The sequence below is a fragment of the Anopheles marshallii genome, chromosome 3, assembly GCF_943734725.1.
Source record: "Anopheles marshallii chromosome 3, idAnoMarsDA_429_01, whole genome shotgun sequence".
In the NCBI taxonomy this organism is placed as follows: domain Eukaryota; kingdom Metazoa; phylum Arthropoda; class Insecta; order Diptera; family Culicidae; genus Anopheles; species Anopheles marshallii.
Genome location: NC_071327.1, coordinates 34,343,468 through 34,487,646, shown reverse-complemented (window position 1 = coordinate 34,487,646; position 144,179 = coordinate 34,343,468). Strand labels below are relative to the sequence as shown.

Sequence of the window (144,179 nt, the reverse complement as noted above, 5' to 3'; positions counted from 1 at the left end):
TTTTCCAAATGTTCTTTGGTCGTGTACCGTTCGTGTGCAGTGCTTAGGGAAAATGATATCTTGTTACTTGAGAGGTGAGAAAGAAAGAGCAATGGTTGTGCAGGACTGGAGGAAGTATTTAGTGGCAGCTGTGAGGAAATTTGTTGGTTCATTTGCGCAGCATAAAACGTCATCGCTAGTGAATGTGTCCGTATGTACGGGTGTTGTCTGTGTTCCAGTTGAGCAGTGGTAGTAGGGTGGTTGATGTGCCGTTCCGACTCTGACAGAAGGCATCCTGGTGTTAGCTTGTTCTCGGAGCGTGTCCCACTGGGAGGAGAAGCAATGAAGAGTAATTATGTATGCATATGAGCCAAATTTGGCGAGGTTCGCAAATGAAGCCATTTAATATTCAAAATGTTCACGGACGGAGAAATAGTGCACGTCGTGCCTCAGCCGTGCGTCTTCGTCGTCGACGACGGGGACAATAAAGCGATGCAGAGGAAGTGTGAGAATTTCCTTGATGTATGTGATGATTTCGGTTTCGAGAAGAGAAATGAAACTTCGTTTACTGTGCTGAACACCCCGCCACAAGGGAAGAAGTGTTCCTTATTATAGCTTGATTTTAAATTGAAAGGATAAACATTCTCAGTTCGTGGAGGGAGTGGCTCTGTCGTTATGCTGTTCTTATGAGTGTGTAGTCAAATAATTAATCCCGCTCATTACGGTGGGAATTGTACGACATTATTTAAGTGTTTGGTTTGAGGCAGGTGAAAGACAAATTTTAAACATGCTGCTGTTTTTCCGTGGAATATCACTTATTTGTACTCATATTGACAACGTCATAATACACATTCTGATACATTTCTTGTTTCAAATTTCATGTTTTTTCGGAGTTGACATATTGTTATTTTTAAATGGAAACGGAAGATGCGGCCTACTCCCAATATTGCTTTAAAGAGTGATAATTGTTTTCTAAGAAACTCTGGAAACCCCCATTTAGATATTAAAAATATGCAAAGTTTATTCTTTGGGATATACTTCGCTAGTCGCAGGTATATTGTTTTATAATTTTTATGGAATATTCCCGAGATATTCCTGAGCTTCAATAAAAAAGCCTTATGTCGATCGTGTCTGTTTGTTGGGTATCGTTGACTTGATTTACTCATAAGCAGATAATCAGTGCAAACAGATATTAACAATAAATCAATTTATACTGTACTCGATTCATCAGACTCCAATTCTCGTCCACACATTCTTTAATCGATACAATCTTTCGTTTACAATCACTGCTCCTCATTTTACATATTCGCACCGAAACGTGGAATCTTGTGTGTGGTTTCACTGTTCGTCGAATTGGTGGACCAACGACTTGAAGCATAAATTTAACATAATTTGAATAATTTACTTCCAACGCCTTCTAACGCCAAACCAAACCCTTTACGGTAGCATTCGCAAGCAACTCCCGCCCCTGGTTGGGGCACACAGACTCAACACAGAAGCCTTGCCGTATAGTCAGATTGCTTCGACGAATCGATTAACAACGTATCACATTCCAATCGAGAATCGAATGCTGGAAGGCGAGATGCAATACACGGTCCGGAGTAGCAAACAGCATCTTTATACGGCGCCAAACACAAGCTTGCATACATCCCACTGCTTTGCACTTACTTGTTAGGTTAGGAATTTTTATATTTCATATAAATGTTGTGTTAATAATAATGAAACATAACGTCATAAAGACACTCGTGTGCGGCGGCTGGTCGTAGAATTTGTGGCGCTATCGAATTGAGTCACCAGTTGCAACTGAAATACATGTTACGGTGTTGTTTTTTCATTCGCTTTGGAAATATGCACACCGTGGAGCGCTTGTTTTCGGACCAGAAGATGATCGAAATGGAAACGGGGAATGCATGTCGATCGGAACAGATGATCCGCACAAAACCATGCTCAACACAGCAAGAGACGAATATCATCGTGTGCATTGTTTTTCAATATTCTCCCTTTTGGTGTTTTTTGTGTTCCGTACGATTCGGGATAGTTTATAGCGCTCGGCACGAAGCGACTAATCGCCGGTGCGCTTCGATACAAGATCCCGCTGCGCCAGTCATCCGTGCATGTGCATGGATGTATGTATGCACGTCAAATTTTGGTACATTCATGCAGTTTCGCCTTCTGTCTTGCGTTACGTGACCTTGCTGCTAACCAAAACTATTCGAAATCATCTTTTACAATCTTTGGACAATCGTGGGAGGCCTCGGGGATTTTTAAAGTTATTGAATTTCCTTTGAGTTTCTTTATTTGTTAATCCTTTGAGTTTCATTATTTGTCTTCAAAATGAAACCTCCATTAGATTGAAATTACCCAAAAAATCTCGGCAACTGTCTGTGAACTCCAATTCAATGGCGGTACCCTAAAAGACACAGAAGATGGCAGCATTATCGTAACTTTTGTCCAAACTGAAGTTCGGGTTTCGGCGGAAACGACTGCACGCACGTGTGTGCATATGGAGTTTGCGTTCAAACCCTCCCCTCCCCTTCCTTCCCAACTACCCCCGCTGGAATGGTGACGTTCGAATGACATACAACAATGCATCCGGACCGGGCATGAATTGCACCCGATGGCCACCACCGCCAACGTGCACAATACGGTGCAACGATTGCACGCCGACATGCAAATGCATGCGTGTGCTTTATGCAAGTTTGACCCATGGACGCGAAGTTTTGCCTGGAGCAAAAGGAAATCATCCAACGGCTCCCAACTGCACGTCCACCACGCTGTGTCATGATGGGCGCCGCGCAAACAATGCAACGAAATTTATGGCCGCCCAAAAATAAATCTTTTCGGCTGGAAAGCGCGAGGTTCAACTGCGCGAAAATGCAACATCGAAGCATCAGGAAATTACCATTTCCAGGAGGCCCCAACATCAGCGTACCGCTGATGAAGACGAGAATTTAATTTACCCAATCACAAGTTATTGTAATTTTAATGCAAGTGATTCCCGCGCGTACATAAACGGGGCGTGCTTTTTCGGGGTGCCGTGGTTTTTCTCCGGGAAACCCTTTTTTGCATAATGAGAGGAGAAAAGGGGAAGGAGGAGGAGGATGAGGTGGGGTTGGTGGTGGAGTGATGTGAACTTATTGTTTGCCACGAGGGATGTTTGTGATGAGGCACATTAAATGTCCTTTTTCGAAAATAGCAAAGCCGTTCCCTATCTGAATAGGTACTCCGTGTCGATGGTCCGTGTGTGAGTCGCATGTGAGTATGGTTGCGTTTTGCAAACTTTGCAACTCCCCGGTTCACCTTCCCATTTCGTGTTTCAACCTCTCATCAAACTGTGAGCGAATTGAAACATCATGTCATTATTGGGATGTAAAATGGTGACCAATTTTGGAAGGGCATGAGTACGTCACCACTGCAAGTCGGCGGCACATACGTTGCCTGCAGTCAGGCTTTGGGTAGGTCTCACCGTGCGCGTGCGACATACAACACACATAAACCGCGTTCGCAATTCGCCGGCGCCAAACCATTACGCCCGAGGAAGGAACGGTATTTATACGGTAGCTGGCGAGAATTGTGCAAGGCAACCGGAAGGGTAGTAGGGTTCCCGGTGGATTGTTGTGCAAGTGGCCTAAAATAATAAGGGATGATTATGTTGATTACTATTGTATGTAAAACCATTGGTTCCAATATGTGTACATATGTGTAGCGGATTGTGGACACATCGGTGTCGATAGGAACGATGTGAGCTATGCAGCGAGCTCAGTCGCGTTGTCCGGCACAAGATTGATGTCACGTAACGGGAACGACACCCCGTATTTGTGGTGCATGTAAACGTATGCTTGCACACCACTTGTCCGCAATTAGTTTTATGGGTTCCCTTCCGTACCACTGCACAGTGAGCTACAGAAGTGTTGTGGAAATATGTTTAAATTCCCCACCTAAATTGATAAATTTAATGGAAAATATTTCAATATTGGTAATTTCAATAAGGAACACAAAGGTTTGTTTTGAAATCCGGGAATTATGTCTTTTTTATATTATTTTTTTGCATCGCGATAAAAATTGCAATGCACTGTACACACGTTTGATAGTGATACGGCTTCGGCGGTGTGGCTTTGCTGGCCATGGTGCAAGAGCACCAATAAACTTTTAATAACAATAATAAGGCACGCAAATCGGACGAGTTCAACGATCACTCTCACTTGATGATCGTCAGAACGTCGCCATTATCGTTACTCTTTGATCATTGCATATCACCAAGAGTCAGAGAGAGGAACACATGCCTCGAGGGGAAGATGTACCGTGTGGTAATACGATCGACACCCAGTAGGGCTCATGATCCCGTTAAAATAACACACAAAAAGAAAGGGCATAATAATCTCCCAAAGTTGTTACGGCTAGTAAAAGTAAATGAAGCGAAAAATTTGGTACTGGCTAACATTACACATCCGTAAGGGGGATGATCGTGTACTAATATCAAACATACAGCAACAAGAGAATACATTTCGACGATAGTGTGTGTTTGTGTATGTGTATTATTTCCGAAAGGATACGGAACGACTGCGTGAAAAGGATAATGCTTAACGGGGTGGGAAGTATTTGCAACCGGCGTTACCTGCGGCGAATGCAAATGCCTATTTATTTGGACTGCAGTTCGCTGAACGCGATACTGTACGCGATGCACTTGGATACATTGTGGCTGTGTGGTTTTCGTGTTGTATATATTTAATAACGTATACACATAAATGCTCTCACATACATAGCCACATTTACGTACACCGAGACCTGGAGAGGTGAATATGTAAATGAGCGGGATATTCAATTATTGGATTTCTATGTAAATATTTCAATTTGGAATAATTATTATATGCAAATTAGGTAGAGGACATGCTGCTGTTCCTACGCGTATGTATGCTCTGGTGAATTCAACATGCCCTTACCACCCTGTCGCCTCCTTTCATCAAATAGACCAGCCCCCGTGACCGATAGCCCCGGCCACCATGGAAAGGATTGCGAATAAACAGTGTACTAATTCACCACCACAAGATCTTTTTTTTCTTGCAATTTCCGATTTAGTCCAGAAGTCCCTACTGGGAAAGGGGCCTTAAAATTACCCTGAATGAAAAAAAGAATAACAGACAGGTGACATATGGCCCGAGCTGATCATTAGTGGTTGCGGGTGTAATCGCGATATCAAAATTGCATTACACCTACATAGTCACCGTTCGGTCGTTTCCCATAACCGTGTGCATCGCACCACTTGTGCGCTGAAGTTTAAACAGGACACACAACAGGTCTGCGTTAAGGGAGCGAGGGAAAATAGTGTCAGGTGAATTCTAAATTTGATGAGCCACAACAATAACATGCAAATCAAATTATCGACCGCAATCAACTGCGCGCTGTAACAGCTAGCAATAAACCTCGTTTATCTGGCGCTATTGCTGACGCGCCCGACCTCCACCTGCAAATGTATGTCCCTTGTATGTGATGGGTCGATGAGATGCATGTTAGGCGATTTGATCATTTTTATTACCTTCTCGCTTCACCAATTGGTGGAACACTCGAGTTAGGTTAGCTGGAATTGTAGTGCAGGAAATATGAAAGTTACTCCCTTTAACATTGACAGAAATCCCTATCCAAGTACGAGACCTGAATGTGGGACAGTTTCACAACAAGAAGAAGAACGGGAAGAAGTAAGGAGTTGTTGGAAATGGTATACATGGTGTTTGAAGTTCGTCTTTTTATTGCTCACGGTCTATATTTAGATTAGACTTCTTAAAATTGACTCTCAAGGCTCCCAGCTTTATGTCCACACAGTCGACAAATCAACCATAGCAAGGTACTGGTTTTTAATGACACTACACGGAACCGTATGGCTTGCGGACCAAAAAATCAAATCATCCCATACAGACGGATATCCCACGCCCCGACAACAGTACCGAGGAGGATTCGGTTTCGGTTTCGGGGATTGCTATGAAAATTAACAGTCGTGACTAATCATCGACGCATTTTTATTGGCGTTGTGGTGTGCCATTGACGAGGGCGGATGTGTGGTGGGTAATGCCGGTCGCACATTTAGCGGTACTGTGTGGCCCATTGGCTCCCCGGGTTTTGGTAGGACGGTGTATGAACTTCAATATGTTGCTGGGATTGTTACTGGGACTGCTCCCGTACATTTACACCACACCCCCTCCCCTCCCCCCACGATTCCTTTTACCCTCGTGCTCTACGTTCCCCTTTCTTTGGTAGGGAAATTACGCGACGGTGTGTCTGTGTGTATGTACAACCAAAACCATCAATGCTCGGAAACTCATGAATAACCATGATTCATCCAAATGGGCACCCGAAAGCTCGTACCAAGTCGGAATACTAATTCCATCCGTTGAAGGTAACGCAAGTAACGCTTCACGATCCTGATTTTGGCCGCGCCGCGGTAAGGTCCTAACGTGGCGCACCACCATCTCCTTAACCTCCACTGAAAAAATCAGTTCCACTACATACTCCCCGATAGCTGGTTGATTCGAGAACATGGTTGTGGAAGAGCCTGTAAAAAACTGTAGGATAAGTGCCATTAAAATTAAAATGCCACATTAAAATAGTGCTAGAGAATATATTTATATATCAGAATATATTTTATATATCAGTAGTAGATGAAAACACTGAGCTCTAGTACCAAATGCATGTCTTCGAATAACAGCAAATTTTCCAACCGGATGCACTGGACAAAACCGGTACACCAATTATTTCATCAATTGGTGTGTTAAATCGGGTGAACGTGTTTGTAAATAAATCGATCCTTTACTTCAGCAGAGTACATCGCAACGTCCAGTACCTCCAGTGCCGGTGAGTTCGTCCATAGGCATGTGAGCCCCATTAAATTTGGGCGGTCATGTGTGTGTTTTCACAATAGACAACATTAGCTTGACTTGTGCTCCGACCGTGGACAGTTGCCCAAAACTCGGATGTAACGTGTCTGAAAGTTACCAGGGTTTGACTTCTCACATCACCTGAAATGGGGACCAGGTACCTGTGTCAAAACACCATCTAAGGACCAAATGTCACAAATCGAAGGGCAGAAGAACCCGATACCGTCCACCCCGCATCTAACCTGTCGGTGAATTCTCGTTTAGACGAGCGTGTACGAGGTGCGCATCGCCGCCGTACCTAAAAGGGCAACGGTTTTCTAGGCTTTATTTCTCAAATCATTTGAATTTCAAATACCAAATTGTAAAATGCCTTCACAGAGTGTGCAGTGCGTGATTTAAGCGAAAGGGAATTGCGAAGCGGGATGAGTGGAGGTTGGAACTCCTCCACATCGCTTCGGAGAGATAGAGAAATCCCGAGATGAGCCAGCAACAAATGGAAATAAACGTATAGGAAGAAAACAACGGGAGAGAGAGAAAAAACACTCTTTTTATTGCCAATATGTGACATGCATAAGTAAGTGCACTTTTTCGCCGGCTTAAAAGTGGCTACATTTTCATTACGCTTTAGTAAAACGGCGCGCCTGACCGTTTTCGGTGGCTGTTGGTGAAGGCGCACTGTGGTGTTTGATGTCTATGTGTGTGTGTGTGTGTCTCGAGGGGGTGATTTTTACGTATGTTTGATGTGCTGAAGTGGTTGAACTGCTTTGTGCTGGGCATCTATTTGTACTGTTCGAATTTTCAATTTACCAGAAAGAAAATAGGACATTATACGCGTATGGGTAAATTTGATGCGTTGATTGAAACTGCGGTTTGATGATTGCTTTCCTAGTTCGATGTTTTGTTTTGTAAGGAGATATTGTGTAGTCTCCAAGCGTGTACATTTTTCTTGAGAGCACGTCATCACTTTAGAAATTTAATTGACAAAAGAGGCCAACGGGGCAACGGCGAGAAAAATGGACTTGAATACAATGAGAGATCATTTCCGTTGCCCGGGTTATCGGGTCATAAAATAATCAGCCAACGCGTTAACATGTGAGCGACAAGATGTAAAGATGTGCGTACACAGAAAGGTTTTAATTTCACTTGACAAAAAAATGAGGAAAGAAACTGTAATAACACTTGTCGTTCAGCTGTTGTTGGCCGAAACATTTTACGATGTTGATTTACGAGCTCTCCAGCAGCACGACGAGTGCCAGGTCGTACGGAAGCCAATGTTACAGATATCTAAAATCCGAAGCCGACAACAAAATGCTACTAGTTATACTTAAGCTTATGAATGAGTTTCCAGCGTTAACCGTTTTCTTTCTCACTTACACCCACCAACGCTTACCAACGATTGAAGTGGCGCGGACCCATAAACGGAACCCGGCTTCCCTATGGTGTGGGCGGACATTAAATGTTGTCGTTGGTTTATTTTAGCTTGCCCCGGGTTTTGGTTCGTATTTTCCAAACTCTCCATTCCGTACGTCCACCCCATTACCGGGACCGGATTCGGTGGAATCTGGTACACTCTTATCCGAGCATGAAGTGTTTGTGGTGTTTTATGGGTTCTTTGTTTTATTTTTCGGTATGCAGCCGATTTGTTTGCGGCGCGCAAGATGTCAATGGGGAATTTTTTCGGGACGCTTTCTTTGTTTTATTTTCGCTTCATTTCAATTGTGGTTCCACTGCTTTTTTTTTTGGTATTTCCGAAACGATAGGGGTAAGTTTGAGTGTAATCCTACCCCTTCGAAACCTGCCCTCGGCTTCTCCTCGCCACGGTGATCATGATGATGAGTGGTATCGATTTAAGTATTCTGTCAACGTTCGCCACTGTTTACGCGTCGCGTCGCGACCATATCATTGGACGGTGATCTTTATGCTCCCGTCCAGGTTTTTCAGTGCTTTCTCTCCGTTATTTGGCATTTACCTACTTGTTGTGGTGCGATTGATCAGATCGTTAAACTACAGCCACGTCATTCGTCGATCGCGGTACAGCTGACTATGGTTTGGATGTGGTCTGCCCAAGTGCTGTGGGGTTGATCTATTCAAATTCTTGTTACTATCCAGTTCCATCGAATGAATAGTAGAAGTTTTATCTTGGAATGGAGCGAGAATTTCAATTAGCCTTATGTCTATTCTACATATCTGAAGCGAGGAGAATATAGTGCGTGTGGAATGTTGTTTTCCGGATATCATTTGTCTTCAAAATCATTCATATTGAGTTTTTAAAGCAATCTTCCAAAAACAATCCCGTTTAAGACAAAATTTCTTTGACTGCTAGGACTTGGAGCATGCCTCAGTAAAAATTTATGCCTTCATAAAACTATTCTCGATAGCAACCAATTATCCATGGGTGATAATATTCTATCCTTGTCATTAAATTAAATCTTGCATAACAAATTCCTTCGGGTACAATTCGGGCTTTCGGTTCTGCATACCGGGTAGAGATCCACTTCTAATGAAACAATCAACTAATTTCACATTCATTAGCTTGCCTTTCAACACCGCAAGAGCAAGCAACTATTGCTGCTTCGGCTTTTCCATCGTCATCCTTTCAGTGTCGATGCCAACCTGCCGCTTCCTTCGGTCAGGAATATGTATTTAGCATAACTTTCTCCTTCGTTCCATTCATACCCGCTAACCCCTGGTGGTAGGAACGACCGATCCGTGGCAAGGGATGCTTTTCCCACAATCGTTTCTTAATCTTGCTACTGTGTTGTGAGCTCCCACACCAGAGCGCAAAATCCGAGTGACGCAGCCACCCTCATTGCCGAAATCATCTGGTAAACGTAAAGTTTATCGTAATAGGAAATATATTCAATTACAAATTGAAGCTAATTTCATTTAGCCATTTCAAAGGACCACGCACACACCCCTTCTTTTGGTTTACCATCTCCTCTAGTGCACAAACACACACACGCATTTGAAGCGAATAGAATAATTTGGTTTGCCACAGAATTTGGTTTGACGAAAATTTGGTTCCCGGTGTTGTTGTGTGGTCCATTTGTTCGGGTCGGCTCCGTAATCGGATCGGAAATTTAAAACCTTATCCAAATTTGGGTACCTCGTTGTGCACGGTTGTGCGGCGCTTGTGTGTATTCACCCTGCTGTGGAAGGAAAATTAACATCCAGTGTCGACAACACACAGTGTACCGCACTATTGCGGGTGTCGTTTGCGATAAAATTCAAATCGAGTGGTGGAAATATTTGCCTTTCCACCCTTTATTGGACGTCAGGTTCCGTAACTCCTGTTCAACACAATGCTTTTGTGGTTTTTTATATCGTAGTGTGTATGTGTGTGTGTGAAAGTCCAAAGGTAAGCTCAGTGTTTGCCGTGAGGGAGGAGTAGTTATTTACCAAACTGGACCTAACGGACCAATGTGTCGGATTGCATTCCATTCCCTTTTTAGAAATGACCGTAAACAATTTTATCACTTTATTCGATAAGAATGGGTGAGAAAGTATACAGAAAAGAGGATTTTATTTCGTTTTGGGCATTGGATGATCCTATGACTGATCAGCGAACTGAAATATCTCCCACTGCAACAATATCCTGAACGTTAAATGCATACATTGGTACCATATTTTTCAATATCTTAACGCTAGTGATGGTTTATCGCGACTTCGCTCTAAATATGATTTTAAAGACTGATTCGTTTGATTTCCCTTACATCGATTACTAACCTTCTGGAGACGTCAATTTTTGTCTACGAAAGTGTTGTGTCTTGTTAAGGATCTGTTGAAGGTATCTTTACCAATGGATTTTGGAAGCTATAGGATTAATAATGAAGAGTGAAATGATAATTGATAGTGAAATGATGTTGATAGTACGGCTTAGAGCCGTTATAATGATAACAAATAAATAAATAAATAATGATTAGATATACGGCACAGTGTACGGTAGACACAATGTTCTGCTTCTGTGTCCATGTCACAAGAGCTTTTCCGGTTACAGTTCCTCAGTGTTTAGAAATCCAAAGTCGTCTAATTGTCCGAATGATATCTAAGATGTTCATGTTAACATTGGCTGTTACAAGGCCTTATTAGTCGATTTGACCTTAACTGTCTGGAGAGCTCAGTTATGGAACGAAAACCACTACCTCTATGTCCATGTGAAAATTCAATGTAAAGCAACCAATTGTAGTACCACCGAAACAAAGTACCATTTTTCATGGTACATTAAACGTGTTGAGTTGCTGGTTCGAATAAGTATGAACCAGCAGCTAATGAACGATTACACCATAAGGACGTTCGTTAAGCAGCAATTGTATACGATTTCCGGCATAACCAAGAAATTACGCACATTATTATAAGCCAGGGAATAATTTTCACCCGCACCGCACAGGTCCGTGAGCGGTAGTCGAACGGTGTCGGCTTTTCCGAATCGAACTAATTTAATACTTCGACGCGCTAATACGCCCTGAAAGGAAATCTCGACACAACGCAACAACGGGTTGGTGTCGCATATCAATTAAGAAATCTCCACCGAATGCCTGACGCCATTCTTTTCTTCGGGTTAATAAAACTGAACAGCCAGTGGATCGGTGCTGTACGTCGAAATAAACTGGTGTACTTTATTGGTCCGCTGTTATCGCGACATTTTTACCCCGGTAACTAGTTGGGCTTGTTGCTTCGCGATACCAGCGACAAGGTTAGCTCATGAATATGGATATGCAGCAGCTGCCAGCGCCGGTGGTCAATCGAACAAAGTAAAAGATTTCCCCAGAGGTGCGTAAAACATTGGTAGTTTTTGATTAATAAATATTGTTTGCAATAATTAATTAACCTGACAGTAACCGTGGTTCATTGAGCTCTCTGATGCATATTTAATTGTTTTATTGTAATGAAACGACAAAAAATCCAAACGTCAAAACTCCCCTGTTAATGTTTATTTTCTACGTTATGGATCATATCCGGTGGTAGTGTGTGGTGTGATGATTAAAATTAGCGCAACTTTTTAGTTGCAAAAGGTCGCGGCAACTTTCACTGTGTGTATCCACCCCATAATCATCATCATTATTATCATCGTGATCGTCACCGTGATTATTCGCTTAAATCGAATCACCCTGTTCCGCAACAACATGGAACTGTGTTATGGGGCCCAGGAAAAGACACATTCAGTTTTAGGTTTTGAATGCAGTGCATTGTAAAATAAAAAAAAAATGCGAACACACACGATTAAATGGTGACCATTTTAATTGCTATGCAAAAAGGAAATCTACATTAAATTATGGTTGTTCCCTTCTGAAAAGCAAAACAGAACACTAGACAGGTAAAGGTGAGTAATAGCTGGCGGAAAGTATTGCTGTGACTTCTTTGCTTTGTTGTTGTTGTTGCTTCCCTCCAGCATATTGCGTGCGCAGAAAAAAAGCGTCGTGAAAGTGAGTGGAACCGCTTCGTAAGCCATCAGTCACCCGGTACTACATCCACTGTCGGGTCGGATGCTCAAAAGAATGGGGAACGAATTTAATCATTCTTTTTGCGCCGGCTAAGTTAAACGTTTGTTTACCCCTGCCTATCCCGAAGACGTCCGTCATAATGCAGATCGTAATGGAGAAGTAACCCCTTTTTTATTGTAATGCTCTCTGGCTCTGCTTCCTAGCCCGTGCCCGTAAGGGGCACCCTTTAGAATCATCATTGTGCGTATCTCACACCTCTCGTTCCGTTCGGTGACTTTTACTTTTACGTCCCTAAACGCACCGGTTACGGGACGTAGTAGTTGATGGAGACCGGCATGCTCCTGGCAGGCGATGCAGGGGGCAAGAACGGAACCCATTCCTGAAGCAAATAAAAAAAAACAGCAAGTTATAATTTTTTTTTGCATACACATCATTATACACATTTGCTGGTTGCGCAGCTCACCCAAAGGGCTCACACCAACCTACCTCGGTGTCTTTCGCATCTCATCTAGTACCATGTTGATCATTAATTTTGTGTCTGTGCGAACGATGAAAGCAATGCTAGAGAGGTAAGGGGAGAAATTGGCAGAGAAAGAGGTAATTATAACCAATTAAACTCTTGTTTGCAATTTTGTGTATCAATGTAGGTAGAAAAAAGTTCATACGAGAGGTCACAACACACAACAGTTAAATAATAGTTTAAGCTGAATGAGCTTTAAGGTGTTGCCAGTTTGCAACCTTTTGCGGTTTTTCCAACGAGAATCTGTGCTTGGAGCTGTAGCTGTTTACAGTTGTTATGATTTGTTGTCTTATGAATCTCAAAGGCGAGAAAGCGTTGAAAATTATGCGCTGAATGTCCTTAAAATGAACTCAAATGTTACAAACAAAATACAAAACTTGACGACTTGTGACGTATTGATGTTTGTTTGCGAAGTCGCTACAACTCGTCGTTACATGAATACAATTAAATACACCCATATCTTGTTGTTTACAACAATGAACGCATTTGTTTCCCTCCTTTTTGCGAGCTGCCTTATGCTCAATGTTGTCGGAGACTTCCGTTGTTTTTTTTTTGTTCGAATTATTGTGTTGGGTATTCTCGAGTACTTTTACTTCCACTGCTGTCGCTTCTGGCGACGTTATGTTGGAAGCGCACACGTCCAGAAGACCAAAAGTCATCTTCCTCGTGAAGGGGTTATCACATTTTGAGGATTTTCTATTCCCTGCAGAGTTCGTTCACTAATGAGTTAAAAAAAGGGAATTCCGTCCTTCACAAAAGAAAACATTCCAGCATTGCTACATTGTTGTACGGAACGGCATCTTCCTCGCGCCAATAATCGGGCAGTAATTAATTTTATGTCTTGCCCTGCGTGTAACGTCAAACAGTGACAAGTGCAATGCGCCCAATGTGACAATTATATTACAGTTAATTGACAAACCCCCGGGAGGAGAAGAAATTGGAGCAATGGCAACATGGTTGTACAATAAAATGTATTGTGGAAAATGTTGGTACCAATTTTCAAATGTTTTAGCGCGAGCACCTTTCAAGCAAGATTTTATGCTTAATGAGTGTATGAGTCGGTACATATTACGGTCACACAGACAGTTGGCACCCTTGTAGCAGGGCACGTTGTCACCATGGCGGGTGACGTGATGGATGAGGTAGCAGTTAAATGGGAAATATGGAATGTGCCATAACTACAACAAAAAGAAACGGAACAGAAGGAAAACATTTCCCTCCAGCAGCCGGGCGCCACGCACCATCGGGGAAACGGCAACATAATGAGGATAATGATAATGAGTCGCGCGTAACCACCGCCACACAGTGGATATATGCTCTCTCGCGCAAAAAATACACTACAAGCTGCCTGTGAGGTGAAGCATTACACCAACCCCGCGTGGCACCGCAGGAATGCATAACGTGCAGCGTCAAGCCTTCAAAGGTGTTGCAAGCTTATGATACATTGTAATGGGGCCCTTTTTTGCCTTCTTAACAGTTTTTTTATGTTGTTGTGCTGTTTGTAACGTACATTTCTTGTCGATTTGCCGGCGGCTAAATGAAACATAATTCTAGTGAAAGCACCTCACACATGTATGAAGCCACAGACACACACTCCTCTAGAGCTCGAATAGTCGCCGCCGAGTTTGATTGCTTTGCGCAATTAACTGCAAAGTAAACAATTTTTCTTCCGTTTTACCTGTTCCCCACGTGCCCTTTCTGTCACCCGTATCGTTGATAAATGGTTCAATAATTAATTTTTATTTAAATACAACCAGCCACCCTGCGCTTCTCGCTGCCCCATTTTGTCAGCTCATAATCGGCTGACATCGGTGTAAGGCAATTGAGACTATGATTAATGAGGAAGGTGATGGCTTGGTATAAAGATGCTGCTTTGTATGCGTGCGATAAAGGGAGGTTTGCCCTGTTTTTTTCTCTGGCTTTTCTCGTTCAATCGATCAAAAATTACTTCCGGAAGTCGCGGAAAGTGAGGCAGGAAGGAACTGCAACTCATTCCCCTTCCATGGTAGCCAGTTTTGACAGTTCATTACCCAGCGAAGGAGCGAAGATGGCGGGTGCCGGAGTTTGCTTCTTGATTGCCACCCCTCGGAAGCTTTTGTTGTATTCTCGCACGGGGAAAATCTTAGCCCAGAGCCCGTACTTGAGTTTTCTCCCGGTGGATGCCTCGGTGGTGGTACGGCGATAATTAACTCAAAGCCCGAATAGTAGTACTGTTCTGTCCAGCGCTCGTTTGCAATATACAGCCATAAGGGGTGGTGATTGGTGTTAGTGCTTGGTAATTATAATATGCTGCAATAAAATAACCCCGTTCCAGGCGCACAAACACTACAAGCTTTGTGTTCCACTGTTGGTAGTTGTGCACATACAGCCTAAAGAAACAATGCCTCTGACGGCGTGTGCGCAAGATAGAGCTGTTGATTGAAGTGATATAACTAGCAAACCATCATCTCCGACCAGACTCTCGACTATGTTGGGTGGATAGTGTTGAGGAGTAGCTTCAACCGGTGGCGGTATGTTTTTTCGCCCACCGAAGGGAAACACTCTGCCGGGCGTGAGTGGGAAGCGGGAAATTCGCTCTCCGCCTTTTAAACCCCGATCTAATGAGCCTCCGTCGGCCGTCTACGGCGGGTTCGGATCAGCTTATTAAGATTCATTAGCACTCGGTAAACAGCTCGGTTCGGTGGGAGAGTGATGGAGTGGATGGGCGAATGAAACAACATGCCCCGCTGGGTGGGAAGAAACTGTCGCGTTGCCTGATGTGATGTTTATTTTGTTGTTGTTATTGTTGTTGTTCAGGCTTCCTTCGAACTTATGCATTCTAGTCAATGCAAATCAATGCAACGGATAAAAATATTGATTAGCAAACTCCACCGAACAATGTATACACGTTAATAGCCATTCTGTTTCGGTGACCATGAGAGGAGAGAGATAATAGTAATTATTGAAACTGAGCTACACTTTCTATACGCCGCAAAATGTTGGTTAATTATAGGCAGGGTTGTTAAAACTGAAGTGCCAAGAACTAATCCACGTCTCATACCAAGTCGTTTTCAAATCAGTTTTAATTACTATAGCTTCTTGCTACAAACCTTACGGTATTATATTAAAACCTACTCGCTGACCTCGTCTGCCGGGGGACTCCTTTCGAATGCTGTATATGAGCTGGTAAATCTTTTATTGGACACGCGGTTGTCTTTTCGTTTTCGCTCACAAAATTATTTACAGTAATACACGCCTGAGTTTATAATAATAACACGTAAAACCAACATCTCTTATGGCCGGAATTATGGTCCGATCTGATGCAGACCGTGTAATTTAAATTTACTGCCGTGCAGAGTTCAAGTTATTGTGCTCCGTAAATAATCCATGACCCAATCTAATGCTTTACATCAGTGCCGGGTGACGTCTTGTATAGGTGTTAAAATATTTAACGTGTCAATACACGTCATAATACCTTACCCAACGGCCGTAATCAACGCTGCCAAATGCAGGCATCCCATTTGATGCGGGAATCTATTTTCTGCCACCACACCCGCACTCGAAACACGCGTTGCGCGCGATGGTAATGGAGCCAGGTCATGAGGAATCCATTTAGTGTCACCGTTAAATGTTGACGAGGATGAGATTACCGGTGAGCGAGGGAGAGGTGTGTGCGAAAATGGTAGTCCAACCCAGTTTGGTCCCGTGCACCCCGAAGGCTAAAGAGCAAAACCATTTAACATCAATCCCTTACTGCAGAAGGCAGAGGGGGAGCATGTTAACGCGAAAAGGCGTTTGATGGGCGTGATGTGGCACCGATGTGATAGCCACGATTTATGTTATCGCTCATTCGGACAGCATAACCACATCACATCACCCGGGCACTGCGTAGCTCTTTAGATTGCTGTGAGGATTCGAAACGAACGACTGGGATGTAAAATGTACAATCGTCATAAGGGGGAATGGAGTTTTGTGAGCACCGGACTAAGGCACGAGGAGTAGAGACAGTGTGATAAAATGTCGTTTTGCAAGTGTACCATTCGTCCAATGGTTGCCCACCGAAATGAGAGCATCCTTCGAACACGAGACGTTGGAAGCTATTAAGATGATGCTTTCCTTTTCACTGCGTTGCGATACTGCGTTGAAACAATAAAAGATTTATATGACTTCATTGAGGTTCTCGGGCAACCATAAACAAAAAACTCTGTGAAATAGAATCACAAAAAAACACCAACACATCACCAGTAAGATCATCAAACGCTGCCGAAAAGCGGTCATCGGCAATAATGCTTGCATGCTGCCAAATCTACCAAATAGGCATATGGGAGAGTGATTTTGACGGCTTTTTGTCGTTGGGTATGTTTTATGTTTTTTTGTTTTATTTTCATTTTTCTCTCCTTAAAAGATCCTTCCTCCAGTAGCTGAGGGAATTATCGATGGTGGCAGCATCGGTGGAAAACCTGTTTTGTTGATATAGTCCCATTCCTCTCGTTTTGTGTTCCTTTCGCTTTTTTGTGGTGTGTTCGCGCACAAAACGAAGGCCGTTTGAGATGATTCTTTGCCTCCGCACGTCCACACGGCGGCAAATCCAATCTTTGCTAGACAGAAACCAGGGAAGCAAGGCTGGCAGGGGGGAATGTCATAAATTGTGGAAAAGATCGCGAGTTGCTAGAAATTCGCTCCCGCCTGTCGCTACTACGGACTCTGTTTACGGTGGAGTCCCTCTCTCGGCAAGGAGGGAAGATTTGGGTCGTTGGCACGAGGTGCTCTATCACACTGATGAGAAAAAGTTTATTGAATTGTGTGATATATTGAGCGGCCACCATGCACCGCGCCCTTTTGTTTGCTTCCATCGTTTTAAGATCGTTTCACTTTAATGTGGCTGCCACAGTAGTTTTGACCCCATCGTCGATAGATCCAGAACGGTTCGGTGGCGTCTTCCCTGCGTACGGTTGCTGCCATTCATCACCGAGGATTCTGAGCGAACGGTGCCGGGGCACAAGGCAAGGTTTCGATTGTTTTGTGCGTGCGGACGTGCGCACGTGCTCCACGTGTATGTAGCCCGCATTCCCCATTCCGCTCCACTATCCCTGAAGACTAGTGCGGTGGGTACTACAGCTACGTGGCGCGCCCCTGAGGTGTGGGGACAGATAGACAGATGGTAGCTCCAGCTACACCACAGGCAACCCACGTGCCTCCCGGGTTCGGAAATCTTTCGGGAACAAATGTTCTGGCTAGCGGGACATAAACGCTTGGATTAAAATATTAAAACGGCTCAAGTGGGCTTTGCCATCTATCTTGTTTAAGGTTCGCACTACACTTCTGTTCCTCGGTCCTTGGGAGGAATGGGGTTGCCTATTGGGCTCCTGTATTTTTGGTTTGCAGTTATGTTAGCAGTCAGTTTGTCTTGTCAGTTGATAACTGATGGCCAAGTGCTAGAATTCGATGCGGTTAATTGGGGGCGAAAGCATATTGATTTGATTTATTTGATGTTATTTGTTCCTTGTTTCGTAGCTTTATCCATATACGATGTAAACTGTAGTGTTATATTCAATGAATCTTTTTGGAAGAGTCATTCAGATGAAAATTGAGTACTCGAAAATATTCATGAATATCTGAAGATCTTTCTTCAAAGAATTTTTAGGACTCACCAATCTTTAGAGTTCAATGAATGATTGGAGATTTATGAATCTTTTGAGGTCTATAAATCTTTTGAAATTCATGATATTGCCTTATCGCATGATCATCGGAGTTCCAGGAATCTTTGGTGATCCAGTTATGAATCGTAATAACAAAGATTCAAAATCATTCTGTGGTTTAAACCTTTTTTGAAACTCATAAAATTATGATACAAAACTCCATTGGTACGCTGTTGGAACACGCTTATACGCTAGTTTAAATTCCTAATTGAGTCTTCGTCTGTAAGTATAATCTCCGTTCCAGCAAATGTTTACTACCCTACCGAAGAGCCAGATATTACCCAACAGCTGCTAAACTACCCTGTCTTAGTAAGAATAGCCTACCTTTAGCCTCGTTGACAAACAACGTGTATGTGAACTATGGCAGGTTGTTTTTTATTCCTTCCTTGGTGAACCAAACACACTCAGGAAAGAACCAATATGGCCCAACAGTGACCCCGAGTGTCAAGACAACCGGCACTGGTTACCCCTGTCAAACAATAACAGCAGTAGCGAACGGGGAGCTTACCCGGGAGCGAGTAATAAACACACGTTTTAGGTGAATATTGAAGGCTTTTTTGTGTGCATCCCTTCCAACTGCTTGAAGGATTCTCGCCTGTGTATAGCGTCTTGCAATGGAGTGGAACATGTTTTTTGTTCGTTTTGTTTGTTTGGTTCTTTTTATGATTCATCTGCCTTGTCTAGGGAAGGATCTCGCTGTTAAGCTATGCTTTATGCAATCCTCCCGCGAGACATCGATCTCTGGTGGTGCTTTTGGTTTGTTCATGAGAAAAAAACGTGCAAATGATATACATTATGAGCGAAGCATATATATCTACAATAAAAAGGCATAAATCAATCCTCCTTGTTGCGCGCAGCCTTATGCTCGGAGGTTCATAGCGAAAGCGAGGTGTTTGGGTGTTAGAATCTTTTACCCTAAGAACATTTCTCACACGCTTCCAAACACTGGTGGACTGATTTTTCTGAGGTGGAGAACCATCAGCAGAGAGGTGGCCCCCGGAGAAACATGGTTGGGGATTTCGTGCAAATTCTGACGAGAGCTGTGAGTGTGTCTGCGTGTGCAACTCTCTTGTGCGCAGACATTCTTTTTTCCGTTCTTCGGTTCTTTTGAATCTCGCATGGAGCTTGCAAAAATGAAGATCCTTCAAATGGGATACACACGCGAAAAAAAAGGAACACCCAACCACAGCACTACCACCGTGGGTTTGGGCAGTAGTGATGGCTACTATTCGTGCCTTCCTGCGGACCAGAACCCAGGCTAGACCAGAACGGTGGTGTGCTGCCTGCAGCACCGTCTGGAGTTGGCATTTTCGCTACTGTGGCACGTGTGTGTTAGGTGGTACATGTGTTAAAATATATTGCAAAACGAACGAGAACGGCAGCTACGGTTATGGCGAAACGGGATTCTTTCTTGTGGACGAGCGGGAGTAGTAGCGTTCACACATGCAACAGTATAAATTATCTCATAATTTTCCAACGAACACATCCTTCGCCACCACAAGCGTCTCCTTGTTCAAAAGAGCGGGCGGACTAGTCTTCTCAAGAACGCAAAGTAACGAGCAGAAGGAAAGGAAGTTTGAAGATTCACTAGAGAATAGTCTGTGATCTGTGTGCTGGAACCATTGAGCATCAGAGCACAAGGCAGCAGTGTGGCTCTGCTGGTTCGTGCATATTTTCGGTTGTGGTTCGTTCACTTTCATTTCAAAGTCCGTGCTGTGGCCACAGGTTGCGCACTGGAGGGGCATAATGTATGAGCATGGTAGCTATGTATTATATTGTTGTTTTCTTATTTTGTTAATTTTAAAACATAAAAGCAGTTGGTTTAGCAGGTGGTTGAGACCCCATTACATCGCTTGAGTACTATAAATTGCAGAGTGTGATAGTTAACCTAAAATGTTATAATGGATTTAGATTTAGTTCCGTTCTAAAAAGTCACAAAGAAGGCTCTGTGAATTGGGTGCCACCAACGTTTTCTCCCGTTGCGAGTTGGCTATTACACGCTCTTATCGAACGGTGCCATACACGACATATCGGATGTCTTCAATACTCCCCCGGGATGAAGCGAAACGATTCCCTGGCAACAGCGCAAATGCCGTCGTTGTCTGTCCATCCTGCGAAGCTTGTTTCGATTTCCAGCTTCATCTTCGCCTTGTCGTCCTGGCATGGCGAAATAGCCCCCAACCCGCAACCCGCACGGGTTGTGCCGTCCATCGAGCTGTCGCGCATTCCCTCTATTAAGACCGACCGGCTGTTCATCATCGATTTTGACAATCATTATTTGTTTTCGTCTCTCGCGTTTCCTTCTCTCCCATCCCTCTTTCATGGTGGTAACTGTGGTGGCGACGAGTTACCCTGCGAGATGGTAGCATAAATTGGCCGCCTCGATACATGGCTGTGGGAGCGTGCGAAGCAGAAGATGGGCGTACGGTTTCGAGCTGTCTTTTCTTGTGAATCGTTCAACGGGGCATCGGAACAAGAAGCTCGTGGGTATTGGAAGTACTGCGCTGAGCGAGATGGGTTAGACCATTTTTCGGAGGGCGAAACGTTGTGAAATCTAGCACTGAAGAAACGCCGTAGTGTATCACCGTGTGTGTGAGCGTGTGTGGTTGAGTACAGAAGAGGGTGTAGAACACATTCGCGAACATATCGTGCCGCGGTATGCTTTCTTCGCCGGGGGGAAGCTGGGAAACAGTGGGCCAGAAGTGGGAAAAGCTTAACAAATATTATTTTTATGATAATGAAACATTTGTCATAAATATGTTTCGCCTCACTGTAAACAGGCCCCGGTGGTTGATAAAGGGTGCCCCCAAGAAGCGTCCTCTCCTGTACGGTGGTTAGAAGATCAGCACAATAGTGGCAAGAGCACCGTTTCATCTTGCGATGCCGAGGGAAAATGGACGGACGCTTTGTTACATGTGACGGCTATTGCCGGGAGAAGAAAAGATATGTTGCTTTGTCTTGGGTTCCTCCCCCGAATGCGCCTACCCATCAACACGGCTTCGTCCAACGAACAGAACACACGCTTCGTACGCAACGCGTATCAATGCACGTTGTGCTTCTTCAATTTTCCTTTGTTGATAAAGATGTGCGTCCGTGTATGGGCCGCTCTGCACGAGATTGTTCAGATTGAAGCTCAAGAAGTTCCAGCGCGCCCAGAACGGCTAGGCTTCTTCAGTTTATGACAGCGGAACTCGATGGGAAATTCGCTCACTCGCACCTCGTATGTATCGCGTTTTGAATGTGACGCGCGTTAAGCTCCACAAGGATGGTGGAGGCGTACGACGGAAATGACAGCCTATGGATCATTTGTCGGAATTAAGGCTTTCCTTCACTGTTATGGAAGTTTTCTTTTCGCTTAGCAATTTGTCAGTGGTTTGATATAAAATGGGATAGAAAAGTCTTGCTGGCTTGCCATTAGGTTGTCGTAGAAGGTGAGCAATGTTGAGACCTGCTTTTCTTCCACTAAAACATCTCAGTTTGTCGAATCTCTGCTGTTTAGGGTGAAATGAAAAATGGTAATGATAAATTTGTTAGCTTTCTAGTTTATTTGTTGCCCTGTGCCTGATGCCTGAGCAACTGTAAGTGTACATTATCTAGGATGAAAGCGTTCATCGTTCACTCATGTCTAATAATTCCTGAATGATATCAGTTGGTGTTTATGAATAGTTTAAGAAATAAAAGCAACGCTTTGTTCTCTTTGTCTCGTTTTGCCAGACAGACTGTGCAAAGTTTATTAAAACATATAAATTTATTCAACTGTGAGGTGGTTTGTTTGCTCTTTCACTGGTTCCCTTATCTGTCGCTCATACGGCTTATTTCTGCTTCATGACGCTAATGTCATTGTGCCTGCGGCTCTTCGTGGTACAGTGCAAGGGCAGGGAACACCGGGAACACAGCAATCGACAGCAAACCTTTTCAAACAGCAATTGTCAAAATCAATATTTAATCAAACGTTGAACGACGCGTTGCTGCCGTGTCCTCCTTTTTTCTCTCTCTGCCCCATCACCACTTATACACATTCTTCTTCGAACACCTCGTTCCAACCCCATCGTGGTTGACAGATATTTACGTGTGTACACAAATCTACGTCAGAATTGTGATATTTTTATTGCGATCCCTACTCTCTACCTCTTTCATGCCATCTCTTCTTCAGTCCCGCGGCATGTCCTGGCGATCCTTTGTGTTCCCGGGTCATGCATCCCTCGGTACTTTAGTGGGTCTCGTTTTTTTTCGAGTGGGTGCACGCACGAAATCAGTTGGACCCCGGAATCGGGTGGCGGGAACTGCGTGGATGAAGTTCTCTCAAGTGATTTTATTTAGTTTACGCTTCCCAAACGCGTTTGTCGCGTATGAATGAATCGTTTGCAGCAGGGGTAAAAGCATCGTTTAGCGATGGTGAAAACGGAAGGAAGCGAATGGCATGTGGCAGCAACATTGAGCAGTGAGCAGCCAAAATAAACAATAATATTTACTCAGCATTAATCTTTTTTCGCGCGCGTATTTCCACTGTCGGAGTTTCTTTTGCTGGCTGTGCGTATAGTAATGGTGGGGTAGACCCAACCGGATATTCCTCTTGTTCAGGTTTTGATTGGCTGTATTGATGCCTGATTGTTCAGCCTTTTATGTTCGCCGTAGTTCATCCATTGCTCAATTAGCTCACTTCACGCTGGTAGTGGAATTGTTTCAGTTGCATTATCTGCTATCTTTGTTCAAACAATTTAGTAATAAGGTTTTCTATTTCTTCTACTTACAGGTAAGACTGTTATGCCTGCGGTGAATTAAGAGCAAAAGCAGTTTACAACGCTATTACAGCAATAATGGAGTAAGAAACATATGTGATGATATTTTTTTCCATAAATATATATTGCTTTAACATTATCCTTTCAAATAATACTGAACTTTTCAAAACGTTGTAAGTTAGTGCACTATTGAGTAAAGGACACCAGATAGAAAAGAACACATAAAAGACGTCCCTATTGTTACAACTAGGTGAGCTTTCAGTTGTATAAACTTCTTTTTATCTGCTCTTCTCTCTACACGTAATAAGATTATCCCAAATAATCCAAACACCTACGGAAAACGGTGTTCTCCAGCACTCACATCTTCGAGGCAGCCAGGATCGAAGGATCTCCCTCGTGTGGGTGAACTATTGCTTTTTATCATCCGCTACTTACCGCACCGGTGGCAGGTTTGTTAAACTCGAGTCCGTTCGCCTGGATGGACTTGTCCGTAGGAAAATATCCTTGTTAGGTGTGTGTGTGTGCCATTCTCGCGTCATGTTTTGCCATGTGCCATTCCCCACCGCCACTACCTTGTTTTTGGCCACCATTCGACACTCTGGGGACTCCTTTTCACTTACTTTTACGATATGCGTTACGGGTGGTTTGCTTGTTTTAGCAGCCGCCAAACCATTTTTGCCGTCTCCCCCACAACCCTCTTTTTTTCTCCCCTCAATTTGCCATCGTTTTTACTGATGCTCTTTTCCTTGAGCATCGTTAGGGAAACGATTGTTGTGTTGGTGTTGGTTTGCAGCACAGGACGAAGATGGTGCCACATCCTCTCAAGGGCGACCCGTGGCATCCCCTGACAGGGATGATGAGCATACATACAAAATGTATGCGCAGCACTTCATATCATTCCCCTTATATCCCTTTTTTTTTTGCTTCTCTTATTCGTCAATTCGCTGTCGGTTTACTCTTGTTTCCTCTTCCTGCGACTAACGCACTCTGGGGCCGGCAGAGCACACCAAAGAATTAGGTGAACGGAAAAAGGGGCAGCTGAGGGCAATACCAGCGGTGATGGATAAAACAACAACTAGCAAGACGTCGGCTGCGATGATGATGATGATGAGGCCAATCAAGTCAAACAAAAAATTTAGCCACCCTCCTACCTAGACTAGGATACATCGAAGGGCAAAAGGACGCTGGTGCAGATCGACACGGTTTTGTGGATCTGTCTGGTACCGCACGGTACACTAGTAACTCCTTGGGTGTTCGGTTGCACTTCAGCAAGCTTCAAACAACCCCTGCTCTAGGGCACGACGCGGGAACACAAACCATGAAACCATCTCAACACCCGGCCAAACCGACCCTATACCGGACCGATGTCCTGAGACATGCTGATGATTCCGGCGACTGACAGGGGTTTGGTAACTGACGTGGCGAGAAAACCGAACTTGGAGAGTTAACGGGCAGAGGGAAAACATTCTGGTCGCCATTTTCCGAATGCTTCTTGATATGCGATGTAAGGCGAACACATGCGCTTACTCCCTGCTGTTGATGATGGGTTTTTGTTGTTGTTGTTGCTGTGGTATGTGGGAGTGTGTATTATTCGATGCTGTCTACACTCTTGTCTTTAACCCCCGCCGACGATAATGCAGACCGAGGATGGTGTGGCAAAGGTGACGGATGTCGAAGCATCGAATACTGCTGACCGTGGCAGGAAGGAAATGCTTCTTACAAGTGCTTTCCACTAGTACGCTCCGAGGCTGCCCAGGATACGTTCAATTTTCCGACGGTTTGAGGGAGCAAGGACTGGTATGTCATCTTATGACAAGCATCGTCCCTGTTACACGTTTGATGAATAATGTTATGCCCGTGTCTGGTAGGAAGTAAGCAGGCAGTTACGGGAGGCCGAACCTTCCCTGGTAACAAGGGATACAAAGAAGCCAAAACCTAGTCGAGAACAATACTTTTCAAAGTGGAGGTGCATTTTGCGGGTGTCATTGCATATGAAAATGAGTTTACATTTTTGTCTGCACATAGTGATAAAGCTGTTGGAGAGATGGAAAAACTTGCCAGCAAGAAAAACGAAGCACATTAATGTAATACAAAAAAATGTAGTGTAGAAATAGTACTCATGTTTTGTATCATTTTGTGCTACGGGGTTTTATTTTTAAATCACAATTTACATAACAAACATTTGCACCCGCTCAGACCTTCGACCAAAACCTGCGGCACCACAGTTTATGATGGTCCCAACAGAATTGCACTTTTCCAAAGCCAATGCAAACAGCACGGTGCAGCTAATTTGCATTTGTTTCTCGGCCACTCTCGGGAAAGATACAGGTGACACGGTACATATAGCTGACAGTGTCCTATTCTTCGTGCGAGACAATTAATAGCATGTCATAAATCTTGAAAAAAGTCATCAAATGCAAGTGCTACGAGGGTTTTTCCCTGCACTGGTTTGGGTTCTTGCTTCTGTGCCTTGGTTTAAGTTTGATTTGGAATATCAATAGTAACTCTCATGCCATGTAACTATGTCCTGTAAAAATCGGGGGGTTATATACGCAGAAGCACAAATGTTGGGAATTAGGACTACTACCAAGAAACAATATACACATACGCATAATTAAGAAAAAACTATTAGGAATTATATTTTTTGACGTTTCTTTAGGCCTTTTTCCGCATCCCCCCTATTATCGACAGATGGTCTGTCGAGAACACTCGAAAAAAAATCTATATTTTTCAGTAGGCTCACCGATTACAGATTAGCTCAATAAATTTGGCAATCTGGTAATTTCAGCATTGGTCTGCCTTTTTGAATGAAAATGAATTTGCTCTTAGGACGACATTAAATTTAATGTTCTTCTTGGTCTTTTAATTTCAAATTTTCGCCAATATTGGTTGCATTAAATCAATCCTTTCCACTCTTTGTCCATTAATAAGTGATGATATTGCGATCATTGGCTGTATTTTAGAGTCCATCGTTCTGGATTTATTTACCACCATTATGGATCGCTTTTTCTTGCTATATTGAAATGAATGCATCTGCATTGGCGTGGGAGCCAACGTCTCGCACATTTAAATCGTAAAACAAATCATTCGGCGAGCGAAATAAAGCAATCTCAATAAGTTGCACCGTTGCATGCGACTTGAGCCGCGCGCAGCATGTGCCGGCGAAACGAGACGACGACGCACACCCGGTGGTTGTGCAGGCGGGCGGTCGTTCTGTTGCATTCGGATCCTAAAATCTTTCTCTCCACCCTCTGTACGCAACGCTCATGTTGTGGAGAATGTAAAAAATAAACGGTAGGATAACAAGGATAAAGTGAATAAACGCACACTAACAACAGGAAACAGAAGCGGAAAAAATAGCAAAATTTAAAAACAAAACGCATTCCTTTCCAAAATGGCCACCGAGGGGTGGCGTTGCACATTCGGAGTCGCATTGTCGAAAGGCCCCCCCGCAAAGGGGTACACGACATGTGCGCGCGCGTGTGTGAAGCATGTGCACTGCGCCAACGGTTCTCCCCATGCCCTGGTAGTGCGTTTTTGTTCGTTTCCTTTTTTCTGTTTGTTGTGTTTTGTTTAACCATCTCCCTTTTTCTACCGATCATTTACACTTTGTTTCATATCCCGCCTGGATGGGATAATTAGTGCCAATGGTAGACAATAAAGCATTTTTCTCCTCTACTGAGCGTTGAAGATGCACACTGTGAGCGCCTTCGTTGGGCCGCGTGTTCGCAGCCTCGCACTGCCCGCGGCCAACATTCGCCAATTTAGTTTTTCGATTTTTTTTATGTGTATTCCTCTTGCGTTTCCTGGAGGACATGCCATTTGCTGCACTACTGCAGGACGGCGGCGTGTATGATTGAGGGTGGGTGATTTAGCCTAAAACTTGTATATGTAGTGAACGGACTTTGGTTCCCGCGTTCTGGCTAGAATTCGTCTTCGTTTCGCTCGCACGTTCTTCGGGCGGTAGGTAAAGATTTATTAACTTGGTTGGATCGTATAAATATTCGTACTACATTCACCATGCAGACAAACACACGTCAAGAAAACTCTGTTCCACTAATATTTATGGAACTCTAGAACCTGTCATGTCGAGTACGGTTTGTGCACATATCGCAATCGATCCACAACCACACCAAGGGGGATGAGCGAATGCATAGATACACACAGACGGGGGCCGATAGACCGGTTCACAAATTCCTCATGCGTGTTATCCTATAGTCTCGCTAATGAAGAGTGGAACATATTTGCAGGGATTGTACACACATTCCTTTTGATCCAAGAATAGTCGCGTCTCCTCGCCGTGTCCTCTGCTTTTTGCAACCGACGACAACCGTGTCGACAACCGTCGAAAGCACCGCGCGCGGCAGAAGACGCGAGTCGTCTGCTCCAGAACGCACGGCCTGCGTGCCAAGCAGCACAATAAGCCCCTAATGGAATAATAACTTCATGAAGTGTCTCAACGAGCGCGCGCGAGCGCGCCTCTGCTTGGTGTCCCTCTAGCGAGGTGGCAACCGGGGTGTATGCAAATTGCGACTGCATCCTCGCCATTATTGCAGCTGTTTCAGATTTGACACCGACGTTCACTGCTGACGGTCCTTCGTGTCATTCCGTCCGTTCGTCGCCGTTTTTCCCGCCGCTTACATACCATGCGCTGGATTCAATTTCAACATCACCAGGCGGAAGAAAAGCCCCCAAGTGTTGACACATTGCGCACGGTTTGTGGTGGCACGCGAATCGACCACCGGACCACTGTCTTCGTCTCCGCGCCGGTACGCCGACCGCGGTGGTTCACCCAAAAGCCGCGCGCTCAGAATCGAGGACATAGACCGGCTGTGAACACTCGCACTGCTCTCCTATATCTCATTCGTTCCGTTTCGACTCCCGGTCCTCCTCGGGTCCCGATGTGGTAGATTGCGTGAAGTGACCGGCACGGCACGAATTCTATGTCAACACGTACGACATAATAGTACGACCATGCGGCCGACTCCCTCCGATTGGCGGCTCCCGGAGAATCGTCCTCCGCTTCGTCCACTTCGTCCAATGGTGGCTGTACCTACTTCCCACGCACAAAACAGTTCAGACAAACTACTATATCCTCCACCTCCACCCTCGGTTCAATTCGGTGTGTGGCGGTACCAAACCCTACCGTGTCACTGTTTCGGTTGATGATCTAGGATAGGAAAGTATGTTTACGATGCCCAAAGTTGTCATCTCGAACCAATGCAGGCCCCGAGCGTCCCGGATGAATGGGGCTGGCGTGAATGCGAAAGTGCTGTCTGTCCACCAAACATTGCCGGGGAGTCGCAAATCGTTTACCGGGGATATGGCGTGCCAGTACAGTGAGTGAAGTACCGAAACCATGGTGAAGTACAGTTAATTTAGTATGTGCGCACGGTACTGCTACTTTTCACAAGTATGGCATCCGCCGACCATGCCGGAATATTAACGAGACATACCGCGATTGGGCGGCTCCGGCAGGTTCCGAATGGGTGTAACCTGTGTTCGTTTCTTTGGAGAAAGTGGGACCCTGTCGGTGAGCTGTGAGTGGCAGGCGCATAGATTGGTTTACCGTGAGCAAAGTGAGTATTCGGACAGATCATTGACTTGCTGTAAGATATAATTGACGTCCGGTGGTTATGTATTTTTTCTTCTAAACACTGAAAGACCTCATCTTTGGTTTGACATTTTGTTATCTCGTGAGCCTGTGAAGGTAATTTTTCTGAATTAGATATGTGGGATCAACCGTAACACATCACCTGGAGATTCCTGTAAGTCATATTACTGATGAACTTTAGCTTCTTAAATCTCTCGATCTCTCTTCTAGAACTAGACTGTGGTGAGATTTTCCAGGTGATATCTCGCATATAACGACTTACTAGACTAACAATGTTTGGTCAATAGTCACTGGTCTTATATAAAATGAAGGGTAGTTGAGCACTTGGCGTTCAAGCATGCGGAGTAACTAACCCTGAGTAAGTTGAATACCCTAGTCATAACTAAATAAAAAAAAACACGTGTAACTCTCAAGAAAATGTACATTATGAAATTTGGTTGTATTTGGTTGTACGCTTTGTCTCATATCAACATCCAACATTTCAATAAATCCACGATTGGAATTGGGTGTTTTATATCCTTTTCCATAGAAAACATTTCAGGTCTGCATTTATCTTTTATTTACCTTTCTGCGTATCCTGCCAAACTGTTTCCGCAGTTGTTCTTGGACGTCGCCAGACAGTCTACCTGAACCTGGTGGACTATTCAGAGTCCAGGGCCACAAACGCTGACAACTCCTTAGACGAGGCAATGATATCAAAGGAAAAGCACTGCGAGAGGGGCTGAAAAATAAAATCCAATAAAAATTAGCATAATTTTTTTCCAAATCCTTTTGTGTTTGCCAGACGATAAAGCGGTAGGAGCAAATAATGCCCACGCCGTATGCATACCTTTTTCGGCTGGAGCGTTGGAGGAAGGAAGAAATAAAAAATTGATCCTATCGCCTCCGTTTTACCTCTCGAACGGTTTTTCATTCCTTCGGTGCTTTATGGGAGACTATCGGGCTCTCGTAAGCATAAAATTCCTGCCTTAAACACACCATTCCCGCGTATAGGTGCATCCTTCGTATCGTACCGAAAGCATAAACTCCCAAACCTTTTCTCCGAAGCACCTAACCTCCGGCGGTTCCCCGGCGGTTGGGTTCATTTAATTGTGGAGATTTCCAGTGGCAAGTATGATTTATGATAACCCCTGACGGATGGATGGATGCCACAGTGGCTTCGGTTCGGTTGGCGTTTGCCTCTACCTGTGTGCACGGAGTCGTCCAGGGGCTGCAGTTCGTTTTTACCGTCTCGAGACACACCTTCTTTTCGCACCTTCTTCTCCGGCTGTGGATGTCGCTGCCGACCGTCTGGGGCGGGTGTTTTCGATGTGGCTTTTGATTGCTATATGTCACCCCGTTTCTAGCGCTGGCAAGATGGCTGCAAGAGCGTTCGCGGGTTGTTGAGAGAACCATGAAATAGGGAAGTATGGAAGAAATCGTACCTTCACTTACTGGTGCAGTGCAGCGACAACTGGTAGCGGACTTGGTAGACCCTGGTGGTGAGAAGATGACATCGTAGCATAAATCGCCCCGTAGCTAACGATAGATGCATGTGTGTATGTGTTTGTATGTGTGAAGTCAACTTACAGCAAGATGTGTACGTGTGTGTTGTCGACTTTCTGGAATGGTGCAAGGAGATGGGAAATAAAGCGAAAGATAAAAAATGTACTAACACCCTTTGCTGGTCGGGTGACGTTGTTCCAGGTGGAGATTTATTATATGGTGCTTTAAATTGTGCGATACACATAATTTTCCTGCTGGCTCTACTACCCAGCACGTTATCCTCTGCCTTTCGTTAGCGTTCACGTTGTTTTCTTGTGCGATTTTTTGTTGTTGCGCTATTCACCATTATGTTGTTTCGCGTGCTCAGCATCCTCACCCATTGCCATAGACAATTGTTCCATGAGAGTGTTGTACTAGATAGCTGCAACACGCTATTTTTTTCCCAACTGCTTCGTGATATTCAGCATCTCTATGAGGATTATCCCCACGTTTGGGGAAAATGTTCATTACCTTATTGGTAAGGTAGCATGCACGGTTGGTATTGGACGTATCTTAAAAATTGTGCCATGTTGGAGTTGGAACATCTGATAGTGATTTTGAGACTTCTTTCACACCCGGCGTGGTCGAAGACAAAACTGTCAAAGCTTGGACTGCGGTAACGTATTTATGGTTTTAGCACAACCACACTGTTTGCGTGTTGTGCTATCTTTTTTTGCGGGAAATGATATAAGGTGCTTTACCCCTTAGTCTGAAACGCTGTGTTTTAGCCGCTTCGGCTGCATCTTAAACGGGTCCGGGATTTGCTTGATGTTATTCATCGTTTTCCGAGGAGAGTTTTTTTTCTCGTGTGTGTAATATTCTCCCATCCAAACCCGCTGCACTCGAAGGTGTGGGTTTCGACATGGACGAAGCATTGGATGCTCTCAATAGCACTTGCGAAGGCAAAAGAATCCTGCACATGTATCTAACGAACGAGTATGTACCGGTAAAGAAAAATGCGCGAAACGTACATGCAGCATTTTTCTCGGTCGTTTCTGTGTTTGCAAGTTTTTCCTTTTTTATTTTTGCTCCACAGTAGCCAAGCAGCTTTAGATCTGTCGGGCCTCACATACACGTGTGCGGTACTGGATATGTGGAAAGGCTTTTTTTCCTGCTGTATTCACTTCGTTACCAACGTTCGTTGTCTTTTTGCTTCGTTCCAAACAAAACCGAAAAACTGAGCATACCACGTAACATAAAGCAGCTACATCAGCATCGACACAAGAACGATCAGCCGAATCATCGTCATCATCATCCGTGAACAGGCAGGATGGTTATGTTTTGTTGCACTACATGATTATCTCATACCTTTAGGGATTCTGCAGAAATGGTTAAAGGTGAAGGATTATGGGAACCGAACCCCACCCGGATGGTTCTAAAAACGGGGCAATGTTCAACGCTGTATCAACACAGTTCTTGCACATCGTCCGCCGCAACAACCGGACCGACAGAAGCGAACACAGCCATATGTAAATTAGCATTATTATTTCTGACTTCGGTTGCTCCGACATCAATTTATATTGTTATGTTTTTACTATCGTGTGATCTTCATCGAGCCATTTGTACATGTTGTATACGTCTCAGGAAGCACTACCTTTATTTGGCCTTAAATAGATGTTCTTGGGAGAATTGTGAAGACCCATTTTAATTTAACGATTCAAATGTAGTTGGTTTTTTGTGCTGATATCTTCATCTTTCGGTGATAAACCGTCCCGGGGAGATGAAGTTAACAAAACGCTGAATCGTATTTCTCTTGGGTCGTTACATGTTTCATGCAATTCGTCTCAATTTGTGCAAATTTGTGTGACGTTGTAAAACTGACAACGGTGCATTGTCTGCAATACATAAATAAATATTGATGACCACGTTGTATGACAAGCGTTCGTTAGGTGTCTCGTTGTGCGCTTGCAGACACAGGCATAGCTTTCTATGGATGGAAAGAGTTTGAATTTTTAATGCTTGGAAATTGCTGAGAGGTGTTGCGTTTACCAGCATTAAACAAAGTGTTTAGCAAAACTCTTCAAATTTAATAGTATTGCTGAAGAAAAATGTCTAATTTTTTGGACTAATTTTGTGTTCCAGAATGTCCTGAAATCGCAATTATCAAATTGTGTGACGAACTAATATTGATCATCTAACTACTCATTGGATGTGAAATTATTTGTGCAACAGGAAATTAGGTGTAAAAAAGCTCCTCCAGTTCCAGTTCCAACTCCTGCTTTGGAGTCTCGCTCGTTGTTGACATATCCGCTTAGTAACATTGAAATTTGTTCGTCCATTTCCACATCACCTACCGGACCGCGCGATGCGGTATTATCCGGCGCGAGCTAGTATATCCTGTGTGTATTATTAATGAGTCCTCAATCGAAGCTATTATCACGTCCATCGGATTTACCCGTGCGGTCATTGGATCCGTCCCGAGCGCCCATGTTCCAGATATTGAACCCTGTGCATCCCGGCTAGACCAACCCTTCGCACAGTGGAGAACATGGCAAGTGTTTGATCAGCGAAACGGCGAGACGATGGGTCCTGAAACGCTTTTCCGCCTAGCAATGTCGCTAAACGTTAAAACCTTTTGTGCAGATACCTTTTTTCACCTCGTCCTCGTCGACCGGATGAAGTTCGCCACATTTTCAGGTGGACATTTCTTCATTTCGTCGCTACGACATGAAAGGCCGGTCACGATGTGTTGTGACACAACACGGTTTGGTATCGTTTGGTGGGTAGAGAAAGTAAATTTTACCATCCCATGCTTCGTCTGTCTGGTTATCCGTCCGGAACGGTGTGACGTTGGGTACCGACTGTCGAGTGTGTGTCATAACTAATAAATAAATCATTGCACATGCACCAGAATGACACCCCTTTCATTGCCGCTGTGCAGAAGGTTAACCCGGTCACGAGCAGGCTAGTCGTTGAAGAAAATGCAACAATACCACCCACTGGCGTCGAAGCGTATCATAAATGCTGCACGGGTGTTTTGAGGCCGGGAAAGCATACGTTCTGCAATGGCACCCATTTGACCAGCAGAGTCAGTCAACGGTCTCCTGGATGGGTATGTGTATCCATTAGATCATGTGTCATCGGTTGTTCTACCTTTCTGACCACCTAGCACGACCGTGTCAGTGTCGACAGTCGACCGTCAACATTGCTTTGAGGCCGATGAAAGTATTGTCCATTCGAGCGGTTCTACCGAAAAGGGTAATGCCAGCGGAAGGTGACATTGGGCAGGAAGATGTATTATTGTCCAATGCTAACACTTTCAGCTCGGAGTTCCCGGGGTCTTTCCCCGGGTGTGTAAAGCTCAACTCATATAATAATCATAATAAACAAGATATGCAAACAATTACTGTGTTCGTTGCACAAAGGGACATGTTCTCCCTTGTTGTACGATGGACGGCAATGAAAAGGTGTCTGTTTGGAGTGATCAACTATTTAGGGCTCCCACTCCACATCGTAAATCGGTTCCCGACCGAAGGGTCATGCACGTGTTTCATTTGTCTACCCACATTGGGAAGCGATAAAATGTTTGTTTTCGGCTTTAGAACTCTTCATCGATGGAGAGTTATAGCGTTGGAGAAATTGTTCCAGAATGGGATTGGTACTTGGGATTGAGTGTGGGATATGATGATTTGTATTGAGTTTCATTTTGATTGCCGCTATAATGTCTCGATTATACTGTCACGAATTCAAACAGTTCATAGTGATGTGATTTTTGTTATTAAAAATTGTTTTCTCAAAGCTTTACCCAACTGGGTCTGCAGACACATTAGCAAGACCACCCCGAGATCAGCATCTTTTTTCATGGTACCGAACTGCAAGAGCCTGCGGCAAATGTTGGAAGATAATTGTTTTCCGTCGGCCATGTAAGCACCAGAACCACTCACAGAACCACTTCGCTGTGTTGCTCTGTCTGTTTCTCTTATTTCGATTTCCGTCGATTCGTTACGCCCGGTAATGATTCCATAAGGTTCCCATTTTGCCCGTTGTTCCGCCGGTGCAAAATACCGATGGAATCATTTCTGTCCCTGTTACCCACCGACATTGCCAACTGCTTCCACCAGTGCGTCTACACCTTTGTACAAACGACTCATCGTCGCTGGTTTCGGCCATGTTTTCCCCACCAAATACCGCTTTTTTCTCATCATCATTTTGACCTTTTCCCTGTGCCCGCGGATAGCACATTTGTTTGTGCGAGAAAAATGCGCGTCTGCATGGGGGGAACCGTTCTCATTAAAGGATAGTCGTTTGTAGCTGCTGACGAAAAAGAATACAATTTGTACCGTTGGGAAGCTTATTTGATTGCAACTTATATTCAGTTCTTTACAATATACGAGTGAAATCATTATTAGTAGCGCTATTGGTTACCGCCTGTCGTCTTTTTGGTTTATAAAGAAGTAATTATAAATCAATCGTTATTCTTGGTAATATTCTAACATTCAAGCATAGTGCACAGCCACAAAGGGAGAATAAAACCCTCACACCGTCAACCGCTTGTGCTGATTACATGTATGCAATATTAATAATTATTATTACGATGGAATTATTCCGCACCATTATTTTGCCATCAGGTCGCTCGGTGGCCGTGGCACTTGCAGACGGCTGGACGAAAGAATCATGATCGTCAATGGTGTCGATTTCGATTGTATTTTTACTCCCACTTTTCGATTTTTCCACTGTTCCTGCCAACATTCCGCAGTGATGTTTTGATGTTTCGATCTCGAAATGAAAAGACACACACAGAGAAACAGAAGAGCGAAGGTCATTCATATCATAAATGAACATTATGATCTTGGAGCTCTTGGACGACGGTGGTGAATCATAATCGACAAGGGCACCCACCTAGCGTTACCTCACCTTTCGCGGGCTACAGCCAAACTGAGGTTGTAGTGTCTTCAGCTTGTGCAGTGTCTTGATAAAGGAAATAAAGCAAGCAAAACAAAACCAAAACCTGGGTTACAGCTATCGCCGATTTCATTCCCTCACCGTGTTCGCATTGGAATTAGGCTCATGATGATGATTGTCATTTCCAGTTCCCAGCCATCACCCCAGCCCGCAGAAGATCGTTTTCGCGCACAGTCCCACCCGAGCAATTGCATCGATTATGCATTTACAAAAATTGCACAAAATTACAAATGATGCGGAAGATGGATCCGCGAGAGGTGGACCGGAAGAGAAGGCTTGCAATGTCCAAACTCGCGGTCGATGAAGGCAAAATACGAAGCGGGAAAACAAAACCCTCCAAGAATCAGGCCTCGGCAATGACACACTCTACACACGCGGTGAGCAGTTTCGCGGTCAGCGATAGCTGCAAACCGAGCTTGCCATCGTTGCATCAATCTGGGTAAAGTGGTCGTACACATCCAACCCTGTTCCCGTTGTACCGGACGCGGACTCTCAACCGCAACGTGGAGTAATGATAATAAATTTCAACCTAATGCGAATAATAAACCAATTTGTGATTTGTTAACAGTAATTTCATTACAAATGAAACTGACGCATTTACTGTAATTTTTCTCCAATGCACTCTGGGACATACGTGTTTAAAGTACATCTTTAGCGGAGGCGGTATGATATACTGACGATCTTGGATTTGAGGTGAAAAATTAGTGTAACTTGTCGTTATCTTAAGTTGTTTTCAGCTACACCCAATTGAACTGTAGAACTAAGCATAGAATTAGGAATAGTGAACATAAAAAATAGAGCCTCAGTTTCAATTCTACTATATCCCAACTTAAAGTGGCGCTTTTTGGACTTGGACGAAGCAACAAGTGCTTCTCATAGTTTTGAACAAAAAGTAGATAACCATCAGATCTCGGTAACTATCTATCTCTAACCATGATACATTTGCAACACGCGAGCCTTTGTACACAAATGCGTCTGTGTTCGAAGCACTCGATCGGAACAAAACACCGTCTCGGACACTTTGAACCCATTTAAGTCCCCGAACGTAAGCTAGTTTGCGATTTTACCAAAGATTTTACGTGGAAACGATAAAAACTCGCAAGTTGGTCGATGTTGCTCGGGTGAGAGGTAACCGTATTCCGGAACAACTTGGAACGCTTTTCTCTGGGTCCGACGGTCTTCACGAATGGAACGCAACCGTCCAGAACGTGTTTGACCTCATTGTTTCGGATGACAAATGAGAACGTGCCTGTCATCGGCAGTTGTTTGGGTTGAGATTTGATATTTTTTGTTTGGTGGCATTGTTTTGCTGCAAAAAAAATACTCTGCTCTCCAAATCTTGACCACTTCCCAGCTGTGAGTATCGTTGTTGCGAAATAGCAGCGATTTTTTTCTTGTTTTAGCTTGACAACTTTGTGAAGACCTTTGCATTGGTGTATGATGGTTGAAGAGTTGCCCTGGACAGACATAGCTGCCGGTGGTAGAATAAATAACTACACTCAATCACTGTTCCTGCTGTCAGATGGGTTTGATGCAGGCATCATCATGCGTCCGGAAACGAGGAAAACAGCGTGTATATCGACAAACAGAATTTGGATTTTGGGCTGAAAATAGCCTGAAAGTTTGAACTGTTTCGATCATTGTAGACAAGGTAGACAAAATTTAAAATTAAGTACTTATGGCCAAAAGAGACAGTCTTAAAAGTGTAAAAAAATAATCTTAATATTTAAATTGCTTTTAAAACGCTAGTAACGTTTTCGACGAGGAAAAATAGGCTGTGTTTGTAATAGAAACGCAACAAACTTGATGCACAATCTCCTGCTGGGAATCGGGAATTCCTTCAACTAGTATTTATCAATAAAGTCACGTAGTAGATAGCGACAATAGTTAGGCAACAATAGCAATATCTGAATCCTATCCCTAGACTATAACCCGCAAAAGTTTAATGACCGCTTACTGCTGATCGTCTAAAGATTGCGGTAGAGTTCAATACAAAAATGTTTCAATCCAGCTGCCATAACTCGTCATCATTACCCCCAGAAATAGTTAGCTGCGTCGCGGAAGTTAAGTTCCACCATGGCGGCTATCCTTCCCCACCATTGATCGACCAATTCCCCTTTCACCTGCGCAATTGCAACACGGTCCGATCGGAAGCGAAGAAATATTTCTCGAAAGCGCGTAATTCACAGCCTTCGCCGGGTTTGTGAACATTTGGCCCATCGGGTGGAAATTGCTGCCGTAGAAGCAGCGACGCGCAATACCAAATTGAGGAGATTTGTGGTTGCGGTTTGCTGAAGCGTTGCGGCGATGAACTCGAGACTCATTGCGAATTCAGGACTCGATCACTGATGCTGCTGCCACTACACCACCAAACACCATAAAGATGCATCGTGGGGCGACCGATCGTTGGCGGCAAATCGTCCTTTGAATTACCGGCTGCAACAAAATGTTTTACCATTGTGAGTGGAGTGAAGAATGAAATAAAAAGCAATGCACAAATAAAAAAAACAACACCGAACTCGTAAAAAACCTCAGATAGGTGGCATTCGGTGATTCGATAATAAAACATCGACATCGACACACATAGATATGCAATTTCGAATCGTTTTGCGCTGAGTGCGCTCAAGATGCATCCACCAAGCGACCAATGGAGCCGGTGGACGGTGAAATATTAAACACGAAACATAATTACCACCACACCTCAAAATCTCCGTTTTATTTATCCCTTGTCCTGACCTCCGGGACCAGTTGTCATTTGGCCTGTTGGAATGTGAAAGTATCATTCCGGTATCGCCGGATAATGTGACCTCCCGATGTTTGGTGCCGCCAGCAGTGTGTGCGTGATCGATTTTTGCTGCCGGTCCTTATGCTTCTCTGGGCAGGTTCGGGCGGTGCTTTATGCTGCCCGATTCCCATCGTGTGGCGTTCTGATGCTGTGGCGATCGTGTTCCGACTGTTCGATGGGTTGTAATTGCGTAATCGTCGTCCTCATCATCAACATCCCGACCTGTTCGCGGCGTTTTTAAAGCGGTGCGGTGAAAATTTGGAATGTTTCGTATGACGATTGCAAGCGAGGACGAGAGACATCGAGAACGTAATGCAATGTCAATTAGGTAAAGTGGTGTGTTTAATTTTACAATGTTTGTTAAAGAATTTGATCCACGGTAGAATATTAACTCGGTGACATACGAGCTGTAATCTATATTATTTATCCCATGAAATACAAAATTACAGAGCAGAAATCATTGCTTTTCGAAAACAACGAGTAATAGTTCACAGCAAAAGCATACCTTTCCATTCCGTCATCATCCGGCAATTATTAGCACTATTTGACGTCATATCCTTGGTTAAATCCCGTGATGCTATCGTTGTCGTGTTCCCGTTTCTATGCCAATTCCACAAATCAGTGAGCCGTTTAGCTCACTTTCAAACGATCATTGCACGAAACGATTTAATTGATCGCAATTAATTCGTGCGTCACTCATTGCTTCACTTTCGTCAATGATATGTACGCCATCACTTGGCGAACCTTTTTCGTCATTGAACTTCATTTGAGCGAGCGGATGAATACATTCAACATGAGCGCTGTTAAATGTGGTCGTGTGGTACATCGCGCATTACAACTGCACACTCACTTGCGATGCCTGGATCTCGCACACCACGGTAAAGATAAGATGCAACTTCATTTGCCTCCGACTGCCTATTTGCGCTATCAAGCAAAAGGGCGCACAGGTTACTGTAATTGAATAATTTAAATTAAATAATGAACGGTGTCTCGTTGCGGTTTTGTTTCGTTCTGGGCCAACGGCTCTCGGTTGCAAACGGAGCACATCGTTCAATTGTGTTTGTGTTCAATTGCAAAATTCAAGTACCGCGACTAATACGATGGTGTGTGGCCGCGTCACCCTATTTTTTCGTGCGCCGAAACCGAAACAACCCATCCAAAGCAAACTCTTCTGTTCGTCGTTGGGTCCACAAACACCTCGCCCGGACGCCTTGCTGCCATCAGCAATTAATTGGTTAATTGCAGAAGCCGTAGTACCGGTGTAGAAAACGGGAGTTCAAATTTAACCTTGAAGTCGCTTTTCCGGCCACTAGGTTTTTTTTCGGGTGAAACGGTTCTAGAGAAATTTCGGAAGCCCCAACGGAAAAGCTTCACCCAGGTGAAGGTTTTTGTACCATGGTTCAGGGACAACGCTCAATCACTCGAATTTACCTACTAAAGGTGAGACCCCCGGTTTCGGGAGAGTGAATTTTTTTGACATTTTAATTAACGGTCTTATTGAAATTACATTCAAATTGGGCAGAAAGGGTCAAGGATGGAGAGACTTATTGATCAGTGATAAGAAAAGGGGTATTCCTGAGACATCGACCAAAGAGAACTTCAGCGAAGGTGCTAAAGTATGAACCCAACAGCAGCGTACCGCTTTGGTCCTCCATTAATTAGTAGCACCCCTTTGCACACGAATGTTTGCCAGTTGGCAAGGTGCTTTCCTTTTCTGTTTTGGGCACTCTCGTTCATTCATCATCAATTCAATTACTCGCCAAATTGCCCGCGAACCCCTCTGGTTCCATTCTCCAGAACTTGGCCCGTTCTATAATGGTAACCTCGTACATTAGTTCCATCGATTAGTTTTTTGCTTGCCGAGAAGTTTGCTTTGAAGTGACCGGAATCATCGAATTGGAACGTGTTCTGCTTCATTTAACCTGTCAATAGAATTTTTGAAATATTTCTTTTGTTGTTTTGTTATTTCTCTTTTGCTTTTTTCAATCCCATATGAAAGGTAAAAAATATATACGCGCTGGAAAGTGAAATGGAATATAACCGTAAGTCAGTGCTCATTGCATTTTAAACTCCTTAAAAGAGAGACAGTATGGCAATAAAAAGCGCCCACGACACACCGAACTAACAGATGGAACGTTTTGCCGTCCTACTTCAAGAATCAAGCACAATAACGATCTAAAATTGACCCACCGTAGGACGACCTGTCCCAGACTATGGAACTGTTCGGCTTCGAGACCAGCTGTAATTAATTGAAATTACGCCTCTGCCACAGCATGTCTGACGCACGTCGTTCAGCATAACACTCAGCTGTCGCACGCGTGTATGTGTGTGTGTGTCTGATGTCCCAACGATCCCTTCGCGCTTAGAACTTTGGACGAAGGACCGGAAATAACGCTGGTGGGCACTGCCATTTGGGTCAAGAGGTAACATAATCGATGCAATTTGCTATGCTTTTTACGTACGCCTTTTACAAGAACGTTTGTGTGGCATGTCTTCTTCCATATGGTCAACGTTACAAACCACGCCTGGACCGAGTCTAAAAGTAGAACGAATCAGTTTGTCGTTTTATGACGAAATTGAAATGTAAGTTCCACATCCAGGTATCAACAAATATCCTCTTGCTGTGGTACATTCTGGTACTGGAATATATTTCTTTTATCGCATCTATGGCACATCATAATTTACCCGGCTCTATCCAAGTCTTTGGAGCACAATGCTTTAACTCACTGCTCCATCCCGAAAAAAACTGTACCTTCTGTCTCGTAAAAGTTAAACGCGGTCATAATGTCAGAATATCCTTAAAAGTCCATAAAAACGGCACGCTTGTCCTAAACCGAAAATGTGACGCACCACGCCGGTAAAGAAATTGGCGACTCCTTGGGAGAAATGATTAATTGCTTCTTGCGCTAGCGTACTGTCATCATTAATTCAGTTTGTTTTGTGTTTATGTTTGCGGTTGTTCTTGTTTTTTTCGGTTTTGTTTTCTGTTGTCTCCCTCGCTCCTTCCTTGACTTTATCGGAAAAATGGCTCATTATGCGCTTCTCACCGTTCCGGTCCGTGAGCATCCAGCAGAAGGGTTTTTTTTGCACTTGGTGCTATTACTTCTTCTTTCCCACTCAGTAGCATACCCGGCGGCATACCCGGCATCTCTGCCCTGTCCCGAGGATACGACGCGTTTCCTTTCGTTGAAGCAGGAACTGGTTGCGACCATGGGGTTGCCGTTTTTCCCAACTTCCCAGTGGCGCATTTTTGCTCATTAAATTAGCACATTTATTTCTTTCGTCTCGCCGCAAAGCGCATAACTGCTGACGCTAAACCGCACCGAGTCCGCGGGCGAAAGGACATGGTCCGTGCCCGAGAAGGTGGTACCCTTCTGAGACCGGGTAGTGTGATGTCGCTTTGCGTAAGTTTCGTCTTCCCGTGCTCGTATCCGTTACTCCAAGGATTGCAATCTCCCTGTGGTTGGCCGAGTCGTTGCCACCTTTTAAAAACGGTGCGAAGGTGCTTTCCTCATGTTCGCTTTACCCCGGCGTCCGTTCGCGATGGATCGCGAATTTTCATAATTAATACAATCGCCCCGGACGATGTGCCCTAATAAGCACTGTCGTCTTGGTATCCGGCGTACTTGCTGAAGTTGCGTTAGTACGGTGATATGGCACACGGTGAAGAGGACAGCAGTGACCACCATATCCGGAAGATTCCCTTTTTTGGGAACTGCAACAAGCCGGGACTGAGGGTTTTGGCGCCGGGCTTGCACAGATTTGCCAGTGCAGGCGGCATCGGTGCTTCTTTCAGATGTTACCATTCCATCCCGTTGTCTGGCTTGATTGTCTAGTCTCACTTCAATGTATTCTTGTACAAGTTTAATTTAACGTAAATACTCTTACATAATCTTGTAAACGATGTGATTGATGCAAAGCATAATCCCTTCGTGTCTACAGCAAAAGTTCATCTCCGCCAGGCAGAGCGGTAACATTAATTCACTTGCTAAACTAGTCCGTCATCAGTGCGACACCAATCTTATACTTCGCGATTGTATGTGACCGTGACCGTCAGGAAATTAGCGATCCTACCAGTGTACGCTTGTTGGCATGTCTAGACCAATCGTCAACCATCGCCATTGTTGGTGGGCAAAAATTGGTGCGTTCCAGTTGTATGTTTTCAGCTCGCACCGAGGTACTCTTGTCTACGCTTCGTTGACGACCACCGATCGCACCAAACAACAAAAGCAACGGGGTAAAAACCCAGAGGCATCATAATTTCTAGTGTCGCGTGCCGTCATCAGTTTGCCACCCTGGTAAAGTCCTTATGAAATGGTGCACGTGTTTCTTGAATGTGATGCCTCATAGCAGTATTTTGATATGCACTGTATTACAGGGTTTGCGAGTTCAAGTGAGAAATTTTTAGCTATTTCTGAATTTATTTCAAGTAGAACTGGAATTTGTAAATATAAATGTGGAATCTTTTTACCTTTCTCAACCTTCTGCAAGGAAAAATTTATAATTTGTAAAGCTCTCTCAACATAAGCTTTCTGATATGTAGGAATTGTCAAATACGACAGCTCCAATTTTTCCTTTGCAAAATTGTTCCAACTAGAACTCGAATACCCAGTAAAAGAAAGAAAAGTGGTCTAAAACTCGTATCTTTTCCTCTGCTCTCTGCTATAGTCGTCTTGTAGTCTTTGAATGTGTAAATATTATAAATAACTCCGTTGTTGGTAAGTGTTTTGCCAATGGTTAACAATACCTTCGACTAATACAATATTGATCAATTATTCAAGAATACAACTTTAATTGCTACATCGTCATTCTAACGATTTTTTTGTTTTCTTTTTAAATTTCAGGTCTGATGAGGATACATCCAGTGGTAACAAATACAACAGAATGGACGAAGACAACGTGCAGGACAAGGAGCGCTTCGCCAGGTTAGTTGATCAGCTTTTCCCTTTAATATTTGTCATTTGTCTGTTTTGTATCTGCAATGCACACGCATTACAAAATCCCTCTTTAATGAAACCCACATTTTCCACATCACAATCACCGATAATGTCCTGTCCTGCGTACGAACAACGGTTGCAACAAATTGCATGTATATCGAGAGAGTCACAACAATTCGCCCAATTTTCCATCTGTACGTTGGCATATTTTCACCGACAAATATCTATCCATGCGGAACGGTTGCAATGGTCGTTCGGGTATAGTTAAATCTTTTGTGAGTTTGTTTTTCCATTGCTTAAACATATTGACTTTCCACCATACCCGAACAAATCGGTGTTCGGAACGTCGTAAAACCGGTCATTAAAATCACCGTTTTTTGTGCAAGGATTCCGTGTGGCGGTATTTTTTTGTTTGAGTTTCATTTATTTTCTTTTCACTCTCTACGTACCTCTCTCTCTCTCGCGCTCTCTCTCTCTCTCTGTTTATCCTATTTATTTTATTTTCTCCCGTACACCTTTTTCATTCGTCGTATCAGTATTTCTTTCTTTCTTGTTGCGAAGATCATTAAATTTCCAATAAATCGCACATAATAATACCCAATCATTTCGCTGCCATCATTGCTACGTTCCACGAGCGGCTTCTTCGCCCATAATGCACTTTTTCGATGCTGCTGGTGTGCTTTCGGGTCGAAATATCCGATGGAACGGGACGCAGCCGTCGGAATGTTTTTTCCCACCTTCTACCGTTCGTGGTCACAACGGTTCCGCGCGCGCGAGCGCTTGGTTCACTAATGATTATAACGACCTTTGTGCGATCATTATGTGTGCTCACCAATGTGCACCCTCACAGAACATACTGCCGACGACGACGACCCATCCTGCTACCGTCCCAAACGGTACGACGGGTGTGCCGCGTTGACATTACCAACGGAATGCACTTTATGGTTCGCCGTTTGGTCTTTTCGCGCGCTCATCAAGCAGATGGAACGCCGCGATGGAAAAGAGGAACGAGAAGGAAAAAAATCTGTCAAAAAATAAACACGTTGACCCATAAGTAACATGACACGGAACCGCAAAATTACATCGAACAGAACTAAGAAAAAACACAGCACACGAATCCCCCAAGACTCCGTCATCCCTTCTGGGTTACACCACCGAAGTGATATGCGGTGCAGAAAATTGCAACCACCTCTCAATAAAGTTAACCACAAATGAAAGCCTTCTTAAAGGGTAGAAAAGAACAACCGGGAAACGATGGGTAGAAAATTAAAACCGATCAAAAAGCATCCCCATGTGACGGATACCGAAGCTGTGGAGACATTATTGCCCTTCGCTAGCATAAGCGTCGAACCGTACAAGTCACCAGAAGGCAAAACCGTGCTCGGTGACCGTACCCCAAGAAACTGAGAAAAAGTGCCACCGCAAATGGACTGATGAACGGCGTTTGCAATAAGTGTCCGTGTCCGTTTGATTTTATTTCTCAATAATGTTTACATTTGTTCTTATGTCTGTCGCTTATGTTTTTTTTTTGCGTGTTTGCCAGTGAGATGCGTTCTCTGCACTTTCCCTGAACAAAGTGCAGCCATCGGCGGTAAAGTTTTGTGTTCGCTTTAAAACTTGCCACACAGAACAACCCCGTCGGGAATTGTGAGACGCGGCACCATTCCCTCCTCACAACATAATGTCAATCTGTTGCCTTTTTTCTGCTTTCAGATGGTGCTCCTGCACTCGTTGCACCATTTCGTATCCATTTCTTCTGCCACTCTGGAGTTGGGTATTGATTGGATCGGTTGTGAAATTGATAGCGGACGGGGAACAAACAATCAGCAAAAACAGAACGCATCTGAAAATGACATTTAATTTAAAATCAATCAATAAACGATCAACAGTAAGCATTAACCCGGCTGCATGTTGTGATGGTCAACCTTTCTACGGAGCAGCAAAAAGAAGCTAGAGTAAAAAAGGAAATAATTGCGACATCGAAAAAATCTTTTCACGTTTGAATGACAAACAACATACAACAACGGTGTCGAAATGATTTGCTATCGATAGCTTGCAACATTTCGCCACAATAAACGTGTCTTGGTATTTGATAAAGTCATGTTTTGTTTGTTTTTGACTGTACACTGTAAATATTAGAGTTAGAAAAGAATGGCATCCTGTGGTTGGTCACGAATAATCTCCGGTAGTCACACGGGACCCGGTGTTCCAAACGTTGCTCATTAAATGCTCAGTACGTATCGGTTCAACAACGCGTGTCAGCGGCACGTTTTCTTTTGCCCGGTCACGAGTGTTTTTTTCATTCATTTGCAATTTTCATTCATCGAACTGAGCAGTCCAAAACTCTTAGTACTCTCGAACGGAACGCTTTAAAGCAGAGGGAATGGAATATCGACCACGCGGTTGTGTATTCACATCTTAATTTCAATTTTCTTCGTCACGTGAGAGTGTGAGGTAAAATTACCCATTTTTAGAGTAAAGAAGAAAAAAAGACGTTCAGCACTCATCCGCAAAACCATCACCTTCCCCAACACGAGATCTTTGAAGAGTGGTGCCAGGAACTTCCTGACGACGGCGACCGCCACCAATTCATTGATCGTCTGCAGCGACCACTTTGGCCGCCCTAGTGGTCACGTGCGGATGGTCGATTTATTTGAATTCACGATCGGTTCACCACCCGAACTCTTAGAAGAGGCAGAATTGATGTTTTTTTTTCTTTCGGACTTTTGAAAAGGAAAACCAATGGAAAAAAGCAAACGCGATTGCAACGGGCGTGTGTGCGCGTGCCGCGTCGGTCAGGAATCAATTGCAATCACATCATCTCTTTGCCATCCGTTTCGGGGCGAAGGGTCGTCGGCTTTTGGGGTGCGGCCCGGTCAGCATACGACCACCGAGAGGAGCCGTTTCCGTGGAAAATAACAGAGCATAGTGTGTGGGGCACCCACCAAAAGGATAGTTGCCCCAGTACGTTGAGACACACAGTGGAGCAGTTCGGGTGGCATCGTGCGTGCCATACCTTTTGCGTGACTCTAGCAGGTTACGCGCTTTAACTTTACAAAATCACGAACCATTCGCACACGCTCACGCGCTCTGGATGAATTTGCTGTACCCAGCAGCCTCCGCCGAGCCACATACGCGTGTTCCGTGCCCCCCGGGTTGGCTCGGGCAATTGTATAACTGTTGCGGTTTGCTTGCAGGGTGCGAACATTTAACTGCCGCCTAAAACTGTCATGCGAACGGAACTTTTTCACGCTCTTGAATCCCCGCCCGGTCGGAACCGGAGTGTCGTCGGGGTCGTCGGGTATGGATTGTTCTTCGGTACAAATCCTTCTGGTGTTGGTCGTGTGGCACGCGCTTGGTACGATGCGTGAGCTTACGGTGACAAAAATCATAACATTTTGCTTTTGTGTAGAACGAAGAAAGAAACAAAATCGGATGGCAGCCATCCCCTTTGCGTGTGTGCTGTTAAAATTGCTGGGGTTTCTTGTTAATCGCGCATTGAAATCACTTGATCACAATCACTGCAAATTATATCGTTTTGGTGATCGCTGCCTTCTATTTGGTATGCTATGATTGTTTTAAAGGGCATTATGTTAAAATTATGAACTAATATATCAAGAAAACCGGAGATACTAATACATGTTTGATGCATTCCAAATAAAATTCTGAAACAATGTTACACCAAAGAATAAGTATGCCACTCAAAATGTTGTATCTATCTACAAACTTTACATAAACAAGCATGCAAGGTCAAATGAGTACTATGTATATTGCTTGGAATATACTGGGAAACTTGTCCATTTAAATTACACCCCTTCAATATTCATCCCTCATGTTCGAGGAAATGAGTTTACATTCACTCGACTGCGAGATGATTGAAAATTTGTTTATTTTTGCATACATACAATCGGATACACGATGCACGACGGTTAAACTTCCCTTCAGCTGCATTCCATCGCGATAAAAGGGTGCAATGAGCTTTAAAATCAACAAATTATTCAAGCCCTTGAAAATGGTATCAGTATGAGTGAAGCAGAAAATTAAAGTAAATTATGGTACAAAGTTATAACATTCGCAATCAGTTTATCCAAAAGCTGAGCCGTGCGGGTAGGATGTGTGAAAAAGAATAACGGAGTTCCTTGTCGTTTTTCTTCCTCCGCTTTTGGAAGTTCGAACACAATACACCTGAAGGACTGATAACTTTGCTGTCCCGAGCATATTGCTGATCGCACACACGGGTGAACGGGCGACGTATATCGACCGGAAAGATAGTATGTCGATACCTATAACATAAGAAATTGCGCCAACCTACTAATTAGTTTGCTTGGCAAGCCCCAGCGAATGTTTAAGGTTGGTCTCGTCTCGATCTGACGGGCGTCTCCCTGTTACGGGAGCATCATGAGGTTGAATCTGTAGATTGGTTTGGAAAAAGACGAATAAGAAATACGGCGTGGTGGTATGAATATAACGGATCGCCTAAGGCTACACGCGGAATTGGAACGCGAAACATTGGAATCTCTTCTATCGGTTGCTTTTTTGTGTTATATTTTTTTATTTTCTACGAAATTTTTATCCCTTCTTGAAAGGTAAAAAAATACCCAACAAAACGCACAAAGAAAAGAGAGCTAAAGAGATTACTTAAAGGAATGTGAACTTATAAAGAAAACTCTACTCTCGGTAGTATGCTCAAATATTTCAACTAGCTTTTTGGACGTGGCAATGTATCGACAAGCCATCAATCGTTCGTTGATCGATCGCTGCGAATGGTGCGATGGTGACCAAAAATCTCATTCATCATTTTCTGGCCCATTCGCATAAATATATCAATTTTCGACACCTTGCACGTTTGGTATCCTGCATCTTGCTTTTTTTTCAATTCCATACCCTAGTACCTGGGGATATTTATTAGGGATCGATAAAAATGGAGCATAAAAGTGTTATCGATTAGCATAATTACTATCATTCCACGGGCGTCTCAATGCTACCGTGTTTATTGGACATTGAAGGTTGTAAGTTGGTGTACTGCAAAGAATAACAAAAAGTTGTTTTTTTTCTTGAAGACATCACCCGTCGTGGCTATCAACGAGAGTAGGTCTTCCTTTCGTGGCACATTTCCTTCCTTTCTTAAAATATATTTTGCATGAAAATGAAGCTGTTGACGCGATGCGTGTGGACCGCATGTGAAACGCTATTACGGCATGGAGATTTAATAATAATAATAAAATTTATGTTGTTATTGATTGATTGCGGTATCGCTGCCCGATTAGTAGCTAAATCGACCCTTTAGTTTGGCAGCCTTAAAGCTTCGGAACACACTGCACGCATTGAGCATTTGTCCAGAACCGCGCATCGGGTACTGTCGCGGACACGCAAACAACAGTGATTACATCAAAACATTATAGGCCAACTAATGTCTGTTGATTTATGGCTTGAATGTATAATTTTTAGCACTTTTGAGGCGCAGAAACAAGAACTGGTTTTTAGGATGGGCGTGAAAAATAATTCAGTTATTAAAAGCTTGGAGAGCTGTGGTGCACCTTCCCATAGGCAAAAGTAATTCAAAATAGCTGGAGTATAATTTTAAAATAACTTTACGATTAAACATTGGTTCAAATAGTTTATATGCAAAATTTTCAAAGCTTGCCTGTCAATGTAGCATCAAATTATTGTTTTCTGGAGCATTCTTGCACTTAGTTGATAGTTGCTTTGCTGATTGTTGACGTTGATGGGCATCATTATATTTGTTGTTGTTAAAATAATTGCTTTCGGGATTAAGGATGCGGCGAAGACACGATTTACCCTCGTCGGAGCTTTCATTTATCTGACACGAACTTTGCATTTCTTGTCTAATTATGACAGCCGTTTGATTATAATCCATAATCAACCCCGTTGATTGGTCGTTATATGGTGTAAATCGTTGAAAAAAATCCAAAACTCCACTTTTCGGTATGGTCGCGAAGCTCTGCCCTAAATTGATCACTCCATCGGCGACTGCTGGGTACGGGAAAATAAATCAAATTCTTGATTATAATTTGATGAAGTGTCAGCTAGCATGAAATGTAACTAATCTCACTAGCAAACCGAGCAGTGTGGGGTTCCTTCACTTACCTTACTAAGTAACAAAGAAACAAACAGAAAAAGAATTTTTTATGCAATGATTGGGTGTAAAACATTCAGCACAATCAACGCAATCATCATCGACGTATTCTTTATGAGGCCAAATTTACAACTACTCACCACAGCGATATGTAAAAAGATATCCATTCGATCGCCGGTGCCGCCCCAGTCTCGAGTACATTCGTTTTTATCACGGTGGTAAATTATACAAATTCAATTATGAATCCCTTAATTTGCACCCATACCGATGGTTGCAGGAGGAGGTTACACTGATTGGCTAGTATGCGTGATGGCCACAATGCACAATTGCAGTCATCCATAGGTATGCAATAACGGAGTTTACCCGAAAGGACACTGTCTGGTGGGCAAATAATTGCCGATGATAATGCAATCGAGCGATTGGTTAATGACAAGAACACCAACAACAATCAACCGGAATCGAATCAAAGAAATCGCACGATTCAACAGCCTTGAACAAATATACTGACCCGCTAACGAAAAAGGTTAAATAAGGCACCGCGGATGCCTCTTACGCAATCGATTCCATGCGTACATTGTGCCGGAAACTGGTCGCGGTGCGATTGCTCGATAACAGTTTTCGTAATTAATTGATAATGGTATGATATGTTTATAAAAGCCCTTTGATAATGGTAATGCTAATTAGCATGTTGTACTACACGCTTACTGTTTGCCGCACATCAGAGTGCTGTTAATATCCCGTTTTTTTGTTACTGCTGTCGCTCTTTTGCTGCAATCATTCGCTTGCTTTTGAATGTGCAATTGCTGTGCGTTTAAACTCACTCGTGTTGTAGTACCGTGCCACAATGGGCAGGACATTCGCCAAAGTGATGCCAAAGACTGGTAGCCAAAGGCAAACACAGCTTCCTTTTACCGCGTGCTGAAATGATGCAAGGGATGCTTCATTCTCGGCCCCAACCCGGTTTTGAACGAACGGCCAAAGAACTGTCTTCCCCCTTGAGGCACTTCATTCGCTAATTGCTACTTTAAATCCCTACTGGATGGATGAAATGAAATGTTGAAATCAGTGTATCCGTTCAATACAAAACCCCGGTTCAGTGTACACACGGGATCGGTTTTAGAGGTTGTTACGATCGCACAACCCTTTGGAAACTGTTTTGATGAACCGTTTTTTTTATTTCACTCATTTCTTCGAGGCTCGCGCGTGGTAAGGGCTTGCTTCACGGTGATAATCATAAGAAGCAACCCGGAACGTGTTTTATACTCTGCTTTTTGCTGGCATCCCTTTCCTGTACCTGTCTAGCAACGACCTCGGTAAACCGCAAAAAAAGTAAAACTCCCCTTTCAGGTTCTTCGCAGCAGCGCAAGAACGTCGTGTTTTGGTAACTGAAATCAACGGAATGTTTTCCGACTACCACTGGACAGCTTTCATCTTTCTACCGGTACTACCGAATTTAAAGAACCCCTATCCTTTCCAAGGGGAACTTTTCCAAACATCCGCAAGAGAACTTCACAAAAAACATGCCCCAAACAATACAGAGATGGATATCCGAAGAGTGGGGAGCCGCGTTGAGCAGAAGGTTAAACGAACGAGACGAGACCTTTTTTTCGATCATTTTCGAATTTCGAATTACCCCCGCAGCGAAACCGATTCCGTCCGGGGCCACTGCTTGTAATGATAGCGGGTAATTACGGTATGATCCGACAGGGGTGGAGATCCAGGTGGAAAACAGAGAGGGCGAGAGAGTGTGTATGTGTATAATTAGCATGAAATAAGAATTTCCTACGCTACGCTCTCCAACCTATGCTCGGAACGGATCGACTCTACGGGGCACGCCTCAGTACTGCGACACTCAGAACCTCAGAACCTTCAATATCCTCTGTGCGAGCCGGGTCCCGATTATGTGGAACAAACTCAATTTTCTGGCTGTTATTGAACAACATTCAATTTTAATGTTCACTTGGCGAGTTACATCAATTCAAAGCATCACCCGTCGAACGTCATCAGGTTTGCGATTGAAAAGAAAATCGACACCCGTGTTCCAATGGTGGTTCTTCTTTCGTATTTTGATATGCAATAGCAGTATAAGAGTGGTTTCTTCCAGCGTTGTTCGACAAATTCTCGATAACTGGCCGCAAAACAAATCAATCAATCAACTAACTACACCGGCATTAGTTGATGCGAGGAGGTCTTGGCTCGAGCAAATTAACCATCGAAACAGCAGCAGTGCACTGAGCGTTCTACACATACATTATGCTGCCCCGGACTACTCAGACGGATGCACAAGGTGGACAGTTTGATATCGTACCGAATTTTGGAAGCCTTTGAGCAAAATTATACGACGCTTAGAGCTTTTCTGTCTGTTCGGGAGTGCTATGCAGAGTTTCGGCTTATAATCGGCCCGTGTCGGTAATAGGGCAGCTAAGCGAAGCTGAACATCCGACGGCTGGTCAAACAGACCAAATTTTCGATAGAGTTTCGTGCTTTTCAGAACTCATCAAAGCTGGCGCATTTACGAATAGGCACAGATCGCTCGAAGGTCGAACGGTTAAACTTCTTTCCCACCAGCGCTCACTCATCAAAACGTCATGTTTACATGTTTGCAAGAGGACGCGACTGTTCCCAAACCCTTTGCCCGGGCACACCCGGAAACGATATCGATGGTTTAGGAGTGCGGGAAGAGTTAACAAGAAAAAAACGGCCATTCGTTCAAGGGAACTCGCCAACCAAATTAAACCAGCTCATCCAAACTCCCAAAAAAAATCAGAGCAACGCACTTAAACTACCGCCAGCACCAAAACTGCTCCGCGGATGGTTTCACAACCGTGCCGGGGGTTTCGCTACAACAATGAAGAAAAACCGGAGGGAACGTAGCAAATATAATAAGATAATAATCGACTTCGAACAGAAAATTATTGACAGATTTTTGAAGAACACACCTATATTTAGGGGGAAATTTCCATTCCTTAGTTTTTCCTACCTCGCTTAGCCCGATGCTTATTCCGGTTGACTGATCGGGTCAAGCGAAGGTAGCCCTGCTTGGAATGTTGGTGGAGGAGGACCGGGTAGGACAAGAAGTCAATTCAATCGTCAAAATTTCGACAGCAAAAACATAGACTCGGTCCATTTTATGTATCTGAGCGGTGGCCTTTTTGTTCTTCAACGTAAGTGTTTCTTTTTTTTTTTAGGGCCAGTAATATGTTGCAAGATATATCAAGCGATACTGCTTAAAACAATGCTTTTTTTACGATTGCTCGAGCAACGGTGGAAGTGTAAAAGAAAATTAAAAATCACTGATAATACGAAAAATACCAAGTGTTTATATCAATTTGAGTTCTCCCAATTTAATCCAACCAAAATTTTCATTCATAATCGAGCTATCATTAACGCTCTAATATTCCATCAATTAAATCTTCCCACTTTTCGTTTTCTTCGTCCGCATCTTGTGTTTCCCCGATTCTCATTCATGATCGAATTGTTCAAACATCGACAAATTGATGAATTCCTGCTAAGCTAAAACACAGTGCCTTTCTTAATCGTGCCGGGATCCCGCCAAAGGAATGCTTTGTGGCAACTTTCTGCTACAGTTTGACACAGCGCCCGAAACAAAGAGCATCGAGAATTTGACATGAATCCAATTTTTCAGACATCAATCCCAATTATACTTGAGCATTTTTTTCCCTTTATTCTGTTACCTTTTTTTCCTAACCCTATCTTCATCCTCATCCGAGCGTATAGTTGGGCCCGAAAATCGGAAAGCACCACACCACGCAAATCGCGTGTGGATCGGGTTGTGCTGCCGACCAAGGCTTGTTCCTAGTTACGGGAAACCTCCGGTTTTACGGTTCGAAACAGCAGACTCCTCCTTGTCCACCGTTTAGAACCGCACCACCGGATGAGCAACCGAATGCGATCGCACCGGATCGGCAGATGCAAGCTTCAAGAGAAACGGAAGAGTGCGGTGTCAGCGAAAAAAACGTAAAAGGGGCCGTGCGGTGGACCGAAAACAAAAACAACACAAAATAAGCATAACAGCTCATAATAATAACGATAATCACAGCAAATTGTCAGGGATTAGAAACCTTTTAAAAGACCGGTGCGCGCACCACCTTCCTATCCGCTCCGCTTTTCGGCTACCGACGCAACAACAATCCTACACCGCGGTACCACTAACTAACCATTATTATATGATCCCAGTCCCTTCAGGCCGGGATGATGGCGGCAGCCCAACAAAAAAAATCGATCCTATTCCCATCCGATTGAAACACAAAAGGCGGACGAGCGAAGATTGACAACGGCATTGGCCGGGCAAACCGAACGATCTTCAACCGTGCGGGAAAAAGTTGTGGTGGCAACAAGCGACGAACTCCCTTTTTTCGTGGGATTCATATATGAGCTCGCTCTGGTTGTTTTGCTTTTATTTCGTTATTTTAATAAACACAGACCGGCTAACCATTTCCATAGTTTTGGTGTTTGGCTACCGGCTTACATTTGCTTTTAGTTTTGGATTTTATTCTGTACTGCTTTGTACCAGGTTGTTCACATTTTAACACTACGAGTGATCTAGCCTGCAGAGGCGGCCAGTACAAATAGATACATCGTTGAAGTTTGTCTAACTTTACCGAACCGAAAACTAAAACCGCAACCGATAATCAAATTCCGGGAAGGTCGTTGCTGGGACATTCAAAATTACTAAATTATAGATAATTGTCCGATATGGCCGAATCTAAATACTGGTGGAAAATTGTGTGTGCGCAGTGCTTGTTCAGCGCAATTCCTTTGTTTGCTTGTACGGCATTGAGTTTTGCTTAGTTTTGATTTCATTGTTGTATTCTAACCTTTACATAAATCATTTTAAACGCTACTCTATGACTTGCATTCTTGTGATTTGAGGTTTATATTTTATTGTATTTTTTCCATAAGACGGAGAACGTTTGTTCACAAATTGTTGTAGGGATCAAACACACAGAAGAAAACGACTAATTATGATATCAAAACTGAAACCAACCATTCTAATGACCAATGGCACCGTGTTTCATTAGCTGACAAACTTTGGATGAGATGATAAGAAACGAACTACAACTGGGTAATGATACTAGCAAAAAACAAGCTATAAGACACACCGGAGACAGTTGAGCAGACAAGGCAAAGCACATTTAAAAGTCAAAATGAAATGAAGGAACATTTGGAGAAAATTAGGACCAACCGGGATATACACGGGCCCCAATAGCAAGGAATGTAACGATCCAAAAAGCCAACCGAAACCCAAACCTAAAACAACCAGAAAACAAGTTACCAAACAAATCGGACTAAGTATATCTGAAATAAAACTAATCATCATAATACTGGGAAACGAAATGTGATGTTAAATTTGTGCTGGTTTTTTTTTTTTTAGTTTTCTGTTGGGTGCCAATTATAATAATTCATACCAAAAGGAAAACCCTGAAACAAGTCTGTTCACCTTTGGGCTTTTTGAATAAAAGAAAACCTCGACAATCGGAAATGAAACTCGAACCGGCAGAAGTCGGAATGCGTTCCTAGCTTGTGAACACCGTTGGTTTAGTTCTGTTTTTTTGGTATTTCTTTGTGCACGTGTGTGTTGCTTTCTTGGGCTCCTGTTTTTGTTTTGTTTTGTTTTTTCGTTTAATCCTTCACAACTAAACCATTTCGGAATCGGGTTTACCGCATGCCGGCAGTGCCTGATAAAGGCGTGCGATGGCCTTCTACCTTGTTGCGTTGAGGTGGCCCGACAAGGCTTCAACTAGCCTGTTTATCTGTTTTTGTGTAGAACTGTTTCGTTTTGAAGTTTGCTTGGCGCCGGGACCTCCTACCAAACCGATGCGGGATCGGATAAATGATGCCATGAACGCCCAGAAATGGCTACTGTTTTTTGGTGAGATTAAAACGCAGCCGTCTTAGCCGACGGTATATTTCGTTTTTCGTTTGTTAAATTTCCTCCACTGTCCGGACTTTTCGAGAGTATTTCGAGAGTGTGTGTGAATTACGGTTCAGGTTGAATCATGGTAAATAGTGTTGAATTTTTAACATTAACGCCACTCTTCAGTTGATTCTAATGAAGATTGACATGAGTATGTGGTTTGGTGGGATTGTTATTCGTTGTAGTAATTAAAATGACAATTATTATTGTTACCTCAGTAAACTTCCATTGTTTTTCTAGGTTAATAATTTTAAATTATCAGATTGCTCGTTGCAATTTTTGAGGTTCAAAGTTTTAGCGGAGAACAATTTTTACGTAGTTAATATGAATGTCCTTTGCATTTGTACTTTATTGTATTCTGATCTCTTTTTACAAGTAGAAAAACTACTATAGCGTACAAACTCCTAAAATATTTATAGATTTATAGATAATTGAGTTCTCTGTAATTGTTCATTATTTAAATAACAATAATATTTGGTAAAATTCTTTTGAGCTCTAAGTCTAAATGCTTAAAATATCTAATATTCTACCTTGTACTCTATAACAATATATAATGTTGTCTTTATTTTTTTTTACTTTCGTTCATCATATATTCTTGAATCTAGCATCTGTTCCAGTACAGAAACTAGTCTGAATTTTATTCTACCCCTGCATAACACTACACTACCCGTCAAGTCGATTTATTCTCGCACAACTCATATGCGGTTCGCGGTCCGAATCCGGACGCTGTAATAATAATAACGGCAACTTCTCACAGGTGATTTATTATTACCTTTTCTCCTTTATTTTTGCTCTTTCGAACCGTGCATCGTACGAAAAGATTTTCCAAAGGTTTATACGAAATTGGTCGCTGCTTAGCCAAGCCACCCGCGCGCTTTTATACCGAAGCGATACCACAATCGGACCACGATTACAACGACCCGAGCGGTAAATAAGAAAAGCAAAATTTTGAAATAGAATCTTTCTTACCCCGCACACACACCGTGCACTGTGTGCGCTTCGAAAAAGGGTGGCACATACAACACTACGTGAACGATGGGAAAAGTACAGCACTCGACTCACACCGCGTCGAACGAACCGACGTCTGGCTGAGGACGAGCAAGAAGGACTTTCGTCTTGACATCGTTTCCTAACCTTCCAACCACCCTCACACGGAACAGAAGAATGAAAGCGATTTCACATGGCAACATTCGCTACAATTCCCAAGCTCTCGTTCTCCTTCACTATTACACAGCGATGTGTTATGCGTTCGGTCTTTTTTTTTATTTCACCTTTTTCACTGTTCGCACGGGTTGCAATCTTCCGATTTTCCAACGCCTGTCCTCTGGCGCGCACCCGGGTAAAGGCGCATGGTGGAAAGAAGTCCGCTTCTCGAAGCGATCGCACAAGGAAAAGCGAGCCAAGATGTGCGGTTTGAAAAATATGGGAAACTTTCCTAGTCGGTGAAAATTTATGTTACTCTAAAAGTAAATTGCACTCACTGGTTTTATATCGTTCTGTGCTGCCTGTCCCACAAACTCTGCGCCGCTGCTCCTGTTGAACTACTTGGGTTGGAAATTCGGATTCCCGTTCCCCCTCCTATGCTGGATTGTGGTTGCATTTGGGTGGGAGTAGCAGTGCATTCTACAACTCTTCGCCTACAGTACGGTGCACAATAATCGTTCACAATAGGAACGAAGCGGTGGTGTCCATTTGCAGTCTCGCTACGTCTCCTCCAAAGCACTGGCAAATCGAACAAGCGAATATAAGCAGAACGGAAAAAAACGAAACATCGAGTACTCTAGAAGGTAATCGGAATACCAACGGAACAATGCTTTTTATAGCATACACACAAAAAAAACGATAATAATAAAACTGTAAAGATGCTTACGAGACAGAGAAACGAAATCAATGTCCTAGCGGTGGAACCAAACGGCGGTGGTTCATTCTTTTCGCGAAACATATTTCCAAACTGCTCCACATAAAAATGGCTTGTAAATCAAAACCCGTACCCGTTACGAGAAATAAAACGATTTTGAAATGGTACACCGCTAAATCTTGTGCATAAAAAGAGCATATATTCGCGGTTTGGTTCGATCGATGCATGCAATTCGAATTCCCTTTCTTTGGGTATCATTGTCCATTTCTCGTGCTAAATGTGCTCAGATAGTAGCTTGCATTACCTATCAAAAGTAAAAATTTTAATAATCAAATCACTGGAGCATGGAGCGAAATCATTGAATGAGACAGCGTAGACGACTTGCTCTACACCATGCCGTCGCATTCGCTGATGAAACGCACGAAATACGCAGATTATGCCATTTCGGACCACTTTTCCCATGGTATGAATCACCAGCATCGGCACCGTTCGGTGGTAAAGATTTTTTTGTATCTCGCTGTTATTATTATTTTGCTTTCGTTCGACAAGCTTATCTCGCTGGTGGAGAAACAGTCTCGATCCATTCCATAGCGTTCCAAACGGGGTTCTTTCTGCCGATTCCTACTCCAAGGTACCGGAGTACCCTTCCCAGTCGAGCCCCGTACTTGCGGCAAGTTAAAGTGTTCCACAACTGAACCAGTTTAGTTCGCACTCTTCGCACCGGTCAACCATCATTGCTCGGGTCTTCCTCCGCCGGCCAGAACTTCTCTGTCGCTCGCTTTAGGATATCATCATTTGGGGGCAATTGTTATGGGGCTCCACGAGTTACGAGCCGAGGTTGAAACGCACGGAAGTCCCGTGGAGTGGCTCAGAAATTGTGGTCAGTTACAGCTCAGTCGTGACTAAAGTTTAAGTAGAGAATAAGATAACTCCCAGGGCGTAAGGGTCCGACCCAGCCAGACGGGGACCGACTGGAGGCAGAACCCAAGGTGGGATTTTGTTTTGTTTTCTCGGCTACGTCTTGCATCTTTTCGATTTCCCACCGGACCGGTGCCGCAGCAAAAATCAACGGATCGTGGGGCCATTCCTATGGTGAAGACGAAAGCTGGCGCGCGCGCGCGCGCAAATGTCCAGCTCTCGAAGCTGTGGTCAGCTAAACAACCGGCAAACGGTACAGATAAAAAAAAGGTAGCCTACCCCAGCCAAAGTTGTTCGTTGGCTAAATAAAGGGAAGCGGACACTCACTGATCGGGACCTGATATGATTTGCCGCGTAGGGAACGGAACGAACTCGAATGTAGTGAATCGGGGAAGCGATCATGTTTTTTGTATGATGCACCACAGCCAAATACTGAACTTCTTGGTGGACACATTACGTTAGGCATGTGGTTCAAAAAGCTCTACGATGAAAGTGGTGTAAAGAGCTTGGCGACATACACAAACTGATATATCACGCACCAGTTCTTTCAGAAACTTAATATCCATTGTATTGGTTTAATGAACTTTTTGTTAAATTTAAATATAAGATCAAACGTCTGCAAACTTGGTATTGTGCTTTAAATAACTTTTGTCATTCATCGATTTCAGATTTATTTCGATTTGTCGATTGACGTCAATGACGTTAGCAAAATATCACCCGAAAGGGAGAGTAAACGTTATTTTTCATTAGATGCTCAGTGCGATTGGACAATTGATATTCTATTTTTAACTATTCCCATAAACTTATGCTTGGCTTTGGGAGCTTCGACGGCAAAATTATGGATATCGTGGGAGTTTATGTATACAATGCCTCTTCTTTCGATTTTCAAGACAATATTCTTTTCGCATGCAATTCATGGCTTAAGTTAGTAGAGTTGTGCCGCAAAGCAGCTTTAATGATTTGAATAAGTGTAATAGTCTCTGCCATGGATTAAACATCAAACATATGTCCCTATTTGATCGTGGAACAGGTAGGTTATGTAGGCCTGCGATCTGAAACTAAGGAAATCCTCATATAAATGTATACCTCGATCATGTTTACACCAATAAAGGCTCTCATTTTAAGCGTAGCCTGCTGCTCTGTCTGCTTTAGAAACGATCAATCCTTCGCGATCACATTGCTGTGGGCTGGACTCTTTTAAATGTGCTCAGAGATGCCATCACAAACTGAGCTTTAGAAACACTTTTCTTTTCACCAACGTGAGCACCCCAAACTGTTGCTCATAAGTGTCGTGTCGAACTTCCCTCAATCGGCTTAACCCCTCCTCGTACGTCACGCGGACAGGAAGCTTTGCTTTCTCATCGATCAACAAACAAAACTGATCTACATTTCTCCCACACTCGATGCCCTAACGAAGAAATATGCTTAATCACTGTGAGAGACACCCCTCGTGGCATTCGTGTTTGAAAAATGATCCTCTGATCGCTTGCTTCGCCCTTTTGGAAGCTGTAGTGTAATCCCGGTGCGATTTTTACCCTGTGGCATGCTTTGGGGGTGTGCTAAAGATTAATCGAATCGTTATTAATTAAATGATTGGCAATTTAAAAAACGTGCCAACGTAACGCAAGATAAGTAAACAAAAAAGAGAAAGTACTTTTACTTTCTTTACTTAGACATATTTACGTTTAAATTGCCTCAAATAAACAAAATCAATCATGAGCTAGATATTGTTAATGTTAAAGCTTCTAGATTTTTTTTCCTAATATCTAGTAACTCCCTTTGGTGTATTCATTGATACGCACAACCGTTCTCGGGAGTTGCACCATAGATTATGCATCTACCGTGTCTTTACACGTGTCCATGTACAGCAGAGCAAGAAACGACAATGTTGTTCTGCAAGGTCGATTTGCTACGTTCGTTGCATGATCGGTTGGTACGCGTAATTAACCGGCACATTGCCGTACATCTTTCAGCTACTGTAAGGGACAATGTTCGCTGCTACACACAGCATTAGCTCACAATCCCAAAAAGTTAATTTTCATTCGCCCCAGACTCATTCGCACTTGCAAACGAAGCTGAACGAGATTTCACCGTACAGGAATCGTCCCAATTACAAAGATATTTCTGGATTGTCAATTAGAGTATCACTTTTCAATCTTGTACAGCCGCACGGCTAGCTTCCGCGGATTTGCAAAACCCAGATGAAACTGAAGCTTATAAGCGCCTTCCTCCCGGCGTATAATACATGTCAGTGCAAAAGAATTACACTACTACCGTTCGAAGCTGGAACCATCCGTTTCCCAAGAAATCGGTTCAATCTGCAACAACCAAAGACGAAATTTCTGCTCTTATATGAACCAAGCGAAGAGGTCGCGCGCGTCCATGTACGCAAAACGCGAATACCTGCAGGGACACAACGGCGTACATTGTAAACATGCTGTCAGGGATGTACGTACGAAAGCAGCGAGCATAACACCGTGCATGGCTCGAAGGCCTAGCGTACACGGCGCAGACATATGTTAGGGTGGTGTCGCCCAAAGGTCGCGCGATAATATGGCGATCGGAGTCCGTTCCATCCCAAGACCTGTAGCTATGGAAGATTTGTATGAGATTTTTAGCGTCTGGATGAACAACAACAAAACGAAGAAAAGCAGATGGTCGAGCATGGTGCCTCAGTGTGCGAAAGTGTTACAATTTATGCATACCTATGGCTAGGCGGAATAAATTTTGCCTGCAACCTTTGGCAGCGCAAATCGAGTTCTCGTCCACATATGCAAACTTGTGATGTTGCTATTTTTGCTTCTCTTTCGCTCAGCTGAATCAAGCAAGCAACCATTCCGAAGCGCGAGACACGCGCACAAAATTTCTCACACAAATCGACGCCCTTCCAGTAGGCTGATCAGTAGTTTGTGATCGTTGGGCCGAGAAAAGTGGTTCATTCACCGGAACATTGTGCTCCGAGTTTGGATATCTTTGACCAAACACCAGCCGCAAGAATTTTAAGAGAGTGTACTTCCAGAATCGAGACACTGAACCCATCCCTGGGGGAGAACTTCAGTGTCCGATGACCGAGGGAATAAAAATGTTGTTGGTGCATGTCAGACGCAACGAAGATTCTACTTCACAGCACCAGCAGCAATAGGCTGAAGGTACAAAATTAACTGATAAAAATGCAACCACGGCAATGTGCACAATTGGCAGGGTCGAAAAGTGCAACCAGTAGGCCGGGAGAAATTACGAGGATATAACTTCTGATGTTGACGGCTACGAGCATGGGATAAAACAGGCATTAAAACGAGTTTCATCGATTGTTGTCTTTAATTTATTTTTGTTTTGTTTGTGTTTTTCTTTCTCAATGCAAGACCAAAATGTTTCACATTTGTATTTCAAATTCCTCTGACGAAGTAAAATAAACTACATCGTGAGAACCTAACTCCTTACAATGTGTTGTTTTGAAGCGATTTTCCGGGCCTTGTTTATCTCGCAAGTCGCGGTGGTTTACATGAATATTGTCACCCGCTGGTACCTTCGGTAATATATTTTATATTCCTTCAGGTCTCTGTAGGCTTCCCGCGGTAAGGTCCTTTATTACCACTCACAAACGAGCCATAATCCCGCATCTTGTCGCTAGCGCTTATCAATGCATTATAACCTGGCGGGGAGCACATTTGATGGTCCGGTTTAGTCGTATGCCGGCGTGACCGGAAAAAGGGTGTTGCAACAATAAAACACTGGCTAATGTGCTCGCTGCTAACGAGCGCACTGGTTTTAGCAGCTACGACAGCAACATTAGCAGCAGCAGGTCTTGCCACCCGATGCCGTTCGGTAGGCACTGTGGAAAAGTTGCTCGAAAACCCATGCTCGCAGTAGAAAACCATACATTTTCCGCCCATGCATGTACAACGGGGTGGCGTTTTATCATCATCATGATATGCTCCTGCTAGCCGTCTGCCCGAAGGTGCCTGAAAAGCGTTCCTTGTACGCTTAGGACGTCAACATCTCCTCCTTGCGTACACACGAGGTGGTGGATCACACAAACGAAGGACGGCAGTCATCAACTGGGCAGGGTGGGCCACCTCTCATGTGTGCATGAGGGGCACACCTCCCACCTCATCGGGCGCCCATCCGTCATCGCGCAAAAACCATTCTAATTAAAGTTTATGCTACCTTCAGACTTTGCTTTTAATTACTCTTTGATTACTTCGGACTGGCTTTTTCCCACCGGGTGCGTTTTGCGTTCGAGTTTTCTCCCGTCCAGCTTGATCCATCTCGAAAAATCAGATCGAACAACCGTTGGAACAGTCGTGGTTTGGTAGGAAAATATAGCATAGAGTATTCCGCTCCCATGTCCCCTGCTCGCCACCTCATACGGTGGAATAGTTTTCAATATGTCAGTAACGAAAACAACTCAAAGTCTCCGAGGAACAAGCTGGTGGCGCCTCTGTATTAGTTTTCATAGGCTCCGTACACCTTTTTTCCGCCAACCTTCATGTGCGGCATGTGCGTATTTTATTTAATATTAAAAACTCATTATTTTTAAAAGCCCCAAAACAGTGTATCGCCCCCTTATAATGGCAATAATCATCAGTTTCATTGGATTTTATGAGACCATCTCCAAGAAAGAACGCCCAAATGGACCTTCCCGTGGTGGGAAAGAAAATGTGGAAAAATGAGTCTCCACTTTCTGCTTTCTGCGCAGCTATTAACTCCACAGCATTGTACCCCCACACAGTTTATAGGCACTTCAGTCGTTGTTCAATCAACGGCAAAAGTCTAAACAATAATGACGCGGGCAACCCTGAAGTCAACCTCTTCGCATATTGCTGAAGTCCTTACAGACCCGTGCGCGCGGCGCACGTTCGCGGGCCAGTAATAAGCAACTAATTAATGTTGTAGTTCGAAAGCCATGCCGATGTTTTTGGGCCCGCTCGTGTGTGTTGAGGGTGAACGTTTATCGTCATCCTTCAGTTTTGCGCACGACTTTGAATCCCATGCCGGTGAAGGGAATTGCCATTTGATAACAATCTCACGGTGAGTCTCGGTCGGGTCGATTTGAAACGGGAGTGGAAGCAGAATACCTGAACTAAACTGATTTCTGCATTACGTCCCCATTGCAGGTGTGTATTGTTACATCAAAATGCGCTTAACCAGTGTACAACATAATTCAGCTGTCCGGGCGGGCGCAGGATGGCAAATTGAGTTTGACCTGTCGGTCAAGCAAAGGATGCGTTTGCTTCACAATTTTCGCCTTGTCGACGTGTGCTAACAAGCGAATTTACTGTCTGACACACGGTTCGTGAATGAGAATAAACGATGCGCATACGATAATCAGGCCAGGAAATGAGGTGTCAAAATAAAAATCCTCCTCAGCCTAAATCTCACGTTCGTGTGTTGCTGATACGTGCGCTCAATTCGGACATGCAAATGGAAATGAAGTAAATTGGCTTTTTCTGTCAAGTTTTGCCATGTCGTATTTTGATGGGTTTTACTTGCAAATTACGTTCCGGTGACGTGCTCTAAGAAGCCTAAATTGACGATGCTCCAGGTAACGAGAAGAGTTCAATTAGCCTCAATAACCGAAGTAAGGGTTGCACTATAGACATCCAAAACCTTCTTGTAAAAGGTTACTTCAAAATTACTTGAAGGATGTTCATATGTTCTCTGTTCTGATGTGAGATCTTAGGTTTGATGTTAGTTTCTTTAAAACAACTGTCAACCGTATTTCGCCAAAAAACCCGGAAATGATTCCCAATAGAACACCTAACGTCCGTACGTGAACCCATCAGCAATGAAGTGTGAGCAGCCTGTCGGTGAAGGAACCCTGGACAAAGAGGAAACTCCTCAGGTACACGCCCCAAACCACCAACAAGAAACATTGGTAAACGATCCGTCCGAATCCGGTGCGGAGCGCAGAGACATTTGGAGATTCAGGCAAAATAATTTAATTGCCACTTTAATGCAAACGGCCCCTACCCCTGCTACTACAAAGCCCAGTGTTGTGCAAATGGTGTTGATTCATCAGGAGCCTCCCAGAGCTCAAATATCCATCCCATTTACCTTCGTAAACGTGGAGGTTTTAGCCGCTGAGAGCAATGCTATCAACACACTCAATTATTAATCTTCCCCAAAGCATCTTCCACGAACGCGGCAAAAGGATTCGTGTCGGTTCCATTAGCAAAGAAGCAGTCGTTTGTCTGGTTGGAGGACGGTACAGGGCCACCATCTTATGATGGAAATAAAGCGGATACGGCAGTGCAACGCATGTTTATTAAATGGTATCATTTAGTCGACGTGTGTTTTAAGGGACCGCGCTTAGTGTTTTTAATGTGACAAGACATGATATGATGGTTGCTACCGTTTCACTACGACCAGGACCGGCAGAGGCTCGATTCTCCGTGCATATTCTAGAGGATTAATGACGCTATAAAGAATCTATTATCACATGCACGGGACATCTAACCGCTCATTTCACGTACCACTATTTAAAATAATCTTTGTCAAAGCTGGTAGATTCCTATAATCGGCAGAGCACTATGTGTTAGCAAAATATAATTTTGACTAACTAAATTTGTTAAAATAATTCACTAAACTTCAGCAATATTCAAATGTTATTTTCTCTGCTGTGAGGGTATTACAGGTCGCTCATGGTGTATTTTAATACCCTGCATGGACTGCTGTTATCTTCCCAAACCCGGGCCCATCTCACTTTTGTCGCGCTTTGGCAAACTTTGTCGTGCGGATTAATTGTAAGCCGAGAGAAATGAAGAAATTAGTATGCATTACTGCGCTGCTGCTGCTGCAGTCGAACACCACGAGACCTAGACCGATGAAGCATACTCACTCACACCGGAAGCATAACCATTGCGAATTGGTCTTATGCTTTGGGAGTAGATGTCTTGATGGGTAAAATGTTCCAATTTCACACCAGCAGCTTATTAGGGGAGTTAGCGAGATTTATGCTAGCGTGGGGTGGCAGTGCCCCCAGACCAGTCGGAAAGGATTTTCCATTTTGATACAATCAATCCCCAGCGGGTGATCGGTCGCAGTGTATGTGAAAAAACGCAAGAGGATGCGTTCAATACGTCACCTGGCTGTGACTGTATCATTAATTTATTGCTTCCACCGGTAGTGTTTCCGCGTTTCTTTGTTGGTTACATTTACACGCCATAGGCACTCTTCGGAAGGAAAGGAAAACAGGTAATCCTTTGCCAGTTCGTGTTATGTTTTCCAGTGGACTGGTGCTGCAGAGAACTGATTGGTGTTGATCCATTGCCGTGCCACTTGGGGCTCTTGATGAACAACCCATGCAAACGTGTGCCCTTTGCTGGTATTGGGTGTGTGTGTGTGTTGTCCAGTGCGCAACAAGGTATGTGACCGATTGGGGTTTTGCATCGTGTTTTCCGTAGGCAAATCAATTACAACTCCACCTCGAGGGGATCTGTAGCAAGCCCAAGAGAGCTGAGTGCTGGAGCTTTTGTTCAACTACTCCGTCATCAACTAGTGTGAGTGCTCCAGTGTTCTTTCGGTGCTCGGTTCTGCGGTCAGTTTGCGCTTCCATGACCGGTTCTGCAGCAGGAAAGTTATACCAGTGATTATGGTAATCACTTATGCATTGGTTGTTTTGTTGCCGTTGTTATACCTCTTCTGTACCCACGGAAAGAAACTCGGGGACCGAAGTGCTGCGAGTTGTGTGTAACACCGCAGAAAAATGCAACTGCTCACCAAACGAGCCCTGTTTGGAGGCGCTTCGGCCCATCTGCACTCTGCCCGAACACACGACACACAACAGTGTAAACTGCATCCACCTCGCCTGGGCTCGGAGGGGCACCGATGCCCTTACCCAACACTGGTGCACTTCTTCGGCTGCGATGGCGGGCGGCAAACAGTGCATGTGACGGAAAAATCGCATGCAAAAGTGTTTATTTCTCGCACCTGGCTCCTCCCCATTCCCTCTCGGATACCCGCACGGCCATTAAAGCGTACGGAAGCTTCCGATTAAAGCTAGGGCATGTGCCGGGTCTGCAGCTGTGGTTGAGGGTCGTCGCCATCGTCCCTGCTAGTTAGGGTCATCAAATGTGAATGAAGTGAGCATTACTTTGGCACACACAAGGCTGATTGTAGCTTTTCTTCTCCCATATGCCCACCCAGAGGTGATGCAGGTAGTCCGGCATCACGCACATATGTATGTGGCCTATATGCTTCATGGCAATGGCGAAGTTACCCAATGAAGCTGAGGAAACAGGAAAAGGATGTAGTATGTTTGCTCACTTTGTTGTCCCCCACTCTGCTCCGGAGTAAGGATATGCGAGCAGGATCCTTTGCGGCTAGAAGTGCAGTAAGTCCCCCAGTTGCATAGTGCTACGACTTCATGCGGAGCATGAATGCACGAGGAACGCAGATTTGGTGCTGCGGTTATTGGATAGTTTTGCGTATAGAACGTACCGACCCAATTGGAGCACTGGACGCACCCGAACCTCGTTGGCACGTTCGCTGTTTGCGTGTGCCACCGTGTGCCTGAACTGGTCATAATCACCATCCCTTAAAATTTAGCAAATCATCAACACACACTAGCTAGCTACAGGTGGTGCGGGAAAACCCATTTGCTCTTGTTTCGTTCGGGCTCCGTTTTCCCCACCCCTTCATATGCGTCAGTATGCGTCCGGTGTATTCCAATTCACCCCTAACCAACTGTGTCCGCCCTTTCGCAGAGGGTGTCTGCATGTGGTGTTCGGGGGTATGTATATTTGGTCCCGATTGTATTTTTCGCCGCGTTTTTGAGTAATGGACATTTCATGTTGCCTTATGCAAATCATACATATTAGCCTCGAAAGATTATGCGGACATAAATCTAAATGGCAGGTCGGTTCGCGCGCGCATTTTCCCCGGCCTGTTTCACCCCGTGTTTTTTCTGTCCCCGCAACAATCGGGTTTCGGATTGTTGTGCGATGGTTGGAACTGTGTTTTTGTGAAGCATACCCGGGCGTGCATGTGGTGAAAGCGAAATTTTATGGAAACAATTCAACTCTACCCAATGATGGTGGTGGCAGTGGGTGAAGGAAAGAGTTCTCGCAGGTCCACTACACAAAGCGGGCATTATATATTTTGAGCTGTCCGTTTCAAGCCGGATCTGGCACTTACCCCTTTGTCGTTACTTTATGCACAAGGAATCCACTGAACACACATCCTTGCGATAGTCGATGTGTGGGTTTCTGTACTGCTCTGGTGCTCTGGTAATCGTGGGTTTCTGTACTGCTCTGGTGTATAATTGTTGCATATCCTTAATAATGTGACGGTTAAGCAAGTCGGATGAAGCGGAAAATTGGCATAGAATTCGAGGACTCCGAAAGTGACGCTAATCGTTTTTCTGTGGTTTGGTTACGTACTTAGTGTGCATTTATGTAATGAATTTAAACGGTTCTATAATTGGCTACATTGGCTATACAGGCCAAAGTGGCTACAACAAGTCGGTAAAAGATGGAGTATTAAAGCTACTTAATGTAAAATTGTGTTGATATTTCCCTTAAACGACCCGGAGTGAACAACTTTTTGATAGATTTTTATCTTAGTAAATATGTTTTAAGTTGGTTGTATTTTTATTGAACGACTCTGCGCTGCAGTCATTTAAAAATTAATGTACATGTCCAAAGGAGGCACAATTTTACGATCCCAAATCAGCCAATCAATTCCCGTAGTCTGGTACTCGTACTGCCTAGTATGCGTTGCGCCTAGTACCGCGCTGTACCACACTTCTGGTGCACAATTACTATCGTAGTAATTTAATCACCTGCTTCCACTGCAACACTCGCCGTGAACCCTCAGCGCATAATCGTTCCGCAAAAGAAATTGTTATTATTTTACGACCTTTTTGTTCTCCCATAAAAACCAAGCGCGCACCGATCGAAACCGGGCAAAGCAAAGAAGCAAATGCCGACCCATCACTTAAGTAAACTTTGAAAACCTCCGGCCCGAAGCTCCGAAGTCGATCAGCAGCAGTCTATCTTCCGGAGAAGAACATAAGGTTTATGTTCATTGTTTGGTGGATAACCATCATCGCCAACTAGCTAGCCCAAGTCTTTCGTATACCGATGGAGCTGGTTGGTTTGTTGTTTTCTACACTGTCGTTCAATTATGCGCAGCCTACGGGGCCAGCAATATTCAATACAGTCCACACCGGGGGAGAACAAACACCCTGAAGAAGACAACTCCGTATGGGTATCCGCATAACCTCCGAACGCAGTCCACAAAGTGAAAGATGTAGCCAATGGATATATTGGTACTTCGCTTTTATTTGCATCGAATTTCTTTCACTGATTTGCCAATGGAGGAAGTATCGACGGTATGAATCCGAAATGCGAAGCCACAAAAATGATAACTGCCGGCAGATAAGAACGCGGCGCGCGTTAGCTGTAATTTGCTCCGATCTCTTCGCTCTAGCTAAACCAACAAAACGGACAAACTCGAACGATGTACGTTGATCCGAAGATTCGATGCGAGTGCACTACCTGAGACGGCCTTCTCGCGCGCCTGTGTCTACTACGGGTAGCAAGGGCGTTCTATACGTGGCTCAACACGACGTTACTACCAATCCTGAATTATTACATCTACTCGAGTGGAAGACCGTGGAAAATGTTACCCGGGATGGTATGCTGGCCAACAGAAAATTAAAGGCGCATGGGAAGTGAAAAGCAAATGAACCAATTTTACGATTAATCAGTGCAAGGTCACATTTATGGTGTGTAGTGAAACGATGTGAATAGAATCACTTTTATACGATGGAAAGAGATGAACAGTATGTTTTTTAGGTTTATAGGTAGTAACTTGTGTTATGTACAACAACAATCGTATATTTAAAAATCTCTGCTTTGATGGTGAATCAGACATCCATTCAAATCCAATGCTCGATAGCCAAAAAGAAAACCGAACCAAAATTCAGAATGCATCGATGATGCAACTACTCAGTACCGTTACATTGCATTCAACATTCAATTTAAACCTCAGGAATCCATTCAGTAAGTGTTGCATTTGCATTTTGGTCACTATTTCTTCACCAGTCTGGCGAACTTTTCGCTAAATTGATTTATTGTGTCAGCGTTTTGATGAATAGCATTAACACACTTCGGCACAAATGACGCTGGCATGGACGTTGCAATAATAAATAATTCATAATTTATGAAAGATTTAAGTGTTTTGCATGAACATGTTGCTTCCTTCAATCGTTTTATTTATTTTGTACATATATTAACACTTTTTAAGTGTCTTATTATCACTTAAATTATGTTCCGTTTTTTTACTGAGAAGCAATGAATTATAGCAAATATTCAAAGAAGTTGCTTTTATTCCAAGTGTTTCAAAACACTGGTTAAAGATCTGGATATTGAACTTTTTGTGACACCCTGCTCTCATTTTGCCATACTTCAGCTATATTACACTTCCGGTCGATCGTAGAGAAATGGATGGCGTCATCAAGCTACGAAAACAATAGTTGACCGATGGACTGCTACACTCCATCTTCCAACGCCAGAAGCGTCACTGATGGCGAATGACTAAGTGGGATGATGATGAATATAGTGTGCCAAAATTGATTGTTTGAAAGTTCGCAAGTTTATGCTAATGAACAATTCAAAGCTATACGAAGAGTTGACATTGAAGCGTTGTATATTGCAGGGCAGTGGGAGCAGCGAGTCTTCTGTTGAACGCCACCAGATTTGGATTTGACAAGGCATTGTTCAATATTTTTCTTTGTGACTGGTTTTGAAACAAATGTATGTTATAGTACAATCATTATGTCAAGTTTGTTAAGTTGCAATTACAATCGTTTTCCTGCATTAACGTTTGTAGTGTTGTGGAAATAAATCATCTAGATTCTTCCAATATGATTTCATAACAATTCAATCAAAAAACGATATAGCCCACCAACCGTCCATCATTCGAATGTGCTTTAATTGTACACATCTTTCAACAAAAGCCTTGCATGTGCAAACAATAATGTAATCCTGGCTCCCAGATGGAGGGTGCGCGCATGTCAATAATTCATCCAAACCTTCCGCCAACTTTCGAAATCAATTCATCATCACTCAAATAGACCGTATCGGCACATAGTCCTCTCTATTAGCAACTCGGATCGTGCCCATGCCCAATACTTCGATTCCCTATTTTTCTAATGAAAATCAATTAGCACACTTAAGTTAAAGCAACCATCAAAAATTCTGTTGCATGTGCTAGCTCAATCTAAACCACCCCAATATCGCGACTGGCAGGCGAGGTTATTTACTCGAGGACACACGCGGTGCACGATGATGCTCGCCGCGACGGTGGAGTTTGTTGCGCCGGGATTTATTACAAACCCGGGAAGCGAGAAATAGAGCCTTCGAGAGAGGCTATTGTGTACGGAACGGTCCATTGGAAAATTGCAAATATGCTACCGTGATCGCGCACTGGTCTCGTTACCCGCGTGGTACACGAACATTTTATGCGATATGGATGCATATTAATGCTTGACGTGAATCGATAAAGAAGCAGAAGCTTTTTGTGTGGCCTTTACGCAATTTACAAAAGATGCGACCATTTGAAGAGAGGGAAATAAAATAAAGCAGACCAAAGCCCCATTAGACTAATGGTTGCAAATAAAATGCCACTTTCGCGTACTGCTGCATCGGTGGACGTTGCGTTTTTGGTTGGGCAAATACATATAATAAGCGGTCCTGTCCTCGTTCCGGGTGGTGAAAGAGATTTTAAGCAGAAGCCGCTTTCGATTCGATGTGGTATCAACGATGTAACATAAACCATTAGGCACACATAACCATTACCATACGCGAGTCCATAAAATTGTATGATGTAGGGGAAAAGCCTACCGGAATCTTCGGGGTGTAAATGTAGAAATGTTTGTACTTTTCTAAAATGAATTTTTCAAAACTTTTAAAAATGGCAACGACTTGCAATATTCTAATGATTTGGCACATGAAAATATGCTATTTAAATGGTTCAGATCCAATGAACCCTTTGCGTTGAACGATTACTATAAACCATTCCGGAGACATTGACTTACCCATACCAGCCAGAGCCACAACACAGTAAATGGCAACCGATTCCCATTCGACCAAGTATTTCGTACCCTGCCCCGGTTTTTTTTCTGCCAACTCCATCGAACATATTTTTCGCTCATTTTCAATAACTCCAGCATATCGCGTAACCCATAAAGAAAAGATAAAGTAAAATAACAATAATAATAATTGTTACGATTATTACGATACATTGCGGTCTTTTTGATATCGATTTTCTCCGTATCCTTTTCGTACGCTGCACACGCGGGTGTGTGTGTTTTCCCTGTGTCTGCCTTCGTTGTTTGGCAAACTCATAACCTGGTGCCGTTTTCATCATCGCATCATCAATGGCACACCAGCTCTATGCCTGCTTCCCGCGCGATCCGTACGCGATTGCACACCATTTTTCGTACCGCCCTTTTTCCATCGAAAGACAGCTGCAGGATTTTCGAATCCTTTTGCTGTGCTCTGGTTACAGTAAAAACTTTAGGAGGGGTTGCCTGATTGCGGTTCGTCTTCGCACCGCCGATTTTCATTTCGGGCAGAAGTTTTCGGGTATACGGGGCGAACTTAAATTCGGCTAAGAGCGTAAAAATTTGAACCTTTTTACTCGTACCGATCATGGATACGCTTGATGAACGGGCATAATTCAGCCCTTTTATGAGCAGAAACGATGATACTGCCGCGCCCATCATTTCTGGATTTCGGTTTCGAATATGAAAGTGTTTCAGTTATGATTTCATGGAGATATAGTTTTCCTACGCTATTCTTACGTCTGTTCCGTTTAAAGCACTATACGATGCTTGAAAGAGTTGGGGTTCTTTTTATGATAGCAAGCCACTGCCAAAGATGAAGAAACTCACTGCCAAATTGTTTTCAGCCAACCGAAAGGGATCTGTAGAATTCGTAATCTGATTAAGATTATCTTAAACGCTTCTGTACTTGCATGCCCTTTGGGCACAAGTTAAGACAACCAACCCTCTCAATCTTATTTTAAATGCATATTCTCTTACAAATTGAATAGCCCGTGGGTTCCGCTCTGCACAATGCAGTTTGATGCACCAGCAACGATGGTACTACCGGAATTAAGTGAACCACGATATTGCTTGTGGGGATGTATCATTAGCAGGTCATTTGCTTATACACAAATACGAATAGTCCCCGAGATATCCAGTATTTGATATACGCGAACTAACGAAACGTTCGAAACGTTTCAAATGATTCGACCTATTGGGATTTTCTAGAAATGAGACCTTAATGTGTGTTCAAGGATGAATTTAAAAGTTTATTCCTTCCGTTGCAACCAATACCTGAATCCCTTAATTAAATACCTCAAATACACTTACCACTTACCTCCACCATACGTTGCTACCGCACGCTTAAACTTGCCATCCTTCAGTAACACAGCCATATATTTTATTATCACCTTTTACAGTAGGGAAAACCATTGCGAGATCGAGCGGCGGAGGCGAAACAAAATGACTGCCTACATCACGGAGCTGTCGGACATGGTGCCGACCTGCAGTGCTCTGGCGCGGAAACCGGACAAGCTGACGATCCTGCGGATGGCCGTCGCGCACATGAAGGCATTAAGAGGTAAGTTTTGATGAGCTCGCTATCACTTTATTTTTGTATTGTTTTGTTTTTTTGTTGCTATCCTCCGAAACAGGAAAGACGTTTTGCTTTTTCATCAAAAGTTTGAAAGTAATTTCCATTGCAAGGTCGTAAAATTTTTATTTCTCATACCAATGATTTCTTGCGGCAGAATAGCATTTTCCCATTTCGTGGCCATAAAACCATGCTAGGTACGGTTTGAATTAGTTATGCTGCTTGTTTTTGTTTTCGTCTAGAACGAAAAGCAAATTACATGATTGGAATAGTTATGATTCCTGGACGGATTTGTTTCATACTGTCAGAAGCTTTTATTACCTTTCTTGTACTTTAAACACAAGTCAAAACTTTCACTTAGACAGTTATGTTTCATTTGGAATTTCTCATTTAGATTACATCAAACGCTAAATAAAATCATATTTTTTTTTACGTTTTGAAACATGCTTTATAAAAGTATGGATGTATTGAGGAATAAAAAGAAATTGATAGATATTTTCCATTTTATTCTTATTCGACTTGTTTCCATCCTTAAGTCAATTTTTCTGCATGAATTCACAACTATCTTATTTGCACTGGTTGTGTCTAAGCTAAGCTTCATTGCAACCATAAAACAGTTGGAACGGCGTGGAAAACAGCGATGGCATTCTTTCCTGGATCGTTCTTTAGTTTTTCCTTAAGAATGCGAATGCAAGAAGGCCAAAACCAAGTCGACAACTCTAACCTCGTAAAAAGCATCCTCGTAGCTCTATATAGCACTAAAGAATGGATAATTTATTCAAATAATTAGCCAAGAATTTATAACAGACCTGGGCTCACAACTTTCCAAACGAGTCATGCGTCTTTTTCCGTAAGAAAGATGAAGCCCTTTTTTGTCCTTCACGTTGTTTTTTGTGCTTTACTACATTAGTCTAACAATGGCAAAGTGAAGACGAATGAAACTAGAACCACCAACCAGCGAGCAAAAAAGGGAAGGTGAACTCGGCGAACTCTTTTCTAATTATTATCGTTATCTCTATACCAGTTAAAATAATGACTTCTGGATCATTTTCAAAGTCAACAAAAGGAAAGATCGGGCATACCGGCGTTCACATAGGAGAAAGAAATGAGACATTAAAATGTCTGACCAAAGCGAACGCACAACTTTTCTTTCGATCATCATAATTCAATCAATTGACAAGGTGCGCTCGAGACGACGGTGTTCAGTCGTACGGATAATTAAAGAAAAGGGACACTCGGTCTAGCCCGGCTCCGAGTTTAACGTACATCCATAAATACGCTTTAGATAACGAGCTATCGGGAATACTTTTCGTATAAAGATGTAGCGATAATTTTTAATCGACTAACTAGAAATAAAACCGGCACTTGACCGATTGTGCTACCCCGGTCATGCTGCAGAGACGTCTTACTCAAGAAGCGAGATAAAGAAGGTTAAAGGTGTCGGTGTTGCGGTGCACAGCGTAACAATGCTGGTGTTTGCCCGTCGGCAAAAGAGATTAATTGCTCAATGTAAATCATTATGAAAAATGTCCGATTTTTATCGCATTTTGCTATCAAAAAGAAATACAAAAAGCAACAAGAAATAGCACAGGACAGAAAAAGGTATAAACGTAGAAAAAACGGATAGGAATAACTGCTAGGCACAGTAATGTGATATCATAAACAAAACATGATCGGGATATTGGTTAGGAATGAATTTATGATGGGTTTTGTTTACCCTTCAAGTGGGAAATATACTTAAAATTTAATAAAAAATGTTTGGTAAAAATGAAACCTCTATATATTACATAAATTTCAATGTAAAGAGAACATCTACAAATATTCAATTGGAGTATTTAAAAATGTATTTAATGGGCAGTAAGTCACGTCTGTTGTCCTGGCTTCCTCAAACCCCTTCCAACGGCCCAGAAAGCAGAGTATGTGTACATCCTAGAAAAGTCATTTGGCAAGCAATAAAATGTTTTTTGCCCATAGCCGACGGGATCGTTCATTTCCTTTTACGTAGCAAAGGAGTTTCCGTGTAACTCCTTCCCTACCACATCAGAGTTTGTTCTCAACCTTCTTACCATCTTTTCGGGCACACGCACTTCTACACATACAACTGGATGGAGACGGGTATGGTTCACAGGGAATGGCATTGTTGCCACCGATGCTGACCAGAACGGGTCAGAAATAATGTCACTCGGACGTCCATATATTTGAATCTAATTCGATTAGTTAATCCCCTGCGGAACAATATCCCAGTGCGGGCCACTAGGACGGGCGTGTGGTGAATAAACCCCGCTGAACACAACCCTCCCCCCTGGGTGAAACCATCGGTGGTCTTCGGACGCCAAAATGGGAGAGGTTAAATCAACTTTCGCCCAAAATGTCCATGGCTTGCTTTTTTCTCTTCCACCCATGTCATCCCTTTCCCTAGTTTTCTCTGCGAAACGTTCGTATGTTGTTAGAGTGAAAGTGAAAACAGAGTGAAAAGGACACCTATAGCAGAACGTTCCGCAAAGGCTCTGAAGAGCTCACCGGAAGAAACACTGTTCGCTCGGGAAATGTGCGCTCATTGACGTCCGAAACTTGTATCCTTCTGTCCGTGGTAATTCTGTCTACTTTAATGATTAAACTCTACCGCCCTCGCTCGAAAACCTCCCCCGTCTCCCGGGGCTGCAAAGCAACGAGGAAGTAGATACAGTAAACGACAAAACGCATCGCTTTCCACGGGAAAATTCGTCCCCTTTTGCTGCTGGTAGAACACGCGGAAATAAAACTTCCATTTCCGTTGGTTTCATTTCCGTGTCATATTAGAAGTAAGAGACACAAACCCATCAGCCACAATGATACTGTTTTCACTTTTCTTTCTTTTCCCTGGTTTTGTTTCTACACTTACATTCTAGCACTTTTCCGTAATGCCCGAGTTCGCTGTGTGCTGTTCTAGTATTAGCTTTTGTCGTTTGCCAATCCACGAACGCGAGAAAGTCATCCTTTTTCAGTACGCGCGCAAACGGAGGAAAAAAAAAGAAATGGTGCTCCTTGCTCAAGGGAAAATCATTAAACCAGTTAATTGCTTTCGGACCAACGTTTATTTATGGTGTTATCCCGAATTCAATTTCCTGCCTCCAATGTGTAGCCTGAAACCGAAACAAGATGGCTGTTCGATGCGATGAGTGTGTTGCAATGGGTTGGTGAGTTTTGTTTTTGTTGATGTTGATGTGTGATGCAGAAAGAGCCCTCGAAAAAGGATATAGGAATACACGGCCACTAATAGTGGTGCTAAATTATGTGTGTGTGTGTGTGTGGTAGCTAAAATTCGGCGTACAAATAAAGTAGAACAAACAATTCATCAATCTTAACCCAGATGACCGGAAAAAACCCCTCCTTCGGTCGGGCGCTAAAAGAATAAAAGACTTACGATCGCAAATCATTAGAACGATGCGCAGGGAACGTTACTGTTGACAGCAAAGGACGAGCCTAAAGTTATCTTACGCTCGCTGAAAGTTACGGGAAATGAAAAATTCAGTAGCACACTTTAGTTGGGTTCACCTTCATTAATGTTCTTTTTTTTAGGTCCAGAAGATCCATTACATTGATTGTGTTTTGGGAGATTTTTGGTGGACAGTGGACCAAAATGGAAATGTCATGCATGCAAAGTTTTCGCCGGTGTCAGATATGTTTACCGGTTATTCAATCTGTCCGTTGTCCTAATGTTTGTCCGCTGGGTTAAGCGGAACATCAGATGAGCAGTTTCTTTAGGTTAGCCAAAATGAAAGAGCCAAACATGACAATATACATTCGTTGCGGACACCCAAACCACGTGGACAACCATAACACTAACGAGCTAAGGAAAAGGAACCTTCTTTACCTTTGCGGAGTTCGTCCACCCTCGAAACACCATTCCAAAGCGGTTGCAGGACGACAACGACGACGCACAGGGCAAAAAAGCAACAAAACAAAATAAACGGTATCATTAGATGTGTACCATTAAAGGTTCCGAGGTGGCTTCATTTATCATAATTTTATTTCTATCTTCCACCGCCGTTAAACCATATCGTGTCCAGAGGACCGTTGTCCTTTTGCACTGCTACACCAGTTAGTACACCCTATTCCATGATGTTCGTACAGGTTATTTAATGAAAGTCTCTGCAAGAAGAAAAAGGAATACCAAAACCATTCAACTGGCAAGTTTTCATCTAAGATATTGAATTGTTCAAGCTTATTGATTTGATAGATACGCTTCATTTTTCTTCTATTTCCTTCTAAACGTTTGCCTCTAGGAGGATTTCACTTGAAGCAGAAAAGAAAGTGTTCTTGCCCAGCTGGTTCACCTTTGCCGCTATAAAGTGAACCATTTTCTGTGTTTTCATTTCGCAACAAACGTACAGTTGTTGCTGGCGTGTGGAGGTTTCTATTCGCATCGTCCAAAAAGGGTATTTCTGCACCGTGCGCTGCGAAAATGAATCGTTAGGACACACCGTCGTGTTTCTAGCCATCTCCGCCAGTTCCCATAGTATAGTGCGCCAAATGGTGCCATTTTTCGTCCGTTAGATGACAATCCGTACTGTCGGACACAAAAATACTTGGCGGAATGAAAAATGCCAAAGAAAACCCTCCCGGAAAAACGAAAGGAAAATGGAGAAAAAATAATAAAAATATTTTCCCTTCCACGGGCGCATGATTTATGACGGTTTTGGGTGAAGGGAGAAAAATGGTAGCGGGTGGAATTAAAGTGGAAGTCTACTGCACCATCCCGGGAAAGATAAAACCCGGAACAGAGTCGGAAAAATGATACGAGTAGAGTCGGGACAGGACAGGACACTCGCATAGTCCTGTGTTGTCGCAAGGTGCGAAATGGACTTTCCAAATGTTCTGCGATTCCGTGGAAGGATAAGCAGCTAAACTATTTGCGAGGTCATAGGGCAAAAGTCCCGAAAGTATGCATCCTAAGACGGAAATACCTTCGTGTTCAAGAATTTGAGCTAATTTAGGGCGCAAGATGAAATTTAACATAAATTAAACATTTTTGGGCGGCACTTATTTCTTACCCGGTGTGTTTTTAAATTAAATATTCTGTGCCGAACTCATTGTATCTTCGTATCTGTTCTGTAAAATGTTCTTACCATTTTACTGTTAATCCACAAACATTCTAATAAATGTACGAGATACTCTTTACAGACGCAGTGTGTTTAACACGTCACATGTCTGTGCAAAGATTTTATCTTCGAAACGATTATCCACCCGGTTAACGATGGGGCCACCCAATCGTTTCGACCAGACGCATCCAAACGAATGAGATGTTATCGTTCCGGTCATCGATCCCCAAATTATTAAAGGATGCGTAGTGAAGGTAGCCAACCGCACATTACGGTAACCATTACGCTGACCATTTAAACCATCTGGGGCAGGTGATGGTGAACCAAAAACGGCTGGAGGAAGCTGATAGTGGTGGGTTAGCCATCCCTTTCGGGGTATATCCTTTTTTGCCCTTCCAGATTTTATACAAACGATGCCTGTATATCCACCATCATATACGGGAAATTATGAGGCTATTTTGTTCGTAAATGGAGCCAAATATATTGTTGTCTTCTTTAATAACGCAAACAAAATTAAAGCTCTGCCGTTTTAGTTGTATGCTAGAAATATTCCTGCTATTCTTCTGGCATGCTATTTAAATTCTCTTTATTATGACCTGGTAGCTTTTTTAGTTTGTTTTACGGTTGAACAATTGTGTGTCTGAAACGTAGAACCAGACGAGCACGACTGAAAAGCTTAACTTTTTATGCGCATTTATGAAAACACGTCCCAAACCGTACTTGCTTCGGTGGAATGGGGGTTGAAAATTGATCCCTGTCTGTGCTGGTACTAGTACACATTTCCACCCTGTAAAACGGGAAACACAAACCTCATGATGAAATCCTTAGTTTACAGCATTCTTTTGATGAAAAATTCTTCTTCGTATCGCTTGTGGAGAAGCACTTACCTACCGATGGTCCATAAACAGGCAGTAGCATCAAAGCACACGAAAGTGCATTAGCTTACGGCTAACATACTGCAGACAGTGATGCAAAAGCAACAATGGTCATAAGGTTCCTATTTTTAACAAACGATTCACCCGAATGAAAAGCATATCGGGGCAATATCATGGGCAACACGAATTCGCTGCTCTGGTTCACACTCTTTTTCGGGGGAGTAAAAGAAACTTTCAGCATTCTGTTTTGTTCTTTGTGGATGTTTGTTGGAGTTTTGCTACAACAGTACCCTTTTCCCTAGCAGCTAGCACGACGTGGCAAGTGATGCAAAAGGGGAAAAAAGGCAAATGAAAGCAGATGAACTCCAACAAAGAACTGTGTGTTACCCTTTTGTGTTGATAGCAACATAAATTGTTCTGTCTGGCTTTAGAATTCCGACACCCGAAAACAACGTGAAACACAAGTGAAGCCAAACCAAATTTTCCTTCTTTTACGATGGTTACATACTGGAACAACAGCAACAATAACCATACAACAAGAGAAATGATTGTGCTTCTTCAATGCAACTGCTTTACAATGCCATCCACCTTTATCCTTGGTTTGTAAGATTTAAATAAAACGACGAATGGGTTTGGCATTGTTTTAAGACTTTGTAATGAACTAACAGAAGTAGTGCGAAATTGTCTTGGGATTTAAATTGTGTAAAACAGGTATAAAACAGAACTTTAAAGGAGTTGTAGCATAAATGTGGCCTAAAAGTACGACTAAGTACTGTTGCTCATTATTAAATCATCAAATATTTCGAACAATAATTATTATTGGTTTTATATTTCTGTGAAATACAAATACCTTTAATTAATATGAATTTAAATGAAGTCTTTCGATACATGAAATTCATTAAAGCTTGGTCCCAGTAACTCTTGTTAGAGAACGCTTGCCGTCATTCGTCTCACACTCACACAGCTTTCCTGTGCAATATCCACCTGTTTGTAGCGGCCACTTGCGGCAGCTTTCGGTTAACGGCAACTTGTGCAATTGCATTTGGTATGCATGTTGTGTGTAAAAGCGCAGCCAACACCTACCCGTACTCCAATGGGTGCACAATCGATTCCCCGTCCATTGCGCACACGTTGTAATCTGCAATGGAGGCGGTATCGTCGGGACACAATCCACAAACCCCTGGTCTCGATACACTCCCGGCGAACTATCGAGCCGAAATGGTGAAGGAAATGCAGCTGCAGTGTACAGTGGACACACACACGGTACAGTAAGTTGGGGCAGGCGTGCGGACCGCTGTCTAATTAAAAACAATGGGCATTATAATTTCGTTTTTCCTTACCAAGCGCGACGGAGTGTTGTTTCGTTCTGCCGGTTCCAAAATGGAAACGCTTCCATTTCCCACTTCGTGACAGATACGGTTTTATCAGAAATCAAATCGCCAAGCGGTTGATGCAGCTCTCTCCGTAGCTCTCTCCGTAAAACAAGCTTGCTAATAATAATAAAAATAATAATAATGATAAAACTGTATCGTGGTCGGATCCACCTCTCGGTGCACCACCACCGGATAGGTGCCAAGAATCAGCATTCGATTAAAAAGGGCTTTCTCATATTTTAGTGGCGGTCAACTGGGCGCACCAGCCGGAGCCGGGTGGTTGTTTTTTTTGCACGCCAAACAACCTTTAAGGGAAGGTGGGAAACGGAAAGTTTGGAAGGAGGCGAAGAGTTGGAAAAAATGATATCAAACGATATGCCCTCCCGTACACGCAAACTCGCCGGCACACACTCACTGCATCAGCAAATGCATCAAAAACGAAGGTTCCCGGTCCGGCTAGTTAATTTATTCTTTAATCCATAATTTATTTACCACACTCGAGTGGACGAAACGAGAGTAACCGGGGTAGCCGCCACCCCACACACACACAAACACTCCAACCTTGTTGGTGGATCACACGAATTGCAAACAAAAAAACGATTCATGCAGTCGCTTTTTTTCCGATAGTCGAAATGATATACAAAATTGAAGAAAAATATTGCCATACCCGGGGACGATTGATGTGTTTTTATGTGCGAAATGCAGCACCGTATGCTTTTCGGTCGGAATGAATAGTTTAATTCATTTTATGGTCGATGAACGAAAAAAAATCAACAACAATGCCATCGCAGTTCGCTGTTGGATGAAGAATTAAACAAAACCTACATACATAAACACGTTGACAATCACGCACAACCGATAAGAGTGTAACAGTAAAAACTGGACGCTATAGACCAAACTGCAGTCGACAAGGATGCATAACAACTTAATCTTGTGCACTAAACAGGGGTGGAAAAATATCGCTTTTCCCACTACTTGAAGGTCCTGAAGGCGTCATACAATCATAAAACGCTGCCGTTGTTGTTTAATTGCCGAATGGAAGTCGTAGTAGTGGACGCTAATCATGCTCCCGGGTCATTTAGCGATATCCATTTGCGTTTGAGATCCATTTTGAATCCTGGTTCGTTATGTAAAACTCGAAAGAAAGTTGAAGTTGCTGTCGGGTTGCTAATAAGCGCAGTAAAGGCCTGAGTGCTCATGGACGGTTATTTAGTAGTGTTATTAGCCAGCGATCCTGTACACTGGAGGTTCCCAAGGTCCCCCAGAATTGCTCGTAAAATAGCGTCTGAAGGTATGCTTAAAAACACGGAAATGGATGAAGTTAGAAGTGGGAAAATTCTGGTTCTAGACGTAACAAAGAACATTTGAGGTCCTATGGCATCTTTTGCTTCAATCAGAAAATGGTCAATTCCACACATCCAGTGCAGTGCATGTGCGCTTATGCAAATCTAAAGTCACCCAGTACCTGAACCAAATGGGCGGGGGTTGAACTGTTTTATTACCACTGCCCTCTCTAACCCTACCACGTGGGATTTCCAATTGCTTCTTAAAGCAACCGTTGCAGTGCCATGTCCAACTGCAGGTGTGCGGGGAGGGGCGCTTTCGGAACAACTTCCCCGAACACTGACACATGCTGGAATGAAATAATGTGGAAAAGAAAAGAATTCAGCAGCTCCAAACCTACCACCCCCAACATTGAAGTGCTCCTTGTTCGGGTACTTCGAAGCGTAACTGGTTCACTGCATTTATGGCTTCTTCCGCTCACCGGACACCGAATGACAAATGCTGGTTAGCTATTAGAAGCAACAAACAGCACCATACACGCAGCTGGAGAAAAAACCTTCAAGAACTTCCGACCATTTCTAACGCTCATGTGAGAGACGAGTGTGCATAAGAGGCATGTGGTTTGTGCTTTTGTAGAAACGGTTAACCCTACCACGGGAGCGAAATTAGAACGATGCAAACGAGTTGACAAATGGGGACATTCAATGGTTAAATGCGGCACACAAAGTAAAGCCAGGCCTCCGATGGTCGTGTTGCTACAGGAAACACCAAGAATGAGTTAGTGCAGCAGTACCGCCGCATTAAGCAGTGATTAGGACAGTTTGTCAACTGTTTTGATTTGTATAGTTCGCAATGCAATGAGCTTGGCTGTGTTATGCCGAGGAAACTAAATCATGTTATTGATTGGCATAATTTATTTGCTTTGAATATTTCTTACTTTAAGAAAATACATTTAAACTGGATTTTTAAAATGCCCTTCGCCCCAGCTCTAACAATAAGATTGAATGCAGTAAATTTGCCTGCAGCAAATACTGTTACAATGTTGCCACTTTCGGGGTATCCATCATCTCCTCCTGCTGGAATTTGGTGTTGCAACGTGAGCCGGTTGAAAAAAAAACGGGCTAATGAAAACAACGATATACCATCGTTTGCTTTTGGACACGACAAATGAGACGATGGAGGATATGTGGCAAGCTGTGCGCAACAAAATATAGGCAACTACACCCCGTGCAGCTGCTGGCCACTACTTTGCGCCATTCCGGACAGTAGTAAAATGGCAGTCATCATCCAGCGGCTCGCGGTAGAACGCTGTCCCAGGCGAGAAATGGCAAGCTGTAAACAGCTTTATGACACTCTGTTTCGGAATCGATTTAAATGTGCGCATTTGAAGCTACATTATACCAAGGGTTTTGGTTGCTAGGCTGGCAAAGGACATAAGATGTCGTTGCGTGAAGTTCCGTTTTGAGACTTTTCGCGTGAGGGTTTTTTATTTTTGTTGTTGCTCACTCTCTTTACTGGCAACTCGTTTATCGCATTGTTTTTATTATGGGTTTCCTTTACACCAGCAAACACTCCTTTTCCCAGCTCTTCATCATCTTTGTATCATTACATTGAAGAAGCGAGAGAGACAAAAAACTACTTCTAACCCCCCTTCCCCTTAACAAATCCCCCGTGGGCACGGACCATTATACGGTCGGAAGAAGCGGAAACGAAGCCTAAGTGGAAGTGCGCAAATTTCGGTAGCCAAAGAAAATTTGCATAATAGTTTTAATGGTCTCGGTAATTTATCAGAACCCGGTTTCGATGGTGTCGCACGCGGGAGTCCACCGGGATATGTGGAGGTGGGTTAGTGTTGATGTCGCATTCTTCGCGGGAAACATACATTTGCCCAACCCAAATGCTCGAGAATTGCTTGCTACTGGAAGAGATTAAGGCCTTTGGGTTATATTTTCGTAATTCTTGCTTCACTGTATTTTGTTCGTAGCTCCATCGTGTGTGTGTGTGTGTGTGCGTGGTCCGCCGATATTCGTTAGTGCGCTTACTTTTGCACCGTTTTCGCGGGTCCGAAGCCCACTTTCCCGCTGAGTTTTGAAATCAACGAATGACCAACCATCAATCAACGTCTGGTTGTGAAGTTGCACGGGTACGGACATAGGTTACATGGGAGGAAGTTGAACGAGGATGGTGGTCCCTTATGCATGAGGAAGAACAAGGGTAGGGTGAGAAAGATTAGCCGGCTGGGAGCTTGTCGTTCGTAGTTTTGGTCACTGTTAGAGGAGACGTTTGTTAATTAGGTGGTTTTAAGTAAGCAGTTTTTAATGGGTTTTGCTGGAGTTGATGGCGAGAGGAGACCACATTTGGGGTGTTTGGGTGAAAAAGTCTGCATTGTTTTATTTATTTTAAAAGCGTGAAAGATTATAAACTAGTAGTTAGTTCAGAAAAAAAGTTTGCGAAGTAAGTGTAGGAAACATATAACTGATTTACGGCTTAAATTCAGAATTTCAATTCAACTATGCATCAAACAATTTTAATCTCATTTTCATGCACCTACTATATTCTCACTAATATTATTTTTCTCTTAATTCTAGGTATGTCCTGTAAAACTACTTATTACCCACCCGTAATGCTTCTATTTGCGGTAAGCAAAATGCCTTTTATTTTATTGGTCAAATCAACACTACGAAACAAATTATTCAAATATTTGCCAAGCCAGTTTTCTAACCTCCAGAAAGCGTGCTGGCAATTGAAGAATTTTCATTTTCACGCATATTTGCAATATCTAAAAAGCATCTCACCATAAACCGTTGGCCGGACCGTAAAGCTGAAGATTAAGTGCCAAAGATACATTTGCCTTACGCGAGCCATAAAGTGTAGGTTTTTTTTCCTAAACACTGCTCACAATATGGGGTCACCATCCACCATTAGGTCGATTGCGTTCGGTTCACGAGAGACTCTCACGATGGTACAAATATCCATCCTTGCGCAGACATAACTTGAAGACGGATGAATGACGCTTTTTTTATGTGTCCAAAGCAAACACTAAAACGACAGAGTTTGTTCTTTGCTGGTCAAGCGAGTAAGCTAAAACTGTGCCAAATTTGCTTATGACCTCATTTTTCTGCTTCAACCCAACACCCAAAGACCAAAGAAACAATAATCTCTTAGAATTCACTCACCGGCAGGGCGAGTTCGGTTCGAGTGATTGTTCGTATGATTGCGTGATGTTACGGATGTATACATTCGCCCTTTTTTCGCATTCTACCAGTAAGTTACTTCATACTCAACCATGCTCTCTCCCCTTCCGAGACGAGCGCGCCGTGTGTGTGCGCGGCATTTTAGTTCAGTTCCAGAAACCAAAGACTTCAAAATTTATCCCCGAACAATCTGCGCTCGAAGTGTTTCGCTGTCGCCACACTCTCGCTGGTTGCATCATTTTCGCAGGGAGGATATAATTGAATTTGATTATTTGCATAAATCTGAATTTCTAATTTCCACACTGCCGCAGCATTCGGGTTGACGGTATTTGAAGTGGCAGTCGCAACAGCAACAACAACCGCCGTCATAATCAGTACGCTACTCGGTGCTCGTTACGTAAATAATCCAAAGAAACTAAATCAGTTCTTTACTCGTGGCTAGCGCGAGGGAAGGGGGTTGTGTATGGATGTGGTTATATTCAAAAGTATAAAAAAATGGCCACCAGGAAGGCATAGGGCAGAACCCTCTACGTTTCCTATTCTACCAGGATAGTCACCAGCAGATGAAGTAGCCATGCTTGAGATGGGTCTACTAAGGGCTGTTGTGTCTTTTTTCCCTCAATACAACCAACATTCCTGCAGTTTTCTTCTCTTGTTTTTTTTTTTTGGTTCTTGCCAAGCATCACTCAAAGTTTGTCGCCAATTTTGCAAATTAAATAGAACATCGCAATATTGGTGTGCATCTACAAGAAACCGGGGAGCAGCCATATTTTTTCGCCACTCTAGAAAACAAAACAAAACCGTTAAACCGTACCAGAGCAGAATATTTGATCCCGCCCAACGTCAACGCTCATTGCTTATGCTAAGAGACTTGCAAAAGATACTCGCTGACAGCTAAAAATTGGTCCGTGTCCTGTCAATAAAAACTTGGCAAAACAGACGTTCTACCCTGTGTCTGTGTGCATTTGTTTTATTTGATCCCGCCCTCCGAGGGGTTGTACTCAACCACCCTCTCCCGGTTCCGTGGGCCCCTTCGTTGCGGAAGAAAGATTAGCCCGGCTTCCTCTCCAAGCCCGGGTCGAAGAAGCAACCGAACCGAAATCACAGCAGCATGATGATTGTTTATGATCTGATCATTTGTTTTGTGACGAGATAAAATTGGATTAAATTTGCATAACTCATTTGCCGTTCGGGATTTTTCCGTTCTTCAGTGCGTTCTTCCGCCCGTAGCTAAGCGCTACGGTGTCCTGCCTGTGCCGTCAGTGTTTGGTGTTTTCTTGTGAGCGTTGATGCCCGTTGATGAGGATAAGGTTTGTGCTGATGCTGATGAGATGAACCTGGGCCCCTGATCTGCCTCTTGCGTCGCCTCCGCATCGTCGTGTTTTCGCTGCCGTCCATTTCGACAGACACAAGGATCGGAAGCTGACGTTTAATAAAAGAACGGATACTTCCAGCTACGGAGGCAGCCACCTCGTCCTTTTGGATTTGGCCGGTAGCAGCAAACCCAACTGACAGCAAGTGGTCGTGTGGATGTACACCGGAGATGGGGACGGATTGGAAAATGACTCAATTGTTATCATTCCGACCGATTTTAAGTGATTCCTGGCGTCGGGTTGTGGTGTGTGGTTCTTTTCGCTTCAGCCCGAAAGACCCAGACTAGTTCCTTTGCAAACGGTTGCTCCGCTCGGGGTTCGGTTTTAGTTTCTATCTACTTTACATTCCACTTTTACCCTTATCGCCGAAGAGTCAAAACCATGCGTGCATGCACAATTGATGAAATGAGATTGAATATTTAAACGTTTGTTCCACTTTAGTAGCTCCGAAACGATGACGACGATCCTCGGTAGGAAAATGTTTCAATCAACCAACAATATAGACATATGTTAGGAGTATCACCTTCTTTTATATTTTTCACAGCAGAGATATTTACGTCTTGAATCTATATCTGTGTAAATCAGCAGAACATTGCAACTTTTACAAATAAAAAATGTGTGATTTTTATGGAAAATGCAAAAAGGCCATAGAATTGTTCAACTACTACTGGTTAAATGTTCTTTTTTTGCTGGAAAAAATAAAATCAAATAGTTCATACCAAAAGCTGTCATCCAGTCATTTCCATTCCATTGCATCGCAGCATTTTCCCTCCTTTCTCCATTTTGACAAGCCCCGGACATTACCGTCCGATGCACCGGGACGTGCCAGGAGCAAGTGCTCCTCTATTGAATGGCTCACGTTCTTGCAGACAGGTTCTCCGCTTCTCGGTAAGCTATTTTCTTATCCCATTTTTTCCATTTTCCATTCACTCGTTTATCCCCTCCCCCAGCCCGGCGGTAAATGCGATCCTTGTGATCTCCTTCATCCTGCTCCATGAGAGCATAAATTATATGGCAGAAGTCATCGAATCTTTCATTCCCCGTTCAGCTACACCCGGCACCAACTGTTCTCCACCAAATTGTGCCTGGAAAATCTTCAAATGCTCCATTTCTTCTTTTTTTATTAAGAAAACCCATCCACCGAACGAATGCGAGTGCTTTCGGTCCATTTATCAAGAAGTGATAGGAATTTTCTTGCATATCCTCTTCCCTTCCAAGGACTTCTCCATTGGAAACTGTTCGCCACCAGGCGATTCTTTTCAATTTCCTTCCAATCGTAACACGATGCTTTCCTATGCGATGGCCGTTGCGGGAGCAAAATTCGACTTCGACGTTCTACGACCAGGCGAGACGTTTCCATTTCCGACCTTTTTCGTCGGCCCACCCAACGTCGCCCAAACGGAGTGTGAAATTGTTTAAATATTTACCATACTCTGGCGGAGAAAGTCGAAATGATTTGCCATTTTCCGTTTAAAGTGCCTAAGCGTACCTGACGGTTAAAGGAGTCGCAGGGATATATGGGATACAGGTTTCACAGAAGATGCCTACGGAAAATACCTTCCGTTTCGATTGATTCGCTCCTCTTACACAAGATTCGGCGGATATAAGCAGAAACCCCAACCGAAGCCGGGAACATTCTTAAATTGAAGCTTAGATTTATAGACGTCATCCGCATTGAGCAATTGCTAGCCGTGTCTAACGCTTTGGATATGGGTTTGTAGTGCAATAAATATCGAACCTAAATGTGTAAGCAAAATTGTTTATTCTGCCCTGTAAAAGGTAGCGCAGCTTGCAAAAGTAAATTAAAATACAAATCGAACAGATGAATGAACTCTCAATGAAACATTTGACAAATTCTCTTCACTCAAGATTTGTAATATGTAAGAATGCAAGAAGGAATGGTTGTAAGATCTAAGGTTTTGCAATCGCTAAACGTTAAAAACGCACTTGAAATGTTCGAAAGGCTCTGGTCTAGTCAGAAAGGCATTATGGCTTAATAGTAATTTGGAAGTAATCGAAATATCGTCATATCGATCGTCATGATATCGTCTTGTCGACTCACTGTCGAGCTGTCTTCTCCGCATATCTGCGCTTCCGCGTATATCAGGTATCGCGAGGACTACGACAAACATGCACAAATTTGTGTACCTCTTGCGAAAAGTGTTTCGAATACAGGGTTTTACACTTTAGTTTTGACTGGCAGCACACATTTTTTGACGCGCCGCACTCAATTTCTTGTCGCCGGCGCATATTTTTGATTACAAGCACCGAATTTTTGAACGGGAGCATTTAATTTTATCAGCACGATTCTTGAAAGCTTTTAGGCCGCATGTTTATAACCCCCTTGTGAAAGATTGGTTTGAGTTTGAAGCACTTGTTTATATGCAATATTGTTTGTTGTTTTGGTTACTTGATAATTTTTTGAGCAAAATATATTTAATAAATTATGAGAAAACTTATAAAACATATATTGGGTTACGTATTTGAAGTATTATGCCCAAATCCCTCAAATTGTATGTATGCAACAGATTTGTTTAAATGTGCTGTGGTGGATCCTTGGAGATAAACCTATGTCAATGGGATTGGTTCAACCTAGCCTAAATTTTCTCATAATTTATTAAATATATTTTGCCCAAAAAATTATCAAGTAACCAAAAAAACAAACAATATTGCATATAACCTAACCTAAATTTTCTCATAATTTATTAAATATATTTTGCCCAAAAAATTATCAAGTAACCAAAACAACAAACAATATTGCATATAAACAAGTGCTTCAAACTCAAACCATTCTTTCACAAGGGGGTTATAAACATGCGGCCTAAAAGCTTTCAAGAATCGGGCTGATAAAATTAAATGCTCCCGTTCAAAAATTCGGTGCTTGTAATCAAAAATATGCGCCGGCGACAAGAAATTGAGTGCGGCGCGTCAAAAAATGTGTGCTGCCAGTCAAAACTCAAGTGTAAAACCCTGTAACAGTATCTTCATCACTTAATGTATCTAATTCTCATGCTTATTGCGTCGAACGGAAGAGTGACTTAACCATTTAACAGATCCAACGCATATTCACCTTTTGTCACGCGGCAAGATGCAGCTTCTCAGCAAATAACACATAAAAACAGACTATTTTCCGGTCCCGATTGATCGCATGATGTTGATGTAAATGATGATGACGGTGGTGGAGCAATCGACTGCACACATAAATCATGCCGCGTTTCCCATACTTAACCCGCGCCAAGTACCACCATGCAGCTTGGTGCTTGATATAAAGATCCAGCTCCATCCGATGTCGACGCTCGGATGCGCCGCTGGCTTGATGTTTTTTTTTTGTTCGCTTCGCGCGTCGATGCCCATTCATTCCGCATCATTACGTCTTCATTATTTCATAATTTTCACGCGTTTTTCCACGCGGTAGCAAACCCATCGCGGCAGAAATTAACACATTAGCGACTAATTGAGCATCTTGCACGCGCGCACTACCACTACGCAAACAGTACGCTACCGTTTTATAGGGCTTTCGGGCCGATACAACTCCCTTCCCGTTTTTCTTTCCGTTATCGTTATTGCGAGCAAATAAGCATATGACCGGTGGAAAGCTCACGCGGAGCAGTAACAGTAGCGCTTATACGATCGCGCATTAGTGCATTAAAATCTCTCACCGTTTTCGTTGCTCAAACAAAAACGAAAGAGTTCCATTGGTAAAAAGGAGTACGTACACAGTCCCATCAGTGGCAGTTATAATCGCAGCTAGCAGGCAAACTGCTAATAAAATATAAAAACAAACCCCTTGGCCACCACCGCGCACGGTGTACCGTTAGCGCCCTTTACCGGTGTTGCCGACGGTCGGAACGAAAAAACCGATTAATTTTAACGCTGATTGTATACGCTTGTCGACTGCGTTTAATGCTCGTGTTCGAATAATTTCGTTTCCAAATTTTTTCGGCTACTCGTTTATTTCACGCCCAAAAACTGGGCGCTATTCAATATTTATTTTCGGTAAGTGAGCGATAAATGGGTCCCACAGCAGAGAACACCAACAATCGGAGACATCGATTTAGCAGGCGCGCCTCCTTCAGCGGGGCGCCCGGTGTATTGAGGGTGAGTTGAAATGTCTTTGATTTGATGGAAATTATAATATCTTTCGGCTGTAGAAATAGTGTACCACCTTCCCTGTCCTCCCGTGGGTTCCTCGGACGTGTGTCGTTCAGGTTGCCCCCGAAATGTCAAACGTGTTCGAGGTCGGGTTTGAGTCGTTGCTGTTGAGAAGCAGAGTAGAATGTGACTCGTGCTGCTACTCTCAGAAGGTGTTTGTTTTCATGTCGGGTTCCAATTGTTGTTAACCGTCAGCTCGTTTGTGCTTTTTACCCGGTGGAAATTTTCTACTCTGGCCACAAATGTCTTTTAAACTTTTTTTTCGTTTTTTTCGCAATGTTTGGACTAAATTTTCTTGAATTATAATCGTTTGGCTAGTCTGAAACAATGAATATTGAAATAACCGCCATCCGACACCAATTTTGGTTCAATTAATTAAAGCCTTTCTCTAATTACGATCTTTCAATCACAGAACAATTAAATGGGAAAAGCTACGTCAGGAAATGGTACTTCGGTACTACTTCGTAACATTTGGGTGGAAATACCTTGCCTTGTTGTGTTCTGCTTTTTTGTCGGTGTTCTACAATACTCGCAGCATAAACATTGCAAACGAAAGCAAACATTTTAAAAACTGAAATAACTCCCTCCAAAAAGTGTATCATCGTTCATGCTAACGAATTAAATTAAATTACCAATTAATGAGTAACATTTTGCATGGATATGCGCCGGAAAGGATACGCCATTCTGAGTGCTTTTGGAACAGTTTTGCTCTGAGTGGGTTCATTTCGTTTTGTTGTCGCTTTTAATACACAATCGGATTGGCAGTTTGAATTGAATAAAATAGGAAAACCTGAACTGAATCAATTGCCAAAGTTGGGAAGTGTGTTGTTGTGGAAACGGTTTTTGATGTCATTTCCGTGTCAAGCTGCTCCAATTGGATGTACTCATTGATGTTATTAATAACCAAGTAAAAATAGTTATAATTGGTTTTGATTTTTACCATGTAAAGCTACTTGAAGTTCTTCCAATAATAATTAATAATAACACATATTATTAAAACGACAATTAAAACAACACAAATGGTGATTTTTCGGTTTAGTATGTGATGACGATAACGGTGCCGAACTTCACACGAACGGACCGGACCAAAATCCCATCCGGACCAATCCCCCGTACGCAGGACTGATTATCCAGCTACGGGTAGATAAAGTCACAGAAAGCCAGAAATGGCAGGCCTAGACCTCTTGAGGTTGTTGTGCCGATAAAAAAGAACAAGATATGTGTGTTTGTGTGTGTGTGTGTGTGTGTGTGTGTGTGTGTGTGTGTGTGTGTGTGTGTGTGTGTGTGTGTGTGTGTGTGTGTGTGTGTGTGTGTGTGTGTGTGTGTGTGTGTGTGTGTATACACCACTGTAGCGAATGAGAGAAACACCAAGGTCTCGGGAAAATGCACCACTGGTTTATGCTGGGCCAGTCTGGACGATGGTAATATTTCAATAAATCATAAATTTAGCATTTAATGATCGTAAGCGATACACTGACGTCCATCCGTTGTGTATGTGTGTATAATGTTGCGATGCTCAGCTGGGATTTTTTTTTTTACTGCGCCACCATGCACCGCCCAGGAACGGTCGTAATCCACCCCGGCATCACACACAAACAAACGCGCGCGTCTAAATCATCCACACATTGGTTGTCCCGGCGCCCAGTTCCGTGCAGAAGGTGTACACCGCGGACATCTTCGCCGCCGCCAGATGATGAAGTGATGGGGAAACGAGCGTAAAAAGTGCATACATTGGTCACTTCTTGCGCCGGAATGGTTTTTAAGTACCCCGGGCCTCGGCACGCAAACAATTTATATCCTCTTGCATTTCGTCGGTACACAACAGTTTGTCTGCATATATGTGCATAGTAGTACGTTCCACGCTCTGTGTTTTGCTCCTTCTTCACGCTTTTCTTGCCGGTCCCGTGTTACGAAAATCCGTTTCGATGCGAGACGTTATTTTCTTCGGTCTCATTATTTTACATCTTTATTTTCCAAGTTTTTACCTCTTTTTAAGTGGCATTTTTAATTTATTTGTCGAGTTTTACTACCTATCATCCCCGTTCGTCCTTCTGCAGGTTTAAGGTTTCAAGCTATCCTTCCAGCTCATCTTTTGTTTTGTGAAAAAATTTATTTACGTTTGCTGTGTACGTTCTTGTTTATTCGCAACATCTTTATTACCACTGTACTTGTGACTAATTCGTTGGCGAGTGCAGCTTGCACGGTGTGTACTCTTCTTTTACGACCAAAATGTTTCATCAATGCACTATAATATCGTTCAAACAGTGAAAAGGGTTTGTGTGTTTATGTATTTATTTATTTATTTTTTGCTACTTCCATCCACTATCGCAAGCATTCACACGAAGTGGGGCTATATTACAGAAGCAAATGCAATACAAGCGCATTACGCATCTATGCCGCAGTGTGAAGAAAGTTGGTCGTTTAAACGCAAGATTTATTAATTCCGCAAGAAAGTGCACTATAATTAATGACAAGAGTCTTCAGAGCTTATCTTTTCTTTATGGTTCGATGCCGTTTTAAGATAAGGTGGAATTTTTTTTCGCATCAGAATAATTATAGCCGTAAATTGTGCTTATCGACATTAAATTTTATTGCTTTTTTATATTAATTTATACAATGAATAGTGTTTCAAATAAAAAAATATCTTGAGTAATAAATTACTTTTTACCTTACCTTTACTATTAGTAACTATTCAAGAGATTTCCTTCATAAATAAAATGCATAACTTCCAGCTGCGCCAAAACAGCCCAGTGTACCTATATGCTTTTCTCACCAGTCATCTTGGAACATCCTTTACATTTTAGCACCGAAACACCTAAACGGAAAAGCACACATTAGTGAGCAAAATGCAAACTGACGCCATATAAACACACACACCGGGGCGCAATATGGACGGTGCACACCGATACTGTTCAAACATATTTATACACCGATTACCGGGGGCTTATTTTCCATACTATTACCATAATTATGCTGTCAGTGGTGGTAATAAATACACCCGTGCCACATACCGGCACCGGGCAGGAAGGGGTGTTGCTTTTTCGGATATTTTTTCCAAACGCCGGTCGGACGGTCGCCCGACGTGACGCCTAAGACGACGATCTCCCAACACACGACGACGATGGTGGTCACTGTAATGTGTTTTGGTCACCGGTCACCTCATCGTACACTGTCATCATACGGTTACACTCACTTCCCCACTTCGCTCCATTGCCCATCAACCTCCCTTTTAACCAATACAGCTCGGTTTTATATTCCAAATCCAAGGACCAAATCAGAACGTCAGGGACAAAAACCAAACGATCCTCCGGTTCCTAACGATAGCCCAGTGCCATGGCGCGCATACATGCATTACACCTACCCCCGGGTGGGATGGATGGTAGCAATATGTGCTTCCATCGGTTCCGAAACGACCGAAACTGACCATCATTTATATTATTCATTTTGCCACCAGCCGGGGACCGAGTGCCACAGAAGAAAAGTGTGTTGGTGCCACCCGTCTTTAATGTGTAGCAAAGGCACCCGGGGACCTTTTTGCTTGTCCGTTGTCGTAAGACCACTATAATACTGCCAACACACGACGTAGATTGAGCGCTTCGTTCGATGTGGTTTTTCATTTTTCCACCTCCTCACCGCCCCCTTCCTCACCCGTTGGCATTATCCCCACATATGGTAGAGAAAGCGTTTTGTGTAAAATGCAAGGATTTGAGTATAAGCAACACAGGAAAAAAAGGATATTCCCATTACCCCCAAACCCCCCTTCCCAAACTCCTACACGCCGCCCTTCTCCATCATTTTTTCCACCCATCGTGCTAGCGGCACCAACCGGAAGAGAGTTGACAGACATATGTGTGTTTGTACACATGCAAGCCACCCAATGTTGGGGAGTAAAATTCCCCATCTCCCCCCCTCTCCCTTCCCCCCGCCGTAACGTCCCCGGCCACTAGTTGCGCACTTCCAGTGAGCGTACGCTGCTGCTCACGCGGTCCAGGACAAACATTCAGGTTTGCTTTCCGTGCGAAACCGACCACGATAGATTGTGTTTAAAAGCGCGCACTTGCCATAGCGCACTACTGTCGGTGTGTACCGCCCGCCATAGGGCGGATCACATGGCCATGCGATGGGGTGGTTTTTGTTCCGGGAAAATGAATAGTGTGTACCACTAGCGGTCGGGAGACGGTTCGGGTTTTTTTTGTTCTTCACCATAGTAGTAGTGATTGCATTTTTGCAGGGTGGAAAAACGCATTTAATCAACCTGCAACCTCTTACCGAAAAGCGCACAGGAACTCACTTGTATCCGGAACGGACTAGCAGCGTTTTTACGTTCCCATTTATTGGACACATTCGATTTTTCTCAAGCCCAACGTGTGTAGGGCTTGTGTGAAAGGTTTTTTTTTGTGTTATTTCTGAAGTTAAATATTCATAGCATAATGAAGGCAGGATGTATGCTTCTCGCGGCTGGAGATGATTCAGTAACGTTCCGAATCAAATCACTCGATCCCTATTCACACCCCGGCAACTTATAGTGGCAACAAAAAAAAGGCACACGCAAAAACTACATGGAAAACTCTTGCAAAACCAGTATGCACAATTTATTGCACACTTCCTTCCTAAGTGGCATCGTTAATTTCCAAGATGCATAAAAAAGCCAAAATGAAGCCCATAATTAAAGTACACTCAGTTCAAGGGTTTTTTTATAACTAACCAATCGAATGTGTTCCCTGTTTTTATTTTCTTTATCAGTATTTTTTTCTTCTTTTAAACGATTTGATTACTTCGCGACTCGCATTAACCTGTATCAGAGAGTTGTATGAATTACTCTCTTAAAACGCATGGGAATTTTCGCCATAACCCCAAAAAACACAACACCCTGCGTGAAGATCCAAAGGAGCAAAATGTTTGCCTTTATATTCTTCTCGTTTCTCTTTCGCCAGTTGCACATTTGCTTTTTTCTTTCCCTTTTAGTCCATTCGGCCACAGTTCGCGTGGCCATGCGTAATTGTAACGATAGGTAGAGATATCAACTGCATTAATAGGTTATCTACCTTGCCGTTCTGGTTACCGCCTTCTGCTTCATGTCTACCAACTTTATGACTTTCTCTCATAAAGTGGAGTTGGAGAGGGGGGGATATGAAGTTAATCATAATTTAATTAGATTCAGTTGCATTCTCTCAAGTATGTGCTTACTTTTTCGAAACACGTTTAAAGCAGCACACATTAAGTTAATGTGCCTGTGCGCCGCTTCCAAGTTCTGGGTCTGCTGGCTTGATTAAGATGCATCGAATGGGTAAACAGTATTTTCTCATTGCGGTAAAAGGAAGGCAGATGCGATGATATTTTACAACTTTTTTGTTGTTAAGTGTGATAAAAACTGTTTGCAAGTTTAATTTAATGAAAAAAAACTGGAAGAACCTTTTTTGTCATATGTTCGCCTTTCATTCATGATTGTAAGGTTTTGATTGACTCTTTTGATATTTGCGTTTATTAAAAACAAAACGATAAATAATATATGCCATAATGTTGATTTTTTATACACACAGCTTGTTGAAGCAAATTATGGGGGCGCCTGGTGTATTTCACCTAGTGGCGGTTCTTATTTCTATTTATATTTTTTTTTTGTTTACGCTAATTAAATCAAAATGTGCAGGGAACCTCTTAACCTTGCGTATTTGCACTCTCACTTGAATTAATTAAAATCAAAATTAACCTTTGTGCTTAAATGTTTCCTGTTCGCTTAAGAAGTAATCTTTCCGTTTTTCTTCGTTTTGCATAATGCATGCTCAATGATTTGTACGAATTTTTGACTGATTTAATTAAAACCGTATTCCGCAGTATTCCCCGTCATCCGCTCGAACTGAGTCCGCTTTTTTACCAACCAACAGCAACACTACCACGGTGGATAACGTAACGGCTTTGGTGCGTCCAGAGAAACGCAACGCGAAGACTTTTCATGGTTCATAGACTTTGCATAAAACCCTCATCAATCAATCGTCAGCTTCTGATTTACCGTGCCAACCTGTCGCAGGGATATTTTCACCTTCAACCGGGTGCCGCCTAATCCCACCGTGCATAGCTTACGCTTCTGTATCTTCTCTTTGTTTCGATGTAAAAAAAAACCCACCGGCAACACATTACCGTTTTTGTGCGAGCAGCTTCAAGATGGTGAGAGCTAGAGTGCTCGATCATGGAACTGCTGCTTGTTTAGCGTGCTTAAAGAGAATGAGGCAAATTTTTTTTCTTGGAACTCTTTTTGCCCGTTTCGCTAAATGTTCTTTTTTTATAATAAACCAAGAAGAGAAACGTTCCATAATGTTTTGTTCCTTTTTGTTTCCACTATGCTCCTAGATGTATCGGAAATTTAAATTCCTTTTCGTTCCCTTTTTTCTATGCCAGGTAGGAACTTTTTTCCTTCGTTAGAATATACCCCCTAGCTGATGAAAATAAATAGTTTATGTTCATCACTCCCCAAAAACCATAATCTAAAACTGCTGATCTCTATGGTGGCCAGAGGGTGGATGTGCCAAAATGTCCGGATGCGCTTACGTTTGCGAATAACACGGCAAATGTTTATATCGCGCTAAAACAATCATTCCTGCCAACAGTTCCGCCCAAACACACAACGGTTAGTGGCGTTTCCGTTGCCAATAAACGACAGCATTATCACCTTTACTTGAGTGCCTAATAAACACACGGTTATGTGTTATCCTTATCGCTTTCCGCGGTGTTCCACCGTGACGCAGAGCAGAGACCCCAACCGTCACATTCGGTGCTTCCTGTTTGCTTTGGTAGACTGGTTTTTTTTTCTTGGTGTTATGTCCCTAAAAAAACTAACCCGATGTCTTCTGCCTTCCGGAACGCGTGCTGTATCGGTATCGGATGACGGTGACGGATGGATTCGTTTCTTGGGCTGTGCGGGAAGAGTCGAACCCATCGACCGGTATGAGTGTGGGAGACGCAATGATAAATGCTTCCGATGATATCGAACATAAAACGGATTAAGATTAAACATATTGACTGTTTTCCTGTCCCCGCCAATTGCGGAAGCTTGTGTGTGTGTGTGTGTGTGTCGATCCTTACCCAAGTATTTATGGAAGCGGGAAAAGCGGGGGCCAAGGAAGCAGGAGCGCACAAGGTAATCGTTTTTCTCCGCGATAAGCTCCAGCTAATGGGGGAAGAGCTGGGTGATTCGTTTGAAGGTGTTTTTGTTGTTGTTGTTGTTGATTTGCTCACTAGAATCGGGAGCAGTTTATTGATTCGGTTTATGGAACGAGTTTTCACCTTACGGTGTAATATACCTAAAGAGTCCTCCGGGGTCCACATGTAGGTGCTGCGCCTTACGTAGCTGGGAAGGATATTTTATTTTCCATTTTTACACACCCCGTGGGGCGAATGTGGATGTATGTCGTACTTCGATTTATGGACAAAAATCAATGATCTCATGTACTGTTTATGGGCAAAATGGGAAACCTTTGCGAGTGAGAGATACTAACGACTCCGGTGCTGTTTAAGTCATTCTCGTGGGATTTATTATCCTATTCGCGAATTGGCAGTATATTTTCCTTCAAGCTGACTATTCTGCACAGTAAATCTTTTTGGCCTTTTATATCTTTCGGTAATGACAAAACGGTTGACGTGTTACAAAATAAAGGTAAAATTGTTTAATTATTTACATTCTACACTCAAGTATGCTTCGAAGAATTGTTGTCTATAAGTTTAATTGTTTTTAATACATTCTATCATAAATACTTATAAATATCCTATTGTAAATACTTACTTAATATAACAAAACTGTAGATACTTCAACTGTCATGCGAAGACCTCAGATGTACAGAACTTGGGAATAAGTATTCTCTGAGATACACTCGAATTTCCGTCTGTGTGGAATCATGGTGCAATGATACATTTTTGATAATTTTTTTGCTTGATAATTTGAATTTGGTATAAATAATTCACTGCCAAAGTTTTCATATCGGAGATTCTGCGAATCTGCTTATGGCTTTAAATATCAAGACTCCCGGAAATCTTCAATGACGTATGTACTTTTGAGGGCTATTAAAGTTTCATATAATTACAAGTTGTTCAAAGGTTTTAATAATATGTATATTTTTTAGAGTTCTGAAAAACTCTCACCAATGTCATAAAGTTTGCACATTCTCCTACTATGCAACCTTTCGCGAATTCACTTTGACCATACTATACCGAATTCTTCTACGTTCCCGCGAACTATCCGTTCCAATTTAATAACCATTCTTTATGTGACCACCAGAGATAAACTGCCAAGGCAGTCGGGAAAGATGCGCGAAATGCAAATGCTCACGCCCTTTAGAACGAGTTCCGAGTTTGTCCTTCTTTTAACGGCTTTTAATGCACTTAGAGTCTTATGCACTGGCACCGGATTACTGGCACTTACTAACCCAGGCCACAGGATTAGCATTTGGCTCGGGCTATGCAGTCCTTGGCAAAGGGTTCTATGCCCGCAACGAAAAAAAACACACCCTGTTATGTAAGCACCCCAACATTCTTCGCAACGCGCGTCGTAAACTATGGCTCGCTCATTTACTGCTTCGCACACAGGGTCGAAAGTGTGAAAATGCATTTCTGCGGTTCGCGACCAGCCTGTCCTCCGTGCAATAAGTGTCCGCGATCCAGCATCATCGCTAACAAACCCTCCGAAAGGGATGAAAATCTTAACCTTCATCCGAGCGCTCGGTTCACGCGAAAACAGAAACACAGTGCGCGTCCGATGACACAGGGAGTGGTGCGAAAAACGGAGAAGAACTATTATTTATCTGCCTTTCTCGGGCGAATGTGCTTGGCATTTGTAATGTGCCCTTTGGGTGAGGTGCTGCTTTAGCACAGCAAAACACCAGGACACGCAAAGCGTGCAGGCGGGAGCAAATGCAGGAAAGATTTATGTTGTCTTAAGATTACAATATTTTTAGTATAAATAATTTCGGTAAAATTATTTCACTATAATTGGATTTTTTATTCCGCATGGTTTTTGCTTGTTGCTGCACACAGTTGGAAACACAGTGGAAGCTACGATTGTCCCAATGCCGTTAAACGAGCTGGCAGCAGCGGCAACAATCTGCACCAATGCTAAACTTTCCCATCCCCACGGAAAACCCCACCGCACGGGGAGGAACTTCATTACTTTTCGCTCGGTAAATGATGACGGCCATAATGGTTGGAAAATTTAAATTAAACTATTCTATTATGAATAACAATAAATTAAGAGCGCCGGCGCTAACAATGCTGACTCCTCGCGCTTTTCCCCATCTGATGCTGCTCGCATCTTGGCACTCGGCCTGCAGGTAATGCAATTTGTATGCCGTCTCGTACCGCCATTGTCAAAACGCCACCCTTGGCTTATTTCCGTGCGGTGTATTTTTCTCACTTCAACCGTTGTTGTTGAGCTGCTCGCTAGCTATACCATGGGGCTTAAAATTTTAACCTCGCATTTTACAGTGACTTCAGCAACAAAAATGCAACCCTTTCATTAGGCTTTGGTCTCGGGTTTTTTTTTAAAAAAAGGGCATCCGCAGGGTGTATGACAGAGAGCACGAGAATAAAAGATTGAAAGGTGGTAACCCTTGTTTGTTGGAGCTTATGGAGGTTGCACAAAAATGCGTTCGAAAAGAGGGAGTAACTCAAACTGGCAAAAATTAGCACCGCCCATTAAGCGGGCCCCATTGTCGATACGGGAGGCTCCATTAAATGCTAATACAGCCGGTGATTCGATAGGAGAACGGTTACACAGTGCAATAATCAGTAACTACTACATGCTTTGCAGAAAGTTGGATCAAAGTGCAAGGAACAGTACGAAGCTTCTGTGTATAGCACCATTAATTTAAAAATTTCACAAATCATTACTATTTCTTAATGCATCCTATATCAATAATGCATCCAGTGAACGCTTGGCACTGTAATACGATCGTTCTTCTCTCACTAGCGAACGCAATGCCCCGTGTTGTATACTTAAATAAATAGCACAAGTGGCACATAAGTGAATGATTAATATCCTAATTAGCATAATGAGAATATAATAAGTCATTTGAAGTCCACCACTTGATTTCATTGCGAATTCAGGCCATATACGGCGGGTTGGATTTCGTCGCCGCAACGGAAACCCGGGGCCGAGCTAAGTTTGTTGCTACCATTTATTTCCGCCTTTCCTGAACGGAAAGGGTTTTAAAATTTATGCACACACTGTACAAATGCATTGTTGCTCCGGTCACTCTTCGATCGTTACGAAGGTTTTGCTTTTTGGCTCAAGAAACTTATCAACCCCCCGGGCTTGATAATACACTCGAGAGTTTGCCGGTGTCCTGTGTATGTGAACCCCGTTTGGCATTATGCACCGAGGAGGTGTTGATGAGTGGTGCGTGGTGAATTTTTATTGCTAAAGCTTTTTCCAGCTTTATGTCCATTTAAAGATGCGAAAACTGATTACTTGCGCACCGGTGAGATCGTTCGTCCATTTGGCAATAATTGGGCAAGCACCCCCACAGTCGGCGTTCTCCTCACCAAACACCTTGCCCTGAAGCTCTCGAATTTCCTGACGATAAAACGTATATACGTTTGTGTATGTGTGTGTATGTCTGATTGTAAATGTTTGTATGCATCAGAAATTAATGATTATTTGATTATAATGTTTGCGGTAGTCGGTAGGCGAACGTTTTGTGGATCCCTTTTTTGGTGTTGTACCCAGGCCGCTGTTAATGCGTTTTTGATATCAAAATCATACCCACACGTACATGCGATGCCACCGCCCGGGCCCGTTCCGTCTCTGTTTGATAATAGTGCACGGCAAAAATGGTGTGAGATAGCAGCAGGCGAACGGATTACATTTTGCGGTTGGTTAAAGTTTCCGAAACCCGAAAAAGCGTACACGGCAGTGGAATTGGGCGATTGCAGCAGTTCCTTTGCGCAGTGGCTATAAATGCAACCAGTAGATGGGTGGAATAGCGTGTGTGTATGTGTGAGAGGATTCATTTGCTGTCGAACTTAAACGAGACGCAGAGTTTCGTTCTTAGAAAGTCGAACTAATTGTACAGGTGTCTACTATTATCGACAGACAGGAGGCACGCCTTGACGCAGTCGAGATTCCCACGAGTTATGCTGGTTCTTGGAATCAAATATCACTGGTATGCCATTTACATTTCGGCTAAAGATGATGGCAGGTATATTGGAGAGATATTCAAGGACCGTTAGAATGAATACGGAAAAGGAATACAAATATGGCACATTTTGAAGTTACCCGACGGATGCCGTTATAGGTGTCAAAATATGTCCGTTCGCAACCGTGCAAAACCAATGCTGGATGCATGGCTTGCGCATTCTGCTAATTTCCTGCTCATTTAATCATGCATCAAAACGATGCTTTTCGGCAGCTCGCCGTTTTGGGCGTCACGCGGGACAGGTAATTGGGTGAGCGCTAATATGCAAGCTATAGCCCTCGGTATAAACCGATACTTAGCCCATAAAAGGAACCTCTTACAGTCGTACGGATCGATCAAGCACAAGGCGTACACGATTCAATGCACTGCGCGTCATGAATGCCAACATCTCACACAACATCAATCGAAAAGAACCGTTTGACGCAAAACGTCAAAAGAAAAAGGTGCAAAAAGAAATAGTAAACACTGACAAAAAGTAAAACAATCAAACTCTATATAATGTCTTCTTGGCTATGCCCTTACAGTTTTTTTAACCAACAGAATGAACAGAAAGAACTTTTATAAATAAAAAAACTGAAAATAAAAGCGATGTGATGAAAAACAGCATAAGTGACAGTGAATTGGTACTGGCGCTCGAACGAAATGAAGAAAAGCGCAGCAACGAAAAAGAAAAATCCCCCCGCGTGAATAAGAACAATCGGTTGACAGCAACCCGGCAAAGACAGAAAACATGCAACCGACGGCATAAAAGCGGACTATTGAAATAATAAAAATAAATATAAATGTTATTTACCGGATGCCACCAAATGTGCACCTGAGCGGAATAGTTAATGCGTTTGCTCTTTCCCGCCACGACGACCTCGCTGCCGGGGACTGGCCTCACGCCGTGAGTACTTGCGCTTGCGACGAAAGGTAGCGCACCAGTCGGTTTGGAGAATTTAAACATTTGACCGCGGTGGTTGTACAAGCGTGGTTGCATCTCGGGACCAAACGAGCGACGGTCCGAAAACTGTGACGAAGGAATTTCCTTTCGCGGGTTTGATGCCGGCCTCCAATCGGAATGAACCAGTCGTCAAAGTTTAGAACGCATCGCTTGTATCTCCCCGAAAGCGTCAAGTGTAATGCAGGAATTCGGGGAACGTGTGAAGGTAACAAGTGCCCATCAGGGGGCCCACTATCTTATGGCCGGCAGGATGGGAACATGAACATAAAATAAGCCAATGCAGCTCTATTTGCGGACGGTGCCGTTTATCTTCAATAAGGAAGGAGGTACCTGCATGTCTTTGCTTGAAGCTTAAAGTGTTATGGAAAAAGTTTTAAAAGTTCTTTCTTACCCTGTTCTTCCACCATAACAAACAGACCCATTTCGTTGATATTCCACCGGGTAATGATCATATAATTAGCATCCACGAATAAATCTCCGAGTAATTTCGGTTCCTGCGCGCTCTATGTCTTGGCGCAACTCGGTGTAATTTAATGTCTCTTTTGTCTGTCCGGGAGCTTAAAATCGGCTAGCTAGCTGGATTCTAATTTTATGATACCCGTTTTACAATCCCCCACACTTCATGTTTTCCCCAAAATTCGGCATTTGTTTCTCACGGGAACACTGTCATCTTCCGGTGACAAGGGATGAATAATTAAGTGCTACCACTCGGTGAAACTCTCCAAACATGGCCTGTTTCTACCCACGCCCTCCCAAAACATGCAGATTGAAGAAAAAGTTCTAAAGGAAAAATTCATCTTCCCTAATATATGGCAAACGGTGAAAAGGTATCAGGATGATGGAGTTGCTGGATGATAATGATGGAGGGATTGAGTTAGGGTGGGCAAAAAAAATATGCAAGGACCAGCATCCTTGCTGTTCTGGCATTTGGGTAATGTGTCGGTGTGTGTGCTTGAACTACACAAACACACCAAAAAGACGAATAAGCCATAGAAAAGCACAACAAACACCCTATGCCACTTGTTTAAACTTGTATTTTGTGCAGTAGCATAACAGATAGATCATCACGGTTGCTGTTACTAGTATGTGTTCTTACATGGTTGCGCGAAGTTTATGCAAATGTTATCTTCCCGCTTTCCCTTTGCATGGTTGTAACATCAATAGGAATACGTTGTTGTCCTCCCGCGAGACGAGTAATATAAAATTACATAGTTAAATAGCAATTCTTGGATATCCGTAGTAATATAATATTGAAGAACGACTATTTATGCTATAGTTATATTTACGGGATCTCAGTCAGTCTCCAGCTACTCACAAATGCTTTAACTATTTACTACTTCCTTAAAAACTGTTCCAGATTATCGCTGTGACACGTACATAACACGGAGAATCTCCAGCGTGTGTTGCACTTTGCTTTGCACACCTGAAAAATACCATCCCCGGGATGTTCAGCCTCATCCTTCGAAAAGTTGTCGCGCCGTGTGCGTTAAAACTTTGCGCGATTATTCTTCCACCACTTTATCACACCCGAAAACCGAAACAGCGGTTGCAAAGAATGGAGTAGCGAAGGGACGAAAGGTTTGATAAAAATAAACGTTAAAGGTAGCTGGCTTAAATCGCTCTGGGACGTATTATGAAGAGAAAACCAACTCACCTCATTCCACTAGGAAAACTCCGCCGCCCCACAAAGCCAGTTCGTCTAACTTTTCTCGAAAGATATAGGATGCAAACAGAACCACGCGGTGCCCTCTCCGTGTTGGGAATGGTGGCAAAAGTTTATCGAAGATTTTCGTCATTATACAACGGATGGAACACCGTTTTACACTGTTATTTTCATCGCAACACTTCCAACACCGCACAGTGAGCAAACCGAACAGAAACCCCCAAGTACCCCCAAAAGCCATAGATGTCGCGCAAATACTCATAAGTAAATTTTCGCCTCGTACGTGTTCGATATCGTTAGGGAAGTATTTTAAGCTTGTCCCAATATTTCTCACAGGGAAAAGGGCGATCATCCTCGTCACACCGCACTGGGAATGGGGCAAAACCCGACACTCCGATCCGAGTCACCTCGCAAAAAGATGCAATCGAGAGTACACACACACACGCCCGAAACGAAGAGACACTTTTGGGAATTGTGGCAACCGAAGACCTTATAACGGCAATCGACACGCGGGAGGAAAGCAACGTTGAGTTGAGGGACGATGTTTAGGGTGGATCTGCCCGAAACAAAACGGATAACGGCACCGTCGTTGTCCTTTTGAAACGAAGGTGCCATTTTGCTCAACAGTGATCCTATATCTCGGTACATGACTTTCGAGGTATCTGCCCAAGAACGTAAGTCATGAGCATAAGATTTGTCTTGAGAACCTTCATCGTTGCGTCCGTTGCTCCGTTTGTTACGTCCTTGCGCTTCTGGATGCATAATTCCGATGTCGTCCGTAGCTGGCTATGCGTCCCAGGGCGCAGTTTAGAACGCAATTTGCACGTTGTTTTATCGAAACGAAACACCGCCCAAGGTGATGATGGTCTCCGACACAAGGAAAAAGGGACGACCATACCAACAGTAAAGCAGTATATGCATCATATCTTATGAATTTTTCCTTTCCCCCATACCTTAAAAGTACCTGGGAGGGTTTTTTTTCTTCTCTTCTTTGTGAAACTTTTAGCCTGGCTTCGGGAAGGATTATTATTGCCACTCACAGCTTTCCTTTCCTTACCGGAGCACTACCGGGGGGCATTAGGGTGCAAAGTACACAGGTATTCATGAAAGTGTAAGAAAAGCGCTCACCTTCGGTGGTGTGAAGACACTGGTTGGTGTCGTGTCGCGCGTTATCGTAATGGGGATCACTTTTAGGATGGATGACACGTGGGCCACGCGCGGGCATCGAAGGTGTTGTGAGATTTTAAACTTTTCACAAAATAGCAGACAAATATCTCCCATCATCATCATTACGATTATTACGAAAAGACTGGTGAACATTTGGCGGAGAGCACAAAAGAAGGAATTGGCTTCTTCACGGCAATTCAAAAGAGACCGCCCAAACCTCGAGCATGTGTGAGTGTGCGTATATTACTTTACTTCAACTCCCGTCTTGATTTCCACATTCAACTCCATCTGGAACTCAACGGATAAGCATAAGTAATGGTGCTGCTTGGGTATGTTTCTTTCATTGGGTATGGCGCACAGGAATTATTGCCACCCGGGTTGTGTCCCCATTCAAATGGCGAACTTTTGCCCAGCTAATTAAGATAGCTGGCTGGTGTAGCGGCTGGTTGGGTTTGTTCCATTTCTTATCCCTACCGGCGTGCCATTTACGTGTGCATGAGATGCCATTCCAGTATTTGGAGGATGGCAGGATCTCCATAAAAATAGTACTCTGAATGGTGGTAATATGACTTTTGATGCTCCAAAATGCGTTTAATCGTACCGCTTATTCTCCTCCGTCTGCTGCAGAAGCAGAATGGAAAAGTTCTTAACTACTACCCTTCTTTGTGTGAGGCGTAATAGAATGGAATGGACGAAAATAATGTCCTTCTTTATTTAAGATTCATTGAACTTTATGAACTTATACACTGCTTGAGTTCTTAATCTTTTATCTACACTGGATATAACCAAAGCACTCCCACTGGAACTCAATGGTAGTGGAAAACTTTTTGGAAGAGAAATTCTAAGAGTGGAGGTCAATATAATTTAGTACGGCTAAATATTGTTAGCCATGTTAATTAGGAGTGTATTTTTATTCTTGATTGTTGTGGCAAAAAAAGAGTTTGACACTGCTTGACGTTATATTTAAATGGATTAACATCTTTGCGTCATTCTGTCAACTGCACACTTTTCTTCGTTCATGTTCATGAACACCAGCCGAATCAATTCTCGACCAAGATCCCAGATTGAACCGTGCGCTTAGTTTGTGATTCTGCTCAAGTCTTCAGTCGGATTTACGGTTAACATGCTGTCCGTGTCGTCTATTCGCCAGAGATCTGATTATCAGCTCGGTCTGTCATACCGGCAGCCCGCATGTAGATATACTGCATCCGTACACGGTCCCCTTGCACCGGAAACAAAACGATCTATCAACGGCACCAGTCGAAAGGACGCACAAAAGAATCGTATTAAACTTTCCATTAACCAACCGATTCCATATCGTTACTTTCATCGCATGGACACACACTCACAAAAAAAGGAAAATTGAACACTCTTGACTTGACGTCAAGCAGCGGCTTTTGCTTCACACCCCTTGGGTCTTTGGAAGCAGAATGTCTCCGGGTTACGAGTGACAGATTTTTTTTCTTTTCGTCTGCTGTGTGTCGTTCCACTCCACCATCCGGTGATCCTGACGAGCCTACGCCCGAACGCCGCAAACGACTGACCATCAATGAGACACGGGGTAAACCATAAAACACCAGACATAAACCGTATCGAAGAATTGCCGAGAAATAATTAAAATAAATCATGCCGTGAATAGCAAATGAGTGCGAGTCTGATTGTTTCCCCTTTGGGGGGATGTCTGTTTTCTGTTATTATCTTATGCCCTTACTCAAGTGAAAATTGACACTGAACTGGTCACATCTCCGCCGTACCAACCGTCTCTCCTTCGCGTTCGTTGGCTTTCAATTTTCACTCTTACATTGTTGTCACCACCGGCCAATCGGGGGAAGCGATAAACAAATGAAATGCATAAATGTTTTCTTAACCGTTTGTCGTCTCGCCACAAATGCACAAAATTTGCGTGAAACGCTCATAATTTATGCATACGCACATGATGGGGTTGCATGCTTTCTTTGGCTGTCAAATTCCTTATTGGAATCGCTTCATTTTTACAACCTCTTACAGGGTGATATTTTGAGGGTAATATTGCTGGAAAAAGATGTCTGTACAATTTATCAAACGGTGTAAGTACATTTCATAATGTTGCATTTTATATTGAAGAGTTAAGGCACAACGACCGATTTCGTTGTGGCAGATCCAATTTTACTCCAATAAACCAATTTTAATACAAACAAAACAATTAACTATGACTTTATTACCATCAGCAAACCCCATATTTGTTTCAACGAATCGTAGTAACAACAACTTGCCAGACCATTTCTCTCATCATCTACGCCATAAATTACAAAACCACCCGTCAGACCGGCTAATGGGAGGCCTTAACCGTTCCAGCAAATCAATTCCCAGTCTTGACGGGAAAAGGGGTGGTGGATGAGGGAGGTGGGTGGGTAGGGCGTGCAGAATTTATGACTCCATAATTGGTTGCGCACCTATGAGTACCGTCGACGCGATTTTGTTGCCTTTATCTCAGCCACCGCCGCTGCCAATGGAGCCGAAAATCCCTCGAAAGCCAAAGACGTCTGTGCAGTTATAATTGTTTCCGCCGTACAATACTGTTGTTGCATCGTGCATCCAACCTCCGTATGTGTGTATGTACCTTCCATCCTTCAAACCTGGTGGCGCGGAGATTTAGCCACTCCACGAATAGCCGGGCTCCATGTTTGGTTCGGTGTGACGTTTATGGACTTTCGCAAACCGACCGAAGGATGGAAACTGGAATGCATTACCACCTAAACTGCCCGCGTGTGGTGTGTTTCACTGATTGTTGTTTATTTTAAAATTTCACGCTGAATTAGGCCAATAAAATAATAGACAATTACTTTATTTCCTTTCCCGAGCCAACACGATCCCACCGTTTTATGAGCATTATATTTCACGCATTTTACGATGTGTGCACTCTCACAACGCATCTTACATCGTTTGCTTCTTTTTCTTTCCTTTTCGCCAGGTAAGCATTGTCGTCACTTGGTTTGGCGGAGTCGTGGAAAACCATGATGGTTGGTGGTGGAACGGGCTTTAAAAGCCCGCTGCAACGTTGCGCAACAGTTTGCATCTTCATCGCTTCAATTCATAACTCTTTTGCGGTAAGGTAAGCGCGTGGAATGAATGAGTAGATGATGATCGGCAGCCGGTATGTGTGCGCCGGCGATCTTGTAGTGGAAAAAAAACAGGCACACACATACAATGCCTCAGAACTTATCAATATAACACCCAGTTAACCAATCGTTTCGGCTGATATCATGTGCTGTTCGTGACACGAACGAGAAACGGCACTGCGATATGCAGTGGCGTGTAGATGAGCCCGTCCCAGCTGATTCTGCATCGTGAGTGCATAATGAATTTTAAATTTTCGGTACCTTCATATTAGATGCGAATCGATGTTTTTTTGTTGTTCTTGTCGAGCGCTGCACCCTCAAGACACACACTGCGCGCCCCAACCGTGTATGCATCCATCCATATGCAATTGCAGCGAGCATCGGTGCATAATTCAAGACGCACGGGGCAATTCATTCAGTTTTGGAGCAGCTGCAATTTTGAGCACTTTTCTCTCGACGATGCTGTGTTTGCTTGGTGGCCAACTCGCTTGTTTACCACCGTTTTACCTGCCCCATAATTGGCATTAATGATCAAATGCTGTGCGGGGCAGCACTGGGTTTCGTGGACAGTATCTAAAAATGTTGACCTTCACCCGTTGGTAATGGCCGGTTTCGGTGGTTAGCTTTTGCGAATCGTACCGTTTGCAAAACCCGGCCCAAAACGTTGCCATACTTGCCTGCCCGGTTACCATGCATGTATGAAGAGGTGAATAAACATTAGGACACCGTTATGGTAATCGTATGTGAGGCCATGGGTTACGGGTTGCGCATTACGCTGCCGTGCGGAAATGCACGAAAATAATAAATTGAATAATGTAATTAAAGTGTTATGAAGCCATAAAATTGAACACTCGATAAGTTTGATTAGCATATAAATTATCCACGCAAGATACGGAACTGCTCCTGCTGCTGCTGCGTGCTCAGTGAGCTTCCCATGGATGATGATGAAGAATGGCCGAGAAGAAACAGCTGAGAAACAGCTGGAATGTGTATTTATTCATTTGAAAATGGTTCTTAATTTTATCAACTTTTTATCCAGCTTTTGTGCTTGCTTTACGGACACTTGAATTTAATTAAAAGCTCGCTTGAGACTCTCTTCATACATCTTGGATCTATAACATTTTAATCTTGTTTTTCCCTGCTAAATAAATAAGGCTTTGATGTTAAATGGCATTTTAACATATAACTATAATATGGGTCACATGATTTAAATGCAAACCCAATAAACTCCAAGATCTCCAATAAATTTCCTTTGTTAAAACTATACCTTGACAGCTGTCCTATATTTGCCTCTTCTACCCTATTTGTCACATTCGTTTGCACGAGTGACAGTTGATTTTTACACTGCTTCAACCTCAACCACTCCCTTCGATGGTTAAATAAATGCCCATCAGCAACCTGTCCTATATCTCCCCGGCAAACGCTGCAAACACTTTTTTCGACGATTCAATTACTATGTGCGCTGCTTCCTGCTACACAGCAGCATTAACTTGCTCCGCTGCTATGCTCGTTTATCGTACACGCCACCAAAACGGGCGATGATGACAGCTCAAACAATGGTCAATTGAAGTGATGTCATCGCGCGTCGTTTCCTTGCGTACACGGCCAAGAAAATCACAAACGGCAACATTATATTTATGCGCCGCCCTGTGTGTGCGCGCCTTCCACCCCAAGGAATGGAGGCAAAGTTTATTTATGCAAAGTTGTGCGAAATTCGCGAAAAAAAACCAGAGAGGAATTGCGGGTGTACACTGTGGATAGCATAATATGATGGTAGCATACGGAATCGGGAATAGGAAATCCAGCGAACAAATCATCGTTTGCGAACAGGTCGAAGAACACACGCACCCTTTTGCCGACCCGGCGCGCAATATGTTCAATTTTTTTGTATGAATCCCCGCTTCCTCGTGAATCATCGTCGGGAGAGCGGCATTATGAAGTCGATGTCAAGTATTTTGATTTTATTCTTTCGTTATTTTGTCCCCTTCGCGATATTCACTAGAAGGCTAATCAAAATTTCGCTCTCGCTTTATTTATCTTCCCGCATCCCAATCATAACTCTATCAATCTTCTGTCAAGCTGGAACTTTTCGTAGGGTAACAGTGCGCCCGCGAAGCTGTTTACGCCATACAACAGGCCAGCAATCAAAAGAGGACGAAGATGAGCGTGGCAGGCGTGCGGTATAGTGTCCCGGCATTTGTTTGCCGTGTCTTTTGCCCGCGCTTCTGCTCTAACCATTTATGCTCAATTTATGCTCCGTGTCTTCTTGAAGGGTGCGCAATGTTGCGGTTTTTTTTTTGTTTGTTGTTTTGTTCGTCTTCTGCGGTTTCGTTCACCTCCATTTTTGCTGGTTTATCATGCCAAACAAAAAATCCTTGGTTGTCGCACACATTTTGCCTTTGTTCACAATTCTATCAGCATTGGCATGCTTTTCGAAGCTCGAACTCGTCACACGATTGACAGAGGAACAGCAGGGTTCATCAGTATACTCCGATCGATTGACAAATCCCGTTTCGTCGCGTCGCCTACCTTCCCGAGTTTATCTTGCCCCAGAGCCCCATCATTATCAACACCATCAGTGTCACTTCTGAGGCAGAATAAAGATGTTCGTTCGCTTTTTGCATGCCTGCTCAGGCTGGCGGGCGCGAACAAGGCAGCCTCCTGCACCGGGACAAACTCGGCAAGATCTGATTTGTTCTTACCGCTTTGCCGCTTGATCCACCATTTGTCAACCATTTTCGTCACCACTCGCGGCGGAAGATTGACACGATGTCATCACTTTTCCGGTTGATTTTTGTCACTGCGAGCTTCTTTCTCCGGGGCTGTTGTGTCACCATATGCCGGTTTGGGCTGCGTTTCTGTCATCAATCTTATCAGCGTGCCGTCTCTAATCCCAGCTTCTTGGCGAAAGTCTTCCGCGTGGGGTTTCGTTCCCGCTTTATTGAGTTCGTTTGCTGGGGTGAAGATGTTATGCTGGATGCAAAAATATGACATGACAGCAAGGATTTTCGATTCCAGGTATACTTTATCGGATTACCTGGTTCCTTCGTAATGATCCAACATTTTGCAAAGAAAATCTCTTGCCTATAGCTGTTCTTCGACGTTTATAATGGAGAGGAACTATTTTATAGACCGTTGCATAACTTCATTCAACCAGTACACGGTGTTCTTATCGGGCCAGCTTGACTCATTCAGACATTCCATTTAAAGCCAAGTACACGTCATCACAGGCGGCGCTTCATTCGGTCGGTGCTATATGGGACAAACACACCACACCATGTTCGGTTCTAGCAAACCTAACCATTCCGCGTACGGTCGCGATATCACATTTCCCGTGAAATCGACGACAATCGACGCAAGGGTAGACCCGTCGCGTAACCCTTCCTCAGTGTCTCCCATTAACTCTCGCTGGTCCCTGTAACGGAGCGAAGGACCGTATGTTTGAATACACACGGACATAGCTCCGGCACTTGTCTGATTTACCCGGTCGCGAATGCGGCACGATGGCAGAAGATTGTGCGCACATACAATACAAGCATAAATAAAGATGTCAGCGTTCTGTAATTAACAATATAATAGAGATTTCGATACATGACATGAATTTCTGTGAGCACCCGAACACAATAATCGCCCACCGACCCACCGGTTTCCTTTCGTTCGATTGTTGTGGAGGTGGTGCAAATGTGGCGGAGATTCTAGCAGTAGCCCCCGATTCCTGGAATAGACATATACATACCACCATCCTACTCGCCTGGTCACGGTACCAGGCGCTACTTGCCACACGACTAGTTGGGCCATGGAGAGACGCTGTGTGACAAATAAATAATTTTGATAAACAGACAACGACCGTTGTCAACTGGTCGGTTGGGCACGGCGAGGATGTAGCTTTGTCCATCTCCCTCGATGGAGACGCGCAAAATGGAACGGACGCGGTGGGAAGTGTGTGTGTGTGTGTGTGTGTGTGTGGATAACTAGTTTTGCTATGAGAGCCACCTTAGCAAATGGCGGCTGTCGGTAGCAAAGGCGACACGAACCGCGTTGGCATAGTAGTTGAAGGAAAGAGAAAACCTAGAGAGAGGCCACAACGGTGGCAATCACAGTAACAGAAATAATCCATAAATAATCAATGTATCAATATGTATATTAGCAACGAATGGAGCATTGTTTCAATCCACCGTTGGTTTGTGCGGCCTCGTTGAATAGGTCTAATCGATACGATGGGATCTTTCGCACGGTGTTGTGGAAGCCTACACAAGCGCTAATCCAACCTATGGGAAAGCCGCCCGCTACTAATTGCACGTTGGACCTGCTGCAGGACGATAGAGAGGTACCGCCAGTAAAGACAGGTACTTCGCATATTCGCACTGGTTATGTGTTTGTCGCGTCATCAAACACCATTGGACTACGTACATACTCTGTTCGCTTGACCACCATACCAGGGCCAAAGACATCTTTCTAAAAATAAAAACAACCAAAGAAAGATACCCATCTTTTGACGTACGACGTTGTCTACTAATAGTGAATCATGTATTCTTCTCATTCTCAAAGCTTTCATTTCGTCCAGCACACTTTTACTCGATGGCATGCTTTTTTTTTTGGAGAGGGCGTGAGTATTGGATTCCTTTGGCCTGTTTCAAATTGTTGCCAAAGACAAAGCATAACGGTGCTCGATGGAAAAAAGGGGTTTTCGTGTCTCGTCTTCCATTTTCCCCTTCATAATATTTCGTGTCTTGCAATTTCTTCAATTTATAACAACTGTGATGGTGGTATTGCACGATATCACCACGAATTAATGTTTTCTCAATCGGTTATCAATTAATATCAACGTTAGAGTAATTTTTCATCGCCTTCAGATTGATCCCCTTCTTTCTCACGTATATCTAGAAGAGTAATTGAAAGTATGCACCCTATTAATCAGAATCTGTTGTTATATTTAATGGTTTGATACTGTGCACTGTGCCCATCGCTACCCCCCAACGTCAATCATACCGGCAAAAGGCCAATTATGTATGAGAACAATGGTTGTAATGTGAAGCTTCATAAAATGATCCCCGCGCGATGTGGATTCGCGATTCAACTCGATTCGAAGGCGGTGTCGGTTACCCCCTTTTTGGGTGGCACCACTTGCGGACGCCGCCATATACAGCTGACAGGCGATCTGATGGTCTCCCGGATGCGGATAACAAGAAGCCATGAAGGTACTCTCGGCAGCTTTGATCCAAACAGTCCAAGCGGTAGCTGGTGAAGATGATGACGCCGATTATTGTCAGTGTTGGGCATTGTGGGAGGGTATAAATAAAAATGGCAGCCATCGCCCATTGCCGGTGGCCGGAGTGGCGTGTAAAGACCAGACCAGAAGTGTCGTTAGCTCAACTGGCGCTGCAAATCGCTTATCAGCGACACAAGATCAGGGGTTGTCTTCCAACGCGTTGCCACAAGCGAAAACGATCTGACACATAATTTTCATTAAAAAACAATATACCATTCAACAGAAACGGCGGCATCATATTGCCCGCGAAAGCTTTACTTCTGTTTGTCCGTTTATTCGCTTGATTCATTCAACAAGATTAACTGCTTCTTCTTCGGGTGGAGCACTGCTGCTGGCGCGTTAGTAATATTTGTGCGTTCAAAAGGAACAAAACATTTAAAATGGAAACAACCTGATCAAACCCTTTTTCCACAAAGATAATCCAACAATCTGGACTCGGTGGAGATGACTCACTTTCGGTTTATCGTAATCAGACGCTCTCGTGCTGGTACGTTATTTAAAGATTTCCATCATCCCCTTTTATACCCTTCTTTTTGCTGTCCACTTGTATTGTAACACTGAGGACTTCACCTAACAGGAAGGAAAGCTTTATCTTCTGGAAACAGATTAGTCAACACACCAGTTTGCATTTAAATTAAGTGAAGGTGTTAAACGAATCCACCATTCCAGTCTTTCGGTTGTTCGTGAGCTTTTGTCTCGTGTCCATTTCAGTGCAGTGTTAAAAAAATGAACAAAGCGGAACATAGGTATAAATAAAATATCTAATCTGCCGAGAAATCCCGAAAAAACAGTAGCAATGGAAGCACATTAATTGATGAAAAATTAAGAGAATCCAGAAAGCTTTGCCACTGTGGACCGCGAACAACAAACTGAGCAAATTCAGACGTTCTACAGCAGCAACAGAGTGCAACCAGCAAACGAATTAAAATGTCGATGCCATGTAAATTAAAAACCTTTTTAACGAGCGACGAAAAGATAAGATTTGGTTGGGGTTTATTTTCATTCGCAAATGGTTGGAGTAACTCACTGGAGATATTTTTTGTGTTCTCGACACTCGGTGTTAATCGATCCTATATACCAAAGCAGAAAGCCCGAGCATCAAATTATTCAAATTTTTGGCAAAACGGTGTCAATTAATTCTTTTTGCCCCGGTCAACTGCCAATGAGCGTTAGATGAACATTTGCACAGAACGCAGAGATAGTCGTTGTATTTGTGTTCATTGTTCTTGAACTTTTTGTTTAAAAATAGCAGTTTTACTAACCAGTGTCCGTATAATCCGTTCGTACCAGGGTATAGTGATTCTGCATCCCAATGCAAAAATAAGCAAACGGCGGATGCCCACGGGAACAGAAGCTCCAGAGCCGCTCTGTCTGTGTTTGTGCCTATGTGGATTTAATTATTTCTTTCCGCCTGACAGAGCTGTTGAACATTTTAACAACCTGTAAACAACGTTATTTAACCCTCCGCAATCAATTTAATCTTCCACTGGCACATTCGCTTTCGCGCTCGATCTTTGACTTCTGTCCCCGTCTAAGCGTTCAGCGTTCTTTTTTTGTTGTGATCATCCTCAAAGCCTTCCCGTGTTACGAGCGGGGAGTTGTTTTTACTCTCCTTCGAGGGGGGGGCATTCTGGTGCAGACATCATTTATCAAGCGCGCCGGATCTCGCCGTAAGGTCCGCCACAGTCGCGAGGTGAAACAGATTTGAATTATTGGACGCAGTTGCAGTGAATTTCAAAAGGATACAAACGCTCTCCGGAAGACGCTTGCTGCTGCAAGGGTTAGGGCGTAAAATAAGTAATAAAGAAGCCTGGAAAGATACGAACCCCATCCCCCCACACACACACACACAGTCGCCCTACGCATAGCCGATCTTCCCGATCTCGGCTCCTCCGCGATCGTTACGTTCCTGGTAGAAGCGCAAACAGAAAGACACAGAACTAAATCAACTAGCGAAAGAAGTGTCAAGGGGAGTCGGCAGTACACAACAACAGTCCCTATGTCCCGGACGGCCTACCGGTGTTGAATGGTGCGGATGCACACAGAAGGCGTAAAACAAAGGTGAAAAGTTGTTAAACCTTTACGCTCCCCAGTTTGGTTCGGGGTATCATCTCCGCCGGTGAAGACGATTCATTTAGCGATTTGGTCACGTCCCAAGCGACGAACCCCTCCGGGGCAAGGATGATAATCACCCGGACGCACCCACACAAGTTGGATTTAAATGAAAAGTACAATAATTTTTAGAACCTTTACAGAATTCTACTTTTATTCTACTTTTACTTTAAATTTAAAAAAGTGTGATATTTATTTGAAAAAAAAAATGCTCCTCCTGTTGAATGATTATGTTTCATTGAATATGTGTGTTGACAAGCAAATAAAACGATCATTTCCATTTTGTATGTTCTGCTTGAATCAAAACTGTCATTCCATCCCATCCCAAGAGATAAAGTGCCACCAACTACAGGGTTTATACAGGGTTCGTTTGGTTATTATTTATGATAATATGAAAATTATTCAAAAGTATCACTCCCGCTAAGAAGGTGCCCAAATGTGTAAGTGAAACGGAGCTATGAAATACTAAAACAAAAACCATTTACTTTTTATTTCAAAGCAACCCGAAGAACTGCTTTAAAGTGGAATGAAACAGATACAAAGTAACTTACCATAACGTAAAAGAAGCGAACGGTGATCGTCCCTGATTTCTTACATCGTCCTTTTCGGTTACCTTTTTTTCAAAAAAGTGTGTATTATTTCTGCTCTTCCTTCTCGCTCCGTGCATATGCTTTGGTTTTTTTTTTTGTTTCTTCAACTCCAACCTCCGTATCAGTAGCCGCGCGAAACCCTTCGGCAGTAGCCGCGGTCGGCGCGATATCAGATTTGATTAATATTTAAATCATTCCCGCCTCACACACGCGCTTTACGGCCCTTCCGCGTGGTTTTGATCTGACGGGTTTCGTTCCTTTACCATTCCTTCCTCACACTATTATCCTTTCCTCCCTTGTTGATGCATTTGTCTTCGGCTGCTGTTTCGGTGAAGCTTTTAAACCTGCCAGCCACAACCAACCGTACACTCAGACACACACCGCTATGATGTGTATGCCTTACTCGTTGGGGCGGTTCTTGGGACCCTTCGTCCGGGGCAATGACAAAACTGTCCCAAACGCCTCGTAACGTCTCGGCCGCAGTAACAATGATTCATTGACACACGGGTACTTTTGGGCTACGGGTTTTTATCCCCGCTTTTCAGCTTGAACCGTTCGCGGATGTCATCGGGCCGGGATGGCTTTTTATTTCTATATCCGTGAATGAATGGATGAATGAATGCATTATTCATTCAAATCCGTTTTGGCTGTGATTTTTATCCAACCACCTTCAATTCCCTATCCCACCCTTCGCCCGTCTGGCGGGCAGGGTACTTTTAGTTGCCTTTTTGTCCCTATCATTACACTAGGCGACCTAAGAATTACTCATTTCCACTACAGGGCTTCCTTCTTGGGTTGATTAGGGGTCGCCCCAGTAACAAATCAACCATACACCTTCGGTCACACCGTACCATTGCACGAAAGATTGAGTCGGTCGACGACGGTACCTGCTAAGTATCGCTCTTCCAGTGCTACTTATACCCCCCCACAACACACGCTTCTGGCGCTTCCTGACGTCAAAACGAAACGGTTTGATGACGCGGGATAAACCCTAGGAAATAGTCAGATGTGGTAGCATTGTGGTGGAATTGTTGAGAGCACCGGACGCAAACCCGCAAGGCCAGTTATAACTATAGCTCGGTCATCGCACCATCAGCACCTTCCAGGGAAGCTCGCTTTTATCGGTGAGCTACGATCGATAATTTCTATTTCACGTATGAAATCACCACCGGTCAGCGAAAAAACATCAATGCAACGGGACCACGAACGAGAGGAAAAACGTGTGCAGGGAAAAAGAAACAATTTAGATTCGATAGGATTTCCCAGGATTGTTGTCCAAGGGTGGCGAATAGTGCGGCTGGAAGGGGAACAGTGGCAAAAAGGAACCTCAAAAGAGATCAGTATAATGGATTTCCTTTCCTGCTACATTTTCATTCTACTGCTTCCCTTACTGCTACCACTGGTGGTTTCCGTTCCATCATCAACGGTTCAGGCAACTCTAGCAACAGTAGTAGTATCAGCAGTAGTAGCAACCCTGTCGAACCACAGTAAGGAATGGGCGAAGAACCAAAAACGGAACTCTTCACCCATCCAACGAAAAAGAGGACGAAAAAATGTAAGAAAATCAAAGCGCCCAGTATCCGTATCCGGTTCGGATGTGGAAACCATCCTTCCTTGTCGATGGTACTATGTCCTCGCATCATCATATCGTCCTCCTCGTTCTGTCTTTTTTCATCCGAAAATATACCGATCTCGGATGTTGTGTGTAGCGTACACGCGGGGGTCCTCCCCTCGGCATGTAAGCCACTCCGGGAGAAAGATTATTGATTGAGATGAGGGAAAAAGTTTTGAAATGTAATTACCACCGGTGGGTAGTTTTCCGCAAAGTCTCCACCGGGGTTTCGGTTTTTGCTTCATTCTGATTCTTTTTTTCCTGTTTTTTTTTTTCTTCTATGTCTATGCTAGATTTTCCACCTTTTCCACAATTTTGGCTACTCCAAAACCTGGCGTGGGATTGATGTGTTTTTTTTTCTCTTCTTTTCGCTGATTCTCTCCCTCGTTTTTCAGGGGGTATTTTTTCTTTCGGTATCTCTTCATCAGGTTCAAAGTTCGTTTTTGCTCCCGAGCAGGGAGTTCCGACGATCGGATCGAACGGAAGATGATGATGATGATGCTGGGCAAAGTTGGACGCAATCCAATGATTATGCCCCGTGCCACATTGATGAAGTTCCTTGAAGGAGTTTTTGTGTTTGCTTTGTATGTACTCGCTGTTGCTGTCTGTGATGTTGCTTATTAGTTGCTTCGTTTGTTTTTTTTCGTGCTTAGATATGAAACAGTTTCTCAATAGGAAAAAAATGGTTGCAAACAATATTGTGCTGCGGTGAGTTTTACTTTTTGTTGGTTTAACCACGTAATTGATTTTAAACATATTAGGTTTTCCTATCCTTTTTTGTTGGAAAAACGTCCATTAAATAGATGCAATTACATTCGCCCCGATTATTTAACGAAAATAGAAGAAAACACTACCTAATTATGGCTTTGCAGCCAGGTTTCCTCGTGTCGGAACCAGATAACAAACCAGATATAACATTATTACAAGCTTTGATCATCATTTTACGCTCCAGTCACGCAACACACATTCAAAAGCTTTCAAAACCCGCGTACCAGCTAACATTCCCCCCGTTGGTTTTGGTGTAGACTTTTCCTTAAACTGATTGCACCTAAATGCAATCGATCTGGCTGCGATTAGATAGCACCTGTATGCACATATGACAGGCCGGCTGGTGAAGCCACACATACACCGACCTCCCAGAAAAACTGGTTGTGTTATCCTAGTTGATTGCTCCATTCAAATCCTTCTCCCCGCTTCAAGGAGGCTCCCCGCCTTGAAGGAAGGCTCCGCATAACAAGTCACATATCGTCGGCCACCCTGTACCACAAACCCGTCACAACAACAAACTAAAGCTTTAACCACACAATTGGCCGGTCGGGTTGGCTGGTTGGGTAAATACAAAAGAGATTTTATCAGCGGAACACTTCGTGTGGTGACAGCAAATGACTGTCATCATTGAAAAATGTTTCTTCCTTTCCGCCATCATGTTTTGCCATAGGGGGAAAGGAACTGGACATATAGCGGGTTTGCCCTTTTGCGTTTTTTTCTCTCCTACTTGCCTGCTGCTGTCACCGAGAAGCACTATCAATTTTCCAAACTGCAACAGCACCTCGATCGGTCCCTGGCAGCGAGGACCTACAAAAAAACACACACATGCCAGAACCATTTACTCTGTACCGGAGATTGTAGTGCGGTGGTGTCACACATGCCCTACCACCAGTTAAGTGCCGCGGGACAGAAGGAAACGGCATGATTTAACCTGACAGCTCAACGGGGTTGTGGGTGGCCACAAGTGAACATAACATTTCATACTGATACCGCCAAATGACCGAATAAGTAAAAACAAACACAGCACGCCATCACCATTCCAAACTGCGGAGAGTGAAAGAGTGTAGTGAGTAGCGCTTAGTGGACACAGTGACAACCAAATACACTTATTTTTGCTTCTGCTGCTGTACCTTCTCTGCGTCAGTTTTTGTTGTTTTCCTTCTGGAATTTCTTTATGGAAACACTTTTTTCTGTGGTTTTCATTTTTTTTTGTGTTTGGTTAGTAGTGTCCAGCGGATGTGGAGACTATAATTATGCAGATAAACCCTCTCGCGCCTTAGTCACAACAGCTACGAAAAAAAAACCTCCACAACTGACCTTCCAAGCTCTAGCTCTCTCCCTAGTGAAGGGAATAAAAAGAACTAATGTTTTGTTTGTTCTCTCCGCGCTATTGAGGACTGGTGGGGTAACCATAGTTTGCATAGAGGAGGTCCACGAGTACATATGGACACTAGGGCGGGTACACCACTACAGGCAGTGGGTGTAAGTGGGGTGAGTGTATGGATGTAATGCGCCATTCAAACAGGGTCAACAGTAACGGTGTTGTGCTGCCGAGAGAAAAAAATACGCCTCATAACGTTAAAATGATATTAAAACTATGTAAACAGTTTCTGTCCGCCGGTTGAGCCTAGCGGCTCAATTCTCTAAGGATGTGTAATGGAAAACAACACAGAGGAAAATAACGATCCTATTTTTCCCGCTGGGAGAACACAATGACGACGAATGCCGTTGTGGTTTAATTTTTAAAGGCTATATGTAATCATTCGTCGTTGTTTTTCTTGTTTTCCTGCTTTCGCTAGTAGCAATGCAATGCAGCAGAATTTAATTTATTTGTCGTTTTCGACCGAAGTTTGTAATGCTTTTTGTTCCTGAGCGACATGGTGCATATGTAATTGCAATTATATCAAATGCAGTCATGGCACTGCTGTACACCAGCAGTATGGTCTAGTCGGGGTGAAAAGATCATGGCCGACAACAATTTCTTGCTGGATTTGCAAATACCAAAGTAACGAGAGGAAGAGGTACTTGCTACTCATACGACAATGCTTTAAGGGTTAAAACAAATGGACTAAATGGCTTTCAATGGCGATAAAACGAAGACTAAATAAGATTTTTGAATTAATCAAACATTCCTTTAATTTTACGTCTATCCCTTAAGACAAATGCATATGTGCTAGTTTTGGACAAGGTCGACAACGAAATCAAGATTTTAGTATGGTTTTCTTGGTGATCGGCTTCTCCGTTGATTTTAACCTCAAAATGATTCCAGAATGTTGTCTCAAACTGTTTCGTCAAATGTATATATATCAGGGGCATTGAGGGTATTGGCAACTTCCGATTTATTTATATTTTCATCAGTCCATCTCCGCCAGTGATCTCTTGTCAAGACCAACACCGAGCATAATTCTGCACCTCCTGATGCAGGTGGCAACTTGTGGAAAACATTTTGTGACTCAAATCCCAAATATCCGTAACTCTTGAAGAATGTCTTCTCGCTGAGCATCAAACGACAAAGAAACATCTTCAAGAACATGGTTTGTTTGGTATAAATGCTTACCTCTTTGGTGAACGACACGGTCCTGATGTCAGTCATATCTATCCTCCTTGTAGTAGATTGAGTCCTCCATCAAGATCGCGGGATCGCATCAGAATCTTTAACCACACCTACTGGGTAGCAATCGCCGGTCAGATGTGACCAGACTCAATTGCATTGCCTAACAATCTCTGTCTTGTCCAGGTATGTTTGTAACGTTTGGATGGAGACTCTGAACTTCCGAACTCAAATAACGATGAGCTTTGCTTTTGATCTTCGTCTTTAGTTTATGTAGCACTTTAAGGTCTTATCTGCTGGGAGAAATTTATCACAGTTAGATGATCTGGAAGCTCTCCAAACGTGTAGATGTATTCTGAATCGGCTATATGCCGAGGACACGTTGCGTTACAAGATGTTTTTTTTTTGTACAATAAGATAAACATATGATAGTTCATCCCTGAATTGATGTTTAACACGGAAGGCCACTCGTATGAAAAATCGCCAAAATAAGTCCATTGTTCAGTGCATGCGTATTTAAACACAAATACAAACGTATGCAACACAAATATTACTGCCTCGCTTTCCAGCTTAATTCAATCAATTTAACTGCCGATATTTCAGCCTCTTTCTCACACACGTCTTGACGATTATTCACGTTTCACAAAGACCTTTAATGGAAGTCTTTCCGCCTAAGGCAATGATCTGCAATTTCATTTTTATATGCACTTTAAAATCATATCTTTCTATCCATTCTTAAGCATACATTAAATGCTGCTTTTCCGGAGGAAAAAGAACATTTCCATCTTGTCGTTTAGAAATCAATTCCATTCTTCATTGCCATTTAAACAACATACATCGCCAGTGTCTCTTTTGCCAAAGATGCTGCACAAATAAAGGCAAACGGATACATCGGTATCGTAATGTGCATTTAAAGATGATATGATTCAGCTCAATCACCCCACAGCAGCCGTAGCCTTCGGGGACACATTGTCGCTTTAAAATGCTTGAATAATAATGCTTCGTTATGGAGCAGGCAGAACACACTGATCGTTAGACGGCATTCGATCGATTTTTTTTCGGCACAGTGCGCCAAGTGCGAATGATAGCGTAATTCCAGCAAACGCGATTCATTTATGGTCCACTCCGAAACAAACCCCGCTTGCATATACGAACGGCGCTGGTGTGGCCAAAAGAAAAATCGTTTTCTTCTCCGTTTTTTCCCCCCATCGCATCGCCCATAAAGCGAGAGGAAATGTCATTGTGTGTACTGTGCCATTTTACATTTTCTACGACCCTTGAAAAGACCTCCAAAGAAAATCATCTCCAATTATCACACCCACACGCCGGCCCCACACTCTCACGTCGTATTACTTTGGTCCTTCTGAAACTGTGCCCCGTTCTACTCTGTGCGTGTCTGCCACAAACACACGGTACAACAGAAAGGCAAATTCTCTTCCCTTTAACGATAGTCCAAGGCGGTTTGCCTTACTGGTATGTGTGTGTGTGTACATTTCTTTTCCCACTTGCCTCCGCTTGAAACAGTCGTATTTATTTTTTATTGTTATTTTTATACTGTTATGCAAATTAAAATTGAAGAAAATGCTAAACGTCATTTACTTTTACAACTTGTTGTATCATCGCTTGTGTGCCCCCGTGTTCCATTTCGCTCTCCTCGCGATAGGAATTCTTCTTTAATTTTTAAACACTTTCTACTGGTGGCGACCAGTCGAAAAAAAAGGAAAGAAAGGAAAATTTTAACCCCTTTTTTGTTACCGCGACCGTTTCGGAAAAATTTGGTACAACTGTTTTTCAGGAAAATGAAAACAACTCCTTTTTTCTTCATTACGATAGTTACTGGTTACGCGTTGTTTACTTTAGAGCGCTTTTTTATTTGCCCTCCGGTTTAGCTTATCCGGTCCCTGCCACCTTTTGGGTGGGTTCCATCCCATTTGGTTAACATCTTCTTCGCGGGCTACTACACGGCCGGGGGGCAGATAGGGGAGTTTGAACTGTTTTGATTCGGTTAAAATTTGTAACGATTATTACATACCACTCGCACAACACCGTAGGAAAAGGCCTTTCGGGATCCGTTTCCGATGACCCGAAACGATGCTTAATACGTACACAATTAGACGCGTATTTGCATACAAAATGGCTGGGTGGTCATTTTGCCTATCATCATCACGCCTCTTTAAAGCGGTGTGTCTCTTATGGACAGACGAAATGGATCTCCCCGTTGCTTGAATGTATTTGCTAATGTATATTTGGCTTGTTTTGTTTTTATTTTTAGGAACCGGCAATACCAACACGGATGGGTCGTACAAACCATCCTTTCTAACCGATCAGGAGCTGAAGCACCTGATACTGGAAGCCGCAGATGGATTTCTGTTTGTGGTAAGTATATATTGTATTCCGAACAAACGGATAGTTTCTTTTCAGTCCAAAGCTTTAATTAAATACGACGCATTGGAACAAACAAACAAAAAACAGATCCTTTTATGCTATTATAGTCGTTAAGTAAGTTATTGCATTAGGCTAATTAGTGCTTTGCCATTCTATTTATTACCGGCAAGACAATGAACGAATTCTTTTGTTGAAATGAAAGGTAGCTTTAAATCCAACCCCGCAATAGGTGTCAATCGAAACGAACAGCTTTCTCTGAGAGAAAGGAGTCTGAAAGAGTTTTTTTTTTTTTTTTACTAACGATTGGATACAACATTAAATGCAGTTTCCAATTGGAACAGAACAGAACAAGTCCCAAAGTCGGATAGAAATGGACAGCTGGGTTGCCTGCCTCGCCAGAGAAAGAGTTTTAGCGGTAGTAGTGTATAGCTTTTTTATGTTGATCGTGCGAATTGCATACTAATTACAGTTCGCAGGCCATCTGCAAACCCCGAGTCCGTACGTCCACTCCTGTGCAGGAGGCCGTCTGTCTAACCCTATTGCGACAGAATTTTACTACTTTCCTAAAGGAAGCTGTTTGTAAAGCTGTTCCCGTGTAGGATGCAACCTTCTATGCCCGGCAAGGGTTTAAATGGAATGTTAAGAGAAAGGGGGATTGCTGAAAGGAGATGGTAGGAAAATGTGTTCAAGTTCCAGAACATCCAGCAAAACAAGTGGTGCACACAAAAGATGTCGTTGCAACTTCCGCTGTTAATGAATTAAAAGAACGCTCTTTAGTTGCGTTCTCCTCCTAAAACTCCTATGTTTTGAATTAAATTTTTTTAACAACAAAAAGAAAACATGTTCAAAAAACATTAAACCTTATATTGGAACACATTTTAGCAGCTCATAAGCAGTACGAGAAACCTTCATCATTGCCTTCATCAATTCGATGATAACGATGAACTTGTTGGGTGTAAAATTATTCAAAATTTCTCATTAAAATTCGCACCCCGAATCGGGTGAATAAATATTGGAAATTAAAATTCATCCAAAAACTTATCAATGACTTCCCTGACGTTTCCTGTGCTTCCGACGGCTAGTTGCTGGTGGTGCCAATAATCCAAAGGCTGACAAATAGTGAAGAAGAGACGCGATGGGTAAGAGAGGAGGCTATAATGCTAAGAATTTCCATCCCAAAACCGTCACCTAAAGCGTAGAACGAGAGCTGCCGGCAGCGATGCAAGAAGTCGTCCAGAATAACCGACGGTAACGGAACTAGGATTCTTGCGCCGAGGTGTAAAAGAGGAATGCAAATTTACGTTCAATACATATCAGAAGGATAATTTATTTATTTCATCCCCCGGCCTGTCCTTCGGCTGTTGTAGAAGCACATTCCCGGGAGTTGTCTTGTTTTTTGCTCTTGCACTCCATTTTCCCTCCACCCCGAAGCTCTCGGATAAATACAACTTTGTGTCCAAGGTGCCGATAATTCCATTCCAACGGCCGAATACTTGGTCAGCGCTGGCGGTGGTACACTTTAACTTCCTTACGATGTCCCAACTGCAACTGGAGACATTCCAACAGTTCGCCCAAAAGTTTGCCCTCTAACGGCAAAGTAAGCAGGCCCCGGGAGAAGGTTTTTCGCATTATTTATCGTCAATTAGAATGCAGCTGGGCAACGCACAGGGTACAAAATTACTCATTAGGCATTTTTCAGCTTCCACCATCGCCGGCAGTCCCACATTCCCCCCCCCCCCGTGGAGGACCGGACGGCATGTAGAAGCGCTGAACTGAAGAAATGCAAAATATCCCAACCCACGGCGCGTTCCATCGGTTACGCTTGTCCTCCACTTCCAGCCTCATCATCATTCATTTATCTCCGTGGGCGTAAAATCGGTGGCTGGAATTGATAATTTCGCCACGCACGCACTACATTGATTAATGTATTATTTATTCGCGAATGATCCTTTGCGACCAGTTCCAGCAGGGTAGGAAGGAAGCCGAAATCAATGAAGCTGTTTTGAAGTGAGGAGCGAGACCCTTGATCCTTGTGCGCCAGTAAAAAACAATGCTAAAGAGTGCGCGGGATAGCGCGCGTTTTTAAAGTCTTAATTAATGCACCTTGCCGAGAGGGCGAGAGCTTTTCCATTCGGGGCAATTTGTTTGCAGCTGACTTTATAAATTACTTCAAATAAAAGCGTGTACTTTTAATGAAACAGTTTTGAGTGTGCCGCTGCCGTCTTTCCGTAACATAAAATGGCAGCGCTGAACGTGTGTTTGTTTCTACCTCGATTTTTTTTCTGCCAGGCGGGCTGTGATACAGGACGCATCATTTACGTGTCCGATTCGGTGACGCCGGTGCTGAACTACTCCCAGAACGAATGGTACAGCGGGAGCCTTTTCGACCACATCCATCCGGACGATATTGAGAAGGTGCGCGAACAGCTCTCGACACAGGAACCGGTCAACAGTGGACGGATACTGGACCTCAAAACCGGCACAGTCAAAAAGGAAGGCCATCAATGTGAGTACCGGGGTCGATTGCTCTACTCCCTTTCGATTTGTTATCAAATCTAAATGATTGCTTTCTCTTTCTTGCTCTCACTCTTTCCAACAGCATCGATGAGATTATGTATGGGTTCGAGACGGGGGTTTATCTGTCGGATGCGAATCGGACCACTAACGCCCGAATCGATGGCACTCGGGCATCTGAATCGGCTACGAAGGAAAAACTCACTCGGCCCGTCAACCGACGGTCATAACTACGCGGTAATGCACTGCACAGGGTACATAAAGAACTGGCCACCGACCGGTAAGTATTAACGGCAAGCAATGTGGGAGCGGGGGAGAGCCAATTCAAGTCAAAATTTTATCCGTTTTGCTATCGAGCGGTTGTGGACACAACAGCCATCTCGGTACAAAACATTTCGATTCACACACGAAATCAGAAACGCACATACACACACACACACAATTGGAATGCTCCCGGAGACAGTTAATTATGATCCGCCGCAATTCAGATATGTTTCCAGGTGTAACGATCGACCGGGGGCAGGACGATGAGCTGCACAATACGCACTGCTGTTTGGTGGCGATCGCACGGCTACAGATCACCTCCTCCACCACGGCGAACGATCTGAACTCGAACAATCCGAACGAGTTTATCTCGCGCCACGCCATGTGCGGCAAGTTCACGTTCGTCGACCAGCGGGTGATCGGTGTGCTTGGGTATCAGCCGGTCGATCTGCTCAACAAAAGTTGTTACGATTTCTTCCACCCGGATGACATTGCTCATATGAAGGAAAACTTTGATCAAGGTAATAGAAGACGGGTTTTCTCGCCTTCCGGTTTAATGATTTGTCCCTGCTTAACTAATGTAAACATTTCGTCTTGTTTGATTCTTGTAGTGCTAAAGCAAAAGGGCCAAATGTTCTCCGTCATGTATCGGTTCCGGGCGAAGAATAAGGAGTGGGTTTGGATGAGAACGCAGGCGTACGCCTTCCTCAATCCGTACACGGACGACATCGAGTATGTCGTGTGTACGAACAGCTCAGCAAAGTAGGTGTCATTGTAACCACTCAACAGGAAAGTCATTGAATGTGCAAGAGCAAAAGTAATAACTTTCGATTTTCCTCTTCTTCAAGGGCACTCCATTCGTCCCACGATACGGTAACGGCACCGGAGCAAACGGATACACCGGTCGCGTCCTACCCGGCACCCGGATTGGATTATACGCTGCCCGGCCGAAGGGACACGACACCGTCGAGCAATATCTACAATCCTCACAATCTGATTTCACACTTGCCATCGCAGCCGCAGACAGCAGCACAGGCGGCCGCCGCTAGCAGTATTCAACGACCGGAAAGCGCACACAATGCCGTGCAGTACAGCTACAATCCGACCCCATCGCCAATACAGTGCGTAAAAATGATTGTAACAAACATACAGAATCGAAACAACTAATTGAGTGTGTTTTGTTTCTACGCGCCTCTTTTATAGGTACGGTTCACCGGGAACGCCTAGTGGTGGAGCGACGGGTACGTTGGGGCATATTCCCAAAACTAACAATACCTCGCCAACGCCGGCAGCCACTGCGTGGACCCTGCGACAGGTGAGCATCAGAAAATGTATTTATTTACTTACTTCTTAAGCATTATATCGGGTTAGAGAGCTGGTCCTACTGCAAGTGTTCTTTAAACTAGTTACGATGAATCTCCGACATTCTGGCTTTTATAGCATCACAACATCACAGTTTCGTCATACCGTCATGTTTTTTGTACTCTGTTCAGGTAAAAGGCTTAAAAAAGCTTCACTAGCATGATAATCTGGTGTTGTTCTGATTGAATAACCACCGTAACATCCACCTCCACCTGAAGTCTTTGGGTTATTACTAGGATCGCAGGCCATAAAAAATCCTTCCGAACACGCATTTAAGAGCCTTTGGCCAGTTTTTAATAAAATAAATTAAAAAAAATAAAAATATATATTTAAGACGTTGCTTCACAACCGAAGTCTACACCTGTTTAAAGGTGGAGGCATATTTCACACCTACCTCTGAAGGTTCCATTTCAACATCATCAGAGTTTTATTCTTACCAAACCGAAACATTTAATGAAATGCGATAACATATGTGCTCTCATCTTCATACAGCCTCAACCCGTCACCGAAGGTTACCAGTACAGTGAACTAAGTCCGAACCGGTCACCGACCGGCCCAACCTACACCCAGCTTAACGCATCTCGTCAAACGTCCACCTTCACACCATCATCACAAACCGGACCGGGTGAGTTCGGACAACCTCTTCCTACCGTTAACCTTTCCCAACACCTCCAACTAATCTGCCTTCCTCTGCTCATAGGTATCTGGAGTGGATGGCAATCGCACCATCACGGAACCGGTCCGGAACCGATGCAAACGGGTGGATCCGGTGGTACGACCAATGGTCCCGGTTCGTCACACACCTCCGTTGGGCTAGCGCAAGACATGGCCACCGATAATGCCCAGCAGCACATGCAACAGCAGCAACAGCAACATCCAGCCCTCCACGGCACTGGGGGTGGTGGCGGAGGTGGAGGTGCTGGAACTGGTGGCGGTGGTGGTGGAGCACCACATCATGTACCGCCCCATCCGCAACACCCGCACGCCCATCATCCGGTGCAGCATCCGCACCATCCGCACCACCACCATCACCACCATCCAGGACAGATCCATCCCGGGCATCATCCGGTCGTGGGGCAACATCCCGGCCAGGGCCACGAGCTAACCGATATGCTTCAGATGCTCGACCAGAGCGGGACCACCTCTTTCGAGGATCTTAACATTCACATGTTCAACACGCCGTTCGAATGAAACCTGCTCTATTACGGTGGCTACAACAGCTACAACAGTAACAGCAACAACAACAACAACAACAATTCCACATCAGGAGTTGAGCCCACTACCCCGGGCAGCTACTCCATCGGTACGTCCGCTTCCTCCTATTCGTCCACCATTTGCGCTTCCACCGCTTCCAACAACAGCAGCAACTCCGCCACAACGTCCGCCTCCGTCATGGCGGTGGCTGCAGCAGCTGCCGCGGCCGCAGCGGCCATATCATCAACCGCACCTTCCTTCCCGATGCTACCGACGGCGGCAGTGGTCGGTGGTGGACGTGGCGAACCGATGGCACTAGGCGAACCGGCCGGTAGCTTCAATGCGCTCGGGTACGGCATGATGGTGCATGAACATATGTAAATAGCGATACAAAACCAAACCTGCTGTTAGAAAAGATCACGTGTGAGGATTTGTGTGGACTGCAAGAGGAGTAAATCAACCACACCACCAAAACAAAAAACAAAAACAAATAGCCAGCAAAAAACGTTAAAGAGATCGCAAACGTCGATCACGCACCCCGTGAAAACGAGATCGAGATTTGTATAGTGTCTACCTTTCTTTCGCTATTTTTGTAGCATAATTGTGGCCAACAATTTAGGTGTGTGCTCTTGTGTCGTTTATATATTAGCCAGATTTTAGTTGTTATGTTGTTTAGGAAATAATTTTGTTTTGAGCTTAAATTTAAAATTTGTTTTAAGTTCAAGACAGATATTGCTGCAGTACACGCAATTCTGTGGGCACTGTGCCTAGTTCCAAGCAATCTTAACTTATTTACCAATCGCGAACAGTCGCGTAACTTCAACCGGGTTGAGCAGCGAGAAAAAAAAAAGAGCTTAAATCGGTCTTTAGTTTTTCCAGCGCCACCCAACCTCCCTATAGGTTAGAAAAGGTTTTCATTTCACGGCACAAAACACTCCAAACCGGGTGGCGAAATATGCGGCGCAATGGTTAATGGTCGGTTTCGTGGAATTCAACCCAAAACACCTAGGAAAAGTCGATCCGAGACGCAGTGTACAGAGTAGTTTGTTTTTTCCGTTTTTATCACCTTAACTGTAATGAATAATAGATATATATATATATATATATATATATGCATATGTATAAATTGCAATAGAGCAACAAAGCAAACGAACAAGAAGAAACACAGATACTAGCAAGAGAAAAGCTGCTGCGTGAATGAAGCAAGCAAAGAACGAGCAATCAGCTTTTTTCGCCTACATCGTGCTGCATTAATTACAGCTTAAAAGGGAGTAAACTTTCCTTTTGCATCGTACACACATACGCAAAAAGAATGGAAATGGTTTTTCTTAAATACATCGTGCGCATGTTGTGCCGCAAAAGACGCAATCGGTCGATGTTATCAGGTGTGAGATGCGATTTGTACGCATATCAGGAAGCAAGCAAGGGCTTCACTTCCAACTACTCACTACAACAACAAAAAAACCGAAAATGTTACGCGCGACAAATAGGGAGAAACACGAAGCAGCTCTAAAAATAATTTAAATAATCGTTTTTGAACACTAATTTAAAGAAGTAGACAAATAAGTAAATCGATATGTTGCGAGTAACGGAAACGGATGAGCGGGGTATAAGCGTGCAAAAAAAAAACGGATGCTTCATTTGCCAAATGAACTAAATGGACGCACTCATGTGGATGGTTCTATGCAATAATATGTACATGTTTTAATTTACTTCAGCCCACCTGTTACATGGGTTACATCCAATCGTATAAGTTAGTTAATTTGTTTACCCATCATTTCCCTCCTCCCCCCCCCCCCCCTCCCCCCTCCCTCCAGGAATGGCTACCCCGTAGGGAGACTCGATATCTTCCGCATTGAACTTCCTTGCGTTGATCCCACACTTCATGTGAAATGTGGCTGAGAAGGCAACAAAAAAACCAGATCCAAACAGCACCACGCATTCTTTATAGCAAAAGCTCTTTATTGTATTATAGTAAGCATCACAGGGAAGTGCTTTCCTTTTATCACGCGGGGCATTTGGTCCCGGTTTATTCAACCTTTCTTTCCCGAGTGCGAGAAGAATGTTTTTAAATTCCTCACTTTTGTATAGCATCGATTGTTTTCCCGCGTACACAATACTTCCAGCAACGTCCAACAGGATTCCATTTAATTTATTGAAACGAAAAAAACAACAGAACGTTTCCCTTTTTGCCATTCACGCGAATAAACAGAACGATGATTGAAAGAATGTTGTGTCCAGCTTGAAAAGTATGCCACTTTATTGGCCCCACAATATGCCAATGTATGAAATGCAAGCGTGCAGGAGGAAAAGAAGAATGAATGAATGAAGAAGAAGAAAAATGTGAAAGAGGAAAAAAAAGAACATGTCGAAATAGCATGGCAAAAGTTATTAGCTTGTTTAATTTGTTTTTGTATAAAGCTGAAACTGTTTAGCGGCAGAGGGGTTTTAAAGCAAAAGCAGCTGCAAAAGAAAACAAAAGAGGAAAACCACACAAACCCATACAAAACACAAATCTTCGTGCACTAAATCGCAAAATCGAAAGCAAATGAAGAAAGCGTGTGTGTAAGTGTGTACACACATGAATGGAAAAACAGCATTACTAAGTAGAGGATACAAAGCGAAAGAATAGATTAATGATACAGAAGTAATTAGACGAAAGGAAGTGGAGAGGAATGAATGAATGAATGAATATGCACATATTATGGCAGATGCTAAAGCGTGAATATATATATAATTATATATAAAATGCATATACATATAGATATAATAAGAGGAAGATGGAGAAGAAAGAAAAACCCAAGAGCGAATGTGTACTCCTTTTTTAAGTAAACCAATGTGAGGAACGACATGAGGGATGAAGAGCAATTTGCAAATAACAAAACAAAAGAAAATCTCCCCCACTCTCACACACCCACGCAGAGAAGAGGGGGAGCGAGAAAAATGTAGGAACGTGCGCTAGGAGAGAACATTTTTCATTAAAAAAAAACACACACACATACGCAAAAGCAAGTGGAAATCATTTGAAAAGAAACAAACAGAATGGATAAAATGCGGTGGGTGAAATAGACGATATAAATTACTAATTCAAGGAAGAAAATCAAGTTTAATATAATAAAAGAAAACTTAAAAAATAATTTCTTTTGAGTTGGAAGTTTAAGTTGTGTTGAAGAATTGTTAAAATTGATGGTAAGTGAAATTGTTCAACGTAAACATAGAAATCGGTAAGTTTAATCTTTTCCAATTCGCCGAAGTCTGCGATGTTTAAACGATCGTTACTGCAAGTAAGATTGATGAAATGGAAAGCATCCTTCGGGGAAAGAGAAGATGAATCTTCCTGCTTCTTCCAAAGAAAGGGCCTCGAAAAAAGCAGTTATGTAGGAAAACGTTTGCGTAGAACAGTCAAGGACCCCGAAAATCATTTCCGCCTTCTAGAGACACCTCCAAAGAGTTTGACACGCCATTGTGGTAGAGGCAACCCGTTCAAATGTGAAATATTTCATTCCATGCAGGAGTTTAGTATTTTCACCGGGGTTGCAATATTTCAAGCCAAAACAGTCAAATGACAGCACAAGCACGATGAGTTTTCCCGAATTTTGACAATTCCATTTTTTAGCAATTGGGCATTTTGATAAGAGATACAATTTTTCAGAAAACAGATCATTTTCACTAAATGCAGCGCGAAACACGCGGTTAAGAACATTTGCATTTAGTTTGTGCAGCTGTTGCCCGTTTGTTGTCGATTATTCGCACAGAAGCACGTGTACGGTACGGCTTTTGCTCAATCGTCGTCCCCGACGCTTCCCGATAGTGTTGTTTACAGCTGTCAACTTTTTTTCTGTTTGTTGTAATGTTGTAACAACCACCCTCCTCACCAACACCTGTCTACTTGTAATCAGCGACCCTTTATCGTGTTGCATCTCAGTTCCTCGCGTTACGCTCAATTTAATCTGTAAAAAAACATTTTTATCAAACCCCACCTGCAACACCTCGTTGGTATCTCCGGTGGACATTGTCCGTGTGGGTCTCTGTAATTCACGCGGTTGTACACATCATCAATCTCCTCCATCGCTGCGGGCGCCATTAATCGATGACTATTGGCGATTAGTGCAGAGTGATAGATGCAGAGAAGAAGGACGATTCTTCCGCGTGCAAAGAATACTCTTCATATCAGCAGAAGTGCCCCTTAAAGAGCTGTCCGACTCCACCAGCCAACCATGTTCCAAAAGCGGCAGCTGCGCATCATCTACCTGGTGATTCTGATCATCATGATTGTGTTGATCTACAAAAGCTTCACCCAGCACAAACCGAACGATGATGATGTGGAGCAAACGTCCGGTGGTGACCCTATGCTAAAAGTGAGTGCGCCCATTTACGTTGTGGTGTACTACGAGGCGCTCTGTCCGGATTCGAAAAACTTTGTCCTTCATCAACTGCTGCCGGCCTATGAGAGAGCACCGGATCTAATGGATATAGAGTTTGTACCATTCGGTAAAGCTTCGGTAAGAAATTGCGATGAAACGTCCCGCGTGAAGAGATTCATAACCTTATGTTCTTTCCTTTCCCGGTGCTGGGCAACAGTGGACCACCAAGTCAGATGGATCACTGGAGTTCGATTGTCAGCACGGTCATATAGAGTGTGAAGCCAACACGATCCATGCATGTGTTGTGGAGGCCGTACGGGAACCCCGCACACGGCTCGACATGGTAGCCTGCATGATCGAGAACAACATTATCCCAGTGGAGGCATTCCTCCGCTGTGCCAAGCAGCACGGTGTGGATATCGAATCGATCAAGAAGTGTTACGACAGTCCACACGGTGCCGAACTGCTAAAGGTGCACGGTGAAGCGACACACGCCCTTCGACCGGCCGTTACGTTCATCCCGACCGTAACGCTGGATGGGGCACAGTACGTGCAGAAGTCGATCCTGAAGGATCTGTTCGGTAATGTGTGTCAGGTGGTGTCGGGTCGTGGACCGAAACCGGATGTGTGCAAATGATAGCAGTTAGTGCTGCACTTCCTTGCCCGCTACCTGCAATCGGAGGTACTGGACGAAGTCCGGCAACTTCCCGGGCAATTGCGGCGGGGATTGTTTTGGTTGCTTAACTAACTTTCCTACACACCCATAGAGACAGTTTAGGGAATTGGGAAGGAATCCTTGTATCAAGTCCATCCAAAGTCATCCGACAACATGCCAGTTTGTCGAATACAGTCCTCTATTGTAATTTATTTCTTCCTTTCCTTTTGGGCGGGTAAGAACGCGGTGTCCGGGATGTAACCCACACAAACCACGCTCCTTCTTTAGCCATTTGAGCAAAATTGAGCCAAACAACAAACTTACTAGAGCGCATGATAGATTAAAGTAAAACAAACAAAATAGATCAAATGTAGTGTGAGGCTTCAAACGTTGGACAAGCTGTCGTCCAATGCTCCCCCACCAATAGTTCATATTCCAAAACCGAATTAGTCAAACAGTGGCAATGCGGCTGCGATATTTAGTAAAGTTCTATTCCACTCAGTAAAATACGATGCTACCGGCCATATTGGGCCGCGAATAGTTCGGAAGAGGCAATACCTTAGAGCAATTCCTTAGTTGTTGAGGCTAGAACCAGATTGGAAGGAGCGTACAGAAATTGAAGATGGAGGTATGTACTTCCAATTTTTGTTTGTTTCCTATTGGTGTGCTTGGGACAGGAACTTAGCTACAGTAACTGTTTTCAACGAGATAGAGACTGAGCATTTAAACCACACACCAGCACACGTACGTAACGAATTTATGTCCAGTGAACGTATTGCAATACAAGTAAGATATAAGGATCGTAATTAGTAGCCATCGGTTCATTGTATCAGTTCCCGGTGTTTCGTTCCATGTAGGACTTTCGTTTTTTGGGTGATATTTACAACTAGTTTTGAACCGCAGATTGTTATTTGGTAAGGAAGTATAGTGGATCAATTAAATTATTAATAAAAATCGTTTACCGCTCTAACGAAGCTTTTCGGCGCTTTTTTCCAGTTGATTCGAATGTAGAAGTTTCTCTCCTCTCTTGGTAAGTTTCTTGTGTGTGGAGCTAAAATTTATTCTTCGAGCATTTCACCATGAATACTTACGAAATGTGTACAAGTTCTGTGAAAGTTTCTTAAATGGCATACATGTAAAGATGGAAATTCAACGTCTACTCTCGTCCTTCATTTTCAATCCATTGTGTGCCCCGCCGTTTAGTTGCTCTCAACTTCCATCGCTTGTGCTTGTCGCTCATCGGACGCGGTTTTCGGGAGACTATCATCGTAAAACAGATACTCGTCTTGATATTCCTTCAAAATTTTGCTCGACCGCTTCTCGTCCAGAAACAGTGAGTACACCTTCCGGATGTCTTCGACCGTAATTTCCGCAGCCTTACGACGTTTGCTCACCAGACTTGCCGTGGTGATGGATTGAATCGCGTAACGCAGACTCGTTTCCGTCGCAATACGTCCCAACACCATCAACGCGTCGTTGCTGATTTGACAATCTTCCTCTTCGCAGCGTATCTTCAGAATCTCCTTAATTTCCTTCTCCGTGTACGGTACCGTACGAATAATAATCATTCGATCGAGCAGATCTATAGGTATTCCGTGCGGACTACGATAGTGAGTGCCCCGGATTTTAGTAATGCCCCGATTTGTAGCCATTACCACCACCGGTGCCATATCGCTTTCGAGTGCCCGGTTCAGGAAGGAGAAACACTCAATGTCCAGCATGTGACACTCGTCGATAAACAGCACGCCAGGATTAATTTCCGCCTTGCCCTCTTCGCGCCACTCAATCACCTTGCTGTTAATCTGATCACGTACCTCTTGCTTGATCTCCCCGGTATCGCCGGAGAACAACGCCAAGAACCCATGTGTCCGACTGTTAATTACATCGATCTCATGCAGTGACACCGTATGCACCACCTCCTTGCGCTTCTGCAGCTCGCCTTCCGGACACTGGACGAAACGGGTCTGCGTACCGGTAGCGTCATAATCACGGGCCCGCGTAAAACTTCGTCCCAGCTTCGACACCTTACCGGACGCTTTATCGATCGTTATAATATCGCCCGCTTGGATCTTCTCCTTAATGAAACACTCAATAATCTTGTTGCCAAGATCGTAATTCGTCTCCATGTCCGTTGTTTTCATCGTCACCTTGCCCACCTTTTGACCCGTGCCCGTAGCTGGCCGATCGATCTGTATCTCAACCACCTCACCTTCAATTATTTCCGTTTCCTCTTTAATCCGCAGCCCGATACTTTTACGCAGCGCCTGCGACAAGGCTTCCGTTTTGTTCATCTCCAGCGAATAGATTTCCGATCCGGACATACTGGTAAAAGGCGTCTCGTTACCGAGAGCCTGCGCCATTCCAACAGCGATGGCTGTCTTGCCCGTGCTAGGTTCACCCGCCAACAAAATACATCGACCGGCGATTTTCCCTTCCCGTACCATCTGCACCACGATACCGGCAGCACGGCGGGCTTCTTTCTGACCCACCATACCCTGGGACACGGTGCGTGCTTCGAGCACATCGTCCAGACCAAGGCCACGGATGTGCGAATGGGCCCCTATACGTTCGATACGGGTCACGTCCCGGATTTCAATCTTCTCTAGATCCGCCATCGTCCGTTGTTACTTTGTGACTTGGTTGATTCGTTGAAAAGAACCTTCGTTTCTGCAGCAACTATTGGCGTTCTGTTACCGTAGCAACAAAACAAGTGAGGATTCTACAAATAAAAACACATTGCAATCCGAAATTGTATTAAACATCGATTTTCACCAAACACTACTTCGATAGTTATTGATTTCTGTTAAAATAAGTCATGAACATAATTTTTAGAGAGAGTCGGGGTTGTTATTGTAAACCGCGTGCTTGCAGGAGAACATGCCGGGATGGTTTCATACGATTGATTGATTTTTAATGTTTTCTATACATTAACTGCATCACTTATACAGCTTTTCAATAACTTACCACTCCAGAGCACTAAATTATCTGTTGCCAAGGATAAACCGATAATATTTATGTAAATAATTCGACTTCTTCGACAGAGAGCCTTGCGGGGTAAAAAGACGCTTTTCCTATGTTTTACTTTTACAAAGTGAAGAATTGAAACCGATTGTAAACGCGTTTGAAATGCGCCGTGCCAAAAATGTATATTGCAGGGTTCGGCCATTTCTGTTGACGCAATTGGCGATTTTGAAGTTTAAGTTCCGATTTCTTTTGGGAAAATTGATAAGTTTCTGGAGAAGTTGATGATGGTATGGTATAGAGCAAGTACAGAAGATACCAGAGATACGCGGATAATGCGTTCCAGAGAAATCCGCGTATCTCGAGTTTCCTCAAAAACATCGTTTGTGTGTCATATTAAGGGAATGAATACATTCAATACCCGAGTTACGTGGTTCTCGGCTTCGAGGTTCGCAGATACGCGGATTTAATTAATTCATTTTAATTAATTCAAATCAATTAATTCCGTTCAAATTTCTAACATTAATTACAGGTCATCATTATTAAAAGAAATTTGCATAACATTTTATTGTAATACTTGTAAATATATGTAAATTACAATTTTGAATTTGTTTCGAGGAACGAGGGAAGATGTATTCGATCCCTTAATATGACATATAAACGATGTTTTAGATGAAACTCAAGATACGCGGATATTCGGGATACGCGGATTTCTTTGGGACGCATTATTCACGTATACTCAGGTATTACGTCGCATTATCCACGACTGTATTGTGTTAAAGTTTTTAAAGAAGAAAGACCTGTACCAATGCAATGTTTGAAATGTCGAATTACACGTATCAACATCACAAATAATGCAACAACACATAACACCAGAAGCAGTACAATGTACGAAAGGGATAGGTGTAATATCTTACCATGAGCCGCTCAGTATGTGTAGTCAGCCGGTGTGAAACGCAGGGAAGCTGTTAGTTGCGGGGTAAAAATTGTTCCTTGGGTACGATATTCTACGCAACTGTTCATGGCAGCGGGTCCCGGCCATCACAGTGCAACAGTTTCTTTGCACGCTTTCGCCGTGACGGTTGATATCGCGGCAGTTGAGCGCTTGCTACCGGGCGTTTTGCTACCAGTGCGTACGGAAATACGCGTACGGATTCGAACCGAAAAGCAATCGATTGTAAGTGCGAGGGACAAACGCACCAATCCTTTGTGCCGTAACCTGGTTGGTATTGTGTGTGTGTTCCCCTCGAAGGAATCAGTGTCACCAACACTGCATTTTGTGTTGACCGTGACCCAGCTAATGCAAAGTGTCCCAGAAGTGGCTTCGGGCTGACATAGTAACGGTGCGCAAGAACCGCGTGGTTTTTGATTTCACGCTAAATGTAATTAGTTTAACCGCGTTAGGCAGAGCGACAGAACAAAAGTTAGTCTAAAGTAAATCATGAACCAAGCGAAGTGTGTTTTTGCCTTATTTTAATGTGACCTAAAATAAGTGTTTATGTGTTTCGTCTGCAAAACAACAGGGAGCGCAACACTCTTCCATAGCACTTTGGTAAAAGTTCGCGTGCCTACAACAGTTATCCTTCCGTTCGTGTTTTCGTGGAGTCATTTGTGTCCGTTCGCGCCGACGGAGTAAAGGGCAATCCGACGTGGAGTGATTGCAACCAGAAACAGGCAGCCAGTCCGGCAGTTGTTTTGTCGTTTAGTAATTTCTTTCTACCAAGAAAAGATAATTTCACGAGTTCGGCAGACGCTTGCAAACGATAAGTGGCGGTAAAAAGGCGGGATCATCGTTCTTTTGCCCTTCCGGTGTGTATTACTGCTACTACACCACTAATCGGTTATCGATTTAACACCCAACAACCAACGGCGACGCGTATTTGTACAACACCGTGCCCTAGAGTATGGATCCATTAAGGTAAGGCATTCATTGTGGGGCCACCAATATACTGTTAGCCACCGTCGGGAGTAATTCAAGGACATTTTTATTGCGTAAAACCACGTTGTTGTTAACAGAGTTTGGGGAACAGCACGGTTCTTCTTGACTAAAATTTATTTAATTAATATATTAACTAATTTTCGAATAAGTTCTCATGTTTCAAATTGATGTTTTTAGTTTTTAATATTAATTCTATATGACATTAGGTGATTTTTGCAATAATAGGGAAAATACGACATGAATATGAACCCGAACGAAAGCTTCAGAAACTGTAAATAAATTTTGTAAACCTCTTTATTCTTAATGCTAATTTTTATGAAGATCAATTTGAAGATCTCCTTCGTAAAAATAAAATCTAAACAATTTCCAATATCCAAGTTTCATCAGCTAAATGATTAAAAAATTGATCAAACAACCGATAGTAGTAAGAGTTTGGAGCATTCCCACCCAATACTATTATTTATAAGTCATTAACTCATAACTATTACTCTACTTATAACTCATCACAAAATCAATATGAAAACTAGTTTAGTATTAGAAACTCTTTTTTACGAGAGCTTTGTAAACAATGTCCATCTGTTTACAACATATTTTACTTTATCTTTTTCTCCTTTCTGAACACTTATCAAAGAGCTCTAAATCACGTGGTTAGTTTCGTATTGTGTTTCCGAACCACTTACTCGTACACGTTTTCATCGCGAAATTATCATTCAAAATGCATCATCACGTTAAACGCTTCCAATGCGATTGTGTAACTGTTTACAAATGCATCCTTCCCTCAAGTACAATGTGTAATGATATTGACAACAATTCATATCTACGTTGTTTTTTTTTCTCTCGCTTTGATGATTCATGACCAAAAACCGGATGATTGGTTCCAAACGAATGATTATGGGAAGAAAAATCCGCTTCGGCTGTAATTTGATGTTCCGCTTCAGTTGCAACGGGTTGTTGCACTGACCGAGTAGTTGCTCTCTTGCTGTACCAGCTTCTAGTAACACCACATTCATTTTATGACACTCGGGTTGCTCTGTAGCTTTGCAAACGACGGACCTCGATAATGACTTCCGATCGTCATTATTTCCGGTTTTGCTTAGGGTGTTTTTTTTGCATCTTCCACATTCAAAATAGCTGTGTTGAATACATGTTTAACCTCGGTTAGAAGCTGTTGAACAGCCAAATGCAATAACTTAACTAATCATCTGCCAATCTTAGGGTCTTGGATAAACACGCACGTCTAATAAGCATCCAGACAAATATTGGGAACATTTCTCAGAATTCCCACAAAGAATTCTTCACATTCGAACTCCAGAGGTTAAACTGATCCTCTCAATCTCATCCCATCCACCAATTATTCGCCCGAGAACAACGATTCTTGGTACGAAGGATGGAACTGACCTCGCCTGAAGCTATCCGTCGCCCGGTCAGTTGACTGAAATCGTAGCTGGAATTAGTAATTAGGTGCGGTATCATAATGAGATGCTAAGGTTGGCCTTTTTTCCCTTGTTGTGGTCGAAATTGGAGATAACTGGGACATACAATACAAAAGTAACCAAATAAGAGCCGATCAAATGACCGCTCTAAAATGGTGTCCCACAAACATCTCGTGTTACTGTAATAAAGTGATGAAAATACACTTGTTTTTTTTTTCGTGGAAAATAGACACAAATAAAGCTAGTTCCGCTTTCTAGACTCTCTACGAGAGAGCTCTCACTCTGGAGAGACGATAAATGATGACTTTATCAAGTAAGGAAACAAGCACAGCAGCGATTTAATTATTTTCCCAACAGTTAACCAGCTTTACGGTACGATAGTCACGTATTTCATCATCCTTGACAAAACCAAACGCATTGCGCAAGAACTTTGTGCAAACTGGTTGGAAAATTGTCTGTTGCTTCCTCCTGGAAATGATGTGTCAACAACGGGTGGATGGAAAAGGCGAACCAGACGTACAATTCCTTTTCAACTGGTGGGTGGAAATGCTATGTGGGAAACTTGTCCAAGTTGTCCAAGGTCGCCACGACAAGGTCAGTAGTGACAATCGGGACCAAGTTGCCCAGCCCGGGTGGGGAAGTAGCGAATTCCATCATCATAAAAGGAACCCTATTGTTAACATTTAGTTTAGTAAGAAATAGACCCTTTCAGACAACCAGTGCAAGGTTTGTTGATGATCATTTGTCACCACTATTAATCCCCCTTTTTTTCTTCTTTATTTACAGTATCGGATCCAGCGTCCTTAGCTTACACCAACGGTAAGTAACAAGCGGCAGAAGCTCTATTTACGCCATCACACCCCAGCAGTCCAACAGAATCGCGAGTCCACTTCCGGTCCGTCTGTTCGATTTGCTGTGTTGTTTGCCCCGGTTGCATTTGCTTTTAATTTTCCCACCCGCGTCATAAACCCGCGACCCACTTGCCGGGTGTGCTGCACCCGGTAAGAATGCAGTTTCGTTTGCTTTGTGCCGGGGTTTTCCGCTTTGTGCGGCAGCGTGTGCACGATGAAAACGAAACCAAAGAACGGCTCTAATCTTTTAGCGCGGTACCGACGAGGGAAGATCATGCGAGTGGTGCAGTGTAAATCGGTGACAGAAACTGATCAACTGTGTATAACAAACAGCTCCGTTGTTGAGCAAATAATGTAGCGGCACGCACACGCTGATGCCGCCACGGTTCTTTTGCTGTGAGCGTTGTTGGTTCGATGTGCAACATGCGAATGCACTTACGCGAATGGTTGCCCACCCGCAGATTATGGCGCTTGAGTGTGGTTTGGGGATCATTTGTTGTGGTGGAGCTGTATCGTTTTCTTCCCGCACGAGTGTTCTCATGCGGTGTTTGCGAATGCATACCACTAATTTAAAACATATGCTATGCAAATAGCATTATTTATATTATTATAATCTCCAAACATCTTTGAGGTTTTGTAGAGTGGTGCAAAATGTGGTGTTACTGGAGAGATCAGATTCATGAATCTGAATGATCCTTCAAAGCGAATAAAGTACTCTGATTCGCTCAAACTTTTTTCTTTTATTCTCAAAAATCAAGTGGTCGAATGTTATGGACTGTGGCAAGTTCCATAAATATGTGAAGTCCTCCGATTAAATCATTGCAGGTTTATAAATCTTTAGAGATTCGTCTATTCTTTAGGAATATATGATTGTTTTCAAACATAAGAAGCTTTAATCTTGTATCTATCGCATTCTGAAGCTATGCATGAGGTCATGAATCTCTGGAGAGTTGTCTCAGTATTCTGATGACTCTTCTCAATTGACTCATTGAGCACAACTTTAATCAGCCGCGCAAAGAGCTATAGAGCTCATTTTCTATTCCAGTAAGAATTCATTGCAAACGCCATAACAGCGTGACGTCTTCTAGCACGCTGTACACGTTCGCGTATCAATGACGTCACGCTTCCGGAGGGAAGGGTAGTGCTTGAGAGATAAAAAAAAGCAATCACACACATTCAACAACCCAGCCATCGATTATCAGTGTTCGTACCCTCGGCGTACGATTGTCAATTTACGACTCAAATAACGCCACAAACTAAAGTTCCAAGATCGCATTCAGAAGTGTTCGTAATCAGACTAAACTGTACGGATGTAACCCTTCAGGAATGTGAACACCTTTGCGATTTTTACAGACTCGTCTTCGCCTCACACACCGATGTAGCTGGCGGTTTGGTATTGTGTTACATCGTTCGGCTACGCTGCTGACTGTGCTGTGAACAATCCGGCGGCATCACGCCATCGGAAAGAAAGGGGATATCGTGACCCGCCCAACTGATCGCGAGGGACAATTTACGAAGCATGCTGTCAGCATGATGTTTACGGTTTGTTGTTTCCTCCCTGACACACCACACCCTTCGTACCGTTCCTTCCCATCGATAGCTCAAACAGGGCCTTAAATTGTTCTTATTCTCCGCGCGCATTATTTCTCCGACGCTCTATAGTCGCCAGTTTTTGCGATAACAATTTCACCATCTGTAGCAAAAATGAGTCACGATCGGAAAGAGTAGAAACTATACTACACGCAAAAAAAACACTCTGTCTGTAGGCAGGCAAATTTACTCAGCAGTAAAAATCAATAAGAATTAGTACGGATTATGGTAACTCGGCGCTTATCGAGGGAAGCTCTAATGAAATAGATAAAGCGAATTAGTACAACATGATCGACGGTTATCTTTCGCTGTTTATTTGTCCTACAAACACGTTCCGAGTAGTATTTCATTATAAACCATTCACCTGGTTCGATTAATTAAATGACGGAATTAATAACTATCGAATAACACAGGTTGGTACATGGCAGAATTAAAAACAACTGGTACAGAGGCATATCCCCATCAGCATTGACCTCGGACATACGTTTTCCCGAGAAGAGATTTAATGTCCATTGCTGTACGGGATGCAAATCATTAACCTCTACCACATGAGGATGGCCGACAAAACAAAAAACGCAACGACCAGATCAGATGAAGGGTTTTAATTTTAACCCACGCTCGATCCGACATCCGCACCAAACGGACGCTCTTTGACGTATTGTTGCGAGTGGTTGAAAATGCGGCAATTAAGTAAACACATTGTGAAAGTTGCACGGAAAACGGGCGCATATCGTTAGGAGAGTTCGTCACCGGCCGGCTGCCGGCTGCCGATAATTGGGTGCCCATGGGGTGTGGCCAATGTCCAACCGGTAACGTGAACCGTGCTACAAGGTGTAACGATGATTTTGATCCATGAAGATGGGTTGCACAGGCTGCTGTCGCTTGTTAGCTGAAATCGTTACGGAAATTAATATGGGTGAATGCAGCGTAAAAAGAGAACTAGACATGGCAATTACATGCCTCCACATAATCCACTGGTGATGAATGAAAATCGATGCATTTTATCTGAACAAAACATCACTTTTAATGTCCGGCTCTGTTCTTTACGTCATGATGCCGGGAAAATCGCTACTCACATCTTCATTTCTGTTCTATAACTTTAATGCACGCCTACACCATCTCAACTGCTGATGGAATCATTTTTCCTATGGACATTTTCACATTAGCGTTCGGCAATGTAAACAGACGCCCAAAAACCCGGCACAGAGCACGAAGACATATTGGATCTTTTGCTCAGAACCGCAACATCAACTTTTCGATCCACACCGAAAAGGGCCGTTCGCATAAATCATACACGCAGCAACAAACAAACCTCCACACACAGCCTGACTGCTGGCTGGCGCAAAATACCATTGGAAAAATTGAGAAGGAATTTTTCTTCTGTGAGATGAAAGTTTCATAACGATAACTTCCAGATGTGTGGATCTGTTTTTTTGTTCCTCTCTTCTCCTCCATGCTCACTTGACATTGATGAACTTCCGTGCGTGTGTGTTTGTTTTGAGCGTGGCAAGGAAAATAGTTTTTCCTTCTTGTTCAAAGATCATTTTAATGGCACTGTGCCCACCCTCGGCAACCCCGGACACTCGTTAATAACAGTCCGTCCAATGGCTGTAAGCAAACAGTGCGGAAAAAGATCAAAATCATCCTCCTCGATAAAGTCAATAAATCGATCGAGAGTTGTTGATAGACGCGCGTTGGTTTTTTTTTTTGCTAATATCTTTTGCTTCAGTTTTTATTCGCGATCATCTTGATCCGATACGCACGGGCGAGTGAGGTTATAGTGCTAGAACCGAAAATTCCCTCACTGTCAGCAACTTAAGATGTCGATAAAAACGATAAGCTTCGCGCGGTTCGTGTCTTCGCTGCGTACTATCGATCGCACCGTTTGTTTCGTGCTCACTTTTCGCCAAATGATGGTTCAACGTCTGTTCGAGTGTT

The 144,179-nt window shown here is 43.4% G+C and overlaps 3 protein-coding genes across 3 annotated transcripts; 2 read left to right on the top strand and 1 right to left on the bottom strand.

The window, feature by feature from the left end:
* Positions 1-42,917: 42,917 nt before the first annotated feature.
* Positions 42,918-128,448, top strand: LOC128713709 (aryl hydrocarbon receptor nuclear translocator homolog). Its single transcript, XM_053808572.1, has 11 exons — positions 42,918-42,973; positions 72,272-72,432; positions 123,002-123,105; positions 125,404-125,620; positions 125,714-125,908; positions 126,117-126,413; positions 126,504-126,654; positions 126,741-127,013; positions 127,096-127,207; positions 127,747-127,879; positions 127,955-128,448. The coding sequence occupies exons 1-11, from the start codon at positions 42,933-42,935 to the stop codon at positions 128,443-128,445; spliced, it is 2,175 nt and encodes a 724-aa protein (XP_053664547.1). The 5' UTR covers positions 42,918-42,932; the 3' UTR covers positions 128,446-128,448.
* A 4,217-nt stretch (positions 128,449-132,665) lies between these two features.
* On the top strand, positions 132,666-133,520 carry LOC128711354 (GILT-like protein 1). The gene is made up of 2 exons (XM_053806223.1): positions 132,666-132,950; positions 133,030-133,520. Exons 1-2 carry the CDS (start codon positions 132,666-132,668, stop codon positions 133,447-133,449), a joined length of 705 nt encoding a protein of 234 aa, XP_053662198.1. The 3' UTR covers positions 133,450-133,520.
* Positions 133,521-134,666: 1,146 nt separating this feature from the next.
* Positions 134,667-136,082, bottom strand: LOC128712527 (ruvB-like helicase 2). Its single transcript, XM_053807419.1, has 2 exons — positions 135,586-136,082; positions 134,667-135,021 (listed from the first exon to the last, which is right to left on the bottom strand). Exons 1-2 carry the CDS (start codon positions 136,080-136,082, stop codon positions 134,667-134,669), a joined length of 852 nt encoding a protein of 283 aa, XP_053663394.1.
* Between the last annotated feature and the right edge of the window lie 8,097 nt (positions 136,083-144,179).

Excerpts from the sequence above, each read along its gene's own strand:
- LOC128713709 (XM_053808572.1), top strand. The coding sequence starts at position 42,933 with ATGGACGAAGACAACGTGCAGGACAAGGAGCGCTTCGCCAG. Across the intron at positions 72,433-123,001 it reads GCACATGAAGGCATTAAGAG|GAACCGGCAATACCAACACG; the intron begins GTAAGTTTTGAT and ends TTTTATTTTTAG. Across the intron at positions 127,208-127,746 it reads CTGCGTGGACCCTGCGACAG|CCTCAACCCGTCACCGAAGG; the intron begins GTGAGCATCAGA and ends ATCTTCATACAG.
- LOC128711354 (XM_053806223.1), top strand. The coding sequence starts at position 132,666 with ATGTTCCAAAAGCGGCAGCTGCGCATCATCTACCTGGTGATTCTGATC. Across the intron at positions 132,951-133,029 it reads TACCATTCGGTAAAGCTTCG|TGGACCACCAAGTCAGATGG; the intron begins GTAAGAAATTGC and ends GCTGGGCAACAG.
- LOC128712527 (XM_053807419.1), bottom strand. The coding sequence starts at position 136,082 with ATGGCGGATCTAGAGAAGATTGAAATCCGGGACGTGACCCGTATCGAA. Across the intron at positions 135,022-135,585 it reads AAAACAACGGACATGGAGAC|TACGGTACCGTACACGGAGA; the intron begins GAATTACGATCT and ends GATTATTATTCG.